Below are 144,179 nucleotides of genomic sequence, written 5' to 3'. Positions count from 1 at the left end.
GAGGGAAGAAGCACCCTCTGCAAGGTTTCAAACTGCATGCAAGCAAATAAAGCCCATATGAGAGAGAGAGAGAGAGAGAGAGAGAGAGAGAGAGAGAGAGAGAGAGAGAGAGAGAGAATACCTATGTGAGAGAGCTCCATGTGCACAATTTGCCAAAAAATAAACTCTACGCAAGCACGTGCACACAAAATACTAAGCCCATGCTTTAGAGAGAGAGGGAGAGAGAGAGAGAGAGAGAGAGAGAGAGAGAGAGAGAACTACTTGAGAGAGATCCATGCTCTATTGTGTGTTCTTTAGAGGGAGGCGGTTGTAGAAGTCGATGTGCTTGTCGTTTTGGCAGAAGTTACCACCGAACGCCTAGTTGTCATAGTTGTCCTCAACCGAGCAGAGTGAAGGGACCCCGACTTAAGAGGTAGACGATATAGCAGCGTGCAAACTGCTGCTGCTGTATGGGGACGATCACCACTGTGCCTTGAAATGACAGGTCTGGGAGGGCTCCACCACCATGGCATTCAGGTCAGGAAAGAGGGGTAACATAACCCACTCCACCAGTGCATGAATGGCCTTTCCTTCTAGGCTCTTGATCCAATCACACTGGAGCCCATCCAGACCTTGTAGCACATCCGTCATATTGCCTTCTCCACCTCCTCCGCACTTAGCTGTGTGTGGGGCTTTGCTCCTGCAGTAACAACCTCGCATACCCGTGCACCTCCACCTACACCTGCTCACTATAACTAAAATGTACCAACAAATTAGTCTCTCTCCATGTGTCTCTCAATTTATTTGCAAGCTCTATGCAAGCACCTGCACTCAAAATACTAAGCCCATGAGAGAGAGAGAGAGAGAGAGAGTGTGTGTGTTGTGTAGTACTTTCTAATTCAAGCTTTAAAAAATAAATAAAAATAAGAAGAAGGCTGCGCGGCGCGCCCTCAAGCTAGGGCCCAGGGGTGATGAGGTGATCCGACATGAGGGGTTTAAGCCGGCCGTTGAACATGTCAACCTAAACCTGGCTGCTGGCGTAATATGTCATCATCCACGGGTCCTGCCTGGCTCTCTTTAATGCTCGCCGCCCCCATGCCTTCCCCTTCCTGAATCCTCATTCATGTACATGACCTCTCGGCTCTAGAGTCTAGCCCCTACATTCATAGCTTCTCTCCGATGAACGGACTCAACTTTAAACAACCTATCACTACTCCAACTACAAAAGAGTGCAGGTAGTGCACACAACCTGGCTCCATAACAGGTGCGCTTCTCAACCTCAAAAACTCAGGATCACAGCAGGATCGAATCAGTTGCCATCACCTCCCGTCAGATCTGCAATCAATTGGCTCTGTTTCATGTTTATTAGACTATGAAATTAAGTTGCAGTAATTCTAATCATGAGCGTCAACAGCACAGCTGCAGCGACCTCGGGCCTTTTAGCAGACAACATGAACAAGGCCGGTTTAGGCTATGGCATCGCTATTGCAGTGGCAATATTGGTGTTGGTGTTAACAATCATGCTGGCATCCTACGTTTGCGTGAGGCTACATGGCAGAGGCGTGCAGGGAAATGGGGGCCGAAACACAAACGCCACGGTGGTACAGAGGGTGTTCGATGAAGCTAGCAATGGGGAGTGGTCAGTCGGGGGTCTGGACGAAGTCACGTTGGAGAGCTACCCCAAGATTGTGTACAGCGAGAAGCAGCCCCTGCCACCTCCGCAGGACACGTCATGCTCGATTTGTCTTGCCGATTACAAAGACCGCGAGATCCTTCGCCTTCTTCCCGACTGCCGCCATGTCTTCCATTCTGCCTGCATCGACGCCTGGCTCCGCCTGCACGCCTCTTGTCCGATGTGTCGCTCCTCGCCCTTGCCCACCCCCATCTCCACTCCCCTCTCCGAGCTTATCCCCCTGGCCAGACACCCCCTCAACATCCGCTACACCATTCACCACAATCTGTAAATTTTTGTCACATTTTCGGCCTGCTCTAACTAAGGAAGGCCCACACGTGATACCAGCCTCTTACACGGTGCAAGCCTCTTTGTCAATGTGCTCCACAGGTGTAGATTAGCCTCTTATTCACCACATTAACAATCCTCCAGTGTAAATATATCTGCCTGTGGTAAACTTCTTTTTGCTCAAGTGTGGCTAGCCTCTGCAGTGTGAACCACAGTGCAAGCCTCTTTGTCAGCAGCTGCTTCACACGTGCGTCAGTGTGGTTAGCCTTCGGTTCACAAGAGTAAGTGGAGTCTGCAAAGTCAATAATATCGCTCCACATGTGAAGCAGGTGTGATTAGCTAACATCTAATCGTCAGACGTACCGCAGGGGTTCTAATCCACATATCCTCCACAGCCTTTTTTTCTTAGCTCTAAGAGCTATTATACCCACGTGCCTCTGGACGGCAAAAATTTCCTGCACGGAGCTGAGACCAAGCACAATGAGAACCGTTGTGCGGATCCCATTTAGCAGGTAAGCTGGGCAGTTGACACTTTGCAATATTTTGTCATGTGTATTTTTCGCAGCTCTCAAATAAGGTTCCAACATCCAAATGAAGAAAAGCTCTAGTTAAATAGGGCTTCTCTACAACCTGTCATAGTTAAATAGTGCGCTTCTCTATAACCTGTCATTTTTATAATGATTCATGTGGGCGTCTCTTCTTTGATTGTATTAGTAGGCTGACCCATTTATAATTCCCATTTTGATATTTTTCAAATTCCTAGTATAATAGGAGCTTACCCTTAACCTCCAGCCTCCAGATTGCTTCCCGAACCTCCAATTTCTTGCAACATGGGAGGTTTTGTGAAACTTTTCCTTTACAATATATACAGATATATAGATAGAGAAAGAGATAGAGATGGAGATGTAATCCTAATCGTGCAATTCCACTAGCGAAGTTGGCTTGATGGTTGCATCTTGTACTTATTATATGTGTCTCTTTAAATCTTCAAAAAGAGTTCTCAAGACAATCTAAAGATTAGTGTATTGATTGATTGTGCATGCATTCCGTTGGGAACATCACTTCAGTGCATCATTAAATTTGTTTGTTTTTCAAGGACCAAGGAAGCAACTTGCATTTTTCAAAGTTGTGTTTTTATTTTGCCTTTCTTTTTTGGGAATATATATATATATATATATTAGTATGCTATCATCCACATGTACAATAGTCAACCTTTTACACATACCAAAGGAACAGTTCAGTTCTCAATAAAAAAAGTAGAACCTAGCATCCCCATACTCTTCTCATGTTGCATCCATATTCCTTCCCCAACCCACAGCACTAGTAGAGCTCTTCAATATCTAGCAGCCCATAAATTTGGTCCCTCCTCTCATCCTCCCACACAAAAGATGACTTATCCCATCTAATATGGTATCCCAGTTGCAAGTTGGTTCCAGCATAGGCTCAGTGATAAATCCCTTGGGGGTTTGCTCCTCCATAGCCTCCTCCTTGCTCCATATCTAAACATTAGGCCTTTGTCCAACTAGGGTCTCTATCAATGCCAAGAAGGTGTGTACCGGTTGTTTCTCCTTCAAGTAGCACACACCCAATTGTCTATCTTGCTCCACAAACCCCTGATGGTGGTAGGACATCCCCAAAAAGCTTTTTTACCATCCTCTATTGCTGATCCACACCTAGGACAAACCCCTGAGGTAAAGTTCCTATGCATCAACTTGCAACAACAAGAGAGATAGGCCGCATACATACTTCCCACAAAAAGGTTTAAGCTTTCAAAGGTATTCTCAGACCACCCCATAGCACCTCCAAGTACCCATGCTCCACCTTACCCTCTAAATTTTGTTGGCCACATTCAACTCACTCTTTATCATCTCCTCATGCAAACATTTGGTAGTCACCCTCTCCAAATTGGCCCCATTTATCCATGCCCAATCCTTCAACCAACATGCCTCGGTAGAATTCTAGACCCTCCCCACCTCCTCCAAAACTTGTCTTCCCATGCCCAGGTCTCTCTGATGTATCCCAAACTCATTCCTTACCTGCACCAAATCCCTCCACCCCATTTAAGATCCATCCCAACAATCTCCAATCCATCTCATTCCCTTGTTGTTTAGCTTATTGGCTATTCTTGCATTCAATTGGGCTAAAGGAGGAGTGAACTTGTGTGACCACCATATCCCTAAGCTAAACAAAGAATTCCTTATGACCCTTGTACATACTTCCCACTTCATTAATCCCATCAGCTCGTTCCAGTTGTAACATGGGAACCTGCAAAAGGGGGAGCTTTGAATTCTCAGTGGAGCATGTGAGAATAGCTTTCCTCTCCGATCTAATCTTGTCCACTTCCCCTTACACTATACACTAGACTTCTTGTCACCTTCCTTACCATTTTAGTCCACATCTCCTCCCTCTATAAACATTTTGGTAGGCTAGTTGCCACTCTAGCCTTAGCATGAATGGGCAGATGTAGTATTCCCAGCTCTCCCAAGTCTTTGGGCATACTTACTTCCTCCGAAGCAAGCTAGGCTAAATATCACATGTTCCAAAGAAATTTACAAAACAACCAAATAGAAAAAACCAACTCAAATGAATATCTTTGGATCTTGTGGATGGCTTCATTGCGACTTGTACATCAGTTGTAGCAAACTTAACCTTGCAAGTTGCAATGAGCTCGAAGATGGATAGTGGCCATTCTAGACTAGACAAAGATGGGAGTGGAATATACTGCAAGGTACCATAATTGGTTCTTCTCATATGCAAAACATATAACGAATCATAAAAGAATATTTGTTGGGTAGGCAAGCTACTTGCATTCTTATTGTTATATAACAATGCACCAATCTCGCTATGGAAAACATTGATTTTTCCACTTAGACACTCCATAGATTGCCATTCTTCCAAATTTGAGGGATACAGAGGTGGAAAATAAAGTATGTTTCAGAGTCAAAATCTTAAAAAAACCAATTCCTAATTCAAAAAAGATACCATAAACTTACTATTTGGCTTGCACCTTCGAATTTGGTTGTCAGATTGCAATCGGATTTCTTTTTGCATATACATGTTGAATAAGAACTTCCATTATCGTAGTTGCATCAGTAGTTTGTTGCCTAAACTCTAATAGTTTACCTTTTCAATGTTTGCACAAATTATTTGTCTCTTTTAGCTTTACTCTAAAAGACCCTCACATGCTTGGCTACATCAACACCCATCAGAACTTGATGTATTGTTATGGAATCCACTGCCCCTCGTTGTCTCTCTTATTTAGAACCTCTACGGTGTGGATACTACTCTTACTCTTTTCTTCTTTGCGACATCTACAACATTTACAATAACAAAACATATACAAAAAGAAAATAAATATTAAACAATTGATACCTCAACACAAGCTACATGAGTAACCAACATTGAATGAACATAATAAAAAAATCAAGATTAATAATTTTGTAAGCATAAACCAAATTAACAAGTGAATGAACTTGCTCATCACCATTTTCTTTCCCCTCGTTGTCTCTCTTATTTAGAACCTCCATGGTGTGGATACTACTCTTACTCTTTCTTCTTTGTGACATCTACAACATCTATAGTAACAAAAAACATACAAAAATAAAATAAATATTATACAAATGATACCTCAACATAAGCTACATGACGTTCATCCATGAACAATAAGGGATGGGGCCAAATGGATCTAGTTTCACCCCTTATTGACCTTGTCCAAAACAAAGGCATGTAAGTGTCCTTTACACCATTGTTATGCCAATTGTGGTAGTGTATGGTCAACCATGGTTCAGTATGTCTCTAAGCTTGTAGAAGCTTAGGGGCCATAGCAAGGTCCATACAAGACTAGATATTTGTCAAGCTAAAGGTTATTATCTCCTCTTATGAGCTTTGGGATACTACCATCTGCATTGATGTGTATTGTCCACCGACAAGGGATAACTAAGGGAATCTAGTCTTGACTTGAAAATAAGGTACCATTGTCATAAGAGTGTAAGATAGTTTACTGACCATGGTTTAATAGGAGTTTATAATATGTCTCCACACTTATAAAAGCTTGTGAGTTGTTCTGTACAGTTACTATGAGATTACAAATCCATTGAGGGTTTAGAATATGTTGATAATTAGCTTCAAATGGAGAAGCTAACTGAAGGCAAAGTGATGGAGGCATTTCTCACAACAAAGATCAAAGTTTTTTGAGACTATATAGATCTCAATTCATCACAAAAAAGAGGAATGTGGCCTATTCTAAGTATACAAGTATAAAAACTTAGACTTAAAATTCCTAAAAAACAAAGTGGATAAAATATTGTGCAAGTTAGCATCTCACTCCATTCATGACCATTCATGACAAATGAAAATTACTAGGGAGAATATTTTGTTAGAAATGGTCTCCGTATTATTGGAATCCCTCCACATTGATAAATCTTTTCAAAAGCAAGTTGCATTAAAAAAGAGATCGGCATGGGTTTGCTAATGTGCCATTAGCCACTCACCAACAAATGGGTCTCCTATTTCATAAAACTAGTACACAACCCGCGCGTTGCTGCGGTATGTAAAAGACATTAAGAAGTGAAATGTAGGAATGGAAGACAGAATACGAAGGGTCGATCGGAATACAAAGGGTTAATTTAATACAAAGGGTCAATCAGAATACAAAAGGTCAATCGAAAGGGATTTTTTCCTCTTATTTTTTAGAAATCCAGGATTTCGTTTCTCTCTCCTCTCCTTGTGCCTTGGTTGTCCATGGTTAATATGTAATAGATAGATAAGTAATAAACTTATCAAAGGCCATATTAGCTCAATCATCTCCCATGCTTACTATTAACCCATAGTGATGCTTGGCTATTTCTTGAGAGAGCCCCAAGGTGTGCTTCATGATTCCTTTATCCATATCCTTGGTGTGCAAAACTTGATTATCTACTATTATTCTCAACTAGCTTCTTTTGAGATTTTATGTATCAATTAGAATTAGGATTAAGGGTACCCATGAATAAAGAGCTCTGTCTCTCAAAGTATGACATGTTGGAGCATGTTAAAAGACATTGAGGATCAACATACTCAATTGGATTAGGCTTGAGGGTGGGCATGAATAAAGAAGTAGAGATTTGTCTCTCAAAGTACGACATGTTGGAGCATGTTGAAGGACATTGAGGGTTGTCATCATAAATTAAAAAAAGAGCTCTGTCTCTCAAAGTACATCATGTTGGAGCATGTTAAAAGAGATTGAGGTTCTCATGTTAAAAGAGATTGAGGTTCATCATGTTAAAAGAGATTGAGGTTCATCATGTTAAAAGAGCATCTCTCTCTCTCTCTCTCTCTCTCTCTCTCTCTCTCTCTCACACACACACACACACACACACACACACACACACACACACATGCACTTCTTATATCATTTTCTTTTGAAAATTTTGACAACCAATCAGATCCTTTCGACAACCAATCGGATGGAGGCACGATGATTCAAACAGAAACCTAAAGTACTTGAGCAATGTGTTATGTGACACGTAAATCAATCGATTGCTTTCGATAACCAATCAGATGGAAAATATGGGTAGAATTGATTTTTGTAAATCCCATGAATTCTTTTATTCAAAAGAGAATTATTGAATATAATTCTGATGATTCATGTAAAAAACTAAAGTACTTGAGCAATGTGTTGTGTGCCATGTAACTTGCTGTAGCTATCTCAATCCTACACTTGGTAAGGAGAGAACACTAAATGACTTTTTATCAATTAAGATATTGCATTGCAAAATCTTGGGAGTCAAGACGAAAAATTTTAATAGGAAAAATTATATATGGGATTCAAATACCCACATGTTATAAATGAATAGGCAAGATGCTTACAAGAATTTTAAGCTTGGTCCAATAGTCTATGCCCTTGAAGCTAGGCTCGACGGACAAGAGAGTTGGAGTTGTGACTTAGCTTCAAGTGGTTGGTGTGCTTCGATGAGTTGAGTTGTTGATTGTACCAAACCCCAAACTATTTGTTCAGCCAATGGGGTGCTGGTAATAACACATGAGAAGTAGGCCTCTAGTGCAGCTTAGTATTTTTTAACTTATAATTAAACTCTTCAAGTTCCCTCACTGACTTGACCACGTAGGGAATCTTTGTAGATAACCCTCGTCTCATCAGTTTCTAGTGTTAATTAGTATGATGACCAATTATTGATGAAGCTCCATCTAACCTAAAATAAGCTAGATTTTAAACATCAAGTCCAATACTTGATAAAAATTTCGTGTATGCATCATATAAACACGATGTTGTTTCCACACTCTAGTTCTAACAATATTAAAAACATGAAGCTTAGAATTTTCAACAATTAATGCATAAATAATTAAATTTTGGTTAGTTCCTACGTTTGTATACTCATTCATCATTAAACTAAAAAAGATAAATTCTTAATCTACTAAGCTATGATTTTAACAAAAACTAACTAATATAATATATTGCAGAAAAATCGAGCCAGCCTTATCGTTATGATACATATATCAATAGGAAGAGAGGAGCAACCAATAGATGTATTTGTGAGTGACAATGTACATGACAATGTTCTTTGGATAGACCCAAAGAGGTACCTCATATACAAGATAACCTTCTTTGAACTCACAAATACAAGATGTATTTGTGAGTGACAATGTACATGACAATGTTCTTTGGATAGACCCAAAGAGGTACCTCATATACAAGATAACCTTCTTTGAACATGCACTTTTTCATATCGTTTTCCTTTCATAGCGATAGCTTCCTCATCATTCCTTCATTTTTACGGATATATATTCCACAATGCTCTATCTTCATGGCTCCCTCTCACAAGATTAAGTAAGGTGCTTGGTCATCTTGGTACAGTCACAAATGATTTATGTAATGTGCACTGGAGTTTAAACCACCAGTTTACTCTTTTGCAGACACTTCTATGCATAATTGTTCTTGATAGCTTTCAACAATGGGATCCAACCTTACACTTTCTTTCCATTCCATTCCCCAACATCCTTTAGTTTTGTGACACTATTTTTGCCATTAAAAAAATGTGTGTTATTCATTGTTTGCAACGACTCGATACCTAGCATTTACACCATTCTTATTAAAATTGTAATGAAGCAACAACTTTATAGATTAGGTCTAGGAACATGGTCATGGTCTCAAGCATATAAGGGGATCATGGGCCATCATTTGTACCTTTTATGATCTTTTAAACATTTTATCATTTGATACCTCTTGAACATTGATATGTTCTTGAAGCCTTTGGCTACCATAGCCCTATGGAAGGTTTATTCCATCCTCTTGGTGTGAGGTTAAACCACTTAGGCATCATGGTTATAGAAAGCTTCCATGGTGATTTATCCCATCTCTCAACTTAAGTCTCATTCCATTACATTTGGTATCAGAGCTCTTGTCTTAGATCTTGATTTTTTGAGTTAGGGAGTGATTAGTGCTCTATTTTTGAATTAGTACTTTTATAGAGTTTGTAGATTTTCCTTTGATTTTGTTTTAGTGGATTAACAATGGGATTAATAGTAATCATTTTTAGTATATGCTAATCTCATAGATTTAAAAAACCCTAATTCTTGAATAGATTTGGGAGAATCTTGATTTTCTCGATTTTTGAATTAAGGTTTTCAACTATTTTCAAAGTAATTTTCTTTGAACTTTCTTGCTAAATCCTTTTGATTAGTGCTTCTTTTCATCAAATCTATTCATAAACCTTAGTTTTCTTCTATATTTACTTAGTTTCTAGGAAATCTTGGTAGTTTAGAGATATTGAAGGTTACTGTGCAGTAGATCTTGGTGCAATTTTCATTAAAAAGGTGTGTAAACTGAAGATTTTTTTGTAGACTTCAGTGTATTTAGCAGTTTTGTAGTAGATTTGAGTAGTTCAGTGTGTAGACTATAGTTCTATGGGAGTTCTATATTGAATATTTTATGTAAATTACTATACAGTTGACTGTTTAATTATAAATTTATATAAAGTTTACTATGCAGAGTAAAGTTTCAAAAATCTTGGTACATAATTTTCAACGTTTACAAAGAATATTATGCAGAATCAAAACTTGGTTTACATTTTAAAATCAGCATCACTTTGGCCTCATGTTATTGGCCATGGTGTTATCATAACTACAAGAGTATAGTGGATTATAGTTATGTAAGAGGGAAAAAAGGTGGATATCTTGAATATCTATGCACCTAATGTATGGGAAGGAGGGTGGACCTCTAGGGCACCACTGCTACCCCCGGTTGATCATTGGATTGTTGGAGGAAACTCTAACATGGTTGAGTAGTCATTGGTGGACAAAAAGGGTGGCCGTGAGGGTAGAAGACACCCCTTGGAGAGAGCCTCCTAGGAGAGATTTACACTCTCATTCTATGCTGGGGATTATTGGACATTGGATTTCCAAAGGAGGCCTAACTTTTTATCTTACTCTCATAGTATAACCGTAGAAGTGGGGATGGATGCATCTTTGCATGGTTGGACAGATTTTATGTGGATGACTAAGGCCTAGATAGAGGAGGCTCTATTGCCATCTTTCCCAGGTACTACCAAATCAGAACACTGCCTAATTAACTTGTGCATCAAAGAGGCAAAAGCCTATACCTCGTGTTTGCATCCCATACTCTCTCTATCAAAATGATGTAGACCTCCCTGGAGGTTAGAGAAATTTGGAGCCTTTGTGATCATCCTGACCCCCCGGAGAGGCTTGCCTTGGCCCTGGAGAGGATTAGCCAGCTCTATCATTCTGTTTCCTTGGCCAAGAAAGAAGAGGCTCTAGACAAGGAGTGAGCTATTGATGCAGGTTGGCTGCACTTTAGAGGGACTATGAGAAGCATCATGTGTCCTCTTGGATCCTAGATCTCTTGTCCATTGTTAGAGCTAAGTTACATGTGGCTATGGATAGGCAAGCTAAGTTTGCATTTCATGCTAATCAGGTATTTTGGACACAGACAGGTGGTAGATACAATAAAGCATTTTTCTTAGCACATGGACCTATGCATAGTAGTGTAATAAAGTAGCAACTTTAATAGTTGGGCTTAGGATTATGGCCATCGGGCTCAAGTAAAAAAGGGCACATGGACTCTCATTTATATCTTTTGATTATTTGACATTTGAATGAACCTTGGGGCCTTGAGCTACCACACTTTGTCTTATGGAAGGCTATTTCCATTCTCATGGTGGGACATTAAACCACTTAGGCATTATGTGTGATATGTCTGTGATTCTTGCTAATTGCATGCTAATCTATATATGATTTATCCCATATCTTAGGTTCTTAATCTTATCTTAATCTTGCATTAGTGATTCTCCATTTCAATTGGTTCCAGAGCTTTGATCTTGATCATGGAAATTTTGTTGCTAATATGGCAAGAGATTTGCAAGAAAATGAACATTTACATGTGAATTTGGTATGATCTTTACTTTTTGCATTCTCTAGATTTCTTGGATGTTGATGGGGGAGATGACGAGATGGTGAAATTTTGCTTCATTTCATCCATTTACTAAGGTTTTAAGCAACACTTAAGCATAGGCACCAAATTTGGCCCAGTTTGGACCAAATTTGGGTTTACAGGACCAAAATGACTTTTTTCTCCGAATCTCTATGTTTCTTCTTCCTTCTTCTAAGCTTCCATGGAAAGCTTATTTACTCACCTCACCATCTACACTCCATAAGACTCATATTTTATACTCCAAACTCTACTTAGTGGATTTCCCATCACTTTTGAGCTTTAAGACAAGCACCATATTGGGAGGCATGGACTCACGAAAACGGCTTGTAGCCAAGAAATTGTTGCCTCCTTATGATGGATTTATGGAGTTACTCATCAACAACCTTGGGCCATGGTATATAAGTTCTCATATGATCAAAGTGCTTGCAAAATTGACACTTCATTTGCTTTCATTTGAGCTTGTTTCAAGAAATTAGGGTTTCACATAAAATTAGGGTTTTTGATGGATTTCTCACAAAATTGATACCATAATTTTGTTCCCATGCTCTTCCCTATCCATCCATGCCTTTGATTGATTCTCAAACCATGGGATTAGAGTTTCTTAACCTTTTTCTTCAATTTTGGAGGTTTTCTTGAACATTAGGGTTTCTTCACACATTTTCATTAAATTGCATTGCTTCACTCTTCCCTACACTCTCCTCTACCCATAGATGCCACCCTTGTTGCATTCTTGATAAGGAATTAGGGTTTCTTGGCTACTTTGGGATTTGGGGTTTCTTGTTGAAATTAGGGTTTCTAATTAAAATTCAGGTTGTTAGTTCTCTTCCACTATCTCTCCTCTACCCTCTCATGTCATTGATTTGCAATAATGATCAAAGTTTTAGGGTTTCTTGGGAAAAACAGGGTTTTGGGAGTTTCCTTCAAGATTAGGTTTTCTGGTGGGATTTCTTGTGTTTTCAATCCACAATCCCTCTTCCCTTGATCTCCTCTACACAATCATGCACTGCTTGATCAATTTGGCCAAGGGCATTAGGGTTTTGGGAGAAAATAAGGTTTAGGAAAAATTTCTTGCATATCATGGGATTCCCATCATTCCTTGGCATATTGCTTACATTGCCTTGAACCTCTACTTGCTCTTTATCATTCCCACACATTTTCCCAATCACTTTAACCCTACACAGGCAAAGAAGCCAACAATTGGATTGAAAGAGGTGAAGAGCATGCAATCATTGATGTTTCTTGCATTTGTTATGCCTTGGTGAGGGCATTGTTTGCTTCTCTTTGGTTGGATGACTATTGCAAGCTTTGGAGAAAAGGATTTTAATAAAGAAAGGGTACAAGGAGCATAATTCAAGCATGAGTACATGCTAAAGTTGTAATGTAATTGTAAGTCCTCAAACACTCTACTCTCTTTACATTGTTGGATTCTCAATTAAATTGTATAAGTTCATTCCAAAGAAGCACTAGAATCTAACATGTTGAGAGGGTACCTTTAGCATTGGTGGAGAGGCCAAGGGGGAGTATGGCTTGAACTCTCCTTGTGAGTGTTTTTGAAAAAGTGGCAGGGAGGGGGATCAGGTAATAGTGATCAAGACATGGCCTCAACCTTTGCCAGTGGATTCCAAACTTGGCTGGGAGATCTGCAAAGCGCAAAAGATTTTCATTGACTTGCTACATCGAATCAAATGGGCAATGGTATGCATACAAGTGACAATCATTTGAAATGCAATTGAAAATCAATGTGATTTTGCATGGATGCATAGTTGGCATTATTGAGCACATTGGTATTGATATAGTGATTGAGATTAGCTCATAACAACACCAAGTTTATGCCAAAAATTTACCAAAATCTAGTCAAAATGCCTTGGATGGATGCTATTTCGATGAATTATGATGCTTTGAATATGCTAGGATGTATACATGCAATTTTTTGCAAGTTGGTTGCTTACAGTGACAATTTGACATAACTTGCAGTTTTCAAAAAAGTGTGATTTAGTTCAAGAGGTTTTGGACACAACCTAAATTGAATATTGGGGGTTATTACACACCATTAGGTCTTCCCATAGAGCCCTCAACCACTCCGTTTGGTTTCTGTGTTAAGGAGTTACGCCTGTTTCTCTATATTGCATACCATGTTTGGATTGAGTTTGAACCAAGCCTTGGATCATAAATTTGGCTCCACCATTGTGTTATCCACTTGTCAAATACCTTAACCACCAATTTTTGACTTGTTTGGAGCATTGGGGTGCAAGCGGTGGACCAAACTATAACTACTTGACTTGTGGGAAAAAGTCAAAATAGAGGCATATAGAGGGTTCACTGAATCAAAATTGACATTATAAACTTACTCCTTATCCTAACACCTTTTCATAGAGCCCTAAAACACTCAAATCTGACACTCCTACATCATCCTATTAAATTGGAGGATATGGAAGGGGAAGAATTGATGGAACAAGGCACTATGGACACAATGGAAGAGCTTAAAGAGCTAATTCTTGGGAAAAGCACTCATAAAAATGCCTCTCAATCCATGGGTCAAACTTCAAAGAAGGGAGTTGAAGAGGACGCTAATATGGAAAGTTCCCATAAGCACACCTCTCAAAGTTGGCAAGCCATTTCAAATGAAACTCTCTTGCAATTGCTTGTGAATAAGCTTGATTTTAAGTCACTAATAGATAGATTGGATATTGTTAACCAAACCATGAATTCAAAGTTTGAACCTATGTGACTACTAAGATGGGAGTCATTGTTGAAGGTCAATTGGGTCAATCCATGAATCAACACCGTGAAGAAGCTATCAAGGATAGAATTGGCAGGACTCATGAGGGCAAGGGAGGTAAACAAGCTATACAAGAGGCCTTCATTGGGATTTATGATGGATGCTAGGAGACTTCTCATAAAAGATTTGAGGCCTTCTTCATTTAAGCCTGGTACTTCTCAAGTGAATAGCAAACCACCACAAGATTCATTCAAGCCTATGGATCCATGCTATGGGGATGCCAAGAGGGTACCATCTTATCCAAAAAGAAAATTAACCCATCATGGTAGATGAGAAGATGCATTGGGATAAGGATAAGGCCAATCATGATTGGGAGCACATGTCTTTTGCACAAACACAAATGGAAGCTCATGATAGTTGGATGGAGTTACCTTCTTTCATCAAGAAGAAGTACGAAGATTTTTCTCAATTTTGCCAACTCCTACATGCAATTGCCAAAAGAACAAGCCACATCATGAGATTTCATCCTCAAACACTTCCAAGGATATCAAGGACAGGGTGTCCCTCTCCAAATTCAAGGGTGGGGGTCCGCTTTTTACATGAGTTGGAGGAGTGGATTACCAAGGTAGATACTTATTTTAAGCTTTGCCTCAAAAGTGAGCAAGACAAAGTGAAATTCGCTTTATTATATGGAGGATTATGCTCACCAATGGTGGGGACATATGGTTAAACATGGGAATTTACCACACTCATGGGAGAATTTTAAAAGAGAGATGAACTTGACTTTCATCTCACCTTTGGTGCTTGATAGATACCATGAGAGCAATGGTATTAGCTTTCTCAAAAGGACATCATGGTAAGAGACTACATAAAAAGTTTTATGAAGCTATCCATGTATATGGAAGGGCTAAATGAAAAGAAGAAGATGAAGTTTGTACATGGGTTGGATTCTTTCATCAAGGCAAATGTATCAGCTCAAAGGCCACACACTCTCAAAGAGGCTATGAGGTTTATGAGCCAAAATATAGGAAATCTCAGCCTATCTCACTCATGAAGGATTGACACAAGCCACCTATTACTTCTTCCAACATGAAAACAAACCCTCTTTCTACACCATCTTCCATTCCTAATTTCCAACCATATATGGGGGTGGATAGCGTAAGAGTGGAGCTCACTTGGATGCAAAGAAAGGGGATAACTTCCGCAGAAGCCTCCTCAAACCTTCAACAAGACTCAAAGGATGGATGACTCAAAGATTGATGAGTTGAGAAGTAAAGGCTTATGTTTCAAGTTCAAAGAGAGATGGTCACTCGGGCATGTGTGCAAAGATAAGAAGGTAGTGGCCATTATGATCCTCATGGATAAAGGATAGGATGCCAAGAAGTCTCATGATTTTGAAGGTTTCCACGAAGTAACACTAGATGAGGAGTAAAAAGAGTACCATCCATTTATAAAAATAGATGATGAATTTCCATTTGATCCTGGTGGTAGCGATGATGGGGACACATTATGATCTAACATGATATCGTGAAAGTTTGAAATTTTTCTTATCCCAACCAAAACTCTCTTCCAAGAAAAAGAGGTGGCTGGTCACTCTTCAAAGTTATGATTTTGAGATATCATAGACACTGGGCAAAGGGAAATGTAGTAGCAGCTGCATTGTCTCAAGAATGTGGGCTTGCACTATGGCATCAATTATGGAGGTTTATATTGATTGTTTTAAGGGGATTCAAGAGGAATACCTCCTAAATGAGGCTATTGTCCACATTTATCAAAAATTATAGCAAGGTAATCATGAAGATATTTCCCATTACAAGATTTACCACCAACAACCTCTTATGGTACAAGGATCAAAATTTTCTTTTTTCCACCTTGTCCTACATACCAAAGGTTCTTCATGAGATGCATTCTTCTCCACTTGCAGGTCATCTTGGTTTGTTGGAGACATATGATAAAGTGAGTAAAAGTTTCTTTTGGAAAGGCACGTGGAGGGATGTCACACGAAGTTTGTGATGGAATGCCCTTCATATCAAAGAAACAAGAATAGCCATCAACTACCTGGTGGTTTACTTCATCCTCTACCCAATCCGGATGAGAAGTGGACTCACACATCAATGGATTTCATTAATGGGTCTTCCCAAGACTAAGCATGGTTGGGATCAAATATTTATGGTGGTTGATCGGCTTACGAAATCAACTCACTTCATTTCTTCTAAGGTCACATATGGAGTATCTCAAATTTCCAAACAATTCATGAAGCATGTATTCAAGTTGCATGGTTTTCCACTCAAAATAGTGTGTGATAGAGACACCAAGTTCATGGGGATTTTTTGGAGATCTTTGTATGAAAACATGGAAACTTTTTGTATATCTTTGTATGGAAACATGGGCACACAAATTACTCCATCTACAGCCTATCCTCCTCAAAATGGATGGGCAAACGGAGTGTTCTAAACAAGTGGCTTGAGGTGTATTTAAGATATTATTGTTCTGATATACAAGCTTCATGGGATAAATGGTTGCATCTTGTTGAATTTTTTCATAATTTAAGCAAGCATTTGAGCATTGGGATGTCTCTCTTTGAGGCTCTTTATGGGTATCAAGTGCATGTGCCTTTAATTGCCTTTAATTACCTTTAATTACCTTTTAATTGCCTTCTTTAGTCAACCCATTGGTTGGCTAAAGAAGAGTTGGAGAGAATGAGGCAACTTCTTAAACTTTGTAAGAGCAATATGAAGAAAGCCCAAGAGGTTACGAAAGCTAATGTGGATGAGCATAGGCACAATGTGAAGTTTCAAGAACGAGATTGTGTACTTTTGAAGCTACCCAAGAGCCATCACAACACTCTCAAGGGGTCTACCAATCTTAAGTTTGATCATAGGTACTATGGTCCATTCCTAGTACTCAAAAGGCTTGGTGATTTGGCCTACAAGCTTGACCTTCCCTCTTCTACAAGAATCCATAATGTGTTTCATGTATTTGATCTCAAGAAGTATGTGGGTTTTATACCTCATGAAGTGGAAGAGCTTCCACCTATGGATGAAGAGGGAGAGTCATTTATGAACCGGAGAGGATTGTAGGAAGAGGAACAAGAGAGTTGAGGAATAGAAGCATAGAGGAGTTCCTCATCAAATGGAAGCATTTACCTATGGACAAGGCTACATGGCAACCCCTTACTTATGTGCAACAACAAGGTCTATCTTTGGAGGATGTTTCTTAACCATGTGGCATGATTTCCATGGACTTTTTGCTTCTTATATGGGGAGATATACATTATGTAAATTGGACAGATTTTGCAGAGGCAATTTTGGAAGTCTTTTCGCTATCTTAATGGACTCAAATGGCTATTGTGATAAATACTTATGATGAGGGGATGTTTTGACATTGTACATAAGCCCATTTCAAGGTGTTTTCATGAAGGAATTACAAGGTCTTTCAACTATGACATGGATGTCAAGATAGTCTCCTACATATGAGTTAATGGTTATTCTTTATCGGCGGGGATAGTTAAAGCTTATGGGCTAAAGTTTTCTAAGAATGGTTGAAGGCTTATTCAACCATTCTAAGAATGGTTGAAGGCTTATTCAATCATTTCCTTGGAGAGTTTATTCATGGATCCATGAAAAAGACCAAGGACATTTCTTTTCTTATATTTGGAGGATCTAGTTTTGACGACTATGCTATCGACATGGCTACATTTGGGATGTTCCATTTACACTTATGGTCTTATGGGCATGATGGAACCTTCACTTTTGATTTATGTATAATTGTACATATCCTTGAGAAGGGATGGTTTGTAAGCAGACATGAGTGGAGGAACAATGGAACACCTAGAAACAAGAGCCACCCACCATGGTCCTCCAAACTTCACATTTGCCAGGGTGACTCTTCTCCCCTCAATATTGGAGTGGAAGAGGCTCATGAGTCTCATGAGTCTCATGGTGGATGATGAGAGAATGCTTCGTGCCTAGGCACTAGTCAAAGGATTATGCAGATGAATGTAGCCATGCCTAACCACTGGATCACGACATGGAACTTTGTGGAAGGATCTTATCATTGGTTTGGGGTATTTTTCAGGGATATGGGTACCTATTCAAGTCATAATCCATTCAAGATACATGACTCTTAGAGAGAAGTCTTAGGTAGGATATCATTGAGGTCGTGGGCAGGGCAGTGAAGCGCTTCTATATTGATCCCCCTCAAGGGATGATTTACGGACTCTTGGAGCCTTTGGTTATATGATGGGTGTTGTGAAGCAACAACTTTATAGATTAGGTCTAGGACCATGGTTCTGGACTCAAGTATATACATGGTCCTAGACTCAAGTATATAAGGAGCTCATGGGCCATCATTATTGCAATGAAGCAACAACTTTTAGATTGGGTCTAGGACCATGGCCATGGGCTCACGTATATAAGGGGCTCATGGATTGTCATTTATACCCTTTTATGTTCTTGAGACATTATCTATTTTGGACATTTGTATCTTCTTGGAGCCTTTGGTTACCATAGGCTTATGGAAGGCTATTTTCGTCCTCTTGGTTGAGAGGTTAACTCACTCAGGCATCATGGCTCTTTGTATGAGATTATTTACTTAATCTTGCATTAATCCATGGTGATTTTCCCATATCTAAGCTTTATGATCACTCCATTACATTATATTAGAGCTCTTGGCTTAGACCTTGATGTTTTGAATAGGGAGTGATTAGTGTTAAATTCATTTTTGGATTACTGCATTTACACAGTTTTTAGATTTTCTTTTGACTTTATTTTGAGTATATTAGTAATTAGATTAATGGTAATCATTTTTGGATATATACTAATAAATCATAGATTTTAAAAAACCCTAATTCTTGCATAGATTTGAGAGAACCTTGATTTTCTTAATTTTCTTGAATTTTGAATTAAGGTTTTTAGCCATTTTCAGAGTAAATTTTTTATCTTTGTTAAATCTTCTTGATTAGTGCTTCTTTTCATCAAATCTATTCATAAACATTAGTTTCCTTCTATATATTGCCTAGTGCTAGGGAATCTTGGTAGTTTTGGAGGACATTGAAGATTGTTGTGCAGATTTTAGTGCAATTCTTATCAAGAATTGATGCAGATTGAAGATCCTATGCAGATTTTAGTGGAGATGTGCAAGTAATGCAAGATTATTACAACACTTGGTGGTTTAAAGTGATCATGGCAGTTTCTTGACCAAGAAAGAGTTTACAGCAACAATGATCTAGGCTAATCAATGTGATGAGTGATCAATTTGGATAAAGTTTAATCTCTTCTCAAGAAACACAAAACAGAGACACACATTTGCAGAAAGCATGATACAAACAATTTACAAGCACAACAAATTCTACTATGAGTCCTACTGTAAATTGAACCCAATCCACTAGTGTAAGCCAGTGTGCACCTTACACCATAAGACCCGACAGTTGTTGGGGAATGACAGATGAATGTCTAGAACATTTAAGAGCAGATGGAAACAAGGGTGAAGGTGTTAAGCAGACTTAAGCAGATGCAAGTAAGGGTGAAGGTTTCATATCATAGCAATCATCTGGAGAGCAGCTTGCACAACTTAATCATAGTAAGCAGCCTACATAACTTAATCATAGTAAGCAGCCTACATAACTTAATCATAGTAAGCAGCCTACATAACTTAATCATAGTAAGCAAGATTTTGATCGACAAAGAAGCTCCATCACCTACTCCTTCATCCCAATCGAACTCGTAGAGCTTTGCTTCTATGAGATCCAAAGACGACCTACAAACGATTCATGCAAAGCTCAATTCTCTCTCTTTGGGAGGCAAAAGAGGAGCTCAAGGCTCACAAAAGGCCAATCTGTATTGCCATTTGGGAGGAAACACTCTAAAAGCACAATGGATTGTATATCTAAGAAGGCGGTTTCTTGGGAGTGCATAAGAGATGTACACAATGATGAAGAAGGCAAGAGTGATGATGATGACGAGATGAAGGGGTGGCACCATATGAGGCGGTACCCTTGGGTGATGATTTTGCTTCTCTAAACCTTGGTAGGATATCCATAGCGAGGATTGGATTCCTTAGGTGAGTTAATCTTGGTAAAATGAACAGAGGTGGACTAGAGATTTAGGAAGTGCACTCACAAGGCTAAGCTACTAGTGAAATAGAATAAGATATCAATGATGTAAAGTAGATTCAAATGTATAAAAATACAATAACTAATGTACCTTCTCTAAAGACTTACATGACCAAAAAATTGTTACAAAAGTTCTATGGGTATGTCACTCAAAGAAAATTTGTATGATTACAATCTCTTGTTGTGGTGGTTGATTTGCACAAGAACTTGAATTTTTGCACACTTTCTTGATCGATAAGCTTTCCTACATTAAATTGTGTCATACAAGTCAATGGATGGATCATTGGTAGTACGGACCCTTCCATTTCACTATAAAAAATGCGTGGAAGTTGCTCCACCTAAGGCTCCCAAACACAAAGCCTTTGTCCTAGATCCATTATAATTAAGATTGTATAATTGGGACATCCATGAATTTTGTAGAAATGGGTCATTATTTAATCTAGGGTGGAAATTTTGGCACAAAAGGTGCAGGAAGGACCAAGCCACAATTTCAAGCTACCCAGAGAACTAGAAGCGGGACTTCCCAGCCAGCAACTGCATATAAACAAAGGGCTGATGTCTGTAGAGCCCAGAACTCCTCTCGCAAGCCCCCTTGTTTGTGGAAGAGTATGATAAGAAGGCCCAGAGCAAAATCAATGACATGTGCCCGAAATCATAAAAAGCATGGAATGCTAGTAAACACCCATGGACAAACCCAAATAATTGGAGAGCAAAGGGCAAGGTCGGTTTGTTTGCCACCTCTAAGGGCTTGGGTTGCATGGATCTTGTCACCGCCATGGCTGATGATTTAGCCTACGAAGTCTAGCATACATGAGAGAGAGTGAGGAATAACTGTCATGAAAAGGCACTATAAAATTTGTAGTCTTATGAGAAATTTGGCCACACAAAAACTCAAAGAGTTAACTTAGGGTATTCGGGGTTAATTTGAACAAGAAAAGAAAATAAAACTATCAAGGTGTGTGGGACCATTCAGAGTTACAGAGATTACTTCACAAGGCTCGGTGAGAATTGAGACCCTTAATGGTGTTGAATTGAAAGGATACATCAATAGGAGTAAGTTGAAAAGGTATTATGGACCCCTAACCCAAGATATACTAGTCCACATACATTTAAAACATAAAGATAGTAAAAAGGGAGACTTCAAAAATGAGCCGAGATGAAGGTAAATCTTATAATGCCAAGATTAAGTATGGCTTCAAAATAAAATGTTATATATGAACTTGGATATACTGACTATTATAGAACACGAGGACTTGGACATCAAACAATTAGGGTCAAGGTTCAAATCTCCAACTCTAGAAAACCAAGCTTCTAGCATTTCATAACTTGCTTTCATATGAGACATGGGAAACTTTGTGTAAAGTACAAGCATAAGGTCATGTTTGGTGCACGTTGAAGGGTATTTTAAAGATATTATTTCTATAAGAATTGATGTTAGTGTTCAATATCTCAACTTCGTCTCAGAGCGTCAGGAGTAGTGGCCGCGCCACTGCCTTGAAGGCTCGCCATTATCATTTCGTGCAAACAATAATGCACATCATTCAACCCTTCAGAACAAGCTTTATCACCTTTCTCTGAGGCTTAGCGTAGGTGTTGCATTATCTAGTACAGCATGTCACTCTATGTCTAGCTTGAATTCATTGAGACTAGCGTAGTGTTTCATTATCAACATTTCTTTGTCCCTTGTGCATATGACGAAAAAGTGTGTCCGAAAAGGATCTTACCAACTTCACCACATTGAAGCATATCTAATTTGTAATTTTGAAAAAGCAACACATCCATGTGTCCACCTGTAATGGCAGGTGGAGCTGATACTTAACAAGCCACTTCCTAAACTACTAAACATGGAAAGGCTCCCTAGACCCTGCACATTCCATGAGATAATCCTCATGGTGGTAAAGAGGAGGTTTTGATTCCAAACCTAAGCATCTGTTGGGCCAGAGTCTAGACCCGCCTCTCATAATGCTGTAGAAGGGGGTAATCCTTTTGGAACAAAGTCCAATGTCAGCATGTTCACTCTGTCCTAGACTCTACACAATCTCTACATATGTGTACAATGCATGGGTGCCATGCAGGATACACTGTGGCATATATCCTACTACACACACATCCTGTAAGGCCTCATAAGATAGCAACGTGTCTTGTGTATCCATATCAAGTGCATCATGTATATTGTCCATCCCAAGCAAGGAGGACTCAACATAGTCATTGTGCCATGATGCAACATCCTTCTACGAAGGATGACATTGTCTTCGGGAAGGGCCTCATCCTTTGCCCCATCGTTCCCACCCGAAGGGCGGCTGTGAGAGACAACCCACCACTCTTGGCAAAAGGCTGGCCAAGGCAGAGCATTAGGCTATCACTTGGGGAGTGTGTTTGTACCACCTCATATGACCCCTAGCCCTAGGGTAATTCTGTGCAAAGTGGCCCATCTAGTGACATGCCTAGAATTGGTCAAGTCTACCTGATATCTCCATACATTATTTCAAGGGACCATTAGGTCCCGGGTGCAGCGTAAAATCCTCAAAGGGCTCACTATCATGAGCCAACACCATAACCCTAAGAACAACATTAGGCAAGGTAGTGACCACTTGGACAAAACCAAAGTGGGAAAAGCTGGGATAGTGGGCACCTATAGGACCAGCCCAAAGGCTACCCCAATGGCCTCTAACAATGACCAATAAGCATGGGGAAGACTTGGGAAATTTAAGTGTAATAGGGTAATGGTTTCAGTCTTCTTTTTGATTGGGTCGAAGTAGCTAGTTTAGGGTAGGAAGAAAATATTCCTTGGGAGTAAAGGGAAGGGACTTCCCTTGAGCACTTCTGAGGCTACCTCCTCTATGTCAAAATCTACTTGGAAGAATCCTCTCCCAAGTAGCCTTACATCTTTGAAATGAAGTGTGGAGTCAAAAGGCAACACAGCTACACAGTTATGGGTGTGGATATAGGAGGGGTGAGAGCCAAATATTTTTCCAATGAGTGTCATCTTGGAGTCTCTCTCGATTTTGACAAAGAGGGTTGCAAGCTCATCTTGTGAAAATTGGATGGTTCGCTTGGCCGGAGGGGTTGATTAGCCATGATGCTAATCGAAGAGAAAGGCCAACAACTTGAAACCTATTTGAGAGTAAACTGTTCTTGAGTGAGGCAAAGGAAGTGCAACGAAGAGAAGGGAGGCAAAGGGGAGAGAAGGAAGGGAAGGAAAGGGAAGAGAAGAGGGCAAGGGTAGAAGAGGAGGCCAACCAGCACATGATGTGACATAAGAAAACAAAGCTTAGACTCATAGAGAGACTTGAGATGTGCAAAGTGCATGAGATAATTCATTGCTTGAAAAATGACCCCTTTTATAGGGTGGAGGTACAAATCTCATGGGACTTCCCTTGCATATGGGATAAATGTCTACTTGCCATATGGCATTTCTCACTCCATACCTCTTGTCTAGTGCACTTTGGCACAACAATTCTCAACACCCCCCCTTGGTGCCAAATCTTGGGCTACTTCAAGGTGGTTGGATGCGAGTCATACAAATAAGCTACTTCAAGGTGGTTGGATGCGAGTCATACAAATAAGCTACTTCAAGGATGCGAGTCATACAAATAAGCTACTTCAAGGTGGTTGGATGCGAGTTATACAAATAAGCTACTTCAAGGATGCGAGTCATACAAATAAGCTACTTCAAGGTGGTTGGATGCGAGTCATACAAATAAGCTACTTCAAGGTGGTTGGATGCGAGTCATACAAATAAGCTTTCACTCTTCCTAACTCCCTCTATGTGCTAGGGTTGCTTTGACCCAGGATACAAATATGGTACTTTGGCACTAACCCCCCCTTGATGCCAACATGGCAAATCACAGCAGGCAGGGGGGTGACAGGCTACTTTGGCCATTTCCCAGCATGAGTACATCATCGGTCCCAGAGGCTGGTTTACAAAATCTTAAGCACTTTTTGTAGAGAGAAGGGGTGAAGAATACATGTTTTCCTTTTTCTTTAAAAGAGTGTTCTTGAAGCATCTATGGCTTCAGTGAAGTTGGCTTGATTCTTTTTCCCATAGCAGTTTTCTTCTAGGTGGCCAATTTTACCACAATGATCACATACAAGTTTAGGCTTGTCCTCCCTGCTGTTACGACACTCATTGATAACATGACCAAGTTTTCCACAATGAAAACACCTTGGTAACTTTGTGCATGAGGTAGTTGCTTTGTTGTTCTTGAAACTTCCTCCCTTGGTGAAGAGTGTAGTCTCTCCTGAGTGTGAACTCCTGAGTGTGAAGTGGGTGGCTTGGGTTTTGCTTCATGCTCTAACAAAGAAGACTCTACTTCTGATAGAGTTTTATCCACATTTTGAAGTGTTGAAACAATGGTGTCATATGGATTTTTATCCACACTATTAAGCAATACAGCAATAGCTTCATCTTCATCAATTTTCTTCTTAATTGCATGGAGTTGTTATTTTACCGCCTTGAATTTGTTGATGTGTGAGGCCATGCTTTCATTGTTTGCTTTGTCGAGCTTGTAAAATTACATGAGCAAGTTGATTTTGGAGTGCTTTGATTCGATGCTAAAGATCTTGTTCAGCTCCTCCCATGCCGCCTTTGCTTCTTTGATGCCTACAATGTGATGAATCACTTCATCCGCCAAGATTTTGAGCGATTATACCCAAGGCCTTGTGATTGTTTTGAGGATTCGTTGATGTATCATTGTCAATAAGCTCCCAAAGACCCTTCCGCATAAGCATCAGGAGCTCATTGACAGTGATACATCAACCAAATCCTGATCTACACTTTCACTGTCGGGATTTCCAAAATCATCTCTTAGATGCTACTAGGGTGCACTTTACTAAAGTCCAAATTTCAGGCAGTTTGCAACAACTGCAGCCTCCTTGTTGGCATTTGGTTTTTTTTTGCTTGCTCAAACTCCCCCAATGGACCAAATGGCATGAGATTTGGGCTATGGGTAGCTCATAACGTTGCTAAACTTAACCTAAGAGGAATTAGCCCAATTGTGAGAGTAGAGAGAAAGAATGAATTAAAAAATGTGGATAGCAACCCACCGGTTTGCAACACGAAAATCGGGAGGTAGAGGATAAAATTGGCCAAACCCTTGGATGTGTAGCTTAGCAATAGGTTGATGAATGTGTGGCTAAGAGGGTTTAGGCAATGGTGCAAAGGATTGAGAGAATAGAGCACATCAAATTTGGGCCACAAGCAGGAGAAATGGATAAGATGTGATTAGTGATATGATTAGTGCTAATTGAGCTGTGGGAAGACTAATGAGAAGAGGGAAGATACGTAGGCGAGTTATGGGGAGGCTGTAATACCATGTTGAGATTTTGGGAGACCCAAGATGCTAATCCCACACTAATCACCTACTAATTACACATGATTAAATTGACCTAAGGTGGATGGTGTCTAATTATACACATGATGATGTGTATGTGCAATAGACTCAAATCAATTAGGTTCCAAGATAGATAAGCTTGGACTTATAGAGAGACTTGAGATGTGCAAAGTGCATGAGGTGATTCATTACTTGAAAAATGACCCCTTTTATAGGGTGGAGGTACAAATCTCATGGGACTTCCCTTGCATATGGGATAAATGTCTACTTGCCATATGGCATTTCTCACTCCATACCTCTTGTCTAGTGCACTTTGGCACCATAATTCTCAACAGAAACTAATCGGCAAGGAGGGCAGAGGGTAGTGGGAGAGGACAGGGGTGGGAAAAAAAGGCACAAAGGTGCAAAACACTCATGTATGGGAGCTTGCAGGTCATTGCAAAAACTGAGACAATGCTTGGCCGTTTGGTGGATGTACACCTTTGTCTTTCATCTGCATATTTACGTGGCCCTTTGGTAGATGTAAACCTTTGTCTTTCATCTGTATATTTACGTGGGTATTTAAATATTGTATTACCAAAATATACCCTTGGAGCCAATAGATTCTTTGTCTGAATTTGGGGCTTTACTTAAAAAAAAAACCTTAGTGCCTTTGCACTTTAACACTTAAATATATTATTCTCTACACATAAAAATGTGATAACCACACGATAGACATCATTGTTACAAATCCAAAGCCTAAACAAAGCCAAAATAAGGGGTTTAAAAAATTAAACATAAAATCAAGCACACAGCCACCATAACATGTCACCATGCTACATAGCTTTGCAATTAATAACCTCATGCTATCACCATTAGTGTGACACGTTGATCAGTGCCCTCATTCATGTGGCACCTCAATCGATACCCTCACACTATGTATCATAGAATGCTCAAGATATTAAACATGTTAGTTATACCAACATCACATCAATTGACCCCGATATGTTAACATAAACATAAAACATAGTGACATTGATATTCACACGGACATAGATATCACCATAATACATATCATCTAACATGGCATAAATAGTGTAATAATAACACTAGCATCATTAGTACTAGAATGGATTCACCCACGGTATTAACTATGTCGCATGGAACATAATTTAATTGTTGATATGAACCAACAATTCCTCCCTAGATACCTTAATGATACCCTCTAGATGGATATTTCATAACAAACCCTTGGGATTTTAATAGCCTTCTATTGTGTGTTTGTTAAAAATAGGTTAGCATAAGCTTGAAAGCATCCATCGGGCATAACCATAATTTAAGATAATTTCTTTTATGTTTCAACAAGTGTCTAGCTTATGGTTATTTTCCATAATTTCCTTCTTTATAAACTATCAATACTCATACAAGATCTTCTAACAAATATTAAATGTAAAGATACCCATATGAGTTTTTCTAACTAATGCTCATATGAGGTCTTTTAACCAACCTTTCAAAGTAGTATCATGAGTACTACTATCATCATTATGTAACCCAAATGGTTTAAATGCAAATAAACTTATTATAAGACGAGACTATGGTAAAATGCCTAAGTCTTCCATATGAGCATCATTATTGATGTGGATTTGGATGAGTTGAACCCCACTAATGATCTAACTATCCTGATTGTTCGACTATCCGATAGTCTGCCAACTATCCAACATCCAATTGTCTAACCATCAAGATATCAGCCAAACAATCCTCGAGCATCCGTCCAAGCAAAGTCCATGATAATTCGACATAGTCTCAACCGTTCACTTTTCTAATGCGGTAGTCCTTGATGTTGTTTAACCCCTACAACTGAAGGCGGATACTTTACATGCTTGTTATTTGGTGGAGGATCATGCACATCACTTTGATGCTTTATATATAACCCTTCTTGCTTGGGTGCAAGGTTATTCACAAGATTTTGTTTTTTTGGACCCAATGGCATGCTAATCATCTTTTCTACCATATGACGCATTCCATGGCACTTACCTCAACATCAAATTTTAAGGCATATGCTCCTCACAGTGTTCACACCTTCTTCACATAGATTCCCATGCAACATCAACTTGGCGACTTTTTCCACACCCAACACTTAGGAGTTTGACTCTCATCAAACTATGGTTTCACATGGTTATCTTGTATGATTTGAATTGGTATAGGAGCATTGTTTCACTACCATGTGGGTTTGGATGGATTGACATCCTATTTCCTCAAGCGTGCCAAGTGTTGTGACTTAATAATTGGCCGCCCATATCCTACAATCATATTTCCCTAAGGTTAGCACATAGACTACTTAGCATAACAAAGAATGAGATTATGTCATTAGCCATAGGAATTACAAGATATCACACCAAGAACTACATATCAAGAAGTGGTTAAGAGTTACACTTGTGTGGGAGTTTTATGAGAGTGGATTTGTGGAAAGGTCACATGGACATGGCTATTTAAAGACCTTTTGAGTGGGAGTTACATGAGAATGGAGATGTGGAGAAAGAAGCTATTATGGAAGTTGAAAAAGGTCACATGGACATGGCTATTCAAAGCCCTTTCGTATGGGATGTAACGTGATATAGAATAGAGAATAGAATGAATATGATGCTTTAGCTCTTGCCCCTACATGTGTGTCTTACAATGAGAGTCCTTATTATGTGTTCCATTTATCTCTTTAGCACCTTGTTTAAGGGCTTAGCTAGCAAGACATAAACAACCATCTTCAACCTCCCATACCATGTCCTTGGTGTTGGGTGGTACTAACCTACTCTAACAAGCTAGACAAGGGAGATCCCATTGAGCTCACAGTATCGGAGGATCTCTATCCTTTCCTGACCCCCTCTTTCATTGCCCATGATGGCCTTGACTGGCTAAGAGGGCCTAGCTAGCACTCCATTGAGATGACTCATGTGCCCACCTCATCCCCAAGGCAAGCATGGCATACTCCCCCATTATCAGCATCCTAATCTTCTACCACTGAGCATGGAAGTAGTTCCAACTAATACAGGATTGCCACCAATATATGGACCATGTGGCCTACCCTCAAGAAGAGACGGATGAGGAGTATAGGGAAGCACATGTCTTTTATCAATCCATGAATCCTGCCATCACTATGAAGCCAAAGGACAAGGGGGACAATGATGATGCTATGGATGAAGTCCTTAATAAAATCAGGGGTCTCGCTTCATCTCAAGATTCTAAAGCCCCTTTAGCCTCAACATTCAAAGCCAATCCACTGACCAACCTCGAAGAAGGTGAGAACCCACAAACCCCTACCAAAGAGTCCAATCAGATCTTTCCCCTGAATTTCCCCTTCAACTGGCGCATGACCCCTTGACCACATAGAATTTAGAAGACGGCCCTCTGGGGTTCTGCTTCATCTCAAGATTCTAAAGCCCCTTTAACCTCAACATCCAAAGCCAATCCACTGACCAACCTCAGAAGGTGAGATCCCGTAACCCTCTAGAGACCAAAGAGTCCCCCGAATTTCCCTTTCAACTAGCGCATGACCCCTTGACCACATGAAATTCAAAGATTGGTGCATGGTCCCTTTAGCCTCAACATCCAAAGCTAATCCGCTGACCAACCTCAAAGAAGGTGAGATCCGACAACCCCTTGCCAAAGATTCTGATCAAAGCTTTCCCCTGAATTTCACCTTCACTTGGTGCTTAACCCCTCAACCACATAGAATTCAAAAACCGAGGTTCCGGACTGACACCAAAGAGTCCAATCAAAATTTCCCCCTTGAATTTCCCCTTTAAGTGGCATGTGACCCCTCAACCACATAGAATTCAAGACGACCCTCTAGGTACTGGATCGTCGCTTCGGCACTCAAGAAGACCCTAATCCCATCACCGATAAAACTGACATCTCCCTCATCAAGGGTTATCTCAAAGAAAATCTAAAGCCATTGGAGAAAGCCCACCACACCTAAGAGCACAATGGATACCGACAACTTAATGCCAATGCCCATAAAATCACCCATGATATATGAGAGGAGAACAACCCCTCTAGAGGTGGCCTTACTTGTTGAAGCCCCCCATTGGAAGGAGTACTTCTATGCTCCTTGTCACTACCTATGATTTAGCCCCACTTACTTCCCCATCAAACTTAAGTGAGCATGACATCTCTTTGAAAAGGAGCTTGAGAAGAACCTAAGTTGCATAACTTTGCATGAGTCCCCTCCAAAGCCACTAAAGCTCCTATATGAAGCTTGTATGCACTATGTGTAAATTTATCTAGCAATATGGCTAGCTGCTGCATGACCTCGACATAGTTTTCACCATCTGGTTCTTCAATCTCGTCATTACTCTGTTGATTGAGTTCCCAACCGGCATCGTTATGACGAGGTCCCCAAGGCCTCGCTTTTGACATCAACAAAGGCTACACTCTCAGGTAGATATTTGACTACTACATGCTGGTGCAATGGCTCTAAGGATAGTGGCTCATCACCTTTGAAGGTGAAGGTACATTTGAGTCAGCCTTCTAGACCTCATAACACTCCTTCCACCACAATACCCACTATGTGAAGCCCCGGTTATGACTTCTAATGGCATTACAACACCTTCTTATCGCTCCTTCCACCACAATACCTAGTATATGTGAAGTCTTGTTATTCTACTTCTACTCCTCGCATTAACAACTTCTACCATTGACCTCCCCCATGCCTCCATGCCAATCTTGAGGATGAAACTGTGATTAGGGAGGGGGATATGTTAACTACAATTGTTAACATTACTCTAGATGCTGCACACCCCTTTTTGCCATATTATTTTTTTGTACCATGCAATGCACTTAAGTGACTTCTCACCACATAAGTATATTATCACATGCTATACGACTTTGTAACATTTCACTAGCCTCCACTTTCATTAATGAAATTGCTCAATTGAACACATGAATGACACGTTTCTTTATGGTCATAGTTTGAAGGGGAGATTTGTGCCACCACCTCACCATACCTTGTGTATGCTCTTTTTATTTTTTTTTATTTTTTTTATTTTTTCACTCACACACACATGCACAGAAGAAGCCCGTAGTAAAAAAGATCAACTTAATGCATAACTCATGTTAATGTGCAAGGATACTTATGTGAGAGATTTCTTCTATGTCCAATGATATGAGTATCTGCCTCATCCTTGACAATTACTATCAAAATATTAATAGGTGTAGTTCTTATAGCATCCTTATTTCTGTGTTGATGTGAGCAATCAGAATCAATAATTTTTACTGTAGTCTTATGTTGTTCCATGAAATCTTATATGTTTCTTCGTGTAACAACACTGAAATGAATCATCAACTTGCTTCTTCATTGACTGTGCTAGCCACATCATGTCTCAATAAACACGTTCTCTTGAATCTTTGCATCTCTCTTGTGTACATTTTTAATGTAGTGTTTAAATTTAAATGTGCAGCACTATCATATAATATAATCCTCTTTATATTAGAAGACAAAGGTGTGAAATGAGATTGGTATTTTATTAGAAGACGAAGGTGTGAAATGATGTCCGTCTGAAACTACGTAGCCTCCAATCTTATTCCTCACGAAAAGCCTTTACCTATTCTGTTCTTTCCCCTCTCTCAGCAGCAGAACCACGAAGAAGAGAGCGCCACCATGTCTCGCCGCTACGACAGCCGGACTACCATATTCTCTCCGGAGGGCCGCCTGTATCAGGTGGAGTACGCGATGGAGGCCATAGGGAACGCGGGGGCAGCGATCGGTGTACTGGCCAAAGATGGCGTGATTCTGGCGGGCGAGAAGCGTGTGACCTCCAAGCTCCTTGCTGCCTCCAAGTCCACCGAGAAGATGTACAAGATCGACGACCATGTGGCCTGCGCCGTGGCCGGGATCACCGCTGACGCCAACATCCTAATCAACACCGCCCGCCTTCAGGCCCAAAGGTACACTTTCTCCTACCAGGAGCCTATGCCGGTTGAGCAGCTTGTCCAGTCATTGTCTGATACCAAACAAGGCTACACACAATTCGGTGGCCTCCGCCCATTCGGTGTCTCCTTCCTTTTTGCTGGCTATGATAAGAACTTTGGCTTCCAGCTCTACATGAGCGACCCAAGTGGCAACTATGGCGGCTGGAAGGCGGCCGCTATTGGTGCCAACAACCAGGCTGCTCAATCCATGCTTAAACAGGACTACAAGGATGACATCAGTAGAGAGGAGGCGGTGCAGCTTGCTCTCAAAGTGCTTAGCAAGACCATGGACAGCACCAGCCTCTCGTCAGAGAAGCTCGAGGTTGCAGAGGTTAGCCTTGCACTGGGGGGTGAGGTAAAGTACCAGGTTTGCTCACCGGATGAGCTCAACAAGTTGCTGCTGAAGTTTGGCATCACACAAGCCAAAACCGAAGAGTCTTGATGTGGTTTAACTTTGCTAGGGGAATTTTTGTGTCCCATTCTGAACTCATGTCATTACGTTTAGTGTTGCTTTTATAATGGACAATGGGCTTATGAAATGTTGCTCGTGCCAAATGATATTGGGCTTATCGATCTAAATAACTGTTTTAAATGATGTTCTTGATGAAGTCATTTTTCAGGTGTTGCTTTCTTTCTTACATGACACTCTGATAAGGTTTAGGTAAATTAAGTGATTGTAAAGCTGGTCATGGATGGCCTGCAATGTCCTCCAAGTCATTTGGAAATCTTTTGTCTACAGAAGTTTTTGTGTACATTGCATCCCACTTCAGTTTCAAGTTTGTGTCTACTTTGAGATTGATGGGCCTTGTTTTAAGGTTGGGCGTGGAAAACAGGGCAAGTACATGTCATGTGGTGAGCTTTTGTGAGAACTTTTTTATTTGGCTGGACAGCCTAGGCCCTAGATCTGTTACAGCTTTGGGCTTAATCAGACCCCCAACCATAATAGTTTTGGGGACCACCTCTACACCCTTATAACTTATTAAGGTGCTTCGCACCCCTCAGAATGCCTCTTATGGTTTGAGACATGGCTCGAAAATGAACCTGTTCTTCAGTGTTAGTTTTGTATCTATCCAGATTCTTGCACAGACTTGACACCCATGTCCGAGCAGGTATTGTATTGATTGGGGTTCTAGAGAGAGGTATGTGACTCTAATGAAACTACTCTAGTGCTCCGCCCCACATGTGACTGTTTTTTTCAATGTGCAAAATGCTGGCTTGGTTAGCCGGCTGTACCCCCCCCCCCCCCCCCCCAACAAAGCGCCGCGAGGAAAAAAACTGACTACTCTTTTACTATGCTGTAATGCAGCCCACAACTACCTGGTCACTCATAATGCAGCCGTAATGTGGCCCATATATTTGGTGCTAATTCTGCTTTGGCATGGTGCTTCACTGCAGTCTGCGGACACGGTTCTAGCTTTTTGAAATGCACAACACTGGCTTAGATGTGTTACTTTCTCCCCCACTAGAAATGCATCCTTCATCTGGGCAGTTGGTTTGCTTCAGTGTGGGGCTTGTACTCACACTAATCCCTTTTTTTTTTTGTATCATGTTACAAATGAAGAGGATGTTTGGCATAGTTTTTGGGTGTGCCCATCATTATGGACCTTCTAGATCCAGATGTCTCAGTGAGGAAAATATGTTTTTGATGAGCATCTATCTTGGTCATGTTGGATTTTGGGGAAGAGAATGGGGCTTATAGAAGACGGCAATTGGTTGTTTTTCTTTATCAAATTTACTTGCTTATGGGACGTCTGGACTTAAAAGGAACTTTCTAGTGTTCCAAGGTGCTGTCCAAGGGATTAAACACAAGGAAGTTCTCTTTTTGGTAACCACATTGTAAATTTTGTGCAAGTGGACCTCTGAAACAGTCTTCATCTCTTGCGGGGATCCAGAACATATTGCCTTGGACATTCTAGACTAGAATGCTATGATTTGAAGATCCCATTGGGAAGGTATATGAATTAGGCTCCTCTTGGCATGATTATTGTCGGTTTTTGGGGCCAAGATTCAGTCGAAAACAACGCTGCCTTCAGTCATTATGTAAGGTCTCTACCATGGCCCCGATGGCTTTTTATATTTTTGTGTTGTGGAGACCAGGCCTAGGCTTTGTGCTGGTGAATGGTTGGGCCTTGGAAGCAATGCCCATTTTACTTTGGAGGATAACCCAAAGCAGTCCATAAATTGGGGTTCCAATGGTAACAGTTACACATGTGGAGGCTTCTTCTTGGTGCAAGGGGGCAGTCCTCCCATGAATGCTTTGGTGGTTCCATAGTTTTACTCCCTTGATGAGTGGCTCGAAAGTGAAGGATCTTTTGGAGGTATTTTGCCTTAAAAAAAAAAAAGGTTCTTTTCACAAGGAAGTGACTTTTGGCTTGATGGCGGTTCTAGATAGCCAAAGTCACGCCTTTGTGGTAATGAGGTGTTTTTGGCTTGCCAAGTTTGGTTTCGGGATGTTGAGGGCATTAGTTTCTTGCATAGGAAGGCAAAGAGAGTCTGTATAGATTGCTTGAGCATTGACTTATATGATGTTGTGTAATAACACTCTCCAAAAAAAAAAAAGAAGACCAAATGTAGAGGTATTTAAAGTCTATATACCAAAAAGGCTCACATCTTAAAGGATTGCTTGAGTAATTAAATCTAATGCATCCCAACTCTTTCACCTTTGACTCCACCAACCGTGCAAATTTGCGTTCACCTTTAAGTTATTGCTCCTCTTGGTGGTGATTCTAGAGTTTGCAAGGCATCTTGGTCTTCTTTGATTTTTGATGCACTACACAACTTTTATACCTTTGATGGACATATCCGTAACACCACATTACTTTGTGTCCACATTCATGATCATGTCCTATTATGTCTTAAGAGTTAAAAGAGACTTTGTCTCTATGATCATATATGGTTCATTAGCAATCATCATACGCTCCTCATTATCCGCTCCTCATTATCCAAAGTTATCTTATAAGCCTCTAAGTTTATATTTGGCCTTTTTGTTACCATTATGCAAGTGTGAGAAGCAAAGTATGTCATTTACTATCTACTGAGTTTGAAAGAATATGAGTTGATACTTTATTTCATAAACATACATAAATACATAAATATGTATGTTTATGAAATAAAGTATCAACTCATATTCTTTCAAACTCAGTAGATAAATTTAGAGGCTTATAAGATAACTTTGGATAATGAGGAGGGGGACAATTTCATTGATACAATCGAGTTTTCTTGTGCTCTAGTAGTTGTGAGCTCTTGTGGTTATGCTTGCATGCTTAGTTTCTCCCTAATGTGCATGTGAGTAGGGATTGTGACTGCCTCTCGAGAGCGGTTTGCTTCTCCTTTTCTCTCCTTCGTTTCTTATTCTTTATTCTCTTCCTCAAGGGAGAGGTAGGCCTAATAGCAAGCTTGAGTGGACCTTCCATAGCTCTAATCCCTTGTTGCACATATCTTTTAGGTTTGGTTTTTAGCGGTGAGGCGTCAAAGGGAGAAATTAAGCCACTAGTCCTCCTCCATTATGGATGTTTGCCACACATGTGGCTGTTGGTAAGTCCTCAAATGACACTTGCATTTTTCTTTTTCCTAGGTTTGGGGGATCCTCCTCCATCATGTTCATGATCTCATCTTCTATGTGGTGAGCCTCATCATGGTTTTGGCATTGGCAAATGGATGTAAAATTGGCCTTCTTGGTTAGGGACCTCAAGAAGGAGGTTTATGTGTGGAGAAAGCCTAGATGGAGGCAAGAAGAAGATTCCTACAATATGAATCACTCTCCCAAGAGGTGGATAGAGGAAAAAAGTTTATGAGAGGTAAATCCTACAACCATTCCTACCCACACATGCATCCATCTAGCTATGCAAGAATTCAACAAAACACAAGCAAGAAAGGAGAAGAGGGTATAGAAAGCTCACAAATGCTCTATGGCAATGACAATGATTATATTTACAATTTATGATTTTGCAGTTTTATCTTTGACTCCTTGTAACGATGACGAAGCCTATTGTGAGCCATCACCAATAAAGTCAATCAAAGATCGTAAGTTTTTCCATTGCTAATGGTGCAAATTTAAGTGAACTAGCACTAAATTAGAAGAATAAAGGAATCTTGCAACTAAAGAGGGAAGTAGAAGAGAAAGAAAGAGAGCTTGCATCTAAGAGGGAAATAGAAGAGAGAGAAAGACAGCTTGCAAAAAACTAGAAAAACCTACATGAAATAAAGAAGATAGAGAGAGCTTGCTATGAATATTAAAGCTTAGTGGGATAACTAAGATGAAGATTGGTGTGGCAGAAAGTCTAGTGTGAAAAGCTAATTGAGAGAGAGAGAGAAAGGTTTAACTTTAAGCTTATTACTTATGACATTTCATTATTTCTAAACATAAGTTTATTTTACCCTTTTTTTTAAGGACCTAAACTGGGCAAGAAATGGTCCTAAATATCAATTTTCCTAACTTTAAGCATAATTTTGCCATGTTATCCCTTTTTGCACAATTTTTGAACAAAAAAGGGATCCAAAGCCAACTTTTAGTGGATTTGGGATCCTTTTTTTTCCCAAGTCAATCTGCAATCCTACAAAAAAGTAAGGGTAGGGAGAGAAGGGTTGGGAGGATATGGCACTAACACATTGGCTTCCCTTAGCTGACCCTCTTTCCCTTTAATGTAAGAAAAAATGATTTAAAAATGTCTCAAATTTAAAAGAATTGTAATGAGCCAATGGGCACGGCCATGTGTGTAGGCCATGGAATATTGTAGAGTGAAATGGGGGCTAGGTATAAAGGACAATGGGCCAACCCCTAATCATAAATGAATGAATGATAATCATACTTTGAGAGATCCTTGCTCCAGCTTCCATGGTGGTACTCCCTTTGAGTGCATGTGGTACTCCATCATGAGTGCAAATCTCTCCTCTTTCTCGCTCCTCTCTTGCAGTACTATTAGAGCTCTTGGTCTAGATCTAGGGTTTGTGTGAGCAAGTTCTTAATCTTGGCTAGGGTTTGGATTTGTTGTGTTTTCTTCAGCATCATAGGCAATCTTGGCTAGGGTTTGGATTTGTTATGTTTTCTTTAGCATCATAGGTGACTTTCTTCATTCCAACATTTAGGTCACAGATCACAAACGATCTCAGCACCACATGCGATTCTAGCTTTCAGATCACTGACGAAGATGACGACCTTAGTACCACACACCATGATCTTAGCAGCACAACATCACAAGCACTTCCAAGTTTTTAAATGTTTAGATTGACTTCCATTCTAATGCTCAGACGCTCATTTTGATTGTACTTTCCCATTTCTCTCAAGCCGTTTCTCTCAAGTTGTAGAAGTGCAAAGTAGAAGCACGTACTGTACTACTCCAACGATCTGTCTAGGCATTCAAATCATAGAGCAAATGCTCTACATCCCCGTTTCTCTTAGATTATAGAAGTAGAACTTAGAAGCAAATGACCTAGACCCGTTTCTATCAGATCACAAAAGCAGATTGTGGAAGTAGATGATCCAGAGAAGCAGATGATCACAGATGATTCAGAGAGATTCTCTAGAGAAGCAGACGATTCTATTTTATTCTTTGATCGTAGGCAATCTAGCATCCAACTTGGTTCTTCGATTGTAGATGATCCAATATCACGATTGGACTCAACTCTTCGAATCGGAGACAATCTAGCATCAAACGATTCGAGTCGACTCTTTGAACATAGGTGATCCATCATTAGATGATTCGACTTGGCTCTTTGATCGTAGACAATCCAATATCACGATTCGACTTGACTCTTCATATCATAGATGATCCAACATCAGATGATTTGAATCGACCCACACTGTCACTGTAGAGTCGCTCACATCGTCGCATAAGGAAGATGATCCAATTTGACTCTTTGATCATGGATGATCTAGCATACAGACGATTAGACTCAACTCTTCGATCATAGACGATCCATCATCAAGCGATCTGATTCGACTCTCCGATCGTAGAACGCCGATTCGGTAGTGGATCTAATCCGGCTCTCTAATCTCGCAGACAATCCAGGATCAAACGATCTGTGCGATCAAATCACAAGCGATCTTAGATCTAACAATATTTCCCTTACAATCTGACGATCTAGCTAGCAACGATCTGACGATCCAACTTTTGAACAATCTAACTATCTTGTGTCTGCATGCAGAGACCTTGCGTTTCTAGTGATGTCCTTTTTGCTATCATGAAATGAATTTGACAAGTGATCTGTATGATGACAACAAAAATGTATTATAAATGCTTGCTCATGTAAGTGAACTCTCTCACATACTTCATTTGCAAGCTTCTCCTTTACATTCCCATTTTCAAAAGCTTGTAGAATCTATTATGATGGGATGAGTATCCTTGGTATTTGGAGGAGAGACCAAGGGGGAGAGTTTTCATGAATTATCCTTGGCATGAGTGCCTTGGTACAATTGTAAGGAGAAGGATTAGGTACATGGTATAAAGACATGGTCCAACTCTTGCCATCGGAATATAAACTTTGGTAAGAGGGTGGGAAGAATTGGTCGGAAGATCAGCAAGTTAGAGCTCTTCATCGATGACACTTTAGTATTGAAAACACAATTGGCAATGGATTCAAGGATTTGTATTGAGATAGTGGGTTGCCAGAATATTTTGAGTCACTTTTGGGATTGACATTTGGTTGCACACGCGTAAAGGTCATGCTGGATTTTTACCAAATGTCATGACAAAGTGATATCCATGATGCAATGCACGCCTATTGGGGTGGAGAATGTTCATATATATGGTCAAAATATGCATTCTTGAGGCTTGCCACAATCAACTTTGACTACATATATTTTGAGTCACTTATGGGGTTGACATTTGGTTGCACATGCATAAAGGTCATCTTAGATTTTTACCAAATGTCATGAAAAAGTGATATCCATGATGCAATGCATCCCTATTGGGGTGGAGAATGTTCACATATGGTCAAAATATGCATACTTGAGGCTTGCCAATCAACTTTGACTACACATAGGCTATGAACAAAAGTGGAATTCGATCATAAACCATCAAGGTTGTTTTGAAGTGGTTTATGGTGTTGGATAGCCTCTATCAAGAGATTTCTATTGAGTTGTCAAAGTGTTCAAATAGGAGTTCGTTGACCAAGTTAAATCGACATAGTTTGACTACACGGGAAATAGGTCAACCTTTTACAATTGACTTTCCAAAAAAGTCAAAATAGAGAGCACTTCTGCTTGATCGGGATAAAAGTGATCTTATGTGTGGATAGTACACTCCAATACCTTTCTAAGAAGCTAAAGATTATGTGATTTTGAGTTCAATAGCCTTGCCAACTTGCAAATCACTATCATGGGTAACTGCGGTCATCTAAGCAAGGCATAAATACAACAAAGGACAGTAGAGGATTTTAATATTGAGCAATTGGGTCTTGAATACCAAGTTACCATGCATGAGGAAGAAGCCATGTCAAATTATCATATGCATGGCAATAGTGTCAACACTAGTGCTCAAGGGAATGCAAGCATGCATGAAGCCAACACGGACACTCAACCTAATAATGAGATGCAAACAATGGTAATGATGATGCGGGCCATGATGGAAAGGAATACGAGCAATATCAACACTAGTGCTCAAGGGAATGCAAGCATGCATAAAGCCAACATGGACACTCAACCTAATAATGAGATGCAAACAATGGTAATGATGATATGGGCCATGATGGAAGGCTTAGTACAAGAGTTTAGAAATGATTGAAGAGAATCGAGACATGAGATCAAAGGTGAACTCCACTCAATTGGAGAAAAGCTAGTCTTATCATCAATGCATCATGTCCATGCTAATGTAAAATCAAATGCCTTTATGCCCAAGACGGGTGGACATGCTTCTATGCCAAAGGTTGATGCATACAAAGGCAAGAAACATATGCATAGTGGTGCAACACACAAGGGTAAGAAGTTGATGGGCGATGCAATGAGGTAAGCAATGGCAATCAATGATTCCGATGATGAGGAGGGAGATAAAGAGAACTCCCCATAATTTTCGTCTCATGGTGGTATGCATCGCCAACCATTTTCTTTATCAACAAAGAGTGACAATAGGGCCAAGAGAGTGGCATTTGACTTCCCACATACCAAGGATACATGGAACAAGGATGGTACCTCTCCAAGATCCCATCCTAGCCATGATGATTGAGATGAGTTTAAGGGAGTCAAGGATAGAGTAGTACTTACCAAGTTCAAAGGTGAAGGTAAGTCAAATGAAGAGTTTGAGGAATGGGTAGACAAAATGGACATGTACTTTTTTGAACTCAACCCAAGGAGTGTGTTCATCGTAGAGAACACTTGAGCCTTGCAAGATAGAGAGCAGGAGGGGAGAATGGAAAGGTCTTACTAGTTTGCACCTCATGTTAGTCTTGGTAGAGTAACTCTCTCTTGTGGAGAGCTAGGCTTCTCAATTTTGTCTCCTTTGTTATCATGAAGGAGCTTTGCAAATTGATGGGAAGAGAGAGAGAGAGAGAGAGAGAGAGAGAGAGAGAGAGCTATGGAAAGCTCAACCTTTACTTGATGCTACAATGAGTGAAGGCATGAGAGAGTAGACAAGAGAAGGAGAAAGGGAGAAGAGAGCATACATCAACACCATCACTTATATGAGAGAGTAGACAAGAGAAGGAGAAAGGGAGAAGAGAGCATACATCAACTCCATCACTTATCCACACAATCTCTAAGCGTGCAAGCATGAAAGAAGAAGAGAAGAGCATACAAGCAATTTCAATCACAAGAGCAAGAAGACTCAAACTCTTGTTAAAACATGCTACCTTGCACATAAGAGAGAAAGAGAAAGAGAAGAGAAGAGAGACATATGCAAGGGTCAAGCTCGGAGAGTTGCACTTAGTCAACCCTAAGAGGGTTAAATCCTTGATGTGAAGTCGCTAGGGGCTCACTCCACCTTTTCTTGTATCACCCAAGAAGAGATCCAATGGCTAGGTAGAGAGCAAGAAGGAGGGAGCTTTGGAGAGCTCAACCTTCACCTCATGCAACTAGCATGCAAAAGGGACTTGGTAGACAGCAAAGAGAGTAGAGAAGAAGAGAAATGAGAGCATTACCATCCCTACTTACATACAGTGATATAGTCAAACATGCAAGCAAGCAAGAACACAAGCTAACATGCATCCACAAGCTCAAATGTGTGTGTGTGTGTGTGTGTGTGAGAGAGAGAGAGAGAGAGAGAGAGAGAGAGAGAGAGAGAGAGAAGGCAAGCTCAAATGAGAAAAATGGGATTATTCCCTTTTCATATTTCATAAAATGACTTATATACAAGAGCTCATAGTTACAGTGGCCCAAAACTAGTCTTCCTAGTCTTTCTAGCTCTATGTACAACTATTCCTCATGATCGGCATTACACAAGTCGTAAGCTCGGTCGTCCCATGTATCTTATACAATCAGCGCATTATTGCGCAATTACAAAAGATAGACTACAAAGAGTGTAGCTACGCAAAAGGTAATGTTAACTAGAGTGGTTAACATACCCCCCTTCCTAAATGCAAGTCCGTCCTTAGGAAGGTTCGGATCTATCTGTAAGAGATCGAATAGGTTCGGATGAAGTCACAGAGGTTGGAGTAGGGGAGCTCGATGGAAGACCTTGTAGCTTGTGTCCAAAAGGTGGTCTCCATCATGTCTTCGAAGGTCTGCAGGTGCTAGGTGGGCATCCACATGATGCCCTCATAGTAGCCAAAAATCTGCTTGAGGGTTGGGCCTTTGTTGATGTCGAAGGCCAACCCCTACGCGCTTTCATGGTAGTGGTCCCAATCTACAAAGGACTCCAGCAACATGATGATCATGTGGAAGAAGCGGACCGTTGTGATCACGGCTAGATTTGGGACTTGGTCATAGCGACGGATGAAGTCGTTGAAGTGCCGGATCATCGTCTCTTTAGTAGATCGAGGGGGTCTCGCCAGTTAAGAGGGTTGAACAGAGGGTGGACCTCCACACGCTCCAGTGGTGGCGGTGGTAGAATCTCTCCCTCTTCAAGGTTTTGTGAGGAGGGCTATTGTGTTTGCGAGATAGGGGGTGGAGGCTCCTGTGCGAGGCTTGCATTGAAGAGGGGTGGGGGTTTTGTGGAGGTTGATGGAATGTCTCGCGAAAGGCGTGTGATAAAAAGGGGGGTCGCGTGGGTGAGGGAGGTGGTGTGGGAAAATGAATGGGGGGAGAAGAAGGTCGGGGATGGAAGAGTGGAAGGGTGGATGTGCTAGAGGGGGGTGGGGGATGGTGAGGCTTGGGTGTTGGAAGAGGGGGGAGAGGAACCATGTGGCGGAGGGGGAGCTGGGGGAGAAGAAGAGCATGGGGGTGGGGGTGGGAGTCTACTGTCGTTGCTTTCGTTTCATCTCGGTCATCAAGGGCAGGGCCTGCTTCAGCGGCATCCGTGGGGCCGTGGGCTCTGAAAAAAGCTTTTGCAACTTTGGATTCTTCGGAGGAGAATTTAAGGGGAAAGGTGATGTGTGAATCATCAAACTGGCAGATGCCAGTGGTGGCCATCATTTGCAGCTGCTCGTGGCACTTGTGGTATAGGATGAGGAGGCCCTCAGCGGAATAAGGGGGGAGAGCATCGGTACAAAGGGAAAGGTATGCACTGTTCACCTCGTGCCAGCCGATATCATGTAGATGATGTCGGGCCCCTATAGAAATCTAAGAGTAAGGATATGGGTAGAGACCATTTGAAATTGAGAGGTCTATAAGCTTTGTTGGGTCGGAGGGGAAGCCAAAACAGAGTAGTTGGCACCAGCCGGTCAAAATGGCTTGGAGAGGGTGTTGACGGAGTTCGTAGAAGTCGTGGGGGTGGTGGAAAGAGAGAAGGCCTTGAAAAAAAGAAGTGGGGGATGAGGGTGATACTAGAGATGGGGAGCTTGGTGAGGAGGTACATGTAATTGTGTCAGGGGAGGGGCTCGTTCAAGTAGAGGTTGTGCTCGAGGAGATTCAGCTGGACGCTCCAGAAGAGGAGGTCAATGAGCTATTATGGGCTTTATGGGGGGAGTGCTAGGATAGGGAGCTCCGTGGGCTGTGTCCATCAAAGCATCCACCTTGTGATCCAAAGCGCTGGAGGAGGGAGAAGAGGGAGTGGAAGAGGGTTGTGCTACTCGGGCTTCTATCTCGTCGAGGTGCTCTTCCATCTGATGGATGGTATCTTCAAAAATCTCCCTGTATCTTTGAAATTCTGTATAAGGGCCTCCTCTGTAGCCTTCACATGATCTTGGGCTTCATGTGCAAGATTCTCCACGGCAGATAGCTCATGGTGTGCTCGCTGAGCAGCTTCATGGGCCTGTGTGAGTTGCTATTGGAGGTCAGTGATTCTGGTGGCGAGGTCATGCCCAAACTGTTGTGTTTGTTTGTCAAACTTTCCCTGGAGCTGCATGTTAAGAAAGTTGGCTTGATAAAGGTCTTCAAAAACCTAGCGCTCATGTGCTTTAGTTAGCAGCATCTCCCATTGTGAAACTTCTGCCACTTCTTGTTGATGATAGATGCAATTCGTCATCTGCATGATCAACTCTTTGGACATGTGTGAAAAATCCAGAGCAAAGTTTGGCACATCACCATGGGCTGCATGAACACTTTTAGCATAAGCCTGGCTGGAGTGGAAGCTTCTTGATCGTGCCCAACGGAGCGCATTAACTGTATTCTGTTGTGTTGCATGGGGGGAACAGGGTCTAGCCTCTGTGGACGATGGGATATCTGGGAAGTGGTCCGGAGAAGTGGTATCTCATATAAATTTTGCTGAAAGAAATCTTGGTTTCTATTTTTCCTCCTCCTCCGTGGCTCTTTTGCTTGCCTCTGCTGCAGCTGCAGCTCCTGCTGTATAGGGCCCGGACTAGGTGGCGGAGGTACTTGTTCTGTGCCCACTGGCTCTTGGTGTTGTGTCTTTACTAGTGGGGAGTGGGGAGAAGTTTGTGGCAGGGGAAGAGATGTGATGATAGTATCGGGGCTGCTGAACTGAACGGCGTGGAGCAACTCCTCCCACCCGGTTGCATAATAGAGCACTCGTGTCAGTAGGGTGGCCGTTGTGCCAGCTTCCCCTATGGGTTCAAACAGACTCCATGCAACTCCTTGAAAAGGTACTTGGCTGAATTTACCATTTGGCCTTGGTGCACACGAGCTAAAGTGGTCATGCTGCACCTGTTGAACCTATCTGTCCCAACGAGTGGTCAATAAAAACTATAAAACTCGGGCTAGCATGATTAGATCCTGTTATGTGATGTTGGCCCACTCCACCTCATCTTTGTTTGGGCTGCCTCTGAGGTTGGGGAGATTTGGGGATCGAAATATGATGATTTCCCTCGTAGAAGTGTTGGGCTTGTAGGAGAGGTTTGGGGATCCATCGAGGGGTTGGTTTTGGGTACAGTTGAGGGTTTGATTGAGGATTGGAGTCTCATGGAGAGTGTTTAGGCATGCATTTATCTTGTACCTTGTAGGCTTGTGGTTGGTGAATTTGTTGCCGATGTGGGAGACAAGGAGCTTTGGGTTCCTGTGGACAAAAGAGAGTGTTGGATCGTCGAGGGATCCGCAATATAGATTTGCCCTCATAATCGCCTTGTGCTCTGACGAGTAGCTTCTTAGGTACCCAACGGGGAGATGGCAAACCTAGTAGTTTTGTTAGAAATGTTATTTGGGTTAGTGTGGGTTGGTAGGTTAGTAGGTTGTGAAACGACGATATGAGAGAGTGGGTTGCTGCCGAGCGTTGTTGTAGTAGGGAGGGTGTGAGAGGCATTGATGTGGTTGGAATGATGAGCGGCCTCTTTTTTAGGGGGATGGATTTGGGGGAGTATGGTGACGGAATGATGGTGGGCGGTGAAGAGGGAAGTTCTTGGCATGGGGGAGCAATGGTACTGGCTCTTCATCTGTCATAGGGACAGTAACTTGATCGGAGGTGAGCTGTAAGGTTGTCGTCCGTGCATCCTAGTTGATGTTGCACCTATTATGTCCCATCCAACTCCTTCCAAAGAGTATTTCTTCATGCATGGTTCCTGCTCTGCAGGCATCACATAGAACTTCCCTTTTTCAAGGGATTATTTCCAATGTGGTATAAAAGTGTGACTGTTGTGCCTAAAGAATGAACATTATGTGACGTTATAGTGGTAACGATGGTATGGGTAGCGAGGGTCCCCCAAGGGAACACCATGTTTCATGGGACGTCAAATTGTAACTAGCCCCGATATCGACAAGAGCCAATTTTTGGACAAAGCTCGTCGGGGTGGTCATTCCTACCCACAATCAAGCTGGCTTCACCTCCCATTCTTCTTCTTCAAGGTCGACCACTTGGGCCGTATTGACCATGATATGTCTCTGCCAAAGCTTGGCTTGCCTTGCTTTGGCCTCTTGTTGTGCAGCTTTTTTCATATCCTCATGGTCTTTCTTGTGTTGTTTTTTTATCGTGGATGGCTCTTAAGGTAGTCTCCATGAGAGGGCCATAGTAGCATTTAAGTTTGCTACCATTGAAATAACCAGCCATTTCTATACCATCAAGCGTTTCGATGCACACTGAGCCTTGTGGTGTTATCTCAATGACTAGGAAAGATCCTAACCTCTTGAGCTTGAGCTTCTTTTTATGTGCCTTGGTACTGAATAAGAGGACTATATTGCCCTCGTTCATTTGCTTATCCTTACACTGGTTTTTGAACCATTGTTCGCACCTTAGCTTCTCAACAATCATACTGTATATTGCTAAAAGGCGTGTTATCGGGCTTTTCAAGATCGAATAGGTGACAGCCTAAGACATTTCAAGTGAGCTTTTCTTGTATTGCGACATGTAAAATGGGGACTAAGAACTCCATGGGCATGACAACTTCAATACCATAGCTTTTCTTGTATTGCGACATGTAAAATGGGGACTAAGAACTCCATGGGCATGACAACTTCAATACCATAGGTTAAACTGAAAGGGGTGGCATTGGTTGCTCTCTTATAGGAAGTTCGATAAGCCCAAAGTGCAGCCAACAACTTTTGTTTTTCCCAATCATTGCGGCGACTGGCCTCCATGATTTTAGCACATAATTTTTTATTCGTGCTTTCCACTTAGCCATTCGCTTTGTGGGTAATAGGGGGAGGATATTCTGTGAGTGACAAGGAACTCTTGCAAGAGGAATTGGATTACTACATTAATGAAATATGTTCCACTGTCGTTGAGGAGCTCAAGGGGGCAAACGAAGCGTGTGATGACTGATTCATATGGGAATTCAGTAGTCAATCACGCATCAACTTTGTGGGTCGCCCGAGCTTCTACCCACTTAGTGCAATAGTCCGTAGTTGCAGCTATTATGTATCAAGCTTGAGTGTATTTGGCTGCTAGACTATCTGGTTCAATGAAATCTATACCCCATTTCTCAAATGGTTATAGGGAGACAATTGGGTTCAAGGGCATGTGGTCCTTGAAGCGGAGAATTGCTATACGTTGGAACTCATAACACCTCTTGACATACATTGCTGTGTCCATCATTAGAGTGGGCCACCATAACCTAGCCGCGTGAGGACCTTCCATGCAGTGATATCTGCTGCAAAGTGCCCCCCAGCATAGGTAGAGTGAGCCTGCTCAAGAAGGAGCACATACTCATCTTCTCGAACATAGCCGCGTAGAATTTTATCTTTTCCTTAATTATAAAGTTGGCCTCTGCAAAATGAGTTGGTAGGGGGCTGCTTGTTTGATTAGACAACGAGCTCGATCTCTTTTGAGGAGAGGATCCACCGATAAGCCGTTGGTGAAGAAATGTGCCACCTCCTCACCCCATTCAGGAATCAAGCATAGTTGGAATAGGGCGGCATCTAGTAAATCATCATCTACTCCCACTGGTGGTTCACCATTGGGGATCCTTGACGTGTGGTCTACTAGAACATGCTGAGAGCCTTTCCTCACTATGACAGTGAAGTCAAACTCAAGCAATATAAGCAGCCACTTGGTGATTCTACATGTTATATAGGGCTTTGTTTACCAGGTATACAGACGAGCTTGATGGTCTACGAAGAAAACAAATTTAGTTGCCAGAAGATAATGCAAAACTTCTTGACAGTGTAGACCATGGCTAGTCCCTCTCTCTCAGTCGTGGTGTAGTTTCTCTCCACTTCATTGAGTTGGTGATTGGCAAAGATGATGGGGAGATTTAGTTGATAATGGCAAAACTTCTTGATAATGTAGACCATGGCTAGTCCCTCTCTTTCAGTCGTGGTGTAGTTTCTCTCCACTTCATTGAGTTGGTGATTGGAAAAGATGATGGGGAAATCCATCTTCTCTTCTCCCGGTTGGGGCCAGCACACAACAAACAGCAAAACTGAGGCATCGATGTGGACATGGAAAATAATATCATAGTTGGGGGACCTAAGAATTAGGACACTTACCAGGGCTTTTTTGAGCGTTGTATAATCCCGTTGTCATTCTTTAGTCCACTCAAAGGCGTTTAAGAGTCTGTAAAGAGGTCGAGCAATATCAGCGTACATAAAAATGAATCGTCGATAGTAGCCAACGTGCCCCGTGCCCCAGCCCCCTCTACATTTTGAGCCCTTGCCCCTGCCCCTTCTTCCCACTGCCCTCGCTCCCCCACTTATCTCTTCACCAGCTGCCCCCGTTGTTTGATCGGTTTGGCTCCTTTAACCATTGGAATGGTGTGCTGGACTACTTCAGGAGGTCCACCTTTCATGTCTGTGTACTTCCAGGCGAAGCAATCCTGGAATTTTGTCAGTAGAGCGATAAGCTCAGTCTCTTCTTCTGTAGAGAGGTCTTCTCCAATATACACCGGCCTAGGTTCCTCGCTCGGGCTTGCCAAATTTATCTCCTTGACCTTGGTTAGACCATCATAAGAGGTCCTTGGTTGCCCACTGTCAGACCTTTGAGATCAATCATATTGGACAAATTGGTTGGCCATCTAAAAGGTCTTGAAATGTTTAGGCACCTGTCTGGTCTCTTCGACTTTAGCACTTTCTTCATCAACTAGCCTTTTGGCTTCTTTTTCAGCTAGTGCTAGCTTTTTGTTGCGTGCTCTGCGCGCTGAGCGGCAAAACTTCTCCGATTCTGGTTTAGACTCAAGGGGCCCTGCTGGATGTGGGATGGTCGTGTGGATCAAAAGGGAGCTATTAACAAATTCCTTTGCCACATTTCATTGAAGTGGTCATATGATTCTACCACCCCAACATACTTCAGCCCCAGTGGGTATCTGAATCGTCTAAGAAAACATATCATTTTGGCCCAAGGAATCCCTCAAGCCTGTGAGTTCTTTAGGAGTGTGTGCACTTTGATGGTCTCTCTCTAATATCTTGTTTAAGTTCTTAGGTGGCAACATTGGGTAGGTATGCAGAACTAAGCATGTATAGAGATGTAATCTCCTAGTCGTCTATCGTAGCCTTGTACCGATGTGCCTAGGCAAAATGTCCAAGGTAGCAAGGATATGCATCCAGTTCTTAGAGTCTTCCGACTGCCTTGGAAGAGGTGAAAACTCTTCACTATCCTTCTCATCTTCCAGTGTCTTCTTGTGACACGTCTAGCACAGATGGACTATAGTGGATCACGTTATTGTGACAGAGTCCTCTGCAAATGGTATGCCACTCATGGGGTGTGCCTTTCACGTGCATAGATTGATCTTGAATGTTTGATCCTTTCTCCGAATTTATATGTGGTCGGTATCCCAATCATGAATCATTTTTTATTCTCTCATGAATGGTTTGCGCCAAGGATGCAGTCGTAAAAAACTGGCTGACGTCCAAAGTTCATCTCACCACAAAGGTGTGGCGGTAAGTAGTTCTGAGGATCTTAATTTTAAGATTCCTCAGTAGACTGATGTATAGCTGTGGCTCCATTAGCAAGTTTGACCAACAATGTGGTGTCATCCAAGGCAGGTGCTCCCCATTTTTCCCAACATTGTTTTGTAACAATGCTCACTCCTACTCCTCCATCCAAGATTGCTATAACTTGGAGGCCATCGAAAGTTATTGGTAAATTCACATTAAGTTCATCTCCTTTGAAGTAATAGTCCAAGTTTTTTCACTCAAACCGTAGGGGTGCCAGTTACCTTATGGGGGGGTATAATAAATTCTTCTTCCTCGGATATATTAGAGTTGTTAAGCTCCATAGATTCGTGGATACATGCCCCAAGGAGTCCTTCCATCCAATCCTTCAGATCATTCCAAAAACTTGGGCTTTTTGGATCAAGGTGTAGATAGGGATTTGGATCTGAGAAGAGAGGAAGGAGGGAGAGACCTGCAATGTCTCTTAGGAGCGGGGGCTGTCCGCACAAGGAAGGTTGGTTTGGCTTTATCTTAAGCTCTTTTGAGTGTAAGGGATGGGAACAAATATTTATGGGCTCGTTCTTTCTAAGATATTCGGTCACCCTATCTCCTTGTTGGGAGGGTAGCTGCTGCAGTGGAAGCTTCTGCTTCTGCTAGCCTTTGTGAGGGTGGCTAGTCTAGGAGCTCTCCAGGATATACTTGAGCTTCTTCCACAAGTCTCAGATTTGAGATCGATGGGCATGGCTCAAGATAGTAGGCTGTAGGAGGCTCATCTTCCATTTGTGCTTGGCATTCCTTGACCATCTTGGGCTGCCAAGAGTCTCTCTTTTTCCTCTATAGGGTTAGGATATTCAATGAGCTTTTTTGATAGTTGGCGCATGTTGATAGGTTCTCTGGCTTGGGTGGCAGAGCACAGCAAATATTCTTTTTCAGATGAAGAAGTTGACACATGAGTTGTCGTGCCATCTTTTCTGAACCACTTTTGATAACCACCGGCTCTCACCCTTGCCAATCTTTGTGGCTTTCTTTCTTAAGCACCTAGTCACTCATGCTTGTTTAGGACACTTGCTTGTTTAGGACACTTGCTTGTCCCTGGTCTCGTGAGGTTGATGCCCCGCTACAACGTGAGCTGTGGGCCTTTGACTATTTTGCAGTCTAGTTATAGCGTTAAGTGGGACTGCTCTGATGAAGTCGTCTCTAACACTCAGTAAGTTCAAGCTGGTGCTCAGATTGGCTTCGTGAGCCCTTCCTGTTGTTCCAAGTCTTAGCAGACAATCCTTATACATGTGATCAATACCACACCCTACACATAATGGAGTCAAGGCAGAAGAGCCTACATAGGTACTCGCCCCATCCCTTTCTTGTTGGACACTCAGCCACTCGGTGAGGTCCCATGGCATTGTATGGGTGGTCGTTTAACCATCCTATTCATGTCTGTAGCCCGCGGGATTGGGGCTGCTAATAAGTACATTGGGTCATTTGATCTCCCTCCATAAAATAGTGAATTAAGATTTGAGAGGCTGGGCTTGTTGGCTCTAGGGTTTCATAAATGGGAACTTCTGGAATTTCCCCCTCATTCCCATATTCAAAGATTTCAATCAGGGTTAGCTGACGAATTGGTACAACTGTTGGCAACGAGGGTTGAGGTGAAAGAACCGGGGGTGGTAAGGGCATTTCAAGCACCCTGAGAATTCCTCTTTGGGCCACTTCTTGGCCTGGTTGAGGTGCGTTATGGAGTGCTGGTGTTGGCAAAGCCAGTGGTTGCCTGTGGTTAGCTGGCAAGGCCCAAGGTAGAGCTCGAGCTAAAGCAGCTCGTTGATGATAGCAATTGGAGACTTCATGATTTTCCCATTTTACACTAAGTGTAGTAGAGGTTGGGATGGGGTCTCAGATGTGGACACTCTGTGCCGGTATGGTTAGCTCAACAGACCAAGAAACATACAAGCTCCCTCTTTGGATAGAGATGGGGTTGACCTCCCCGATCTTGACCTTGGCCGGTTCTCCATTGTTGGGTCATTTTGCTACATTAAGGCAGTGGCCAACTGCTCAACTTGCTGTCCAAAAATGGACTCCTTGCCTTTCCCTTCAGACTTAGTACTGGTGGTCTTAAAAGGAGCTTCTGATGTGCCCTCATGAAGCTCTCGGGAACGTGTTCCCTTGAAGTTGTCCTCAAAATCCATAGCACTCCTGCAGCATTGCTCAAAGGAGGTATGGCCTAAGGCATAAATGAGTTGTGTAGGGGCACATCATCAAGACCCTCTAGAAATCTCCCTATTAATCTTTTGTCAGAGAACTTGTCTCTGGTACTGCAATGCAAGTGGAGATATCTAACTCTATTGATGTAGTCTTTAATAGTTTCTCCTTCCTTCTATCTGACGTTATGCAGCAGCTCCTCCATAGGGTTCCATCTGGTGCCTTGGTGAGAATATCCTACCTTGAAGGCCTCTTTCAAGACTTCAAAGATGGCCTTGTCCTCAGTTTTCAAGGACCTGAACCATTGGCCTACTTTGCCATCAAGGGTGAGGCCAAAGTCACTCACCTTAACTTGATCTTCTACATGGCCAAAGGCTTTGTAAATCTGATTAAAAATCTCTAGGTGTGGGATGGGATCTCCAGTCCCATCAAACTTAGTGATAAGCTTTGAGATGTTAGTAGGTTTGTTCCGCTCTAATCTTGGTGTAGGTGCAGGTTGTACTGGCGCTGGGGGTGTGATGGTGGCCGTACTCCCTATTTCCATGGTTAATCTCAACATTTCTAGTGTTATCCTTACCATGGCTAGAGCGGGTGTAGTTTGAGGAAAGGTTGGTGGAGGAGCGGGGCTAGGAGAATAATATACCATTGGAGGCCCTTGTCTGATAGGTGGGTTAGCATGTGCCCCTTGTGGTCCCATGTGGTACCCAAGGTAGACTCTTTGTGGTGAGTAGTACTGCTGATATACAAGCGAACTGGGTTGATGTTTGTTGATGAATGTGAGCTTGTGTCTTTATGGTCATGCCCAGCCAGAGTGTGGAGGGCTTCACCTCCCAGTCCTCTTCTTATAAGCCAATGACTTGGGATATGCTAACCAAAATGTGGCAGTTGCATAACTTTTCTTGCCTAGCCTTAGCTTCTCACTTTTTAGTGTAGCTTCCTTTATTTTCTCCTCTTTTTTTTATGAATGACCTTCAAGGCATTTGTAGTTTAAAGGGCCATAGTAACATCTGAGTTTGCTACCATTGAAGAATTCTTGCATTTCCATGATGCTATGTGTTTCAATACATGTAGATCCTAGAGTGAGCTCACACACACAAGGAATGGTCCCATCTCTTTATACTTTAGCTTGCGCTTTTGGTTTTTTGTGCTATACATGAGAACCATGTATTTGACTTTGATATCTTTGTCTTTGAGCTTTTCATCGAACCATTCCTTGTGCCTCAACTTTTCAACAATCATTCCATAGACAAGAGCACACAATCTGGCTTCTTCCAACAAGCGTTCAACTTCAAACAATCAGTCTATCAATACATTTCTTGTTAGCCTTTCCTTGATGGCAATTCTTAAGCTTGGTACTAAGAATTGGCATGACAACATTTGTTTTGTACATTAAGTTGAAAGGTGTCGTGTGTGTGGCTACGTTTTATAGGTCTTTCTCTAAGCCCAAAGAGCAACTGGTAACTGCTGTTTCCAGTCATTGTGCAGCATAAGGCTTTCACAATTTTGGTTAGGATAGCACATATAATCTTATTGGTGCTCTTAGCCTGGCCATTGGCTTGGGGATAGTAAGGTGAGGATTTACGATGCACTACCATGAATTTTCTCAATAGGAACTTGATTACATCATTGATAAAGTGGGTTCCTCTATTGCTTTACTGATTCGAGTGGATACCCAAATCTAGTTATTATATTTTTGTGGTGGTGTAGTGTAGTTTTGTTCAACATCATTTAACTGGTAATAGCAAAATCCATGTTATGCTCTCCTAGTTATGCCAAAATGCAACCAATTACGAAAGCCAAGGTATCTATGTGCACATGGAAAATAATATCCCAATTGAGAGATCTTAGGATTGGCATGCTTTACTAAGGCTTTCTTGAGAGTGTTATAGGGCTTTTGACACTTATCCATCCACTTAGAGATAACAAGCATCATGTAAAAGGGTTTTGCTATGTCAGTATTCATGATTATAAATCTTCTATGGTATCTGACATGTCCCATGAAGCACTGGGACCCCTTGAGGTTAGTGGGTGGTGGAAGCTCAAGAACTAGCTTCACCTTGTTGTCATCAGTAGTAGAGATGCCATGTTTAGAAATAATGTGGCCAAGTATAACTTTATACCTCACCCAAAATTGGCATTTGAGTGGGTAAAGGGATATTTTGTACAGTTTGCATATTTTTAGTACCTTCCTAAGGCACCAAAGATGTGCCTTTCATTTGGAATGGATGCAAAGGTCATCGATGAAAACCTCAAGAAACTCCCAAAGGTATTCCTTGTATGCTATGCACATAAGTCTTCGGAAAGTGCTTGGGGCATTGCATAGGGTGAATGGCATAACTATGTACACATAAGTGCTACACTCTATGGCAAATGCCATCTTATGTTGATCATTTGGATCTATTTCCACTTAGTTATAGCCCAACAACCCATTAAGGAAACTATAGGGTCATTCCAGCACATACTCAGTGAATGGTATTGGGTAATGATCCTTCACTATGGCTACATTAACCTTTTTGAGGTTAACACAAACCCAGATCTTCTCATTTTTCTTAAGCAATATGACTATTGGGGATAGCCATTCCTTGTGCTCAATCTCATAAATGAATTCGACTTCGATGAGTTTGTAAATTTCATCTTTGACTATTCTGGAGTATTTAGGATTCATTTGATAGCCCCTATGTCTTGATGGCCATGATCCTTCCACAATGGGAATAGTATGCCCTTAATGTCAGTATATTTCCAAGCAAAGCAATATTGGAATTCTATGAGTAGGTCAATGAGATCTTTTTCCTCTTCTGGTGATGGGTCCTTTACTACAGGGTTGGGAACCTCATCAAGTCGTGCTAGGTTGACCCCTTTAACCTCACTGGAGATGTTCCAGGATTCTCATCAAGGGTTCTCTTTACCTTCTCTCAAAGGGTACAAAGCAATCACCCATATTGTACATTTTAAAATGCTCAAGCACCTTTCAAGGTTATCCACATAGACGCTCTCTTGTAAGATGTGCTTAGCTTCTTTTTTCAGCCTCTACTCTATTGATATTTTCCCTTCTTGTGAAATGAGAGAACTTTATAGAGTCATTTAGTTTTATAGATTCATCTCTCTATGGACATTAACTTGATCGGAACTTCATAGAGATTGAGAGAACTTTATAGAGTCATTTGGTTTTATAGATTCATCTCTCTATGGACATTAACTTGATCGGAACTTCATAGAGATTGAGCTCCTTTTATTGATATTTTCCCTTCTTGTGAAATGAGAGAACTTTATAGACTCATTTGGTTTTATAGATTCATCTCTCTATGGACATTAACTTGATCGAAACTTCATAGAGATTGAGCTCCTTTTACCACCACTGATGGTAAAAGTTTACATGGGAGTCTATGGCTTCGATATATCAAAGCTAATGGTCTTATATTCCTCCTTGGAAAAGATATAGATTGTCCCTTTTTTAATCTTTTTGGTCCCAAGCTACCAATTCTTGGTCTCAAATTTTGGCACATGTTGAATTGTTACAACGCTAAACATATATATGGAAGCGATTTCCTTGTCATCTGTTGTGACATATCTTATGCCTATTCTCATTTTGGAAGGATTCCCATCGTTTGCAAGAATGTGCATCCAATTTTCAGAGTCTTCTAGTTATGAAAGTGAGACAAACTCTGAGCTTTCACATTCCTCATCCACCATTTTATGATAGATTTGGCACATGTTTAGCTCAGTGGTGTTTTTGGTGGTTATGGAGTCTTTGGTCCATCACTCATAGGATGCATTTTCCATGTTCGTAAGTTTATCTTGAGGGTTTCATTCCTTTTCAGGACATAGATGTGTTTTGTGTTCAGATTATGGACCATTCGGGTCTCTCTTAGGCCAAAATATTTAATTCTTAGATCTCATAATATCCCTATGGGTTTTGCAGTGGGCTCATCAACAAGATTGGCTATTTCCCAGCACTGCTTGGTAATGATGCTGACTCTAGCCCCTCCATCTAAGACATTAGTGACTTCGCTGTCCTTGTATTTCACAGGAAGGCCAGCATTCATGTCATCACTTTTGTAGTAGTGACCTAGCTTATTCATCAGTACCTTTGGAAAGGCTTGGTGAACTGCCTCTTTCTTAGTAGGTTCGTCATCGTCTGACTTGTCCGAGGAGTCTTGAATCGGTTGTTCTTCCATTCTCACTGTTAACTTACCATCCATCCAGTCCTTTAAGTCCTTCCATAGACTTGGACTTCCTTGGATAAAGGAGCTATTATAACTAAGAGGAAAGGAAGGTGGTGAGTCTCTAGGTTTTTGTCCATTATCACTTACTTAGCTTTCGGGGCTGATAATGGTGTATCGAATGTGTATAGGCCCTTTTGAGTGTGGTACTCTATAGTCACACACTAAGAGTTTGAAGCCCATGGCCTTTATCTTTATGAGTTTTTGTAAGATTCCTCCCAGCCTCTCAAGATGTCCAGCATCTTCCCCTGTAATCAAATCCCTCTTCAGAAATATAAAAGATCTTGTTTCTACCAGTTTTGGCCTACAGAGAGAAAATCTTCTAGAGAGTGGTAACTCAGCTTTTAAATATTTTTGGATAGAAAATATCTCATCTTATTAAAATAAGTTCCCCTGAAATAGAAGTTTAAAAATATTTTCAGAAGGTGCATTAGAAATTAAGTATAATCTGTTCAAGAGGCATTATCCTGGGGGTGAAGATTTTTTCAAAATTTCAAATTAAGGTTCCTATGGACCAATAAGATTCATCCAAATGTAGGGAGGAGATAAATGGAGAAATAAAAGAAAAATCTCCCAAAAATGAGTAAATACTCACATAAGATGAAGAGTTGACTAAGAACAAGGTTAATAGTTAAAAAAAGAGAGATATTTAGGTGAAATGATGTATTTTTGACACCTCTGCATGGGAAAATTCCCCTCATGAAGGAGGCACCTATTTCACATGCTTGAATGAGTTTTAAACTCCCAAATAATGGGATATTTTTATCTCTCCTCTCTCGTGTTTCAACTAGATCCAAAAAGTGAGCAAAAAATTGACCTAAAAATGGTCAAACATTGACCAACAAACTGATCTGGAAAACTCTAGAATCAGTTGGCTTGGTTAGAAGCTCGCTTTTTCCTATAAATATAAGCCCTCTCCTTTGTTTAAACTTAATAGTGTTTTGCACTGTTACCCTGTCTCTCCCAAGTGCCAAAAACAGTGAATTGTACTCATAATTCATTAGTTTTTGACCTTCCTTCTTCTAGAAGATTGGTGGCCACTCTTGTCTCAAACAAGAGTTGAACCCTCAAACCATCAAGCCAAAGGAAAGCTCTCAAAGTTATTAGTAGTAAGTTGGTGATTCTTCTCTTTTTTCACTTATTTTATGGTTTTCATGGTTTTTTATGGTTTTTTATGCTTTATGTCTTCTCTAAAATTGCAAATGATGTTATGCCTCATTACAAAAAGGCATTCCACTCTCTTCTCTAGTAAATCCAACCATTCTCTATCCTAGGTGAATGTTAAATGAATAAAATTAAGTTTTTCATAATGTTTCTCTTAAATAAGTAAAAAAATGTTACTTTAGAATGATTTAAATACTCTTGATGCATTTCTAATTAATTTTAGAGTCTTAAAATTGAAAAATGGTCAGCCATGCAAAGGAGGTTATGGCAAAATTTTTCAAAAATTTAGAAATAAGTATTATCTTTCATTAGTCTAAAAGAGTAATCCTTATGATTTCTATATTCTAAAGTGCCATTTTCATGCATAGAAGATGCATTTTGATTATTTGTATAAAAGATATTTTTTTAATTATAAAAGTGTTACTTTTATCATAATTGATTTTCATGCATAGAGGTATGCATAAAAGATAATTTTTTTATTATAAAAGTGTTACTTTTATCATATTTAATTTTTATGCATAGAAGTATGCATAAAAGATTATTTTTTTTAATTATAAAAGTATTTTTTTATCATAATTGATTTTCATGCATAGAGGTATGCATAAAAGATAATTTTCTTTATTATAAAAGTGTTACTTTTATCATATTTGATTTTTATGCATAGAAGTATGCATAAAAGATTATTATTTTTATTATAGAAGTGTTACTTTTATCATATTTGATTTTCATGCATAGAACTATGCATAAAAGATAATTTTTTTATTATAAAAGTGTTACTTTTATCATAATTGAATTTCATGCATAGAAGTATACATAAAAGATAAATTTTTTTATTATAAAAGTGTTACTTTTATCATATTTGATTTTCATGCATAGAAGTATGCATAAAAGATTTTTTTTAATTATAAAAGTGTTACTTTTATCATATTTGATTTTTATGCATAGAAGTATGCATAAAAGATTATTTTTTTAATTATAAAAGTGTTACTTTTATCATATTTGATTTTCATGCATAGAAGTATGCATAAAAGATAATTTTTTTATTATAAAAGTGTTACTTTTATCATAATTGAATTTCATGCATAGAAGTATGCATAAAAGATATTTTTTTAATTATAAAAGTGTTACTTTTATCATAATTGAATTTCATGCATAGAGGTATGTATAAAAGATAATTTTTTTTATTATAAAAGTGTTACTTTTATCATAATTGATTTTCATGCATAGAGGTATGCATAAAAGATAATTTTTTTATTATAAAAGTGTTACTTTTATCATATTTGATTTTCATGCATAGAAGTATGCATAAAAGATAAATTTTTTTATTATAAAAGTGTTACTTTTATCATAATTGAATTTCATGCATAGAAGTATGCATAAAAGATAAATTTTTTATTATAAAAGTGTTACTTTTATCATAATTGATTTTCATGCATAGAGGTATGCATAAAAGATATTTTTTTCAATTATAAAAGTGTTACTTTTATCATATTTGATTTTCATGCATAGAAGTATGCATAAAAGATAATTTTTTTATTATAAAAGTGTTACTTTTATCATATTTGATTTTCATGCATAGAAGTATGCATAAAAGATAATTTTTTAATTATAAAAGTGTTACTTTTATCATAAATAATTTTTATGCATAAACATATGCATAAAAGATATTTTTTAATATTAAAAGTGTGATTTTCATCATAAATGGTTTTTATGCATAAATGGATGCATAAAAGATATTTTTTTATTAAAAGATTGATTTTCACCATAAATGATTTTTTTATGATGATAAAAGTGTGACTTTCATCAGAATCGGATTTTATGTATAATTAGATGCATATTGAATCTTTATAATTAAATAAGGGTTCTCTTCAATCCTCTATTTAAATTTCGTATGAATTGGAAAAATGAATAGGTAGATAATATGTGAGAGGAAATTCTACCATTTCATATTCACTAAGATGGTAATGAGAAAATTCAATTAAACTATCGAAGTCAGGGATTGAGATAAATGATTATTTTATTCCTCTTAAGAAATCCATGTTTTAGAAATCTGTAAGCAAATATTCGTCGAAAGAAATTTAGAAAAAGAGAAATCAAAATAGTATCTTTCGAGAAAGATAATTTAGGAAGAACCTTTCCAGACCTAAACTCTAATTCAGACTATTGACCAAGACCAAATTCATTCGTCAATGACGATGTGATCAGTTCAGGAAAAATGCACTCAAAACACCCACCGAATCTGAAACTAGTTAATACTTTTGATTTTGATTTGAGGATCAAGTTAACAAAATTCGAGGGATTCTGTTTGGAATTCAGACCTGGATCTAGAAGTATTGGGATACGGATTTAAGATTTATTTATGGTATTCAAACAAAATCAAAACTATAAACTTGCATAGAAACCTTGTTTTCTTAAAAAACTGTCTTACGCCAGAATGCTGGAGGGAGCATTTGGCATTTATGTTTATCTAAGGGAAGTTCGGTTGCAACAGCTGGCGGGGAGTGTTCGAGGGACAGCTCACGCGGCAAAGCCTACCGAGGTCTTGACCAGCCTCAGTATGGTTAAAATGGTGCGCTTCCGGTACGATGGGCGAGGGCCGACGAAGCGGTCCCTGAGTGAAGTGCCAGGACACCTAAGGAGGATCCTGGAGGGTTCTGACCAGGCGATGCACAGGCTCGCGGTGCCGAGGACACCCATTCGTATGTCGAGGAAGATATTGTATGACAGACCAATGTTATTGTAATCTATCACTGGATCTCGTTGTTGACTCGCTGGTCTCAACGGAGAGTCCAGAGTGATACTGTTTTGTGAGAAACAAAGACTCAATGGAAATTTTGAAGTATGACATGTGTAACCAGTAAATTGTTTGTCAATGGATTTTTTTTTAGTTTTAAAGAGGAGTGTGTGCGTATCTGTTTTCTAAAGCTAAAGTTAAGAAAGGCATTTCAATTATGGGTGGGTGAGTACTTGTTTGGATCTACCGATTCCAGTTGGCAGGGTGGTGGCTAACCCATGGGCCGAATGGGATTAGGCATCAGTGGAGTTTTAATAATCAAACTGGAAAATCTTAGGATTACGCTAGGATTCGAGTAGATAGTTAATTTCCTAATAAAATTCTCGATTGAGTGGATCAACGGCTGTGCCTAATCTTGATTAGGAAAAAAGCGTTGAATTGCTCAGATGATCAAATTATATCAGTGATAGTTTCCTTCTATCTGGTTTATTCAGGTGGAGGATAGTTTAGATTTTGATCTCGTTAGAAAACTCGTTAAGAAAAATTCAAAAAGGTGGAATCGTCCCCGCTTTCCGGGCATGGGAATTTTTTTCAGTTTCGGTTTTCGGAGTGACCACCAGCCTAGTCTCGTGCCCGGACATTCATGGACGAGGTCCCGAATGAGAAACCCTGCCCCGCGCATGAGGGGGCTGCTTTCGCTATCAACTACTATCGAGAATCCGGTGCACGGAGGGGACAGAGGGATCCCACAGTTGGTATCAGAGCAGAAATTGCCTAAATTTTTTTTAATAGAAATCTGGGAAAGAAATGTTTTTCACTTGTTAATACTTTGTGAATGAACTTCAAAAATTGAAAACTTATAAATTGAATTGTAAATTTATAGATGGACACCCCAAACCTATTTGGAATTCCTGGACTCTCTCAGAGTCAAGATATGATAGCTTTTGCGTTTGATCACCTCATCAACTCTGCTCTACGACCCGAATGAGCAGAGTGAGACTCGCTCGCCATTTTGAGAGTCTTTACTTTCTTGATCCTCTTGAGCGACATCGGTATATGTGGTTCAATGGAGGAGGACGATGCATTAATGTCAGTACCAGTCAGCGTCGAAGGCTCAGGCAAAATATCTCCTTGGCCATGATTCTGATAAGACTAGGGCTTGTTCAGCATGTTCAACTCTTTGATCATTCACCCAGAAACTTCAGAACTTCATGCCGATTTTTTAGACTTCTTAGCTGCTTTATCCCTAGGAATAGAATTACAGCACCTCTTTGTGTAATGAATCGTGTGTACCATGGTATGACTTCTTCACAGTTTCGCTTCTTTATGCAATTACGACTGAGGCGGTGATTCTGGAGACGAGCTGCTCTATGTACATATTGCAACTTTTATATAAATATAAAAATGTTTTCTGGAGAAAAATTCCCTGTTGTATAAGTGATTGTTTACGGACGATCTGATAAAGAAAAATCTGTTATTGGACATATGTCATAGATCTCCAATAAGATCATTGTCTTGTTTAAGAAATTGTTTTCCGAACCTCTTAAATCTTAGGATCTCGTGGATAATATCAAAATAAAAATTTAATAATATATAAATTTTTGGTAGAATCATGAGACGAGGAAACCGTGGCCGTCAGCCAGACCCTCTCTCTGAAGGTGATGAGCTTGACCCTGATGTTCGCAAGGCTCTTCATAGGACTCACCCAGGACCCTTCAAAGGAGAAGGGGAGAACCTGGGCGAGGCTGTGGAGAAATGGGTGGAAGCCATGGAAGAGTATTTTGACATCACAGGCTACAATGAGCGGAGCAAAATGGCTCTTGCCCGGCTGTAAATAGTGGAAACAGCCAGGGTAGCATGGAGGAACCATTGTGACACCAACTGTCTGGACAGAAATACTTAGTCCTGGAACGACCTAAAACCTATCTACGAAAGAGATTTTGTCCCCCTGGATTTTTGGAAACCAAAATGAACGAATTCCTAGAGCTAAAGCAGGAGAGCAAGACCATCAAGGAATATCACCATGCCTTTGCTCTTCTACTCAAATATTCACCACCTCTAGATGAAGAGCAACTCATGGCGAGGTTCATTCGGGGAATAAACGAACCCTTGGACACACTGGTCAAAAATGCCAAGCCAGTGTCCATGGCTGAAGCAGTAAGAATGGCAAAGGATTATGCCAAAGCCTTTGTAGTAAAGGTCCCGCCAAAGCTTGCACCCTCTAACTTTAAAAGTTTCCAAGCCCAGGGAAGTACTTCAAACTTTCCACCCCCAAAGAGGCAGCAAGGCCCAAATCAGAATCAGGATGCAGGAAGATTCCGAAGTGAAGGAAGACCCTTCCCCCAGAGTACTTTCTCAGGAGCCCCACCTCTTTCAAGAAATCAGAGGGATGAGCTCAGAATTGAAAACCGATGTTTTGGATGCCAGGGTTTTGGTCACCAGTTAAAAGACTGTCCGACTCCTGCCATGTCAAGGGGACAGGGAAGTCAAGGACCCCGAGTTCAGAGACCAACCCCTTCATACTAGTCCAATCAAGGTCCGTCTCGCCCAAGCCAGGGAAACCCCAGAAGAACTCCAGCTCAGCCATCTGCCTCTGTCCAGAGTAATCTCAAAACTCCTTCCCAGAACTGGGGCAACCAAAGAGAAAGAGTTCCACCTCAGACTGCAGAGCAGCCAGAGCAGTCACAATTTCAGATGTAGTAGAAGAGGAAAAAGGGCAGATCTATGCTACAATTGAAAATCAAGGGCCTAACCAGCAATTCTCCATCATCCATACTCTAGTAGAGTATCAGGGTAAGCCTTTTAAGCTTTTGATTGATTCAGGCAGTTCTCATTCATTCATTTCCCCTGGATGCTTGCATAAGCTAGTCTTAGAACAGAAATCAGGAAAACCTATGCAAGTTGAATTGGCCAGTGGGAAGACTCTTTTCACTCACCATGAGACAGATCTTATCCAGTTCAATCTAGATGGTAATGTAACCGACTGTCAGTTCAAAGTCTTACCTCTGGGAGTTTTTTACGGGATCCTCGGAATGGATTGGCTCCACAAAAATCAAGCTGACATACACTGTCACAATGGAACCATTTCCTTCCATGACCTTCACGGGAACAAAGTTCAAGGAACTGGAGTTTCCGGATCCCCAAACCTTCAGTTAGTAAAAGCTTCCAGGTTACTGAAAGGACTTAGAAAGAAGCAGCAAATTTATGTTGTCAAAATGAACCCAGTAGACCCAAGGCTTAAGGCTAAGGAACCAGAATGGTTAAGTGAATTTGATGATCTATTCCCAGCAGAGCTAACTGAAATGCCTCCAATCTGGGAAGTAGATCATGTGATTGAATTGATCCTCGGAGCTCAGCCAGTAGCCCTACACACGTACAGAATGCCAGTTCTTGAAGCCATTGAACTCAAGAAACAGCTTAGACATCTGTTAGAACAAGGGTTTGTAAGACCCAGTGTTTCACCTTGGGGAGTGCCAGTTCTCTTTCAGAAAAAGAAAGATGGAACGCTTAGACTCTATGTGGACTACAGAGGTCTAAATCAGCTAACAGTTAAGAATAAGTATCCTATCCCAAGAATTGATGAGCTCTTGGATAGGCTAAATGGAGCCCAGATCTTCAAGAAAGATAGATCTCAAATCCGGGTATTACAAGATCAGGATCAATGATCAAGATATACCAAAAACAGCCCATCAATACTCGCTATGGGCATTATGAATTTACTGTCATGCCGTTCGGATTAACTAATGCCCCAGCTACATTCAATCGCCTAATGCAAGACATCCTCAGAGAATACTTGGATGATTTTGTTCTAGTTTTCTTTGATGACATTCTGATTTACTCAAAGAATGCAGCTAACCATGAGTCTCATGTTCGAAAAGTTCTTGAGATTCTAAGGAAGCACCAACTCTTTACAAAATAGAGCAAATGCACTTTCTCTGCTGACCACTTTGAATACTTGGACTTTCTGGTATCCAAAGATGGAATTTCTCTAGATTTCACTAAAGTACAAGCAGTCATAGATTGGCATGAACCAAAGACAGTGAAAGAAGTCAGAGGATTCTTGGGATTAACTGGTTGGTATAGGATTTTCATACCAAAGTATGCTCTCATAGCTTCCCCTCTGACTAACCTTCTCAAAAATAATACCCCATTTTAATGGTCTGCCAGGTGCCAGAGTGCTTTTGATAAGCTGAAGACTGCCTTGGTAACCAGTCCCGTTCTGAAGCTGCCAGATTTCTCTCTACCCTTTGAGGTAGTAACTGATGCAAGTGGTTTTGCCGTGGGAGGTGCACTTATGCAGGAAGGTCATGCAATGGCCTATGAATCCCGAAAGCTCAAAACGCATGAGAGGAATTATGCTGTCCACGACCTGGAATTACTTTCAGTAGTCTATGCCTTAAAGTTGTGGAGACATTACCTACTGGGAAAAAGATTCACTTTGATGACAGATCATTAGAGCTTAAGGTGGATCTTTACTCAGAAGGACCTCAACATGCGCCAAAGAAGGTGGATGCAGACTCTGCAGGAATTTGATTTTGAAATCAAGTACCGCCCATGCAAAGAAAATGTGGTAGCAGATGCCCTCAGCAAAAAAGCCTCCTTGCTTGCAATTACTATAATATCAAATCCCTTGATTATTGAAGCAAGAGAGAAGATCATGCAGGATAGATTCTTTGGCCCTATTGCTACCCTACTTATGCAGGAAAGCAAAACTCCTCAGGAGTTGAATAGAGTTCAAGGATACAGCCTAGATGATGGCATTATGTATTATAATCGTAGGCTATGCATTCCCAATGATGAGGAAACCAAGGGGTAAATTCTGAATGAAGCCCATGATAGCCTTATAGTAGGACATCCAGGTTTCATCAAAACTTACATGTCTGTAAAGAAAAGCTTCTTTTGGCCTGGTCTGAAAAAGGATGTACTGAATCATGTACGTCAATGTCTGACATGCCAGAAAGTCAAAGCTGAAAGAGTAAAAATGCCTGGGAAGTTACATCCATTGGACATCCCCCAGATGAAGTGGGAATGTATCAGTATGGACTATTACTGGATTACCTTCAGTGCAATCAGGTTACAACTCCATTTTTTGTGGTAGTTGACAGACTAACCAACAAAGTTGCCCATCTGATCCCAGTAAAAGAAACCTACATGGCAGTGGATGTGGCCAGAGTGTTCCTCAAGGAAATCTTCAGATTGCATGGCCTACCCAAGAGAATAGTAAGTGATCGAGATCCCAAGTTTACTTCAAGGTTCTGGACTGCATTTTTCGAAGCAGTGGGAACTTTCTTGGATCTCAACACAGCTTATCACCCTGAGACCGATGGTCAAACTGAAAGGATAAACCAAGTAATCGAAGATATACTTCAGTCATGCTGTGGGGCAGGGAACCCAAGAAGTGGCTAAGCTATCTACACCTAGTCGAGTTCGCCTACAATGCTTCTTATCACAGAAGTATTGGGATGAGCCCTTTTAAAGCTCTGTATGGACAAGATTGCTTAACTCCATTAACTTGGTCCGACCCATTGATTAGGGTCGAGATGTCTAGACAGATGCTTGACGGCATGAAGCAGCAGATGCAGTCAATTCGTAAAGATATAAAAGCTGCCCAGGATAGATAGAAGCAATATGCAGATAAGAAGAGGACAGACAAAATTCAAAGAAGCCGATATGGTCTTCATTCGAGTACGACCCAAAAGAAGTTCTCTATCTCTTGGGAAGTACAAGAAGTTATCCCCCAGATATTGTGGGCCATATCTGATTACAAAGAAAGTAGGTGACTTAGCCTACGAGCTTCTTCTGCCTCCTCATCTCAAGGTTCATAATGTATTTCATGTAAGCCTTCTCAAGAAATATGTGCCAAGCCCAAATCATGTGCTTGATGATGAAATCCTAACCTCTTCAACCCAAGGGCAGATGGAACTTCAACCTGAAGAAATTCTCGATGTTCGAGAAAAGATACTCAGGAACAGAATTCTCAGAGAATTATTGGTAAAATGGAAGTTCTATCCTTTTGAAGATGCCACCTGGGAGAATGAAGCCGATCTGTTGTGCGGGATTACCCCCAGTTTGCGAGATGAGGACATCTCGCGTTTCTCAAGTAGGAGAGAATGTAAGATTCCTCCCCAGCCTCTCAAGATGTCCAGCATCTTCCCCTGTAATCAAATCCCTCTTCAGAAATATAAAAGATCTTGTTTCTACCAGTTTTGGCCTACAGAGAGAAAATCTTCTAGAGAGTGGTAACTCAGTTTTTAAATATTTTTGGATTAAAAAATATCTCATCTTATTAAAATAACTTCCCCTGAAACAGAAGTTCAAAAAGATTTTCAGCAGGTGCATTAGAAATTAAGTATAATCTGTTCAAGAGGCATTATCCTGGGGGTGAAGATTTTTTTAAAATTTTAAATTAAGGTTCCTATGGACCAATAAGATTCATCCAAATGTAGGGAGGAGATAAATGGAGAAATAAAAGAAAAATCTCCCAAAAATGAGTAAATACTCACATAAGATGAAGAGTTGACTAAGGACAAGGTTAATAGTTAAAAAAGAGAGATATTTAGGTGAAATGATGCATTTTTGACACCTCTACATGGGGGAATTTCCCTCATGAAGGAGGCGCCTATTTCACATGCTTGAATGAGTTTTAAACTCCCAAATAATGGGATATTTTTATCTCTCCTCTCTCTTGTTTCAACTAGATCCAAAAAGTGAGTAAAACTGACCTAAAAATGATCAAAAATTGACCAAACTGATCTGGAAAATTCTAGAATTAGTTGGCTTGGTTAGAAGCTCACTTTTTCCTATAAATATAAGCCCTCCCCTTTGTTTAAACTTAATAGTATTTTGCACTGTTACCCTGTCTCTCCCAAGTGCCAAAAACAGTGAATTGTACTCATAATTCATTAGTTTTTGACCTTCCTTCTTCTAGAAGATTGGTGGCCACTCTTGTCTCAAACAAGAGTTGAACCCTCAAACCATCAAGCCAAAGGAAAGCTCTCAAAGTTATTAGTAAGTTGGTGATTCTTCTCTTTTTCCACTTATTTTATGGTTTTCATGGTTTTTTATGGTTTTTTATGCTTTATGTCTTCTCTAAAATTGCAAATGATGTTATGCCTTATTACAAAAAGGCATTCCCCTCTCTTCTCTAGTAAATCCAACCATTCTCTATTCTAGGTGAATGTTAAATGAATAAAATCAAGTTTTTCATAATGTTTCTCTTAAATAAGTAGAAAAATGTTACTTTAGAATGATTTAAATACTCTTGATGCATTTCTAATTAATTTTAGAGTCTTAAAATTGAAAAATGATCAGCCATACAAAGGAGGTTATGGTAAAATTTTTCAAAAATTTAGAAATAAGTATTATCTTTCATTAGTCTAAAAGAGTAATCCTTATGATTTCTATATTCTAAAGTGCCATTTTCATGCATAGAAGATGCATTTTGATTATTTGTATAAAAGATATTTTTTTATTATAAAAGTGTTACTTTTATCATAATTGATTTTCATGCATAGAGGTACGCATAAAAGATAATTTTTTTTAAAAGTGTTACTTTTATCATATTTGATTTTTATGCATAGAAGTATGCATAAAAGATTATTTTTTAAATTATAAAAGTGTTACTTTTATCATAATTGATTTTCATGCATAGAGGTATGCATAAAAGATAATTCTTTTTATTATAAAAGTGTTACTTTTATCATATTTGATTTTCATGCATAGAAGTATGCATAAAAGATTTTTTTTATTATGAAAGTGTTACTTTTATCATATTTGATTTTCATGCATAGAAGTATGCATAAAAGATAACTTTTTTATTATAAAAGTGTTACTTTTATCATAATTGAATATTATGCATAGAAGTATGCATAAAAGATAAAATTTTTTTTTATAAAAGTGTTACTTTTATCATATTTGATTTTCATGCATAGAAGTATGCATAAAAGATATTTTTTTAAATTATAAAAGTGTTACTTTTACCATATTTGATTTTTATGCATAGAAGTATGCATAAAAGATTATTTTTTTAATTATAAAAGTGTTACTTTTATCATTTTTGATTTTCATGCATAGAAGTATGCATAAAAGATAACTTTTTTATTATAAAAGTGTTACTTTTATCGTAATTAAATTTCATGCATAGAAGTATGGATGAAAGATAATTTTTTTATTATAAAAGTGTTACTTTTATCATAATTGAATTTCATGCATAGAAGTATGCATAAAAGATATTTTTTTTAATTATAAAAGTGTTACTTTTATCATAATTGATTTTCATGCATAGAGGTATGCATAAAAGATAATTTTTTTAATTATAAAAGTGTTACTTTTATCATATTTGATTTTTATGCATAGAAGTATGCATAAAAGATTATTTTTTTAATTATAAAAGTGTTACTTTTATCATATTTGATTTTCATGCATAGAAGTATGCATAAAAGATAATTTTTTTATTATAAAAGTGTTACTTTTATCATAATTGAATTTCATGCATAGAAGTATGCATAAAAGATAAATTTTTTTATCATAAAAGTGTTACTTTTATCATAATTGATTTTCATGCATAGAGGTATGCATAAAAGATAATTTTTTTAATTATAAAAGTATTACTTTTATCATATTTGATTTTCATGCATAGAAGTATGCATAAAAGATAATTTTTTTAATTATAAAAGTATTACTTTTATCATATTTGATTTTCATGCATAGAAGTATGCATAAAAGATAAATTATTTTATTATAAAAGTGTTACTTTTATCATATTTGATTTTCATGCATAGAAGTATGCATAAAAGATAATTTTTATTATTATAAAAGTGTTACTTTTATCATAAATGATTTTTATGCATAAACATATGCATAAAAGATATTTTTTATATTAAAAGTGTGATTTTCATCATAAATGGTTTTTATGCATAAATGGATGCATAAAAGATATTTTTTTATTAAAAGAGTGATTTTCACCATAAATGATTTTTTTATGATGATAAAAGTGTGACTTTTATCAAAATCAGATTTTATGCATAATTAGATGCATATTGAATCTTTATAATTAAATAAAGGTTCTCTTCAATCCTCTATTTAAATTTCGTATGAATTGGAAAAATGAATAGGTAGATAATATGTGAGAGAAAATTCAACCATTTCATATTCACTAAGATGGTAATGAGAAAATTCAATTAAACTATCGAAGTCAGGGATCGAGATAAATGATTATTTTATTCCTCTTAAGAAATCCATGTTTTAGAAATCTGTAAGCAAATATTCGTCGAAAGAAATTTAGAAAAAGAGAAATTAAAATAGTACCTTTCGAGAAAGATAATTTGGGAAGAACCTTTCCAGACCTAAACTCTGATTCAGACTATTGACCAAGACCAAATTCATTCGTCAATGACGATGTGATCAGTTCAGGAAAAATGCACTCAAAACACCCACCGAATCTGAAACTAGTTAAGACTTTTGATTTTGATCTGAGGATCAAGTTAACAGAATTCGAGGGATTCTGTTTGGAATTCAGACCTGGATCTAGAAGTATTGGGATACGGATTTAAGATTTATTCATGGTATTCAAACAAAATCAAAACTATAAACTTGCATAGAAACCCTGTTTTCTTAAAAGACTGTCTTGCGCCAGACTGCTGGAGGGAGCATTTGGCATTTATGTTTATCTAAGGGAAGTTCGGTTGCAACAGCTGGTGAGGAGTGTTCGAGGGACAGCTCACGCGGCAATGGTGCGCTTCCGGTACGATGGGCGAGGGCCGACGAAGCGGTCCCTGAGTGAAGTGCCAGGACACCTAAGGAGGATCTTGGAGGGTTCTGACCAGGCGATGCACGGGCTCGTGTTGCCAAGGACACCCATTCGTATGTCGAGGAAGATATTGTATGACAGACCAATGTTATTGTAATCTCACTGGATCTCGTTGTTGACTCGCTGGTCTCAACGGAGAGTCCAGAGTGATACTGTTTTGTGAGAAACAAAGACTCAATGGAAATTTTGAAGTATGACATGTGTAACCAGTAAATTGTTTGTTAATGGATTTTTTTTTTAGTTTTAAAGAGGAGTGTGTGCGTATCTGTTTTCTAAAGCTAAAGTTAAGAAAGGCATTTCAATTATGGGTGGGTGAGCACTTGTTTGGATCTACCGATTCCAGTGGTAGGGTGGTGGCTAACCCATGGGCCGGATGGGGTTAGGCTGGAATCAGTGGAGTTTTAATAATCAAACTGAAAAATCTTAGGATTACGCTAGGATTCGAGTAGATAGTTAATTCCCTGATAAAATTCTCGATTGAGTGGATCAACGGCTGTGCCTAATCTTGATTAGGAAAAAAGCATTGAATTGCTCAGATGATCAAATTATATCAGTGATAGTTTCCTTCTATCTGGTTTATTCAGGTGGAGGATAGTTTAGATTTTGATCTCGTTAGAAAACTCGTCAAGAAAAATTCAAAAAGGTGGAATCGTCCCCGCTTTCCGGGCATGGGAATTTTTTTCGGTTTCGGTTTTCGGAGTGACCACCAGCCTAGTCTCGTGCCCGGACATTCGTGGTGGGCGAGGCCCCGAATGAGAAACCCTGCCCCGCACATGAGGGGCTGCTTCCGCTATCAGCTACCGAGAATCCGGTGCGCGGAGGGGGCAGAGGGATCCCACAGTTTTCTTGGGTTGTGGAATGGATCCTTGGTCTTCTCTTGAGCAAGGTGAAACTAGTCTCTGCATTGGCATCCAATAGTGGGGACTACTGGAGGTTCAACCTCCATTTATGTTTGGCATGCTCTTACCAAGTCTTTAGCTACTTCTAGCTTGCTTTTTTCCTCAATACAGAATTTGTCATTGGCCAAGCATCACATGTGTGAAGGTATCTCACTCTATTCATATAGTCTTTCATTGATTCTTTCTCTTACTCCTTGACATGGTAAAGTTGATCGTCTCTAGGTTCCATCAGGTTCCTTGGCGAGAGGACCCAATTGTGAAAGTAGTCTTCAGGGAGTCAAAGTCAGCCTTATCTTTTGGTTTGTTCCATATGCTTCAGGTGGTTCTGATCGTTAGCCGAGCATTTGACCAATAGGAATGGGCTTACAATCAGAACCACTGACTTGCCTTTCCTTCCATGGTAAGGCACCCAAAGGCACTCACCCAAATAAGGTCATCAAGTCAACCACACATGGTGCACATTTGATCAAACACTTCTAGGTGCATAATGGAGTCTCTTGTCCCATTGAACTTGGGCATTAATTCTGTGATTTACATGGATTTAATAGTGTTTTGGTGTCTGGGGTTTTGTCCTTCCTTCAGCCAGTGTTGGTGGTGTTGCTTTGCTAGCTCCATTGCTATCCCCCTCCCTATTTTGGATGCTATCCTCAAGATATCCTTAGTGGTTAGAGTAAAGGATAGTGGTGTAGATGGAGGTAAAGGTAACAGGTGAGGCTGTGGGTGCTAGGTGTTTGCCTTATCCTTGAGGCCATGGGTTTGAAAAGTTACCATTGGAATGGCTAGCACATTTGCAGATTCTACAACTACCATCGTTAAACACTAGCTATGCAAGGCCGGTTTGTACTATTGTGGCTCCTCCAAGAGTCCAGTCTAGTCTGGAGCTCCCTACTCAAGCTCCCATAGTTGTGTATCTGGCAACTTGGGTCGACTCTTCAGCCCTAGTGGCATGAGTGGTTGTTGGGCCTCTATGGTCATGTTGAATGTAACTCCCCTTGCACTACTCGTACTCAGGTCTTATGCAACAAAGATAGATGGAACAGTGGGTCTCCAAGCTATTTCAAACACTAGGTTTGTGTTATGTGAGCTAGCTGATTCAATAGTTGCAGATGTAACCGCTCTCTTAGCCAACCATTCCAATTATGGTTCTAGGAAGGATTAGTCCTTCCTCTATAGTGTTGATGCTTCTCACCCCTAAGCCGTACTAGTTAGGATCCATATTGGGAGTGGATGCCTTCATGCGTGGTCTTTCTAGGAGACAGTCTCTCCCTTGTGTTGTACTAAGTAATGAATCTTTAACTCCCGTTTAGTTGGGCCACCTCTGTGATAATGTTTCTAATGACATTTACAAAACTCCTTTGTCATTGTAGGGGAGTTAGGCACTCTAACTTCTTGGTCCATATGTGTCTCTAAAGAAAATAGGTTCCCAAGAATAGACCTCACTCAAGCTAGCATGATTGCTATCGCTCGAATGCACAATTTTCTAGAGTTGTTGTTGTGAGGTCTCAGGGATTCTGACGTATGCAGAGATTCCTCTTGAGAAGGTGCTCTTGATCAGATGTCATTTGAGACACTCTCCTCAAGCATGGGATTGATTCCAAAAATCTTACCTAACCTTGTGTTCATATAAGGGTAATCAACTTAGAGCACTTTCCCTATTGACACAAGTCCAGTAGATGGTCTTGGATATTCTGGATTAAGTTAAAATTTTAGGTTTTTATCTCTATTAGACTTATGAACACATGTACATTCACAAGAAGTAGAGAACATGTGTTTTGAGTAGATACATACATAGCAAGAGAGTTGGTAAGTGCATGGCCAGCATAGTTAGGAACATGCATAGGAAACTAGAAGCATCATGTGTGGCCAGCACAGTTAGGAACATGCATAGGAAACTAGAAGCATCATGCATGGCTATAGTAGGTACGATTTGTAAACGCACATTCCGAGATGTGAATGTGCATGGCTAAGTAAGTGGATGTGGACTTGTGAACGTGCATTCATAAGTGAGAACATGCATTCTCACTTTGGCACGTATGTATACGAAATTCTGATAGGTCTACCACTTGTAATGGCGGAAATCAGGACCATGCGATGGTCAATTTTCAACCGTTTTTATCATTATGTGGTGGATAATATTTTCTAAGCCTTCCTTAATGAGAATATTATGCAGATCTTCCTTGTCAGACTTGTGAACATGCATTCCATCTTGGGAACGTGCATACCTAGGCCCAATCAAGAATTGTATGCAAGAAAACCAGAGAGTAGTTTTAAGTGTTTTGGTCTAAAAATCTAGATTTTTCCCTCTGATTTCTCCTTAATGGTGCATGTTTTTGGATTTTGTATTTTATAGCATGCTTTAGCTTTCCCTACCCTATCTAATGATGTGCACAATGTAACCTAATAGTTTTTATACAAAGATTAATGGTGAGATTAAGTCTTAAAATGAATAAAAACTTAGAAAATTACAAATGTAAGAAGGAATTAACCAAAATCAAATGAGATTGGATTGGAAACTTACTTATTGCCATGCAACTCGACCTCGGAGAGTTGCTCCTTGCTCCAGCGCATTAAGGTAAGCAAAATAAACCATAAAAAATCAACAACAAAAAAGTTAAAACTAGTGAATTTTCACTCCAACTAGGCTAAGCCAATGCTCCAAATGCAAAGTATAGTAAGGGAGTCATAATAAAAACATTTCCCCAGCAAAGGGTGCCAAAGATGTTCACGAGAGGGAACACTCAAGCCTTGCAAGATAGAAAGAAGGAGAGAAGTATGCAAGGGTCCTACCAATTTACACCTCAAGCCACTCTTAGTAGGTAACTCTCCCTTGTGGAGAGCTAGGGTCCTACCAATTTACACCTCAAGCCACTCTTAGTAGGTAACTCTCCCTTGTGGAGAGCTAGGGTCCTCAACCTTGCCTCCTTTGTTGTCTCACCAACAAAGGAGTTTGGCAAAGAGAAAAGCATACAAGTAACTTTAATCACAAGAGAAAGAAGAGTCAAACTCTATTGTGAGAATGGGATTATGTGTCTTATAATTAATCAAAATGTCTTATATAAAAGACTCATTTATAGTATAATGCCTAGCTATCGGGGGTCTAATAAGTAAGCTAGTCTAAGCTAATTTTCTAGCCTAAATGTATATCACCAACATTGCACAAGTCGTAAGCTTGGTGTTTGACTATCTTTTGACATTGCACAAGTCGTAAGCTTAAAGATTTCCCATAATCATTTTACATGAAGCACATTGCACGGTACAAAAATATGGCTTGAAGAAGTTGTCACGCATGGGGTAATGTTAGCCAATAAACACAAGGACTCCTTCATAGAAGGATAAACCGTGTGTTGCCCACAATCACTAGGTCAAGAAAGAGGAAGCTACATAGAAAGCCTAAGAAATATCTTCTCCCCCCCAGGAGATGGATCTCTTCACTAGCTTTGCCATCTTGAGGCTATAAATTCACATGAAACTCGATAGTGGGAAGAAAACTTAAACAAGGTCACTTTTATAGACCAAGATGGTGGTCTATAAAGTGGCGAGGAGCCCATGAGCTCTAAGCAAACCAAGCTCTGTCAAACTTCCAGACTCAAGCTCAATAAGGTTAAGGTCGAGGGGCAGAGAAGGAAATGAAACTCAAAGAGTTTGCTGAGCTTCAAGCTAATGTTGATTGCTAAGGACCTCACCCCTAAGCAAGAAGAAGAATTGATAACCTTGCTCAAGGAATTTCAAGATGTGTTTATCACACCTAGAAATATACAATAACATGAAGGAAATTCCTTTGAAAGTGGCAAAACACACCATCCCTCTACATTAAGGCACAAAACCATCCAAACAAGGAGCCTACAACATGAATCCCAAGTATGATCAAATGTACAAAGAAGAACTAGACAAGCTCATCGATATGGGATTTGTGTATGAAATTAAGCACATTGATGTTATCGATATTGATTGTTCCCAAAAAGAATGGAAAGCTTAGAGCATGTGTTAACCTCAAAAAGGTTAATGCCACCACAGTTTCGAGATCGTACCTGCTAGAAACAGTCACTCAACACAGAAGCTTATAGCTTTTTGGATGGCTTCTTTGGCTATAACCAAGTGATGATCAACCCAGCCAACACTTAAGGGAACCTATGCATTGGTCATGCCATTTGGCTTGACTAATGCCCATGCGACCTTCCAATGCTTAATGCTCATGCCACCTTCCAATGCTTAATGTGTACAGCCTTTAAGAATCGCCTTTGGAAGATCATAGAGATATTCACTAATGACTATGCATGTACTCAAAGTGGAAGGAGTACCTTGCTTATCTTTATCTAGTCTTATGTGATGAAAGGTGCAGACTCTACCGCATCTCATTAAACCCACTCAGATAGAAGATCTACTAATGGCTTCATGTTTTCTTTGGGGAGTGCTGCTGTGACTTGGAGCAGCAAGAAGCAGCCTACGGTTGCTCTATCCAGTACAAAGGCCGAGTACAGAGGTGCTGCTATGGCAGCATGTGAGGTAGCTTGGTTGAGAAAGCTACTTGCAGATTTGGGTCTAGCAGTGGATAGACAAGTTATCATTTTCTATGACAACATTAGCAGTATACAGTTGGCCAGGAACCCAGTTTTTCATGCTCGCACACGAAGCATATAGAGGTCCACTACCATTTTGTCAGAGAGAAGGTTCTGGCAGGAGACGTTGACCTTGTTTATGTCAGCACACAGGATCAAGTCGCTGACATCTTCACCAAAGCATTGGGTACTGAGAAGCTCCGCAGATTCAGGGCTTTGCTTGGTGTACATGAGATGGAGTTGAGCTCGAGGGGGAGTGTTGAGATATCGAGCTCATCTAGTGGTGAGGCACTAGACACTGATAACCCGCCTGGGGGATAGACCCCACACTTACACCACTGGCATGGTTGGTGAGATCATGGGTGATGTGCGGCCACCAGTGGAATGACAGGCTGTGTGACAGCCATTCTAGAGACTGGCATAGTTATAGCGCCAGCTCATTTAGTTGGGTTCACACTATAGAGAACCCTAGTATGTATTTGGTTGAGTACCTTTTCATATTGTGTGTACTCTTATCTTTGTATATGGTGTGTTGAGTGTTGTGTGAAGAAGAAGAAGATTTTCATCCTCTCACCTTGTGTGTTCTCTTTTAGGGTTTTATGAGTGTGTGTGTGCTTGCAAGAGCTCAAGCTCTCTTCTCCCCTGCATCTTTTCATGTATGTGGGAAAGCACCTTAGAGATGCACGATATTGTGGCAAGATAAGAATGCCATATGAAATATTGCATGGTGTGTGTGTGTTGACCAAAAGAGTGAAAAAGGAGTTGCCACTTGGATGATATATAAAGTGGAATAAGGCTAGAGGGCCTATATCATTGTATGGTTCATTGGTGATATGCAACAGGATTGAGTCTTGAGTGTGCAATCTCTCTCTCTCTCTCTCTCTCTCTCTCTCTCTCTCTCTCTCTCTCTCTCTCTCTCTCTCTCTCTCTCGTGGAGTTTTTAGTGTAGTTTAATCCACCTTAATTATGTTGCTTAATCTATGTCTATCACCATGATGAATCCCATTTTCAGATTCTTTACACTTGTGAATAGACAAACAGAGAAGGTAGCAATAAAGCCTTAAATCATGGTGTATGGACACGACCACTTCTCTATCAATAGTATGTTAATGAGTCAATAGTATGTTAATGAGTCTTTGCAAAAGTAGTGTTTAAGGTTACTATGATATAATTTCATGTGTAACATACAAGGCTAACCATCCATCCGCCGATGAAATCATTCCCTTGGCAGATTGTGTGGTGCCGCCATTGCACACAAAGAATACAATATTAAAGGCGATATTCCGTTCAACCTTACACTTTTCTACGTAAGACCGCTTGTTCGTTTTAACATTTCTTATTGTAATGAAGAAATAACTTTAGATTAGGTCCCCAAGACCTTGGTCATGGACTCAAGTATAAAAGAGGACTCATGGACTACTACTATACCTTTTGACCATATGATTTTTGAAATTTACATTGAAGCCTAAAGGTATCATACTTTAATCTATGGAAGGCTATATCACTTAAGCATTGTGTATGGTTTCTTGCTAATTGCATGTTAATCAACATAATGATTTATTCCCTTGGCAGATTGTGTGGTGCCGCAGTTGCACACAAAGAATACAATATTAAAGGCGATATTCCGTTCAACCTTACACTTTTCTATGTAAGACCGCTTGTTCGTTTTAACATTTCTTATTGTAATGAAGAAATAACTTTAGATCAGGTCCAAGACCTTGGTCATGGACTCAAGTATAAGAGGACTCATGGACTACTACTGTACCTTTTGACCATATGATTTTTGAAATTTACATTGGAGCCTAAAGGTATCATACTTTAATCTATGGAAGGCTATATCACTTAAGCATTGTGTGTATGATTTCTTGCTAATTGCATGTTAATCAATATAATGATTTATTCCAAATCTCAACTTAGGTCACTCCATTTCAATTGGTATCAAAGCTCTTAGCTTAGATCTTGATGCTTTGATTAGGAGATTAATCATTTTCAGATTGTTCTTAATCTAATTTTTAGAATGCATTTTCTTGATGATAATTAGTGATAAATATTTTTAAATTACTATAAATCTAATTTTTCAGAATGCATTTTCTTAATCACAATTAATAATAATCATTTTTGAATTACTGTTAATCTAATTTTTTAAATGCATTTTTTATCATGATTAGTATTAATTATTTTTTAAATTCCTTTTTATAGTTTTTAAATTTGCTATTTTTTATTTAAGAAAATTAACAATGAAATTTATATTAATCACTTTTAAATTTATATTAATCATTGTTTTTAGAATCCTAATCCATTTTACTGTTTGATTTCTTGAAGTTCTTGATCTTGATTTCTTAAGTGATTTCTTATCTTGCTTACAGGGCATACTTTTTCAAAGATTAATCTGTAGAGCTCCTATTTCTTGAAGATTGAAACCATAGATTACCAAATCTTTGACTTCTAAGGAATATTACAAAACGAAGGTTGTTGTCCAGAAATTTGATGCAGTTTTAAGGTTGCTATACATAATCTTGGTGTAGTTTCAAGAAGTATGCAGAATATTGAGTAGATTCAAGTACATTTAAGTGCAAAGTTGAAGAACAGTGAAGATCTATTTCAAGATCAATGCATAATTAAAGATTATAGTGTAGAGTATTATGCTGTTGGCAGATCTGCAATGTGGATCAGAGTAGTTTATAAATTATGCAAAGTTTATTGTGTTAAAATCAAATCTTGAAGCAAAATCTACGCACCACTATTATGCAGAGAGCATGTTGATGAGTAATTAATGCAAAAAAGTGCAAGTTTAACCATTTCAAGTGCAGAAATTCAGAAAGTTAGTTTGCTAATACTCTGTTTGCAAGTATGGTCCTAGTGGAAATTGGACCCAGTCCACTAGTGTAAGGCAATGTGCTCTATACACCACAAGGCCATAGCAAACAAGCATAATAGAAATGGACAACAAGGTAGTGTAAGAATATGCATCATTGTGAGAACTGCAAACACATTGTTGAACATATACAAGGAAAGACATATTCAAGTTTGATTAAGGGTTGAAAGATTTGAAGAAGACCTTTAAACAAAGAATAATACTGTTTCCAAAGAACAAAGAAGCCTATTCTCTTAAAGCCATCAAGCTTAGGGGATCTAAGTCTCTACAAAGAGTGTAACAAGGCTTGTCTTTCATAGAGTGCAAAATCTCTACTGGAATGGTGATCATTGAGTTTTAAAAAAAATTCTAGGTATTTGATTGTGATCAAGCTTGCAACGGATTGTTAGTCTTTTGTTGCTCAAGTAGAGTGGCATGGTTTTTCCTTTCTCACTAGAAGCCAAGAAATCTAGTCAACATCGAAACATTAAAGTATGGCTCATCATAAGTGTAGGTGCAACCCTCGTTCACAAGTGGGCCCAATGTGTGCAAGCGTAACTGCAAAGAGCACCATCGTGTTGTAGCACACCACATAGCAACCAGCTCTTATTCAAAGGCTACACTCTCTTCCTTTCTTATTTGCGTGCGTGTGCAACCAAGGCTGGGTTTCACACACCTAAAGTGTCTTGCACATGAGGATATAGTTCATGGGTCAGATCACACTCATGCACATATAGATACAGTGGATTATGCCTTTGACTTTTCGAGTGGAGCTATGTGGGATGATGGCATGGGTTCCCATTTGATTCTACATGAGACCGACCTCGAGAATGGTGGGTGTGTACATGATCCTATGTTCTTTGAATTCAGGATATTCATCTTTGAGTGCATTCTATGTGAAACCGATCCCGTCAAGTGGGAATAGAGTCCGTTGGACACCCACACGGGTAATAGCACAACTTAAATATCACAATATAAATGGACAACTGAAATGAAATGAAATGATGATCAATGGACACCAGCACTGGGGCCGGAACGGACCGACCCCCCCTCAATATATGATATATTATTGGGAGTATTTAAGTGATACAATGCTCCATGGGTTCAATGAACCAGATGATGTCCATGTACAACTGAGATGAATACAGTTACCAAACAAGAGACTTGAAGTACACGTTCGAAGGAGAGCAATCCACTTGAAGAAGTCTAATCTTTACGGTCCTGTGCCTTCACTGGAATCCGCAGAGAGCGCCCCACTGGTGTTCCAAGACCACGCACAAACAAGCGCTCCCGTACTAATGCCTGGCTCTCCCGATCTCGGCACCCATGGACCGTGGTTCTCTAGAAGCTTGGACTACCCCGACACCGAACGGGTGTTAGCAGCAGAGAGTAAGATTTACACCAAAGACCTTTGCTTAAATCTCAATCCACTTACCTTGTAAAATAATGGATATGGCCTTCAGAAGTACTAGGCACCCACGTATGAAAGGAGAAGTCTATTACTGCTGTTGTTGCTAGCCCGCAAGTGAGAGAGTCGCCTGTAGCTCGCTAGTGGAAGAACAAGTATCAGAGGCGCTGAGAGCAGCTGCATAGGGGCTAGAGAAGGACACCTGGGCACAGCCGCCTGTGCGGGCAAAAGAAGGAGGGCCTGTGCGCAGCCATCTGCAAGCAAGAGAGGGTGGCGCCTGGGCGCAGCCGTCTGCTGGCAAGAGAGGTGAGACCTGTGCGCAGCCGCCTGCAAGGTAAAGAAGAAGGTCGGCGCGCCTGGGCACAGCCGCCTGCTGCGGGCTAAAGAAGGAGGACCTATGCGTAGCCATCTGCAAGGTCAGAGAGGGTGGTGCCTGGGAGCAAGAGCAGGAACAGTCGCCTGTGGGTAAGCATAGAGAGAGTCGCCTGGGCAAAGGTGGCCGAGCCACGAACAGCTGGCCGACTCTCCCTTTGCATGGGGGGCGGCCAGTTCAAAGGCTTCTAAGGGAGGGTTGTTAGGTGACCATGCACCCATCATCACACACGGTTAAGGGAGAGCTTCTCTCCCCACCATGGCCCAAGTGTGGGTGCCCATAAAGGGTGCCCACCCTAGAAAAAGGACACCATGAAGTATTGGGGAGGCCGCCCACTCATTAACGGGGGTGTGAACTTGCAATCTTATAAAAACAAAGGTTAGAAATAATGCCATAAAACAAACAAATGGAATACACTTATCACCTGTTCACACGCAACAAAACTCGTCAGAAGACAGAGCAAACTTCACGACTCACTGGCAGGTGCCCCCGCTCAGTATAAGTGGGACGTCAAATAGGCAAACACAAGAATACAAGTCACGCGAAGACAGTTCCAGGCATGCAAACATGAATGCATGTGCAAACAGTATCATGGACATATCTCCCATTCATGGAACAAGTACTAAACATTTCAGTCGGGCACAATGATGGCACGACAGAAAACATAAATCCCGATCTTCCTTATGGAGTGACAGTCCCATAGGTAAGACACAGATCCAGGCACGAGCCTCCCTATGGAGTGACAGTCCCATAGGCAAGACACGGCACAAATATCGGCTCTTCCATGGCGTAACAATCCTATGGATAGAACACAATCCAGGTCATACACGGGTGGCACCAGTCTGGCTCCCATCAATACGACACCATCTTGCTAACACACGGGTGGCACAAGTCTGGCTCCCGTCCATGTTATGCAAAATACTGGCCCCTTCACATGAGACACCGGCCTGGCCTTAAGTGAACGAAACACAAATCTGGAGATGGACCAAATGGTCGGTCAATTGGTGACACTATGCCACTTGAGACGTATGGTAAATGATTATGTGGCAAGACACTCAGATGCACCTGTGACATGCTTTTGTCTTGGCTCTACACAATGATTCTTTAGCACCAAGACCATTCCACATTCTGACCAGTGATGGTCACACTCGACGGACACTTGTTAGATTTGCGTTATGGTCATGAGGATGAACTTATACAAGTTTTTCCTTCCACCCAAGAGCTACTACCTCGACATCAAAGGTTCGTGATGTGTGCCATATCTATCCGTTTCACATAGAAGGATTCATACCTAACTTCATCATCGACATTGGCTACTTGCACTTTACTTTTAACCTTGGGGGATATTTAGCTACTTTCAATCGACAATAGTGTCTCACACTTTCCCCTTGATCCAAGTGGGACATTGCTTAGCTTCATCATCGATGAAAGGCCCTCATCCTTTCCATTTGACCCTAGGGATCATACTCCTCATGTTATGGTAGTTGGGCCTTCCATGACAATGCCTTGGTCATGATTTTTGGCTTTCATAGATAGCCTTTGGTATATGTTTGATTTTTGCATGACCACCCCTTGATTTTGAAGATGAAATCATTTATAAGAGAATGGTTTGTAATGAAACAACAACTTTAGATTAGGTCTAGGACCTTGGTTATGGGCTCAAGTATAAAAAGGGGATTTATGAACTACTATTGTACCCTTTGATCATATGACTTTTGGAATTTGCATTGGAGCCTAGAGCTACCATAATTTGGACTATGGAAGGTTATTTCCATCCTTTGGTGAAGCTAAATCACTTGAGCATTGAGTATGATTTCTTGCTAATTACATGTTAGTCCAAATCTCAGCTTATGGTCACTCCATTTCACTTATCAAGTAAGATTGATTTCTAGCCGTCATTTGATCCTCCAAGATCTCAAACTATGGAGAAGAAGGCATAGACGATCTACCATCACATTACATAGCATTACTTAAAGTATAGTATAACAATGTATTATCAACAACAAGATGGTACAATAACAGAGGTTTCAAACTCTTCATTGATGCAACAAGATGCATTTATTAGTTTAACTATAAACTTGGTGCAGTAAGCAATAAGGGAACACAAAAGATGTTCACATGGTGAACTTGAATCGACAACAAAGATCTTGCTAGTTTGGGAAACATGACTTTAATCGCAAAACTATGTTCTCATCAATGGCTTGCATAGGTGTTTTCAAGAGAAACATACATACATATATATACATATATATATATATATAATGGCCATGGTGACCATGTGAATAGCAGACCAAGAGGACAGTAATTAAAGCCTTGAATCATGGTGTATGGACATGATCACTTCTCTATCAATAGTATGTTAACGGGTCTTTGCAAGTAAGTTTTAGGATTACTCTGATATAATTCCATGTGTAAGGTACAAGGCTGACCATCCATCCAACCAAATCATTTCCTTGGCACACTGTGTGGCGCCGCCATCGTGCATAGAGAATACAATATCAAAGGTGATATCCCATTCAACCTTAGACTTTTCTAAGTAAGATCGCCTGTTTGTTTCAGCAGTTATTACCTACAAGTACGACTGTTTTCTCAATCAAAGAGCTAGGCAAGTAGAATCGTGCTTCAAGCTCACAAACACTGCAGACGAGACTCACAAATTGACCGCAAACAAGGACATTAAAAAAATATCGCAAAAGCACAATGCCTTAGCTCTTGCGTATCACACAAAACTTAGCCGTCAATTGATCCTCCATGATCTCAGACTATGGAGAGTAAGGCACAGAGAATCTGCCATCACATAATAGAGCATTACTTCAAGTGCAGTATAACAATGTATTATCAACAACAAGCTGGTACAGTACTAGAGGTTTCAACTCTTGGTAAATGCAACTAGATGCATTCATCAGTTTAACTGTAAACTTAGTGGAGTATACAATGAGGGAACACAAAAGATGTTTAGCTTGTAAACTTGAATAGACAACACAAATCTTATTAGTTTGAAAAAAATAATTTTAATTGCATGGCTGTTCTCATCAATAGCCTATATAGATGTTTTCAAAGGTGTTTCTATATATATATATGTATATATATATATGTGTGTGTGTGTGTGTGTGTGTGTGTATATATATATGTGTATCTATATAGAGTTTTGTTGGGTATGCACAGGATGGCAAGGCATATAAATGTTACAATCTACATACTAGACAAGTGGTTATCTCACAAGATGTGGTGTTTGATGAACTTGCTAGTTGGTACAAGGCAAAGGTTGAGGGTGTCATTGATTCCGTTGATACTAATGTGCATGTGGACTTGCCACAAACAAGTTCTATTTTTATGTTTGAGCCAGCAGAGTCTAAAAGTAGCACTATACGTCCATGGTCAAGATGCTTGAGACATGAGAGTGTGAACACTCAGAATAATGCTGTGGATAAAAGAAAAAAGAAAGTTGAAGAAATTAGCATTACAAGATTAGAGAGAGAGAGAGAGAAAGAGAGAGAACACTCCCAAATCTTAACCTTAAGCACACCACAGATGCTATATATATATATATATATATACATATATATACATATACATAATCATACACACACACACACACACACATATATATATATATAGATATATATACATAATCATACACATATATATATATATAAATATATATATACGTATATATATAGATACATGTACCATATATATATATATATATATAATGGCCAAGAGGATAGCAATTAAAGTCTTAAATCATGGTGTATGGACATAACCACGTCTCTATCAATATGGGTCATTGCAAGTAGTGTTTAGGGTTACCATGATAAAATTTCATGTGTAAGATACAAGGTTGACCATCCATCCGCCCGACGAAATCATTCCCTTTGCACACCGTGTGGCGCCGCCATCATGCACAGAGAATACAATATCAAAGGTGATATCCCGTTCAACCTTGCGCTTTTCTAAGTAAGACTACTTGTTCGTTTCAGCAGTTCTTATCTACAAGTAAGACCGTTTTCTGAATCAAAGAGGCCATATCGCTCTTGAAGAGCTAGGCAAGTAGAATCATGTTTCAAGCTCACAAACGTTGCGAACTAGACTCGCACGTTGAACGCAAACAAGGGCATCAAGAAAGCACAATGCGTCATTTCATCCTCCAAGATCTCAAGCTATAGAGAAAAAGAGGATCTTCCATCGCTTGTGAGAAGAAGTCGGGCAGCAGCATGGGAAGAAGAAGGCACAGAGGATTCGCCATCACTTGTGAGACGCAACCGGGCAACAACGTGGGAAGAAGAAGATGGCATCGAGGATCCGCCATCACTTATGAGAAGCAACATCATGGGAAGAAGAAGAAGGAACACAAAGGATCCACCATCGCTTGTGAGAAGCAACCAAGTATTAGAAGAAGAAGTACACAGGAGCCACCAGCAGCTCGAGGAAAAGGGAAACGCAGAATTTTTTGAGAGGGAAAAAAAATAGAGGCCTATTACCATCAAATTTAGGGTTTCTTTCACAACCTTATCCACTTTTTGCGCTTTTGTCATACCTAACCCTTTTAACCTCTTCACACATCTCAAACAAACCAAGCATTTTAGGGGCTTTGTGAGGACTGTTCACACGTTTGTGTTTTGTGGAGGTTATTCATAAGTGTTGTGATTTTTTTGTGCATTGCTAGCCTTGTCCACACACCTTGTGCATAATGGGCGCACTTTGGGGGCCTTGTTCACACATTTTATGATTGGTGTGGTGTTTTCACACACTTCGAGTGTCTTGGGTGGTGTTCATATACAACCATAGGTTATTCTTATTACCTCTATCCTTCTTATGACCAACACACTACACATCATCATCCTCATCCTCATCCTCATCAACATCACTATGTTACCATCTCAGATCTTGATCTTAGGAGGATCTCTCATGCATTGACTTCATGAGCGTATTTCATGGCTCTACGCTCAATATTTTGAGTTTCCATTTTGTGTCATGGTTCACATATCTTTTTGTCGCAATCACATACTTTTTGTACTTCCAGGCTTAGACCTCTAGACCCTCATTCACCAACTTCATGCTATGACGAGGTGGCATACTCATGCCATTGTTGGATGTTTGAGCTTGAAGGTATGTTACCTAGTCACAAAGCACTCTTTCAATGAGGTGGATATATGTGCCAGTTGGTCTAGTTGGTCCGCACATGGAGACTTCATCAACTCATTGCTTGGTTACCTCGACACAGATGATTCCGCCTTGTTCGCAAGGGACGAGTCTTCTTTTGGTAACTTGTACATGTTTCCTACACTCTTGAGCTGCCATGATTATGTTTATGATGGTGTGAATTACATCGATATGGATCTTGATGATGATGTATTATATACTCATACACATGATGATATATCACACACACACACACACACACATGATGATATTGATATATCACACACATGCGCAGCTCATGCATAAGCCTCTATGCGTAGAAAATCATGAAGCTCTATGCATAAACATGTGTACATGAGCTTCTATGCATATGAAGTGCCTCCTTCTAAGCCAATGGAGGTAATGTGGAGAGATGGATATTGGGATGAGAGATGGAGACATACTACCCTTAGGCATGAAAAGGTACTTTATCCTCTATCGACTACCATATTAGATTAAGTTAGAAATATATCATCTTTTGGATTCAATACACATCTTTACTAATGTGGCATCAATGATTTGGAGCCATGTAATTAGTAAAAATGACACCAAGGCATGGAAGCTCATGAGGCATTTGCATGAGCTTCTATGCATAGAAACTCATGAGGATCTATGCATAAAACTCATGCATATAGAGGATCTTTGCATACAAGCTCATGTATAAGCCTAGAGCTATGTATATAAAATCATGAGGCTCTATGCATAAGCCTCTTTGCATGAGCTTATATGTACTAAGCTTCTATGCATAGAAACTCATGAGGCTCTATGCATAGAACTCATGCGTATAGAGGATCTATGCATAGAATTTCATGTATACGCCTCTATGCATAGAAACACATGAGTCTCTATGTATAAGCCTCTATGCGTGAGCTTATATATACTGAGCTTCTATGCATAGAACTCATGCATGTAGAAAATCTATGCATAGAAACTCATGAGGTTCTATGCATAAGCCTCTATGCATGAGCTTATATATACTGAGTCATCTATGCATAGAGGCATTTGTATGAGCTTCTACGTATAGAAATTCATCAGGCTCTCACATCCCATACACCTTTTATCACATCCTATCACTTCCTATATCTATATATAGAAAACAAGAGAATTCTTATATTTGATATAAGATTTCTCTACACATTTTTTTAATGCATAAATTCCATTTAAGGAGACTAACACTTTCGAAATAAAAATCAATCTTTTATGCATCTTCCTATGCATAAATTCATTTTAAATGAAAATGACACTTTTGAATTAAAATTCAATCTTTTATGCATCTTCTTATGCATAAACTTAATTTAGATGAGAATTGACACTTTTGAATTAAAAAATTCATCTTTTATGCATCTTCCTATGCATAAATTCAATTTAGATGAAAATTGACACTTTTGAATTAAAAATCCATCTTTTATGCATCTTCCTATGCATAAATTCAATTTGGATGAGAATTGACACTTCCATTCTTTTATGCATCTTCCTATGCATAAATTCAATTTAGATGAGAATGACACTTTGAATTAAAAATCAATCTTTTATGCATCTTCTTATGCATAAATTCAATTTGGTAAGAATTACACTTTTAGAATAAAAGAATTTCTCTTATGCATCTAAGTTATGCATAAAATCCATTTATGATGAAAATCACACTTTTAGTATAAAAAGAATATCTTTTATGCATACCTCTATGCATGAAATCCAATATGATAAAAGTAACACTTTTATATTAAAATAATAATCTTTTATGCATACCTCTATACATGAAATCCAAATATGATAAAAGTAACACTTTTATATGATGATATTGACACATATGCAAACAATGACATGGACACATATACACATGATGATGTATGTGAGAGTGATGTGTGTGAGCTAGATCATGTGGGCATGATCTCGACAAGGGCAAGGATGGCATCGAGCATTTTGAGTGTTGATACACCTAGGCCCACCTACCTTCTTGGGGATCATAGGGATGCATTGGCTGATGATCATGTAGACTAGCATTTAATTACTAATGCATCAATTACATCCATTAGTACTCACAAGGTTAGTGATACTTTACATGAAGAATCACGAGATACCTATGAGCATAGGCCTTAGTCTCTAGTGTTAAATGTGTCTCGCTATTCTGTTAGGACTTTCACATGTGGGTACATTCATGATATCACCACTACTAGCTCTCATAGCTTACCTGGCATCATTTGTGTTGATACAATACATATATTTGAGCAGTCAGACATTATGCATGTTAGTGATGACTTTACTGTGGTGAGACCTCATAGGGAAGGCAAGATTATATATATGGATCTAGAGAATTTTGCATTTAATTTAAACATTTTCTTAGATCCAGTGTTGAGAGAGATAGACCATACTAATGAGGATGACTTCACTAACCTTGGAGATTTCATGGTTAGTGATTTTGTGGGTGATTCCTTATAGGTTTGGTGCATGGTTTGGATCATGTCCATACACACATTGATACAATGGATGATAGTATTGGTTCACATTTGTTCTTGCATAATGTCGACGATGAGATATATTGCTTTGGCTTCCATGATTTTTGATACAATCCTATTTTCTTTGAAGCCGAGACATTCATTTTTGGGTTTATCATATGCCACTTGAGATGCATGGTAGATAATTATGTGGTATGACATTCAAATGCACTTACAACACACCCTAGTCTTGGCCTACACAATGGTTCTTTTGTGCCAAGAATATTTGACATTAAGACCACCACAAGTTTCAAGCTCATTTGGTAGATATCTTCAGTGTTAGATTCACACTACGATTGTGAGGATGAGCTAGTGAGCTTTCCCTCAGATTAGAGCTTTCCTTTCAACACGGGAGCCATCGGCTTTGGGAGTCCATGATGTATACAATGCCTATCCACTTGATCCTAGAGGATACATGGCTAGCATTATCATTGCCAGTGGTTTCTTATCCTTTCCTTTTGATCCAAATCATTACAAAGCCATTGTATTGGAGTTCATATGCTACGAATTTCCTTTTGATCCAAGCGAGAGTATAGTTAGATTCATCATCATATTGGTCTCCTACATTTTTCATTTGACCTAGACAGTTGGAGAGCCATTAGTTCTGATTCTGGTTGGCTTGGATTTCCTTTCAATCCAGGTGGTCATATCCTTAGTCTCGTCTTCGACGCAACTTCTTTTCATGTGATTCCAAGGATCATGCAACTTCGATGTCAACATTACACGAGTCATGTTTCTTGCATCCATTTACTTCAACGTCAACATCCAATTACGGTTGATTTTGGTTTTTGTATGTAACCTTTTGTGTGTCTACTTTGTATATGACCACCCTTCAATTTTAAGGACGAAATCATTATAGAAGAGGATGCTTTATATAATAAAGCAACAACTTACAATGCACATGCACATGGGCATGGTTCTAAGCACATGGGCTTGAGACATCTTTATACGTGTGGGATAAAAGGCACATGGCCTATATACTTAGTACCTTTTGATTATCCTTTTTGACACCTTTTGATATCTTTGATCTTTTGGGCTTAGAACTTATGAAAGGCTATTTCCATCCTCTTGGTGAGAGACTAAAGCACACGTGGTAAAAAAGGCACATGGCCTATATACTTGGTACATTTTTAATTACCATGATATCTTTTTGACACCTTTTGATCTCTTTGACCTTTTGGTCCTTTGGACTTGTGGAAGGCTATTTCCATCCTCTTGGTGAGAGGCTAAATCACTTAGACACTATGGATTCGTATGTGATTAGCATCCTAAATACATGCAAGCTGTCATGGTGATTTTTCCATCTCTTAAATAAGTGTATATTATATACAATGTCTTTTGTCTTTCTTTTACAATGAGACAAAGAAAGAAAGAGAGACCTCCACGTTGAAGTTTTCATCATGAAGCTCACCTTTTAAGAGGCCCCTATTTTTTCTACAAGAAAACCATTAGATGCGAAGGGATAGCTCTCCTTTCAAAAATTGAAATGACATGAGACGAGAAAATTCAAATTTGAGAAAAGGACAACATGAATCTCTCCCCTTTCTCCCTTGGTTTACTCCCTCCTCTCATGTGGCCACGTGAAAGGGGAGATGGCTAGAGAGAGTGACACATGGTAGAGGGACAAACTTGTGCTTAATAGAATAGATAGATACATACAATCGCCTGACTGCTAAAAAATATCACAGTGGGTATCAAACTAGGGAGGGTCTCGTCATGTTCCATCTTCATCAATAACTTGTTGAAGAGCTTGCCAGTACACAAAATGCAATAAGGTGTTGCTTAACCGTACTAGTGTTGAAAAGAAGCAAAACTTGGGATCCCAACTGTCTTGTGCCTTCTGGACCTCAAATTCTGCCGTCCATACCATCCAGCACACCATTCCATATACCTTTTAAGGGAGGTAGCTGGGCCACAAACGCACCCCAGGGTGGAAGGCCCTTGCCACTCCCTCGGACTCGCCCATCTAAACGAAGGGATAGATATCTATACATACAAAAACACATTTAAAGTTGTTGATTACAGAGCATTTCATCAAGATAGAAAATGAGCTTCTTCAGAAATAAACTTACACTGGAGAATCATCTGGCACATTTGCAAGCTGCTTTTGCTCCCTCAGCCACCTGCCAACCAGGACAATTTTTACAACATGAAAGCACTGACGATTTACAAACATCAACAGGTGAAGAAAACTTACCTGGCCCATTCACCTGTGTAGATAGGTGATCCCCTCCATAGCTTCTCTACACGAACCTCTGTCGCCAGATTGGAAGACCCTCCAGCCTCACTTTCCTTGAGATTTAAAGCACCATCTGCAGAGAATCGCAAATTCGGGACTTGACCATCTGTGGCGAAAGAAACTACTAGAACCCCTCTTTCCACCAGACCTGAAAAGTAAGGCTCACTACGTCTGCAAGCTTCCTCAAGGTGGGAGGCTGGACCTGCCACAATGACAAGACGGGCAACACCTCTCATCTGTCCTATTGATATCACTTTTTTGTTTCTCAACTCTATTTTCAGTCCAGCTAAAGTTTCCTCTCTTGATAGTTTGGCTATCTGCAAGTCTCTTGCTTTCAAATCTACCCTATACAAGATTGCAAAAACCAAAACTGCAACCAAATCTATTGCCAACCCAGTGAAAACCTCCGTGGCAGGAGGTGCATTTGGAGCATGTGCTAGAGCAGCAATTAACCGTGGAAGGGAGATCAGAGCCCCAATACTGCCACTTGCTATGAATGCCAAGTAGAAGAACATTCGTACTGATCTGAAAGGAGAAATGACCTCACTTCTGATCCTTGCTGCAGAGCTGGTGACATGAATTCAATTCAATTAAACTCTTTCTCTCTCTCTCTCTCTCTCTCTCTCTCTCGTGTGTGTGTGAGAGAGAAATTCAGCCCATGTGGTAGTGGTGTCGCAAAAGCTTCTCCACGAACTGCCAATGCGCAACAGTACCTTTCATGTACAGTCCTACATGTCTGAGCTTTAATCTTTTAAGTCTCTCTCTCATGAAAAGAAATCTCAAACTGGGAGACCTCGATGGAGTCAAACTCACCATGATAGTTTTCAAACTTTACAGATATGTCTTCTGCCATAAATTCTCTAGTCTTCTTCTTGTGGTGGGCATCCACTTCCTCTATTTCCGGCCTCCTTTTGCCTTTATCTACACGAGAATTGTAATGCTCCGGTTCCATCCTAGTGGATACCAAGACATGAGTCGGTTCCCTATGATGGATGGTATAAAGTGAAGAGGCATATCTATGGGATGGAGTACAATAGGGAGCAGAAGCACGGTGAGAGGTTACTGTCACCTCTTCTCCCTCACGGTGAATTGCATATTTCAGCTTTGTAGGAGCCGTTCCACGAGGGCTCAAACAAGGTGGCTTCTTAAACATAAGCACACCCTCCATTACATCTCCATTGTTTAAAAGAAAAGAGAAAGCCATCTCTCTTGGTTTTTGACACCCAATTCCAATGCAACACTCTCCATGGCATCATTGGCCAAAGAAGAATGCCTTTGTGCATCCAATACCTACTTTACACATAGATCCTCTTGTAAACTCTTCAACTGGACATCCTTATCACGAAGCTGCCTCCTAAGATTTTCCATCTCAACATGCATAGCATCTTGCTCATCAGTGTAGTGTCTGCATCTTCTCTTTACCACGGGACGGCTCTCTCTTATATACATAATCAACATGGTCTTACCCTTTACCACAGGACAGCTGTCCCTCGTGTGCACAATCACCACGGAATACATGACACATTTTTAGCATGGCTTCTTTCATCTACATGCCTTTTGCATAGTACATCATAAGCTTGCTCACCATGAGTTTGTTGCCTACTTGAGTGAGCATTCTCATCACTACCTATATGACTAGCCATAATGCTTAAAGCACTAACAATTAGTGTATGCAAGATAGGATGTCTTCCACAAAGAAATGGAGAAAGATCGAGAAAGATCCTAGGCTTTGATACCAATGAAATATCCTTGGTCGGGTTTGAGCACAATCTTGACACACAATTAAGCTATCAACACTAATAAGCAATATGAAATAGCACAACACAAAACAAGATAGCAATGCTGAAAATTAAATGACACTCGGATAGGGCTAGAAAGGGCCAAACCCCCTTGCAATATATGTATTATCAAGGATTTTTTGAATACAAGCTTCATGGGCAATAAATGGTGGATTTTCAATGACACTTTATGCAATGAAAACAGATACCAAACATGGATGCCAATGTCAAGTTTCAAAGCTCAGGCGAGAAGTCCCTCACTCCCCCAATCCCCGGTAGCTTGTCACCTAGATGCATCCACACTCCACTAGCATCCGTACGTAGGCATGTATGTGCAGGCCGACACATAGAAGATAAACATGATCGAGTATGCGAATGTAGAGCGGAAGAATCCACATAAATCTTCACACCACCAGCTATTGATATCCATGCGTGACCTCTTCATGGGGCCCAATGACCAGCCAAGAACAAAGGCTCGAGTCAAGAACCAATGTGTTTCCACACGACTCTCCCCCCATCAACACAGCACCTGGTGATAATCCACTCATGCGAGACTAAAATATGCAGATCCATTACGCTTATCGAGGATGTCATCTATGCGTGGGATTGGAAACCAGTTCTTGATGGTAAGCTTGTTTAAAGCCCGGTAATCTACACACATGCAGAAGAAACCATCCTTCATGGAATGGATGAATGAAGATATGTAAAATGGTGAATGTAATCCAGTACAAGAGGGCCTCTGTGTGAGGTATTGATGAAGTGACTATGAGGAAGCAGACCGGCGAAGCAAGGACGAAGTCGGAGTTGAAGCACGGTCGGTGACGAAGGCTCACGTCAAGGACAGCGGTAGCACTCCGAGTGATGTAGAGGGCTGCAAACGCAGGGCTGCACAAGAGCAGTGTGCCGAGCAAGACCTGCAAAACGCAAGTATGCTGTCGATGGAGATACATGGAGCTACGCACAAGGCAGGCAGGGAGTAGGGTAGCGAGACAGAGTCTTGGATGCTCGATGATGATGTGTAGATGATTGCGTTGATAGGAGGGGCAGCGTGGAGCTTATATAGTTCTGGCCCCTCAAAAAGCCAGGTTCGCTGGCCCTATTGGCCAGCTTGGCTGACCTGGAGAAAAGGTCTTTTTAGGCCTTTGTAAGGTGAATATAGAGGGCCTTGTTGGGCCCTTTTTGCCGCCCCTTTTGGGCCTATTTTGTCACACCCCCCCACTCAAGCCAAAAGGGGACCATGAGAGAAGACGATGAAGATGGAAATGGGTGAAGAGGAGCATGATGAAGCATTTGGCTTTGGGTAGGTTTGGTTGTTGCGCGTGTAGATCATTCATTCTTCTCTTCATCTTTTGTAGAGTCTTTTGAGTTTGGATTGTACTAGATCAATGCCACATCATACATGCAAAGGGTTTTCACATGCATGAACGCCCATATGGGTTTTCGTTCACACATGCGCCCCAAACACAAAAAACAGAATGCGATGCAAAGGGTATGCAAGATGGTAAATGCTATGCATAGGGTTTTCACATGAGCAGAGCCCTCACCGGGTTTTCACTTACTCATGCACCCTTTACAACAATGATAGATAACTGGTGAGGATGGTCCCCCTCTCAAGATGTTGAGGGTGATGGTGGAGGACCGATGCCGATCCGCTCGCAAAGAAGCTCAAGAATAGGCCGATTGACGGACTCCTAAAGGATGTCGGCATGGTTGTCCCCTGTAGGAATGTACTGGAGCCTGATGGTACTAAGCTCAACCTGTTCGTGGTAACGTGAAAATGAACACCAACATGTTTGGTACGGTTAGAAAAAATAGGATTGCCGGCGTTGACTATCAACGTAGATGGTAGTAGCAGTGTCCATGGGAACACGCATCTCCTCGAGAAGCTGACGGAGATACATAGACTAAGTGATGGCATCAAAGAGGGCCTAGTACTCGGCCTCGGCTGAAGAACCTACAACGGTGTCCTGCTTCTTGCTAGACCAAGAGAAAGGGCCAGATCCAAGTGAGTACAAATAACCACCATGTGAGCACCAGGAATCGATATCACCAACCCAATTGGAGTCCATGTAACCATGCAGGGTGAACCCACGACTATAGTGAAGTCCAAACATATAGGTACCCACTAGATAGCGAACAACCCTCATCGCTAAGAACTCCAATGTGGCTCCTTCGGAGCATTGAAATACTGACTTAATATGGATGTGCAATAGGAAGTGTTAGGTCTAGAGTTAGTGAACCATATGATTTTCCCAACCACTTGGCGGTAGGCTCGCTCTTCGTGTTGCGGTGAATCCGCTTCCTTTGTAAGTTTGATGGTTGGATCCAGTGGGGTGGCCACAAGGACAGCACCATCAGGATAATATGAAGTAATGAGTTAAAGACAATACTTTTGTTGTGACACAAAAATACCATGAAGATGCTGAACCACCTTCATGCCAAGGAAATACGAGAGAAGACCGAGCTCAGTCATCTCGAAAGATTGTCTCAACTGTGTCATGATATCAGCCACTTTGGCTTGATTTGAACTAGATATAATAGGTAGCACACCATCCCCAGGTTTGTATGGATATAGATATTGGGATCACAGTGGGATGGTTGAAAACCTCGGCTACATAGAAATTTTTCGATGCGATGATACCACGCTCAGGAGCTCGCTTAAGCCCGTAAAGAGCTTTATGCATGCGAAAGACTTTGTCCTCATCAGGAAGCCCGGAGGCTGGTCAACATAGACTTCCTCGAGAATGCCATTTAGAAAGGCACTCTTGACATCCATCTAGTAGACTGGCCACTTGTGGTGTGCTACCAGATTGAGTAAGAGACGGATGGTCATCATTCGACCGTAGGTGCGAAGTTCTCGTCGAAGTCAATGCCTTCTTTTTGGCAAAACCTACAAGCCGGGCTTTGTACTTGTCCAAGGTACCATTGGCTTTAAATTTGGTGCGAAAAATCCATTTGGTTCCACTCACCTTCTTATGATGAGAGCGATCCACGAGGGACCACGTGCCATTACGGTCAATGCTTTCAAGTTCTTGTTCCATGGTCTGTTCAGGCTGTTTGATTGCCTCTTTCCACGATGTTGGCTCATCATTTGCCACATAGTCTCCCGAAAACACGGAGGCAAATGAGGCACCTAAATTGAGCCTGGTAGACCAACGAGGACCGTCCAATGGGGTATTGTTGGGGAGCATGCCTAAAACCCGCATGGTCTATTGGTACCAACGGGGTAAAGGGCCCTGGGTGGCTGTCGGGAGGAGGAAGGCTCCTCAAGTGGTGGAGTAAGAGTCGATTGATTGGGTTCATGTGGCACAGTCCTCTGAGATTCTTGATCCGGTGGTATGGGCAACAGAAGGCGAAGTAAGTCCGGCTCATCAAAGACAATGTCTCGACGAACAAAGATCTTGTTCGATCTTGGATCAAAGACTTTGTAGGCCTTTGATTCGAAAGAGTAGCCCACAAAAATGAGCAACTCACTCCTTGGCTCAAGCTTGTCTCTCGTATCCTCCGGAGGTGTGTAAGCACGACACCCAAAGACTCGGAGATGGGAAACAATTGGTTTCTCGTCATAAAATTCCTCAAACGGAGTCCTGTGAGGGACAACAACTGCAAGGCAACGGTTCAAAAGGTGCACTGCAATGTTGACCACTTCTGACCAAAGGCGTTCAGGCAACTCTGCAACAACAAAGAGCATGGAGCATGCCATGACCATAATGGTACGGTTCTCGCGCTCGACCACTCCATTTTGTGAGGGGGAGTTGGTGGAAGTGAGCTGGCGTTGAATGCCCTTCTCTTGCAAGAACTTGAATTGATGGGTGATAAAACTCACCACCATTGTCACTGCGAGCAATCCCAATCGAGATGCCCATTTGGTTAGTGACTAACAAACCCTTGTGGTAAAGTATTGGAAAGCATCTGATTTATGCTTCAAGAAATACACCCACATGTACCTCGAATAGCCATCTACAATCAGCATGTAAGGGGTTGGGTATTTCCCACTCAAGTGGAAGTGAATCAACTTGAGAATACCCTAAGCACAATGAGTAGCATGCTGTGGGAATGGTGTACAATGTTGCTTACCCATTTGACATGGCTAGTAGACATCCTTGGTCAGCTTGAGGCAAGGTATGCCTTCAACCAACTAGTCCCTAGACAACTCATAGAGCATGTCATAGGGTAGGATAGCGATAGAGCCATAGTCGTTCAGTGTTTGAGGGAGCTCTCGTCACATAGACACGAGCCTGATGAAACTCAGAACCCTCGGAAGATGGCTCAAATAGAAAGGTAGACATCCAATATAAGCCATCCTTCTGTGCTTGACCTCGAGCAATAACGAAAATGGTAGTCTCATCAATCACCCCGACAACTCGCTTGTTGAAGTAAACTCCACGATCAAGTTGGGTCAGCTGGGATACAGATGTCAGAAAGTAAGTTGAGGTCCAAGTAAGGAACTAGGTAGACATTGTCCAAGGTTGCTTGGTTGGGGCTTGTGGCAGTGTCAAATAATACGGTGCCAATAGCTTTGATGGACATCAATGAATAGTTGCCACATCAAACTTCACCAATAGCAGAACGCTTAGAGATGAAAATGTCGACGTTGCATCATGCATGCTATCTGGTGTGTAGCTCCACTGTCGACTATCCAAGCGATCGGATGGCCATAGGGAAGAGTTGGATGGGCTTCGATGATTGGCACAGATGGATCATCTGGTAACTGATAGGGTAGAAGCATCCACACGCTGTCTGCCTCGTCTAGCTCGATGTTTTGTCTTGCTTTCGGAATCATGGCTAGCGTCAACCTGACATTGGCCGAGGGGCCGAGCTGAGGTGTAAGAGATGACCAATCAAACATCCCTTGCGGGGTGGCGAATATGTTGTCGAGGAATGTTTTTGGGATCAGTGTTGTTGCCTTGTGTTTTGCCTTTATTTTCTGGGTGGTTGTTCCCCTTCCCTTGCTGCCCTTTGTGGGTAGAGGTGGTATTGGAAATAAGGGCGCCCTCTTGGGTAGAGGAGGAAGAAGATGACTTCTTGGGATGTGTCACAAGTAGGAGACCCGAAACAATAATAGACCAACACTTCAAATACTAGACACAAAGCATGAAAATACAACGGAACCATAAACAATATAATAACACCGCACTGAGCTGGAATGGCCAACCCCCCCTAGGAACTTCTTTATTCGGAGAGAAGCTTTTACAATAAATCAAGGTACGGGTGCTACAATAAACCAAGGTGCGGGTACATATAGCACCGGATTTTCCACAAAGTATCATCAAATCTCTTGCCCAAATATCAAGTGCCAAGATAAAACACAGCACCAAAAGCCATCCGAAAAATTGTCTCAAAACAGTCCCATGAATCAACTCATAAACAGTCCATAAAACAGCCCGGTATGGAGCCAAAAACAGCACAGAGCCTCAAATCAACACCAAAAAAGCTCTCAAAACTGTCCCAAACTTCCTCCAAAAAAGCCCTAGAAACAGGCCCAAATCTTCCCATAACAAGGCCAGAACTGTTGGCAGCTGTCACACGTGTGGGTACAGTTGTTGTACGGCTACAGTGCTGCTCAGAGAGAAAGAACTGATGCTGCTGTTACACAGGAGATGGAGAGATGTTATATATATATACCTAGATGAATCCAGAAACATGCCCAAATTCACCTTTTAGGAACGTGCATGCTATATACTCATGGTAGTCAACCCACAAGACTATATAACTATCAACTCCATTATGCATAGTATGGACTAGATACTACGACATCCCCACTAACATCATCAGTGCCCAATAGTGGGTGTAGAACTCTGTATCAAGATATGCTCTCACACACGCACTCCACACACACACACACACACATAAGAGCGTATATTCACACAAAGCCCTTCGTACTCAGTTTCTGTCAAACCTCTAGAGATGCAGGGCAGACTCAGCCATAATGAAGTGAGCACAAGAAAAAGGAGAGAGAGAGAGAGAGAGAGAGAGAGAGAGAGAGGAAAAGCTGCAATCGGCCAGTAGGATGAGCACAAGAAACGAGAGAGAGAGAGAGGGGGGGGGGGGGGGGGGGGGGGGGGGGAGCTGCAATCGGCCTATAGGATGAGCACAAGAAACGAGAGAGAGAGAGAGAGAGAGAGAGAGAGAGAGAGAGAGCTGCAGCGAGCACAAGAAAGGAGAGAGAGAGAGAGAGAGAGAGAGAGAGCTGCAGCGAGCACAAGAAAGGAGAGAGAGAGAGAGAGAGAGAGAGGGAAAGCTACAGTCGGCCAGTAGGATGAGCACTTGATGATTAAGCCCCAAGCTTTGCTTTAATAGAGTCGACTAGCTAAATAATAGCTGTGCTTTTCCTTTTTGCCTAAAATAGCTAAACTTGCCCAAAAATATCACAAGTTTCAACCCAAAATATCAAGCTTGTAACCCAAGTTTTCTCTAGGCGCCTGCTTCTGTCCACATATACATGCCCAAAATAATATTAAGTCCAGTCCGTCATTAATGATGTGGAAGCACACCGACTCATAAACATTATAAGTCACTTCATTGATAAAAATCCCATGGTGCTCATGCTACATAGCCATCTTTCAGGCCAAACTTTGCCAACAAATGCTCCAGCTTTCTTCTATGGAAAATCCCCATTCACACCTTGGTTTCCCTCAAAGTGTGAAACACTGGTTAAGATTGGTGAGGGACCAAATGGTGACAGGGTGAAACTGGTCATGCAACTAGGCAAAGCGCAGATATTGGCACTCACACTCATACAGGTTAGGCAGAGGTTCTAAATTGATGGTCTGTGTGACAAAAGTAAAGAAACTAGGTGGCAACTTGTTCAATAATGTGTTAACCTGGTCTTCTTGAGACTTGGAGGAGCCAGTGGTGGCGTGCTTCTCGTTAAGACACTAGTACTCAACGACCTTGACTTTCAAATCATCTCCCTCTTTTCTATTGAATTTTTGGATTTGATGTTCGAGATCAATGCGACGCCTACGATCACGTGCTGCATCTCTCTATGCAAGCTCTGCCCATCTATCAAACACATAGAGGAACTGCTGGAACTGCAAATGAAACTCCGACAGTAGGCCTTGCATGAGCTCCACTATAGCAGTGGCATTCCTAGCTTCCCAATAGGTGATAACTTCAGGAGGTGCTAGTGCGGGGTGGGGTTTCGGTTCAAGTCTCTTCACCAAGTTCCAAGAACCTTGGGAAGTGAAGACCTGTCTCATAAGGTTAGCCCAGGTGGGGTAATTAGACCCATTGAAACGAGTCTTGTCTATAAAAGCATTTATGGACAGAGAAGCATGGAGGGAAGGAGATGGTGGGGCCCAGGATGGCCGGTACACATATCCGGAGGGTAGAGGGTTAGGTGTCGCTCCAGAATAGCCACTAATACTCAACAAAAGTGAAGGACCTAGCGAGGGTACTCCATAAGATGGGATATAAGGTTGGGCACTCGTCACACATGGAATGCTTGGCTGAGGCACAAATCCTTGGATAGGCACATGAGCTGATATGCGTATATTGCCTGTGATGGGTTGGTAAAATACCCAATACCCCGGAATGTTGAGTGGCAAAACAGTGCCTGTGGGGGTAGTGCCGAGAGATCCTTAAGTTGGATAAAACCCATGTGATGGCACAGATGCATAGGCACATGCATTGATTGTCCTATCATGCAAGAGGCACATCTTCCTGCACATACAGTCGTGTCCTTTGGCCAAACAGGCATGGGATGTACTTGCTTTGTTGTATCAAGTGCACAATGAGACGTAAGTAGCTTATCTCAGAAAACAGATAGAGATGGAGCACATGGTAGAGGGTGATTCAGTTGATGCTTACATCATGAGGATTAAAGACCACAAGGAGCAACTGGCAAACATAGATGAGATCATTCCCAACAGTTCTCTTGTATCCACAATTCTTTGTGGATCACCAATTCCTTACAGAACTTTGCTACTACCCTCTGTTTGGTTGCCAAGGGCAATGCCAACTTGTACTCCTTTGATGAGTTGATGTCCTTATTGCTATAGGAGGAACATTCCCAAGTAAACCGGTCACGCATGATTTCTAGAGATCAGGCCTCTTTTTGTCTCATATAAAGGTAAGGGCAAGTCAGGAAAGCCAACAGCCACCAAGCCTAAGGGCAAGGCTGCTTCGACCACTAACTCAACCTCAACCAAGGATGAAGACAAGAAGAAGAAGAAGCACTATAACTATTGTCGGAAGCCCGGATACCTCTTTACATAATGCCAAAAACGCACTAAAAGCAAAAAGAAAAAGAAGCAAAACAACATGTCAGTCACAAATTGAAAGAATGGCTGTAAATCAGAAAAACAGCAAATAGATCTTGCAAAGAAACACACGTGCAAAAGAACTGAAGTAGAAAACTTGTTATCTGCTGAAGTAGAGCACGAGGGCTGCCCATAGGTGCATACAACCAACAGCAATAGCTGAATAATGATGTTCTAATGATGCTAACCCAAGCCACCTATTTATAGGTTGGACAAGAGCTGGTCAGCCAGTATAAAAACAGTGGGCTGGCCGACTATGCAAAAAATACTAGAATAATGTCTAAAAATAGACAAAAATAGCAGGAAAAATATCTAAAATAAGATGAATGCATGGCCTCATAAATCTGGCCAGATACAGCATGAAATATGCACATATATGCCCAATCTAGAGATGATAATGCCAACACCTCCTCTTCAACGCCAGATGGGTGGAACAACTCCAACACGCTGAAGAAAGACCTCCAAAGAGTCTCAAGGAACAACCTCCTCATAAAAGGCACAAAGCTTGCGAAGATATGGTACATCTGAATACCGAGAAGGTCTTCGGAAGAAGCCACAAGAAGATCGAGAAGACGAAACAATAGGATCAATCTAAAGAGAGAAGCCCTCAGAAGATGGAACCATAGATGGTACCTATTCTGCATCTGCAACAAGTATCGAGACCGAAGGAGACTTCTCCTCTGAAGAAGAAGAAAATGAAACAACCATCGGAACAAACTGATCATCAGTGATAGTAAAAGTTGTCAGGTTCAAAGTAGGGACAGGCCCCAACATAGTGGAAGATGCCTCCTCCTGAAACATAAGAAGGAGAAGCAACTACCAAAGTAGGAAGCTCGAGAATATGTGAGGATATCTCGGTAAAATCATCTACCTGCCCAGTAGAAGAACCACTATCCTCCTCTGAAAGAGACAAGAGAAAATCTGCAATAATAGCATGAAACAACATAAGGGAAGGGAGATACTCATCAAGGAATTAGAGGAATTGATAAGGTCTCTATCAGAAACTCCTGTAAATAATCCTCTGTTGCGGATAGGGCACTGACTTCTGAATCAGAAGTTTCCTCTGTGACCACCAGGATGGACTCATCCTACTCCTGTGAAGATGAAAGAACAGGGGGATCATAGACAGCAAGAAAAGCCATCTTAGCATGAGACTTCGTACCCTCCTCTGTCGTTGGCGAAGTATCTGAACCATCTGTCGTGGGTGAAGTGTCTGAGCCATTGGAGGAGGACTCCTGTTTTGCTTTAGCTTTGGCTTTAGCTTTGCGGGAAGCAGCCTGTCTGGCAAAACATTTGGCCTCAGAATGACCAAGTCGGCCACAAAACTCACAAGATTCCTTCATCCTGAAACCCTTGTTGCTGTCACAATCGTCGTCGTCAGAAGATGACTTTGTGGTGACTTTCTGCTTGTTGTTGTTGGGGTTCCCTTTCCCACCTTTGCCCTTGTCCTTGCCCTTATTAGAGACAACAAGAGCAGACTCTGACTTGCCTTCTCCGCGAAGCATGCACTTGTCGTGGAGATAACTCACAACTTCCTCAAAAGGGGAGAGAGGATCACGGAAATAGATGTGATCTTTAAAAGAGTCAAAGGATGATGGCAGCTTACCAAGCAGTTTATGGATCGGGTTGTTGATTGAGCTCCCATACTCCTTAAACTGCCTCTTGATCCTTGTGAATTCCCCAATCTTATCAATGATATTATCTGAGTCACTTATGATAATCTGCTCAAGATCTGCCTCCAACTTAGCAATCTTCACGGAAGATAATACTCTTCCGAACCTCCTCTGAATCTCATTCCACATCTGACTGGCATTACTCCAGGAAGATATAAATTGTGCCTGCATAGATGGTGTAATACAATGGATGATGATGAGATGGGCCCGTGCATCCAGAACTCCACGAAACACAGGATCCACCAAGTGAGGAGTGGTGACAGAGGGCCACACACCTGCTCCTTCAAGAAGCAATTGCATATAAAACGACCAAGTATGGTAGTTGGTAGCAGTCAGCTTCATGGAATCAGTCACTTGAGGGGGTGAATGGATAGCACATGGGAAGGGGTTGGGATGAGGGTTTGTGGGAGGGGAGAAACAAGAGAAGTGGTGGTGGTGGGGAATATGGAAGGAAAAGAAGTAGGAATCTGGGAATAAGGTAGAGAAACAGGAAGCTGGGAAGAAGAAACCTCTGAAGTTGGGGCTTGGGATTGGGGAGAAGAAAAGAGAATCCCCGAGAGAGAAGAATGACTATGACCAGAAGCCGTATCGTCCGATAACGCAGCAGAATCCTCCTCTTCAACAAAGCTGATCAGAAAATCAGCAAACTCCTCGAAAGCTGAGTGCAACCAACAGAAAGGAAGGAGAAGAAGGGATGGGAGGGTTGGAAACCAAAAGGAGAGGTAAGAAATGACTCCCCTGGGTTAAAACCCTATTGTAGAACCAAAATACGGGGCTGAGATTTGAAAACGCAAATCTTAGGCTGAAAACACGGCACCTCTGTGGAAAACACAGGTCCTCAACAGAAAACACAGCTCCTCAGTGGAAAACGCAGCTCCTCAATGGAAAACGCAGGTCCACAACAGAAAACGCAGCTCCTTTGTAGATGTAGATGCGGTGGATCTTTGCCTACAGCAGTAGATGTAGAAAATGCACGTCCCTTTGTAACACCGGGCTCAGATACCATGAAAGAATGTCTATAAATCAGAAAAACAGCAAATAGATCTTGCAAAGAAACACACGTGCAAAAGAACTAAAGTAGAAAACTTGTTCTCTGTTGAAGTAGAGCACGAGGGCTACCCGTAGGTGCATACAACCAACAGCAATAGCTGAATAATGATGTGCTAATGATGCTAACCCAAGCCACCCAATCTGGAGATGATAATGCCAACACAAATAGCACATCAGGTGCTACAAAGGATGAATCAACGAACATAGATCAATCTGATTTGGCATTTGTGGTCGACCACATGTGCTTACAATCCTTCAAAGCACACAGAATACATGTCATTGGCACAATCTAACCATGCTTGGTACTTTGACAGTGGTGCTTCTAAGCACATTACCTCATGCAAAGGGTTATTTGTCTCTTACGGGATGCACCTAACAGAGGCATTGTTGTGTGTGCCAACAATGCTTCATATGCCATCAAAGGCATTGGTCAAATTCTGCTTGTTGCAGTGAATGGAAATGCCGTTACTCTCAAAGATGTTTTGTATGTACCCGACATTAAGAAAAACCCATAGTCACAGGGGACGCAGAGGGGACGGGAGGATGGGACATGGGGACGCCGTTTCGGAACACGTCAGGAACGGAGACGGACGAACGTCCCCCTGGAGGCATCCCTCACAAGGGACGGGGGGGACGAGGACGACGTTGGGCAAGGATGGTGTGGTGGACGGCGCCTGGGGGGATGGCGAGGATCCATTGCGCACTCTAACGCTCATTGTTCTCACAGTTTTATGGCCGTTGGGGATGCAGATGCCGTCTTGGGGGCCTTTTGGGCCATTTTGACTCATAGTCACAAGGGCCATAGTGGCCCTCTTGCCTTGCCTCTTCCTCTTGCCCATAGTTACCAGGAGTTTCAGAAACGCGTGATTTGAAACGGGTTTTAGAAACGTTTCAAAAGTTTCATATTTTTTTGAAACGGCAAAAAAAAGTCTCAAATAGAAATGTGTGTGTGTGTGTGTGTATATATATATATATATATATATATATATATATATATATATAGAGAGAGAGAGAGAGAGAGAGAGAGAGAGAGAGAATATGCAACAGTACAAGAAATAAGTGTTTAGGCCTTAGTCTGTTTCAGCAAGCAGAATACTTGAAAAACATGACTCGTGAGAAAACACATTGGATTCATTATTATTCAATGTAAACAGTGATTCAATGCTACAAAACAACAACAGCTTCACGAAGCTTATGAGGGTGGACAGGTGCCACAAATGAAAAGTCGGCGCAAAAGCAATAGAAGTTTTTTTTTGGAAAAACATATCGGATAAGAAACGCGTTTCATTCAATGAAACTTTTACGAAACGTTTCAGTCCGTTTCATACCAGCTGAAACGTGTTTCGCTGCTACTATGCTCTTGCATCTCCCTCTTGCCTATCTATATAAGAACAAGCACACACACACACCTTCAAGGCTCGAGCCTTCAAGCCTCATTGCTCATTGCTCATTGCTCAAGGTTCAAGGCTCAAGGCTCAAGGCTCAAGGATCAAGCCTTCAAGCACTCTAGTCTCTCTCCCTCAAGAGTCAAGCCTCTTGAGTCTTCCAACTTCCAAGCCTTCAAGCACTCTAGACTCTAGTCTCTCTCCCTCAAGCCTCTTCCAACTTCCAAGCCTCTCACACAAGCACTCTAGTCTCTAGTCTCTCTCCCTCTCTCAAGCTATCAACTTTCAAGTGACAAGCCATCTTCAACCATGGCATCCTCCTCACGTGCCAGGGTTTCCTGTAGAAGAACGAGGACATGGATCGCATGATAGAGAAGTTGAAAGACTTCGTGCCTGACGAAGACAAATACGAGGAGATCCATGCCTTGTGTCTAGGAAGGTGGAATTCCTACTATTCTCCGTTGCATGCAGCAGCTTATGTGGTGGACCCAAATTCCAAGACAAGCAGGAGAGAGACCGGGAGGTAAGCACTAGGTGGAGGATCATCTTGGACCGTCTTGTGCCTGATGCGTCAATTAGGCGCAAGATTAGGGACCAGCTTTCCATGTACACCTAGGTCATTTCATGGCTCCTATTCTTGTCATGATGCACAGATCGACCGCTCCAAAGTTGGTGCCGCTCTATGGAAGGAGGACTTTGGTTCGGATGGACCGGAGCTACAGCAATTGGCCATTTGCATACTTAGCTAGGCCGTCAGCTCCTCTTGCTTGGAGCAACTTTGAAGCACCTACAGCCACATTGCCTCTAGGAAGAGGAACCGACTCGAGATAAAGCGTGCCAATGACCTTGTCTTCGTCGGCATAAACTTGTGAATGCTTTGCAATAGCGTGACCAAGAAGGCAAATCCCTTCACCGAGTGGGAGACGAATCAACAAGAAGAGCAACAAGAGAATGAGCTGCACAGCAGCAACATGCCAGTGAGGATGAGAGCGAAGATGAGCTTGATGTTCCTTTGGCACAAGCTACCCATGACCATGAGGCGAGCAATTCACGTGGATGATCATTCATGGATCATGATTCATGGGCCTTACTACTTAGCTCTAGGCTTTAGCACTTTTGAGTCTTTCCATGCTTTAGCCTTTTTAAGTTTTTTGTCCTTCCATGTATTGTGCCTCCTTAAGGCTTAGTCCTGACTCTTGAGTCATGACTCATTTTGTATCTACTTAATTATTAATGCAATCAACCATCCACACCTTCACTCTTTGATCGGCGTATTTTGTTAATACGACTCAAAAGCTTATCATTTTAGTGTAAATTTGTGCTCATTTTGATGTACTTCCAAGGTAGAATAAGTGTAGAGTAGAAAAAAAAAAATTTAAGTATTTTTTAAGTGTAGTCGTTCCCTCCCCTGTCCCCGTTCCCTACTTATGGCCATCCCCCGTCCCGTTCCCGTTCCCGTTACCATCACCCGTTACCGTCCCCTGTCCCTTGTGACTATGGAAAAACCTCATTTTAGTTTCGCCAATAGCAGAGACAAGCTTCATTGTTCAGTTTATGGATGACAAATACACAGTGCATGATCGTCGCGAAGGGGATATCATTGTCATTATTGGTACATTATGCCATGGCTTATATAAGCTAGACATCTATGAGAGGAGTGCATCAAAAGATGCTTTGGAACTTAACATTGTAGTTATGACCGACACAAAATTGTGGTATGCTCGGTTTGGTCATCTGAACTTTAACAGTTTACTTTGTCTCAAAAGGCATGACATGATGCGTGACTTGTCGTCACTTAAAGTGCATGTAAAACATGTATGTGAAGAATGCATACTTGACAAAATGCAACGCGCCTCATTTCCCAAGAATGGATCGCAAATTGTAGCTTGTCCACAGTGATGTATGTGGTCCTATGGGGATCCCATCTATTGGGGGCTATCTATACTTTGTTATCTTCATTGATGATGTTACACACCACACTTGGTTGTATCCATTGAAGAACAAATCAGAGGTTTTTGCATGCTTTAAAGTTTTCTTGGCCATGGCTGAAAATTTCAATGGTCATGAGCTTCTCACACTTCGCACAGATCGAGGGGGGGAGTACATGTCACATGAGTTCAATGCATTCTTGAGAGAGAGGAGTATTATACACCAATGTACTATGCCATACACACCTCAAGCAAAATGGTGTGCCGAACGCAAGAACATGTCTCTTATGGAGAGAGCATGTTGCATGGTTAAAGGCAAGAGCATATCTCATAAATTTTGGATGGAAGCAATCATGTGTGCAGTTATTGTTTCGAACACATTCCCCACTAAAGCTTTGAACACCGCGACGCCGTATGAGGCTTGGAAAGAAAGGAGGCCAATGGTGACTCGTATGTGTGTAGTTAGTTATTTAGTGTATGCTCTTGTTTAGGGTATGGAGTCTGGACAATCCCCGTTCATGAGACTATACTAAAATAGACGTGCTCCAAGCAAGTACATGAGGTACCAGACCCAATGAAACACCAATTCTCCAAGCATTTCCAAGCATGTACACACAAGCACAAGTCCCAACGGAAAGCCAAGTCCACAGTATCACATGAATGGCATCAAACCTCGGCATATACAACTGCCATGGCTGCCATTCCAATGTACATACTTAATGAGAAAGCAAACGTGGACCAATTGGGTAGCCAAATGGTGACATCCCACCTAGTCTCTAAACAGTTGTCCGCAATTGAAAAGCATCCAAATGGGCAATCTCTAAAGAACTCTTCTTCTATCCATTTAGCATCAATGGGAAGATAGTTCTTGAACTTCACAAGGTTAACGCCTGACAACTAAGCTTGCCTGCAGCAAGCTTGCATTCCTTGTGATACACAATCTTCTCTGGCTGCAAAATCTCCTCAAGCTCATCCACTTTTGGTGGATCCTCAATGACCAATTCGCTGGGCTCCGGCCCTACATACTTGCGAAGGAGACTCGCATGACAAGCATTGTGTATATACCAATGACTAGACAATGCCAACCTGAAAGCCACTTCATTGATCTTCTCAATCACTCGTGAAGACCCATAGTACTTGGTTGCAAGCTTAGGGTATGCACCCTCTTTGCCAAGCCTCTTTGCAAGTCTTGCTTTCTCAAATTTCAACAATACCTAATCATTCTCTTTGACATCAAATTGCCTTCTATACTTGTCAGCAACATTTTTTTGCTGGTCTTGTGACCTTGCAATGGTTGTCCGCACCTGAGCAAAAGTAATATCCAAGTCTCTTACATACTCATTAACTGCAAATATCTCATCCTTTGTGCAAAGAATGGGTGGCAAAACCACTTTACCATAAACAATCTCAAACGGGACCTTTCTCGTAGATGCATGCACTGTGCTGTTGTATGCAAATTCCACAAGCGATAAGTACTTCTCCCAAGAAGACTTTTAATCCACCACATAACTCTTCAAGAGATCCAACATGGTTGAATTTGCAGCCTCACTTTGCCCATCTGTTTGAGGGTGATAAGTCGATAAGAAGTCCAATTTAGTACCCATATTATCAAAAATAAGGCCCGCCAAAAAAGATATACTATCATAAGACCAGATGAATCTGAACTTACGAATAATTTTAAAAGAAAGAAGAGAATCACCAAAAACAAAAAAAACAAAAAACAAAATAAACAAAACAAAATTTAAATTTAAAAATTTTTAAAAAGCTTAAAAGAGACATTCGAGAAAAAATAATAATAATAATAGTAATAATAACTTGCAAAAATAGACAAATACATAACTAAATCACATACGCCTACATACACACAAATAAATTCTTTATTGAACCATATCAAAAGAATTTCTAACAAACAAGCTAAATAAATTTTTTATAACTAATTAGCAAAAACAAACTTTAAATGACTAATTCACTAAAACAAAACAAGTAAAGACAAGAATACAAAAAGTGCGAACTATACCTCAAAGATTGTCTAATCATGAAGTATAAGATCATCAACTTTATCATGCATAGCATGGACTAGGTGCTACGACATTCCTACTCACGTCATCAGTGCCCCAGAGTAGGTACAGGTTTATATATATAAAGATTTGTCCCAACCAAGAGGACACAATTTTTATACAGAGACCAACGAGCTGAGTTTCTATCACTTCTCTAGAGATGAAGGGCAGACTCAGCCATGATGAAGGCTAGCACTTACAACTAGACTAGCAAAAACAAATCACTTCTCTATTAAAGCAATGATAAATAACAACTAAGAGCTAAAATGATCTACACAGAAAACTCCCCATTTTTGTGAAACTTGGCACTTGTAATCTTAAACATTCCAAAAGCAAAAATCTCGAAGATATATCTACTTCGATTCAAAAAGCAACGAACTTTGCTTAAAACCTTTTTAAAGTAATAATCCTTTTGTACAAGCAAATTGATGAGTTGGCAAACTTGAGTAATAAAAGCAAACTTGTTTGAACAAATATGAAAGAATCTATATAACTGAGAAGAGATAGCACCATATTTAGTTATTTTAGAAATATTAGAAGTGAAGTGAGGCATTCTTATGATATTTAAGTTGGAATACTCGGGTTGTAAACATTTATCATATATATCTACGTCTAAACCAACACAAGATTGAGAAATCTTAAGGTCCAAAAAAGAACAATGGTCATTATTTGCAGAGGAATACCAATGGTTTGTTTAAATCGCCTAAGGTTATATAGAGGTTAACCAAGACATAATATCAACTTGGTCTACAATCTTAGTGTATCTTTTTTTATTCTTGGGCCTTGGCTATATCTTGGTTTTTGTTTTCAACCAACAAAAAACAAAATGAAGAGCTAATTTTTCTATCAACAAAGCTTTGTATCTATTGTGCTCTAGTTTGTAATGAAAGAGATTTAATTCTACTACACAAGTCATTTAAGTCCAATTTAGTATAAAGAGTAGTGGAATCAAAAGTTTGAAGGCACAAAGGAGAAGACTTCTCAGTGAGACTACGAGAAGAGTTTAAGAATTGAACAACGGAAATCACTCCTACTAATCTTTTAAGATCCAACTACAATCTATAGATACATCCTTCTTTCTAAGCAAATTTCTCCAAAGCTCATGGACACTCGGCAAAATGGCTTTAAAGCAATTACTCAACCATTTTGAGACCGAAGTTAAAGACGTATTACTAGAGGCAGCTATAAATCTAGACTTCTTGGGATGTTTATGAAACTTCCAAATAGCATAAAGAAAAGATAACTCATTGCTCACCTTGAAACCAAAAGATTTACAAAAATCTTGGTCTTTTGCAATAATCTCTTGGGGCAAGAGAGAGCTACTTTCATACGTTTGAGTAGAAGTGTTAACTTCTTTCAAAAGACTGTCTAAATAGAACTTTTTGCATGTAAACACAAAATTATTAGAAAATTTGTCTGCGTAGAAAATTATGAAATCTCGATGAAACTTACGAAGAGAAATTAAGTCACTTGAAGATAAAGAGTTGCCATTAGAGTAAACAGTACTTGAATGGGATTCTATAAGTTTTAAAGAGGCCTTTTTTAGAACTGTAGCTTTCCAATGAGAAAGAATGCCTTGAACTCCAAGGGACTCTTCTAACTTATTGACAAAATTAGAGATACCCTTATCAATAGCTTTCAAAAGGCAAGAGTCAACTGAAGAGGAAACTATAAATTTAGTGCCTTTCATAAACAGCACTTTAAGCGACATAGAAGGAAGAATAGAACAATCAGCTGTAACTATATGCCCTAAAGACTCATCCACAAAAGACAAGAAAGTGATTTAGTAGGCTCCTTCGATTTAGTAGACTCCTTCAAATTCCTACCAATATCTGAATAATTAAAGGCTCTTTGTCCTAAGGTTTTTACGTACTTGAAGACTACTACAGGATGAATCCACACCTTCTTGACACAAGGAGAAAGAGAGTCCATAACTTCAGGTAAACGCAAAATAGAGCTCAAACCTATCTTATCTAGATCGGGAGAAGTGAACACAGTAATTAGCAAATCCTTTTTCACAGAAAAAGAACACGAGGCAGAGAACTTGGACTTAAGATACTTACCTTAAAAAAGCCTTAATTGAATGCTATGAGATCTACTAATCCCCAAATCCTCAAAAGAAAAGTTTTCTAAAGTATAAAGAATTTCAAAGAGATTTCTGACATTATACATTTATAAGAGAAAAAGCCTGAAGTCATGATCCTATCTAAGTGTAAAAATCTTCGATTGTAGTCTCTAGAAGCAACAAAAACTCTTCTCTTTGAAGCACTCACAAACTCTCCCTCATGGTTTACTATACCTTCAACTTCTATGTCATGATGATACTCTTGTTCTAAGGTTGGATAATGCTCTCTATTTACATCAATAGGAGAATGAGAAAGAAGAAGAGCAGGACCAGGAAGAGAAGAACTATAAGAGGCTTTAGGCATCCAAATCCCTCTACTAGAGTGAGAAGACATAAGAAAAAATTTCAGTTTGAGATGATTTCTCCACATCAAGAGAGTTTTATGAATTTTTTGACTTTTATGAGATGAGGATTTGCCTTCCAGATTATATACTCTAGGGAAGAAAGTATGCAAAGTTCTGAACCAAAAAAGTTCTCTAGGCCATGCAGCCTTGAAAAATTCTTTGACATTTCTTAAGTCACCTTCTACATGCTCAATAGAACAACATCGAAAAGATTCAAAACCTGACTTTGCTATGGCAAAAAAGGTTTTACACTTTCAATAGAAGTGTCACATGCACTCTACTCTGTAGTGCATGGTGACAAGATGGCTCATCATCAAAGCAACATTATACAATATTAGCACCTTTTAGGATGATATTGGTCATACGCCGTGACCCCATTGTAATCCTCAGTCCAGGATATGTTAGGCACGAGCTACGTAGGTCATTCCTCAATCATAGTAAGTCAGTCAATCAGTCGAAGTCCCTTAACCCACTTGGAGAGAATCATTCATGTATCTAAATGTCTTAGAAGCCTTAGTGTTTGCATCAGGACATGTTTGCATTGTGCATAGCATTCATTCCATGTGCATGTACATCATCTAGAACATTGTAGAAGCCTTAGGATATCATATAGTATTTTATCCTGATTATTTGGCATTTTTTTCATATTTTTCCAGCATTTAATACCATCTTTAGCCATTATTATTCATAGACTCAGTCGTGTAGCTTTAGGGAGCCAACCGATCAGCCCATGGTTCATATAAATAGCATTCACTTGCATCATACCAACTTCCAAGTATCTCATAAGTCAGCCATCAACGCCTTCAAGCGTTTTGGGCCTTCAGCACAAGGAGCATAAACGATTGACTATCCAGCCCATAGATCTCAGCATTCAGTAGTAAAACACTTCAGCGTTTTCAGTATTCAGCATATAGATCACTTCAGTCTTCAACGTTTTGGAGCAAGTGTTTCATCCTACAGCCATAGGAGCATCAACGCATGAGCATCTAGCCCTCCATCAGCAAAACACAGCAGTTTTCAGAATTCAGCCATCAGTAAACCTCACATTTTCTGCATACAACCAGTTTTCAGCAGTCATCTCTTCATTGTTTTGCTACAGCAATCTGGTGAAGGTAAAACGCATGCATACATTCATTTTCAGCATATACTCACAGCCTAGAACAATCCCAATCAGCCCCTTCTCTCAACCTCATATTTGCGGCCTTCCTACATTCCATTGGAAGAGTGCATAGGCCTGAGATCGGTCATCATTGGTGCTTCTATAGCCATGTACAGTTCAGCCCCCCGACTCTAGGTCCTCTCAGATCTTGCATTTGGCTTATCGTCAGTCCAAAGCTTCTCTAACGTGCTCTTGAAAACGAATAAAAGAAGTTCTAAAAGTTTGACCAACATACATTAAGGAACTATTATAAATATTATAAATGACATCAACACTTGAGAGGTATGAATAGGGCTTAAAGGATGATTAATGCCAAGATGTTTACTTCTTAAATGCCGTAGTCGTTTAAGAGCTTTTATGTTATTGTTAGTGTAGTGTGTACTAACTAATGTAGATTTAAACTTAGACCAACGAATAGGACCTTCACCAAAATCATGTAAAGAATTCAAATTAGACCTTACTAAAAAGTTAAATCTTTCACTAAAAGAATTATAAAAGTTTCTAGCAACAAAATTTAAAGAAAAGTTAGCAATGCGTACCTCCAAATCGTTGGAATTAGAAGACACACCAATGTGATTTTCATTTTTAGTAGTAAGGTCAATATTTAAGATCAACGCTCACCTCAAGGCTAAAGATCCGAGATTGGAAAAGTGCTAACCACACTCCTCATTTGTGTAGCAGGGCTACTGCTACGCAGTGAGGTCCTTAAAAAAGACTGCTTGTTACATTTGAAAGATCATCGACAATAGCGTGCAATCAAATGCCAGTGGCTCCTTGCTTGAATCACTACTCTATTTCCTTTCTCATCATAGAAAATATTTCAAGAAACTCCACAAGAAACCCTTGATCCTGAAGGACCCAAGAAGGTAAATCCCCACATACACGGGCAAACTAACCACACATACTGATAAACCGGCCTCTGATAAACCAAAGGGCGGTGGAACAAACATTTGCACATAAAACACTTCAACACCATTGAGGACCTAGAAAAGGAAAACAAACAGGGGGAGCTAGAGTGCTCCTGCAAATAGTACACGGACACCGATTGGCCCCAAATCACAGTGGCGCCCCTTGCGGTATTTCTTTAATTGAATATAAGAGCTTTGATTACAATATAAGGCTGGTAATTCAGCCGTCCCAGTAGAACTCCTGAAGCCTGCAAAGAACCTGCATCTGGCTTCTTGTCCACACGGCATCCACAAACAAGTCCAGCCATTGTTCATATCAAAAGATCCTTCTCACATTGAGTCTGCATTCAGAAGCTTTCTCCCATGATCAAGGCTGCCACAACCACCCATAGCCTCTCACACTATGAACAGCATCACACCTGACACATCCAGTGCTTCTGCATCACAACATAGACTCCCAAACTGTCTCTCAAAAGAGTATCACAGCACAGCACACCATACAGTCGACACACCTGTACAAACCCTCTCTACCTTCCAAGGGTACTATCCATCTCTGTCATGGATTCCCTGACCCCCGTCTTGTCAGTAGCAAGGCTGTACCAAACATGTGTCCACTCCTGTACCTTCTGCCTGCATGTGACCTATCTCCTGGAGAAACCCAAAAACATGTTTCCTCGCCAACAACGGCATACATCTAGTTACTTGTTCCCTCATGAAACATCTGGCAACATAGAGATGCCCATAGCTGTAGTTCCCACTGTTCCTTTCTAGCAAGAGAAAACAATCTGCTCCATGAGCACGTAGCCATGCGAGCTTGCTTCACTTCCATGTCAAGAAACATAACCACATGTCCTGTACTTGTAGCCAGAAACCCAAGTACATTGCTGAATTTGCAACCAAACAAAAACAGCCCATAAACTGTCCCAAAACAGTCCTGAATCCAAAGCATAGAGAAGCTGAAAGTTCCATCAGTTGAACGCCATCCACATGATGTCTATGTTCATGGAAAACCAGCCCCTGTCCACCTCTGTGTCCAAAGAAACCTGCCCTTGTCTACTTTTCAGTAGAGGGAGAGAGAGAGAGAGAGAGAAAGGAGGCTTGTGTCTCTGTTCTGAAGCACAGCACAGCAGCCAGCCCTTTAGTCTCCAAAAAGCATGCGCCTGAAGCTTCTGTAGCATAGCCCGCCTGCAGCCCTTCTGCTGTCCATACAGGCTTGCATCAATCACCTGAACCAGCCGCCAATCAATCTGCAGCAGCCGTACAGTTCTGCCACGTGGACTGTACCTGCACACATGCGCCGCCTTCAATCTGCAGCAACCTGACCTGCGCCGCCTGTACCTGCATCGCCTGAATCTGCACCTGCAGCAGTCTGATCTGCCACGTGGACAGCACCTGCACAGCAGCCGTACAGTCCTGCAGCAGTCGTACAGTTCTGCTCAGGTCCTTCTGTGCGCAGCCAGCATGCAATCCACCTCTTCCCAGAAAAGCACACGCTTCCTCTTCAGATAGGCGCCTGAATTTTCAGATGAGCAGCCCCCCTCCACAAGAGTTAGGCGCCTCCTCTTCCTGGCAGCCCCCTCCTTTGCCCCAAAAAGCACACGTGGCCCCAAAATAGCTTATGGGCCACGTTTCTTTAATGATGGGCTTAATAAATGATTTTAAAGGTTTTTAAACCTTCAAAGCTAAAATTCCTTTGCCCCCTTTCACACATGGGGTTATCCACACATGGGCTTCCATCTTCACTCCCACCTGATGCCATTCACACTGTCCACCATGTCCCCGTGCACATCTGCATCTTGTCCAGAGAAAAACACAGGGTCGTAACATACCCCCCTCTTGAAAAATGGCAAGCGTCCTCGATTGCACTCAATGGCACAGTAAAGCATCTCATGAGCAAAGACACCCCATATGACAAAAACAATGGCCTTCCAATGCATCTGGATGATAGAACAATCATCCTGCACAATAAGCCACACTGTCCTCTTGCTTGTTCCTTCAGAACCTACAGCAAAAGTCTAAAACCAAATGGAAACACGTTACCTGTGTTAGCCAAATACAAAACCATACATCATTCTACATATGGCACACATATGCATGACACACACATGCATTCGCAAACAATATGCTCCTCAAAATGCTCTACCTACTCCAAAGTAACAGTCTAAGGGCTGCTCGCAAGCCTTACGCCCATGGGCATCCCGCAGGACCCACGACTGATGGTACAACATGAGCATATGCAAGCACTCAATGCATCCAAACACTACATCTACCAAGTACTTTCCCACATATGTTCTCATGGCCATCCCGCAGGAGTTACACCCAGTGGTGCATCCATGAACATAATAAAGCACTTGATGTATCATACCAATATACATGCAGCACACGACACAATGCAGAGTATTTCCCAATGTATTCTCAATGGTACCAGGATCCAATGGCACCAGAATACAAAAATACCTCTACCTCAAAAAGTGAATGCATACATGCACAAATAGAGTTCGATCCATATTTCCATGAACCAAACCAACTCTAGGACTGCTCGCAAGACTTATGTCCTCCATAGAGTTATCCATAGTTGCAGTTAGAGTTCAAGGTGCGCGCGACTGTGAACCATACCCAGCTTTACCATCTCATGTGTCTAGAACACAAGATCATAGAAGTCCCATAAGCAGATATACTGTCAGCCTCAGTACCTTTGGGTGAATACAAAGATGTCACCAAGCGACTCCTAGATAACAACTGAGCCTGTCTGTAACAAGGGAGCGGAGGTGCGACCCCCCTCTTGAGCATCAGGTAATGCTCCAGACCCATGCTCTGCTGAACCTGAATGAGCCACAATAAGAGTCGACTCCAACTCAAAGGCATCAAGATAAAGCTGCAAATCCTGAGGTGAATCTGCTAAGTCACCCTCCTCCATCCACTTCGCATCCATCAGTGAACCTCCTCCATCCACTTCGTATCCATCAGTGAACAGCGCTTGAACTTCACAGGATAGCGACGGAAACTTTACCCTGTACCTAATGTGCCAGTATATGCTCAAGAATAAGAACCTCGTCAAGTTCCTCCACTTCCATCTGAGCCTCATCTGATACATCCTCAGGCACCAAAAACCTGCTTGCACTCCACCCAAGTGATAAGCACAAGTCCTCGATGAAGCATAGTAGATCACCACTGCTAAACATAGAAAGAAACTGTCTTCCGAACCCATGAAGCCTCTATGAAGATACCACCGGTGACAAACTGTCGAAAGCCATAGCCTTCAACGCATCTCCTGCACCATAACACTTCAACTGCTTCTTGTTCTTGGCTGACTACTTCTTGTCCTTGGTGTCTTTTCTCCTGAGCTTCATCTTCAGCTCTTGCTCTTCACCTCATATAGGCAAAGACACAAAATCCTGTACTGTGTCCTGCACTTCCTTTTCACTTTCCTCATGTTGAAGCTTTTGATGTGACTCTCATGAGACAACCACGAGCTCGCCCCCTTAGGAAAGTTGGCGATTGTCCCGACCAAAGCAACCACGGACTCGCCTCCTTGAGAAAGTCGACGATGTGTCCCGGCAAACGGAACCTTGATAAACCGGCCTCTGATAAACCAAAGGGCGGTGGAACAAACATTTGCACATAAAACACTTCAACACCATTGAGGACCTAGAAAAGGAAAACAAACAGGGGGAGCTAGAGTGCTCCTGCAAATAGTACACGGACACCGATTGGCCCCAAATCACAGTGGCGCCCCTTGCGGTATTTCTTTAATTGAATATAAGAGCTTTGATTACAATATAAGGCTGGTAATTCAGCCGTCCCAGTAGAACTCCTGAAGCCTGCAAAGAACCTGCATCTGGCTTCTTGTCCACACGGCATCCACAAACAAGTCCAGCCATTGTTCATATCAAAAGATCCTTCTCACATTGAGTCTGCATTCAGAAGCTTTCTCCCATGATCAAGGCTGCCACAACCACCCATAGCCTCTCACACTATGAACAGCATCACACCTGACACATCCAGTGCTTCTGCATCACAACATAGACTCCCAAACTGTCTCTCAAAAGAGTATCACAGCACAGCATACCATACAGTCGACACACCTGTACAAACCCTCTCTACCTTCCAAGGGTACTATCCATCTCTGTCATGGATTCCCTGACCCCTGTCTTGTCAGTAGCAAGGCTATACCAAACATGTGTCCACTCCTGTACCTTCTGCCTGCATGTGACCTATCTCCTGGAGAAACCCAAAAACATGTTTCCTCGCCAACAACGGCATACATCTAGTTACCTGTTCCCTCATGAAACATCTGGCAACATAGAGATGCCCATAGCTGTAGTTCCCACTGTTCCTTTCTAGCAAGAGAAAACAATCTGCTCCATGAGCACGTAGCCATGCGAGCTTGCTTCACTTCCATGTCAAGAAACATAACCACATGTCCTGTACTTGTAGCCAGAAACCCAAGTACATTGCTGAATTTGCAACCAAACAAAAACAGCCCATAAACTATCCCAAAACAGTCCTGAATCCAAAGCATAGAGAAGCTGAAAGTTCCATCAGTTGAACGCCATCCACATGATGTCTATGTTCATGGAAAACCAGCCCCTGTCCACCTCTGAGTCCAAAGAAACCAGCCCTTGTCTACTTTTCAGTAGAGGGAGAGAGAGAGAGAGAGAGAAAGGAGGCCTGTGTCTCTGTTCTGAAGCACAGCACAGCAGCCAGCCCTTTAGTCTCCAAAAAGCATGCGCCTGAAGCTTCTGTAGCATAGCCCGCCTGCAGCCCTTCTGCTGTCCATACAGGCTTGCATCAATCACCTGAACCAGCCGCCAATCAATCTGCAGCAGCCGTACAGTTCTGCCACGTGGACTGTACCTGCACACATGCGCCGCCTTCAATCTGCAGCAACCTGACCTGCGCCGCCTGTACCTGCATCGCCTGAATCTGCACCTGCAGCAGTCTGATCTGCCACGTGGACAGCACCTGCACAGCAGCCGTACAGTCCTGCAGCAGTCGTACAGTTCTGCTCAGGTCCTTCTGTGCGCAGCCAGCATGCAATCCACCTCTTACCAGAAAAGCACACGCTTCCTCTTCAGATAGGCGCCTGAATTTTCAGATGAGCAGCCCCCCTCCACAAGAGTTAGGCGCCTCCTTTTCCTGGCAGCCCCCTCCTTTGCCCCAAAAAGCACACCTGGCCCCAAAATAGCTTATGGGCCACGTTTCTTTAATGATGGGCTAAATAAATGATTTTAAAGGTTTTTAAACCTTCAAAGCTAAAATTCCTTTGCCCCCTTTCACACATGGGGTTATCCACACATGGGCTTCCATCTTCACTCCCACCTGATGCCATTCACACTGTCCACCATGTCCCCGTGCACATCTGCATCTTGTCCAGAGAAAAACACAGGGTCGTAACATACCCCCCTCTTGAAAAATGGCAAGCGTCCTCGATTGCACTCAATGGCACAGTAAAGCATCTCATGAGCAAAGACACCCCATATGACAAAAACAATAGCCTTCCAATGCATCTGGATGATAGAACAATCATCCTGCACAATAAGCCACACTGTCCTCTTGCTTGTTCCTTCAGAACCTACAGCAAAAGTCTAAAACCAAATGGAAACACGTTACCTGTGTTAGCCAAATACAAAACCATACATCATTCTACATATGGCACACATATGCATGACACACATATGCATTCGCAAACAATATGCTCCTCAAAATGCTCTACCTACTCCAAAGTAACAGTCTAAGGGCTGCTCGCAAGCCTTACGCCCATGGGCATCCCGCAGGACCCACGACTGATGGTACAACATGAGCATATGCAAGCACTCAATGCATCCAAACACTACATCTACCAAGTACTTTCCCACATATGTTCTCATGGCCATCCCGCAGGAGTTACACCCAGTGGTGCATCCATGAACATAATAAAGCACTTGATGTATCATACCAATATACATGCAGCACACGACACAATGCAGAGTATTTCCCAATGTATTCTCAATGGTACAAGGATCCAATGGCACCAGAATACAAAAATACCTCTACCTCAAAAAGTGAATGCATACATGCACAAATAGAGTTCGATCCATATTTCCATGAACCAAACCAACTCTAGGACTGCTCGCAAGACTTATGTCCTCCATAGAGTTATCCATAGTTGCAGTTAGAGTTCAAGGTGCGCGCGACTGTGAACCATACCCAACATTACCATCTCATGTGTCTAGAACACAAGATCATAGAAGTCCCATAAGCAGATATACTGTCAGCCTCAGTACCTTCGGGTGAATACAAAGATGTCACCAAGCGACTCCTAGATAACAACTGAGCCTGTCTGTAACAAGGGAGCGGAGGTGCGACCCCCCTCTTGAGCATCAGGTAATGCTCCAGACCCATGCTCTGCTGAACCTGAATGAGCCACAATAAGAGTCGACTCCAACTCAAAGGCATCAAGATAAAGCTGCAAATCCTGAGGTGAATCTGCTAAGTCACCCTCCTCCATCCACTTCGCATCCATCAATGAACCTCCTCCATCCACTTCGTATCCATCAGTGAACAGCGCTTGAACTTCACAGGATAGCGACAGAAACTTTACCCTGTACCTAATGTGCCAGTATATGCTCAGGAATAAGAACCTCGTCAAGTTCCTCCACTTCCATCTGAGCCTCATCTGATACATCCTCAGGCACCAAAAACCTGCTTGCACTCCACCCAAGTGATAAGCACAAGTCCTCGATGAAGCATAGTAGATCACCACTGCTAAACATAGAAAGAAACTGTCTTCCGAACCCATGAAGCCTCTATGAAGATACCACCGGTGACAAACTGTCGAAAGCCATAGCCTTCAACGCATCTCCTGCACCATAACACTTCAACTGCTTCTTGTTCCTGGCTGACTACTTCTTGTCCTTGGTGTCTTTTCTCCTGAGCTTCATCTTCAGCTCTTGCTCTTCACCTCATATAGGCAAAGACACAAAATCCTGTACTGTGTCCTGCACTTCCTTTTCACTTTCCTCATGTTGAAGCTTTTGATGTGACTCTCATGAGACAACCACGAGCTCGCCCCCTTAGGAAAGTTGGCGATTGTCCCGACCAAAGCAACCACGGACTCGCCTCCTTGAGAAAGTCGACGATGTGTCCCGGCAAACGGAACCTTGATAAACCGGCCTCTGATAAACCAAAGGGCGGTGGAACAAACATTTGCACATAAAACACTTCAACACCATTGAGGACCTAGAAAAGGAAAACAAACAGGGGGAGCTAGAGTGCTCCTGCAAATAGTACACGGACACCGATTGGCCCCAAATCACAGTGGCGCCCCTTGCGGTATTTCTTTAATTGAATATAAGAGCTTTGATTACAATATAAGGCTGGTAATTCAGCCGTCCCAGTAGAACTCCTGAAGCCTGCAAAGAACCTGCATCTGGCTTCTTGTCCACACGGCATCCACAAACAAGTCCAGCCATTGTTCATATCAAAAGATCCTTCTCACATTGAGTCTGCATTCAGAAGCTTTCTCCCATGATCAAGGCTGCCACAACCACCCATAGCCTCTCACACTATGAACAGCATCACACCTGACACATCCAGTGCTTCTGCATCACAACATAGACTCCCAAACTGTCTCTCAAAAGAGTATCACAGCACAGCATACCATACAGTCGACACACCTGTACAAACCCTCTCTACCTTCCAAGGGTACTATCCATCTCTGTCATGGATTCCCTGACCCCTGTCTTGTCAGTAGCAAGGCTATACCAAACATGTGTCCACTCCTGTACCTTCTGCCTGCATGTGACCTATCTCCTGGAGAAACCCAAAAACATGTTTCCTCGCCAACAACGGCATACATCTAGTTACCTGTTCCCTCATGAAACATCTGGCAACATAGAGATGCCCATAGCTGTAGTTCCCACTGTTCCTTTCTAGCAAGAGAAAACAATCTGCTCCATGAGCACGTAGCCATGCGAGCTTGCTTCACTTCCATGTCAAGAAACATAACCACATGTCCTGTACTTGTAGCCAGAAACCCAAGTACATTGCTGAATTTGCAACCAAACAAAAACAGCCCATAAACTGTCCCAAAACAGTCCTGAATCCAAAGCATAGAGAAGCTGAAAGTTCCATCAGTTGAACGCCATCCACATGATGTCTATGTTCATGGAAAACCAGCCCCTGTCCACCTCTGTGTCCAAAGAAACCAGCCCTTGTCTACTTTTCAGTAGAGGGAGAGAGAGAGAGAGAGAGAGAGAAAGGAGGCCTGTGTCTCTGTTCTGAAGCACAGCACAGCAGCCAGCCCTTTAGTCTCCAAAAAGCATGTGCCTGAAGCTTCTGTAGCATAGCCCGCCTGCAGCCCTTCTGCTGTCCATACAGGCTTGCATCAATCACCTGAACCAGCCGCCAATCAATCTGCAGCAGCCGTACAGTTCTGCCACGTGGACTGTACCTGCACACATGCGCCGCCTTCAATCTGCAGCAACCTGACCTGCGCCGCCTGTACCTGCATCGCCTGAATCTGCACCTACAGCAGTCTGATCTGCCACGTGGACAGCACCTGCACAGCAGCCATACAGTCCTGCAGCAGTCGTACAATTCTGCTCAGGTCCTTCTGTGCGCAGCCAGCATGCAATCCACCTCTTCCCAGAAAAGCACACGCTTCCTCTTCAGATAGGCGCCTAAATTTTCAGATGAGCAGCCCCCCTCCACAAGAGTTAGGCGCCTCCTTTTCCTGGCAGCCCCCTCCTTTGCCCCAAAAAGCACACGTGGCCCCAAAATAGCTTATGGGCCACGTTTCTTTAATGATGGGCTTAATAAATGATTTTAAAGGTTTTTAAACCTTCAAAGCTAAAATTCCTTTGCCCCCTTTCACACATGGGGTTATCCACACATGGGCTTCCATCTTCACTCCCACCTGATGCCATTCACACTGTCCACCATGTCCCCGTGCACATCTGCATCTTGTCCAGAGAAAAACACAGGGTCGTAACACATACACACACACACACACACACACACACACATAAAATAAAACAAGACAAAACAAAAACAAAAAGCAAAAAACACACACACCTCCAAAGTAATAATAATACTACTAATTACCCAAAGTAATAATACTAATAATAATAATAATAATAATAAAGTTTAGAGATGCGTGGCTGTGGGGATATTCACACCCTCAAAGAATGTAACTATGAAGTGCAACAGTTGGTCACCACTTGGACGAAAATCGTAAGATTTGCATGTCCGCTAAAGTGACAAAAAGATGTACCATCATAAGACTAGATGAATCTGAACTTACAAATAATTTTAAAAGAAAGAAGAGAATCTCCAAAAACAAACAAAATTTTTATTTTAAAAAATAATAATAATAATAAAATAAAAAATAAACTTAAAAGAGACACCCAAGAAAAAATAATAGTAATAATAACTTGCAAAAATAGACAAATATATAACTAAATCATACACGCCCACATACACACAAAAAAATTCTTTATTGAAGCACAACAAAAGAATTTCTAACAAACAAGCTAAATAAATTTTTATAGCTAATTAGTAAAAACAAACTTTAAATGACTAATTTACTAAAACAAAACAAGTAAAGACAAGAATACAAAAAGTGCGAACTTTACCTCAAAGATTGTCCAATCATGAAGTATAAGATCATCAACTTCATCATGCATAGCATGGACTAGGTGCTACAACATCCCTACTCACGTCATTAGTGACCAAGAGTAGGTGCAGGTTTACATATAAAAAAGTTTATCCCAACTAAGAGGACACAATTTTTATACAAAGACCAACGAGCTAAGTTTCTATTACTTCTCCGAAGGTGAAGGGCAAACTCAGCCATGATGAAGACTAGCACTTACAACTAGACTAGCAAAAACAAATCACTTCTCTATTAAAGCAATAATTAAGTAAGACTAAAGCAATGACAAATAACAACTAAGAGCTAAAATGATCTAAACAGAGACTTGTAGTCCTGGAATCTACATTCCCCACAATGGACTTTGGCATTCTATGATACTTGAACACTTGTGCAAGATATATTTTAACCATATGCTTAGCTTTGATGGTCTTTTTGACCGGCAAGAAGTGAGCTTCCTTGCTAAACCTATCCAACACTTGTCCAAATAGCATCGTTACCTTGTTGGATCCGTGGCAAGTCCATAATGAAATCCATTGTAATACTTTCCCATGGTTGCGTGGGAATAGGCAATGGCTGAAGCAAACCTGGAGCCTTTTGCCCATCAAATTTTAACTTTTGACAGGTGATTCGTGCACGTGCATATGCCTCTATGTCCTTCCGCATACCTGGCCAAAAGAAATACTACTTAATCATGTGCGTAGTAGGCATTATGCCTCTATGACCAACATATGGAGGAGCATGACACTCATCCAAAACCTTTTACCTCATGTCAAACACCGCACATAAGACATTATCTTTCATGAGATAACCCACTTAGATCACATATGAGGCATGTGCATGACCAGCCATCAAATCAGCCCAAATAGTGGCAAAATCAGCATCCGTATGATATAAATCACACATGGCAGACAAGTCTCCAAGAGAGGCAACAGAGATAGCTGCTACATACGGAATTCGTGATATGCATCTACCACTACATTCTTCTTTCCCGGGGTGTGCAAGATCTGAAAATATAACATAGAGAGGATATTGGCTATCCTCATATGCTTCTCCGACAATTTAGTTTGGGTAAGAAAATACCTCAAGCTCTGGTGATCTATCTTCACAGTGAAATCAGCCCCAAGAAGGTAATGTTTCCAAATGGTAAGTGCATAAATTACAGCCAGGAGCTCTTTCTCATAAATGCCAAGAGAGAGCTCTATAACATGCAATCTACGGCTCTCATAAGCCACGGCATGTCTCTCCTCATTTAAGATGACTCCTATGCAATTTCCAGATGCATCACATTCCACACTGAATGGCTTTTGCAAATTCGGAATGATCAACACTGGACCATATGTAGTTGCATCTTTCAATTTGAGGAATGCATCCCTCTCTACATCAATCCATTTGAATGTAGCCTTCTTCTTTGTCAAGTTATGCAAAGGAGAAGCAATCCATGCAAAGTGCCGAATGAACCTGCAGTAGTAAGAGTATAATCTAAGAAAACTATGGATCTCATGCAATGATCTCAATTCGGGCCAATTCCGAATTGCATCAATCTTTGCACGATCCATCTACACTCCATCTTTGGACACAATATACACAAGATAATGTATCTCTAACAAGAAGAACTCACTCTTCTCTGCATTTATGAAGAGTTTATGCTTACAGAGTTCTTCAAAAACAATAGCCAAATGAGCTCTATGCTCTTCTTCGGTCTTCGAGAAGACTAGAATGTCATCAAGGAAGACAACTGTAAATTTCCTGGACCCACAGAATATACGATCCATCATTCTATTGAATGTAGCCGAGATATTTGTAAGACCAAAAGACATAACAAGATACTCATAAAGCCCAAATGTTGTCTTGAAAGCAGTTTTATATACATCCTCAAGCACCACACGCACTTGATGATACCCACTCTTGAGATCAATTCGGCTAAGGCATGTCGTTCCATCCAACTTGTCAAGGATGTCATCTATGTGTGGAATCGGAAACTGATTCTTGATGGTAAGCTTTTCAAAGCTCTATAATCCACGCACATACGAAAAGATCCATCCTTCTTTTGAACCAAGAGAACATGTGAACAATATGGGGAAGAGCTTGGCTCAACCACACCCTTCTCAAGAACCTCATTTACCTGCTTCATGATCTTCTCTTTTTGGGATACACTTACACGATAGGCTGGCCTATTAGGTGGTGAGCTACCCAACACAAGATCAATGAGATGATCTTCCGATCGTACGAGTGGCAACTCATTTGGTAACTCATCAACAAAACAATCATTATACTCTTGCAAGAATTTCAACCTATCATTACTAAGAGTGTTTCCATGCACATTATTTTCTTCAACATGATCCCATACAAAAATCAAGTCCGCAAAAATACTCTTTTTCATTACTTTCTTAATTTGTACATGAGATACAAAGAGAATGGTATCACCCTCTTCACCAGCATCAATCACATGCTCTCAACATTTATGCATGAAGGTGATCCTTTTGATCTTGCAAGCCTTGCACGGATCCATTCATGTATGCTAAGGCTTTCCAGCTGTTTTGCTGAATTTCAGTTACTGGGAGTATGTGTGGTTGTCCACTCTAGGTATCAGGTAGAGAGGACAAGTGCCTTGTGGTGCAAGCTAGAACAGACACATGGCTGATTGCTCTCTTTGTACAAATCTGGGCGGTGGGCATTGGGTTTTGTCCACCTCGGGATATCAGTGTGTGCGAACATAGGGCCGGTCATAACTTATAAGTGAGTTTCGGTTGCCCAAAACTTAATGAAGTGTGTACACACTCACTAATAAATTAGTGCTAATTCCTAAGGCTAGGTTTTTGACCAATACTTACCACCTGTCACATGCCACATAACTATGTCAACACACAATTTCACACACACAGTTCACAGGCGGACGTCCCCTTACCCGAAACTACACTTTGGTCAAGCAAGCATGAAAACAGCATACAAATTCAATTGCAAGCAAGCACCAATGCAATGCAGCATTGGTATGGACAATCCCCATTCATGAGACTATACCAAAATAGACGTGCTCCAAGCAAGTACACGAGGTACCAGACCCAATGGAACACCAATCCTACAAGCATTTCCGGGCATGTAAACACAGGCACAAGTGCCAACGGAAACCAAGTCCACAGTCACATGAGTGGCATCAATCCTCGGCATATACAACTGCCATGGACGCCAGTCCAATGTACATACATAATGAGAAAGCACGAGTGGACCAATTGGGTGGCCAAATGGTGACATGTTACATCTTGTAATAGAGGAGGAGGAGTTATGCAGACAGTAAGGTATGCTTTTTTCTGCACACACAAAAAAGCAAGACATGAGGAAAGTAGATTCTATTTGGGATTTTATTTATTTATTAAAGCATGATTTATGTGTTTTTTAGCACCCAAAGAAAAGCAAGGTTTTAAGCCAAATTTGGAAGCATGCTTTTTAAGGATTAAAGTGGCTATTTTTGGACTCCCATCTATGCGTTAATCAGTAGTCTTGCCACTCCTAGCAGGTTCTATGCTGCATTATACACTTCTTGCATTGTTCCGTTAGCTTCACACCCTCCTCAAGGGAACACATGGTAAGGTAGGAGCCTCCCGCCAGGCTGGGATGGCAGTAGCCCTAGCAAATGGGTCTGTCAAATCCCGAGATCTCTCCAAGAAGGAAACCTGCAAAACAACCATGAAAAGCAAGACAAAGCAACAAACCCTAACCCTAGAAGGCAAAGCAGAAGAAACATATCTAGGTGCAGGCAACTCGCCACCCAACCATGGCAGCCATGAGCGAGGCTCACAATCTTGGCCGTAGTTATCCTGAAACCAAAAGTATCTTCCATTTGACTACCATGCTTTCATCTTGATGTCCTCTATAAATCTAGTCTGGAAAAAACCACAAAACTGGGAAAACCCAGAACCTACTAATGAAGCTTGAACCAAGTGGAACCCAACAGTAGTCTCTTCCCAAACAAGAGAAGAACTGATCTTCTAGAAAAGATCATCAATCTGTACTTCGTCACCTCGGAAGTCTAACTTAACAAACAAACCTCGGAAAGTCTATGAGTACCTTGGACATGAAAGGAACAACTCTTCCAACAGACCTGGTTATGATGCAAGCTAGCATCTATCATGACTATCTATATCAAAAGTAAAGTATCTATCCCTCAACAATATTGAGATAGCCTTGTGTTTGTAGGCGCAGAGTTTGAATGAAGCCTTGACAATCTAGCGTAGCCCCGTAACATGCGATGGATCATGATTCATGGCATCCCATACCACCATGATACACCCCATACACGTGCTACGATTACTACAAAACACGAGTTTGTGGATCTGTCGCAATCTATCAAAAACAATAAATGCCAATGGCTGACCATGGGCCACAAACTAAAACAAGTTCTCGAAAGGAAGAACTCCAAACGAGACTAATGATCATAACGTGATCAAGGGATTAGACAACATCTGTGTACGCAAAGAAGAACAACCTTGACCACTCAAAGCCTCTCTCTAAACCTAGAAAATCTTGGCAACCAAAACTTGCTTCCAAAAACTTATGCGCATAGCGCAAATTCTTGAATAACCAATGATTCAATAGTCTTGGTATAAGAATAGGCGGGTATACTTGGAATAGTGTGAATAGATCTGTACACACTTCACTATGGACATAGAACTAGAGGACCATCAAAATCTTAAGGACCGTAAGATTCAAAAGGTACATATTGGGTATTGTCACATAACCGTCTTGTCATGAAATCTGACAATGAATCCCAACATGTAAACTTAATCTAGATGCCCTCTATCAAATATCAGTGTAGCCACAATGTCAATGTGTGGTCAACTATTCCTCAATCCTACATATGTAGGTAAGTCTTGCCTATCAAAGCTCAACAATGAGAACAATAGTCATTCCAATATCTGTGGGATATTAGGTTTATGTCTTGCATGGTACAAGCCCATGACTAACTCGTGTGTGTGTGACCATGAAGTTCTTGGTGTAAAAACTCCCATGTGTACTCCAGAACAAACATGTGTACTTGCATAATACGGTACAACACTGTGCTTTTATTGTTAAACCCTATCTTGCATAATACGGTACAACACTGTGCTTTTATTGTTAAACCCTATCTTGCATGTGAAAAACAAACACATACCTCATAACACGCTGGTCCAAAACTGAGATAGAACGAAGCACGTGCATCCGAACCTCGCAAGTACACCACAAAGTCCCGTACACAACCTAGACATCTTGGAGAGAAAAGAATCTGAAGAGAGATCGTAGAAAAACATGTCGCCATCACTTGCTGCTGAAGAGCAGCCCACTGACGATCGTACGCCTCTGTCCGGACAACCTACATGTGGCTGTCCACAACCAATGGCTGCGTGTGGTATACCTCAGGTAACATGGATGGCTGTGGCATGTGCAGCTCTGCTAGACTGCCCTGCATCTGCATGAGTGCATGCACACATCATGCGTGGCTGCATGGGAAACAGCCCCAAAAACTTGGGCTTCCTCACCCCAAAGGGGTGCTCATCAGCAAGGTACAGTCCCCATGTGGGCTGCCACAAGCCCCATGGAGTTTTTTTTTCTTGGTGGCGCTTATCCTAGCGGCCAGCTTTTTTCTGGCTGCCGCTTTTCTTGTCCCCCACGTGCCGCCACCGCCTACCTCACTTTTCTATGGCAGCCTGGTGGCCTGCACATGGGCCTCTGCCTGCTCGTACAGCAGCAAGTATGCGATAGCATGCTTGTCTTCTCTCTACGCTGCGCTTCCTCGCCATGCTGGCCTTGCTTTGCTACAGGTGACCCCTACTCAACACCCCTATGGCTACTGTTTGCACACAATAACCCCTACGACTGCCCTGTGGGTTTTCACCGCAGCCTCTCCACCAGACTTAGGGCTAGCCTATGGCGCCTGTACACAGCAGCCCTACTTGGCAGGCCTGCACATGGCAGCCAAGCAACCTTGGGCTAAGCCTATGGGAAATCTTTCCCATATTCAAAAGCACACATTCAACCACGCCTGCATGCCTCAGCCCTGCAGTCGTCATCAACACCTCTCTCACACACGTTATAAAAAGACGGTTTTCCCTCCTTGACGTCAGAGATTATATTTAACTTCACAAAGCTTAACAATGGAAAGAACACGCTAGGAACAAAAGAAACGATGAGAGTTTACCCCGTTTTCCATGACACAAACGATGCCAACAGCATACCTCTCTTTCTTGTGTGCTAGGGTTGGCTCTGATACCACCGTCAAGCCTCCAGGATCTCCCCGTAAGGCAAACCTACAAAACAAACCATAAACCATGAAGGGGGTGCAAGCATACTCGCCACCCAACCATGACAGCCGTGAGCGAGGCTCACAATCTTGGCCATCCCCACCGAGCCACAAGCTAGGGTGTCATGCTCTCGTGAGTGCCCTGCCATTGTCCTCATCCGGTGTCCTCTACCACCCGGGGTTGTCCCCCAAGGACGTCGGCCTCCTGCGCGATGGTGCTCCTGCTCCACGCGCTCTGCACTCCTGTACTCCATCCGTCGGTGTGTGCCCAACTGTTAGCCCCCCCCCCAATAAATAGGGAAGGAACATCCAAAAAGCACACACTATCAATAGCGGACCAAAAAGCACATGTCCGCCCACAACATATCACACTCTAGCTCGTCAATCTGCCTGCCCCTAGCATACACATGATAGGGCCCCCCCGAACACTTGCTTGTAAGGGAGGCAGGGCGCGCTCTACTTCGATTTGAAAGGGATAACCAAAGGAGCGCGAAGTGCTTCCCCACTGTAGGCGGGGGAAGTGCTTCCCCAGGGCCCTCTCTCTCCAGCGGAGTGACGTCTGCCTTGGAAGGCCACCCTTACGTAGTAAGGTCACCAGGTGTGGGTTATTAAGAAAAGCAACTGGAACCCATTTAATTGGATGCACAAGGGCATCTTGTGGTTTGGATGTTGCCAACAAGGTGTATAACATACTCGATCCCATGAACATGGTGTCGAGAAAAGGGGAATCCTAATGTTTTTGCAAAGGTCCAAGAACGGCTTTTTCGAACTCTCTTTGAGACACAATTTAAGTGCTCACATTTTCTTTTTGTATATATCCCAAGTTCAGTGAGTTTTGAGATTTTGCCAATTTATGTATGAATCCACGTTTTGCTTTTGCAAAATTTATTATTGAATGCTAAGCCTATTGTCTTCGAAATTATGAGTTTATAAACCCATGGTTGTATTAGAAGTAATATTTTCTCATGATATAGCTTTTGACTGACTTGTTGAAACATGAGTAATAGCATATCTGAGAGTACTCTTTTCCTAAGAGAGTGAAGAGATGAGTAATAGCATATCTAAGAGCCTAAGGGAGTGAGGAGATGATACCAAGACCACAGTACATTTGACTTGTCGAAACACAAGATATGAGTAATAGCATATCTAAGAGTATTCTTTTCCTAAAGGAGTGAAGATACGAGTAATAGCATATCTAAGAGTACGCTTTCCCCAAGGGAGTGAAGAGATGATAAACTTGTACCCCATGTACAAAGCGGCAACCCAGTTAAACATGAGACAGAATAGAAGTTTGAGAACTTCTAGGTCTATGACTGAGGGTCTAAGACCACTTGGTTGTGCCCTTAGATTTTGTGATGTATAAGTATGAGGTACCCGAATATGTCAAAAGTTCTCTAGGTATGGACTTGAGTCTTGGTCCCACGGAAGCACTAGATGCTCCAAGGTGTGAACTCGGTACAACCGAAGCATCTAACCCCTTGATTAGCCAATGTCTGATGCCACAAGACAGGGGTTCAGAGCCAAATAAACCCATTCTGTCTTTCTGTTACTGTTCCGACAGCTGAAGTCTTCTAGTTGATAAGTTTGGGAAAGGTTCGAGTCCCGGATGGTCATTTCGATTGGGCACTGTGGATAGGAAAGGAATTCAAACTTCCCAGATGGGGGGAAGTGTGCTTTCCTACCGTGGAAGCAATGTGTATTTCCATTCCCTAGGAAGTGGTGAATACTTAGTCTATTGAATACGTAGTCTATACACATGATAATCTAGTCGTGAAGCTCATCACTTTATGCCAGGAACAGATTGGTAGCTGAACTGGTTAATCAATTTGCTAACTTTATGAAGGTGTTTAAACCAGACCCACCTCACGAGGTTCTTGATGGATAAGAAGAGTGAAATCGGTTCTGACTCAATAACAAACTTTGGTTGGAGAATTCCAATCAATTAGTTGCATCTTTGGGGAAGCAGCAGTGTGAACTAATTGATATGATTTCTCTAACAAAAGAGTTTGGAGTCTTGGAAACCATTTTGACCTGGGGAATCTCCATGCATTGTTAATTTCTGTGACGTAGTGACGTAAAGGAGCTTATTAGAGAAGCTTACCTGTAGGATTAGCTCAATTTGGTGAGTGAAACCTATTTGACCGTGACAATTGTATTCAACGGGAGATTTTATTAATAAGAGCGCAATCCTTAATTCCATGAAATATACTCTGGCAAGACTCAGACCAATCAGCTTCATCCCGCATAGGATGTCATTAGAATTTGGGAATAAGTGGGTGTAGGTTCTTGTGTGCAGGTGTATCTACTTTTATGTTCACATCTCTGTAAGGCATAGAAAATGGATGCCAATATCATGTCATAGAGTTAGTTGCATTCCATAGATAGGCTTGCATGTAGAAGTAGGATTTTGTGCAAGATTACAACACAAGAAAAAGTTATTTGAAGGTGCACCACAATGGCAATGACATAGCTGCACTTGGGACGGACGATGTCAACTACCTATCACTAGTGCACCTTTCAACTTGGCTGTAGGGCAACATACAAGAACAATGTGCTACTCCATGCTCAAATCTCTGTGATCACTCCCAGGCATTCCAACTTGATTCACATTGGCTAAACAAATATCGAAAAAAAATCCAGAATGATTATGTTGACTTCGTGTGGGGATGGTACCTGATCTTTGGTGTTGATGGTGAATCATTGGAACCGCCAGAGCAGACGACGACCACACTGCCATTCTTGGGTTTGGGTGTGTTGACAAATCTCAGGAGCCAAGTCTGGCATAGAGCCGAATCACCGTCCCGCAGCAGAAGCAGACGTTCAGGGGCAAAACATACAAAGTGTACAGCGCGCGAAACCACACGTGGCCTGCGTTTCAGAGAGCAACAATGCAGAGAAGAGACAGGGGGAGACCCAATGTGAGACAGAACGCGGTCCATGGATATTATGGATATATGTGTGCGCATGCGGCGTGTGTGGGAATAATCTTCTAGAACAAAAGCTTCTAATTAGAGGGTGCCATGAAGCAGGCAGGGTGAATAAAAACCCGACAGCGAATACGTACTTTGGGCACTGAGAGGATTGCTTGAGAGATAATATATATGACCTGTGGACACTGAGAGGCGGCCAAAAGGAGAACTTCAATAGCCCAGCAGACTCAAAACCCCCCAGTACAACAAGCTGCCGCTAATTACCAAGCTCACAAACCCAGAAAAGAGAAAGCGCGCTATAGATAGAATAGAGATAGAGATAGTGATCATCATCAATCATGACCACGAGGAGGAGGAGAAAGAGGAGTTATTTCTTCTTCTCCTTCTTCTTCTTCTTGTTTATCAAAAAAAATAAAAAAAATAAAAAATACTTGAGTGAAGCAGCCCCGCCCCCTCCCTCCTTGTCAGCATACATTTCATCTCGACGTTGATGAGGTGGCCAGCGCAACACCTCTTATTGATAATAAGGCAGCGGACGTCATCAAAGTAAAAAAACTGGTTTGTATATTTTTCTCTGCGGAATTTAAAAATCTAGGGGGGAAAAGAGTTTGATAACAACCTTATGGGGTTACTTTATCTATCTTCCATATGAACAGCATGTCAAAATAAAACCTAAACTCATTTAAAAACAACAAATACGTGAATAGAATCACGAGTTTATTTTTAAAAAATCCTTCTAATTTAAAGAGGGCATTTCAAATTCAAAAACTTAAAATATCCTTTAACAATCTACACCCAAAACATAATTTTTTTACACCATGTGAAATTTCATTGCTTTCTAAAATTATACAAAGGACTATTTACTAGAAAACAAAACATAGAGAAGAACAAACAAATGCTATAAAGCCCCCTTGGAACATAATTTTTTATTAATTAATTAGATGGTGGTTGAGGCCCCCCAAGGGAAAAAAATTTGTAAGGTTTATAAGGCTAAAAAAAAACTACAAGGTTTATAAGGCTAACGGTTGGGTGTTAGGTAGGATTTAGCATGATTGTGAAATTTTTGGGACACGCATGCATGGGGGCTGGGCAACAATTAAGGGGGTGCATGGAGCGGCTCGTCGGTCGTGAGCATCTCCTTGGTCATCGTCTGCACCTCCTCTACCTACTGAGGTGAGATGCGAGTCACTCCTTTCTTCTTGCGTGTTGTTGTCTGTGTTTAGGGCAGGGAGTCGCATGGTTAGTGGTGTGGGGCCTTCGTATGCGGCTCGCTCCTACGTGTTGTTATATGTGTTTAGGGTAGGGGGTCGTGTGGTTCGTGGTGTGGGGTTGCTCATTCGGCAGCATCTCCTCTGTGTTGTTGTCTATGTTTAGGGCAAGGGGTCGCGTGGTTTGTGGTGTGGGGCTGCTCCTTCGTCGGCATCTTTTTTGCCTGTGCGTCATGCTGAGGTGAGATGCGGCTCGCTCCTTTCTTCCTGCGTGTTGCTCAGAGCGTCCGCATGTTTGTGGTGGTCTGTGTTGTGATGGTATGTGGTTGGTTGCTAGAGGTCGATGCTTCATCATCTTTGATGAGTTGTTGTGGTGATCTTTGATTAGTTGCTAGTTCTTGTGATGGTCTGTGATTAGTTGCTAATTAATGATTAGTTGCTGGTTCGATTTTATTGTTTAGTTACTAATTAATGCTTGTTTGTTGGTCCGATTTGATGAGAACCCTGCTAATCTTAATTTTATTGTTTAGTTACTAATTAATGCGTGGTCCGATTTGATGAGAACCCTACTAATCTTGATTTTATTAATAATTAATGCTTGTTCTTTCTACTTTTGTAGATTAATGGTGTAGTCAGATTTTGTAATTAAATGTCGATTAAATGTAGATTAAAACTAACTAATATCTTTCTATACGTCAGCCTCGTGAGGGCGCGTACGGCAAATGCGCGTTGGATTGGGAGCCTTTGGTACGGTCATGGGTGGGATGCGATTTTGTACGATTAGCTGAGACAATAAAAGGGGACCTGTGTGGAGGGCTCTGGGAGCTTGGGTTGGCTTCGCTTTGTCTACTCTGTGTTGTGGGGTTGGGTCGGCACAGGCACCTAGGTGGATAGGAACTCACTATTGGCATTGCGTTGGGTCGTAGGCTCTGTGTTGGGGGCTTGGGGACTCACTATTGGGGTTGCGTTGGGTCGTAGGCTCTGTGTTGTGGGCTTGGGGACTCACTATTGGGGTTACGTTGGGTTTGTCTAACTGTCGTAGGTTCTGTGTTGTGGGGTTGGGTTGGGTCTGTGTGTTGGGGCGGGTCTTTGCCATGGCACCTCACCATCCTCAAGGGCTTACAGACATCACAAATGTAGGTAAAGATACAGCATGCCCTTTTGCGCATCCACAAGATGAAGGGAAAGTCTTGGAGACTACTACATCCACGCATGCCCGTGGACAAAGGCAAGGGCGTGGTAGATTCATTAAATCCTCGTATTCTCACACTCCCTGAAGGAAATAAAGTGGTTAGAAATCTACATATGGTGAAGAGTAGGGCAAGGTCTGTAGGTTCTGACCCTAGCATTAACAATACCACCAATTGCAAAAAAGGGTCACTCGTTAGGTTAACCAGGTTGTTTGAGGTTTCTATGACTATAGGTGCTGGGAGTGGTGACATAGATATTACATTCTGGGAACCACTGGAAGATTTTGTCCAGTCTGAATGTATTAGTGTTTTGTTTGCTCTTGAGAAGGGTGGAACATTGAATCATGTCCACTTCCAAATGGTCATTAAAGTAATGGCAGTTTCTTTGATCTCTAAAGGCAACCTTATCAAAAAATATCTTACATGGGATGTATCAAAACCAACTGGGGGCATTGTCATGTGAAAGGGTTTGAAACAAGTTCGCTTACACACATTCGAAGGTATGTTGGGTTATTGCATGAAAGATATGTTTAAACCTCATTTTAAGTTTTTTTATCACAATGTAATGGCAAAAAAGAAATTACTAGGGGGCAAGAGCAATATGCATTGTATGGGGCTGGAGATTTAAAGAGCAAAGTGTCTTTGTCACCAGTGAATGTATTTGACCGAGCATATGTGTACATAGATAACTACATTCCTAATAGGCTTGGGTCAACAATGGAGTTAACACTTTTGCGCATGCTGCACACAAGGAAGTACTACCTATTTGCCCAGTGGCTAATCCCTAAAACTAGAAATGGGATGGACAAAAAAAAGAGCGGTCGTAGCATGAAAAGTGATGAAGATACCGCATCTCACTCAGCTGATTGATGTTGATCAAATTTTCTTTTTGGAGTCTCCTCGTCTACAGGTATTATTTGGATGTGGATGCTGACAAAATGAAGCGAATGAAGAAGATGATGGGAAGCCCTGTTCGAGAAGCAACCCCATCAATCTTGAAAGTGACGAATGTGCTCTTTTGTGGAGAGGGTGGTTCCTTGTCTTTGAAGAAGGGAATCATGGATCTTTTCTAGATGGCTCCAATTATGGGCCTTTGTTCTGTGCTTGCAAGACAACCAAACATGTTGTTTTCATGTGACTTTGAAGAAAGAAACTGTTTGTTTTGATGTGAATAATAGTTTTTAGAATGCAATGTAAATAGTACTCCACCCTTGTACATACATGAAGCAATATATACAATAACTTTTTGAAAAATGTCTATCTTATACATTCTGAAATTTTGTGCAAAATTTGTTCGAAATTCACATATATATATATATATATATATATATATATATATATATATATATATATATATATATATATAATATTATATATTATAGTTAAAAATTTATCTATCTTATGTAATTTGTCAATTTTTGGCATTTTTAAAAAACAATAGATTTTTTTGCAAACCATTGAATTTAGTGGTGCAATTTGTAAATTTATGGCTTTTTTTATTAAAAAAAGAGAGAAATATTTTTTGCAGACCATTGAATATATAATCCTTTATAGAAACTAAGGTCTAAACCTAACAAAAAAAATACTAAGGTAAGAACCTTAGTAAAACAATGCAAAATTTTTTATCCAAGAAATAGTATTCCACTCTTTTAGAGTAATACGTGCATGTTTGTTGCCCTATCCTCCACCATTGTCCCATCAAATCCACCTTAAAAGTAGGGATAGTCTTCACACACCCTTGTTTTAGGTTTTCTACACCTTAAAAGCAAGGGTAGTCTTCACACACCCTTGTTTTAGGTTTTCTACACCTTAAAAGCAAGGGTAGTCTTCACACACCCTTGTTTTAGGTTTTCTACACCTTAAAAGCAAGGGTAGTCTTCATGCACCCTTATTTAAGGTTTGTTACACCTTTGCAAGGTAGCCCCATATTAGTGGAATCTCCACTACTTTGTTACACATTGCCATCCAAAATCTCCATCCGTCATTTATTATATTTTAGTGTGTGACGTCTCTAAGAAGAGAGGTTGTTATTTAACTAAACCAAATGTGATGTTTCAACATGTAAACTAGGAGAAGCTTTACACAACACCAAGTCAGCTTAATTGTTGCAAGCATGATCAACCACTCTTCCATTATTTAAATGTATCTACAAAATTAAAGAAGATACTAGCAATGCTTACAACCACCTAATAGTCGTTTAGGTGTACACAGTCACTAAAAGAGCATGGAAATTAGTTGGCATTTAAGAAAGATGGCATGTGAGAGTGGCCATTTTTGGATGTCAACGATTTGAAGTTGCAATGCCATGATGGAGAGCTAGAGCCCCTGCATAGCAACATTGTCTTTTGTTGGGGGATCTAGAAATACATGCACTAAAATGACGACCACCCCATGGATGCCCAAAATAGAGTGGATACATAGTAGACTTACCAACTCTTATACATACACTGCCGTTTGGCGTGCCTCTATTCTCATGTTGATAGCCATTATTCTTCATAAAAACATGTAGTAAAGGTCACTTATGGAAGGGGATTTGAGCACAATGCACAACCTCTTTCCTTGGCCATGAGGATCATCGTATGGAACACATCCATGGCTAGGGAGCACCCATAGCCTCAAGCACAATGATAGTGCACGAGGAGTTCCAACGAGCTCTAGTAGTCGGAGGGTCAGATCAACATTCTATTCCTCTATAAGCATCATTTGTCAAGCCAATAACTTGAACCTTAGATTGATTTAGTGATGTAATTAAAGACAAGGCACTTTTTTGTTGGGAATAAATTTTGATAAGAACATACCATCAAAGTTTGAAATACTAGTTTACCTAACCTCTCCTTAACAATAAACTACGTGAATGGATGGATTTGTTATGACTTTGACATTAAATATCTTCTTGGAAAGGAGAATAAAGTGGCAAGATATTTCCAAGATAGCTAGCCCTCTCACCGATGTCACTAAGAAGAACACTAACAAATGTCAAAAGGCATTTGAAACCATCAAAGAGAAAACATTCCAAAATTGCATTCTAAAGATTCCTAATCCAAGCGGAGGGAGCAGAAAGGATGTGTGTTAATCCAAAATGGGAGAGTAGTGACCTATGTATCTTGGGATGTCAAGGTCCACAAAATGAGGTACCTGATTCATGACCTAGAACTAGCATACGTAGTTCACACTCTCAAACATTGGAGGCACTTTTTATTGAGGGAAAAAATTGAAGTAAGAACATACCATCAAAGTGTGAAATACTTGTTTACCTAACCTATCCTCAACAATAAACATCGTAAATGGATGGAGGTGTGAATATGACTTCAACATCAAATATCTTGCTAGAAAAGAGAATAAAGTGGCAAGTTTTTATTGCTAGCCCTCTGAGCAATCTGACTAAGAAGAACATTGGGCTCAACTGGTGATAGATAAATATCAAAAGGGATTTGAAACCATCAAAGAGAAAACAATTAAAATTTGCATCCAGAAACTAATTATAGTTATTTTTAATGCAAGTGTGGGGGGAATAGATAGGATGTGTTAGGGATTTATGGCCTATGACTCTTGGAAATTTAAGGCCCACAAAAAGAGGATACCCAACTCATGACCTAGAACCAGCGATTGTAGTTCATGCTCTCAAAAACTCGAGACACTTTTTGTTGAACTAAGAACATACCATCAAAGTTTAAGTACTTGTTCACCCAACCTCTCTTGAATAATATACATCGTAAAGGTATGGAGGAGTTGTGTGAAATATGACTTCAACATCAAATATCTTGCTAGAAAGAATAACATGGCAAGATTTTTCCTAGGTAGATAAATTGGGTTCAACTAGATAAATAAATGTCAAAAGACATTTAAAACCATCAAAGAGAAAACAATTAAAAGTTGCATTATGAAGATTCCTGAGATAGGGAAACCATTTGTTACTTGTGACACAAGTGAGGGGAAGCAAATTAGGACGTGTGTTAACCCAAGATGGGAGAGTAGTGGCCTATGAATCTTGGAAATTCAAGGGTCAGAAAAAGGTACCCAACTCATGACCTAGAACTAGATCGGCTATAGTTTACGCTCTCAAACAACACTAGAGACACTTTTTGTTAGGAATAAAATTTAAACTAAGAATGCATCATCAAAGTCTAAAATACTTGTTCGCCCAACCTTTCCTTAACATTAGACATCCTAAATGGATGGAGTTGTGTGAATATGACTTTGACCTCAAATATCTTGTTGGAAAGGAGAATAGAGTGGTAAGATTTTCCAAGATAGCGACAATTTCCACTAAGAAGAACAATGGGTTTAATTGGACAAATAAAAGAAATTTGAATATGACTTTGACATCAAATATCTTGTTGGAAAGGAGAATAGAGTGGTAAGATCAAATATCTTGTTGGAAAGGAGAATAGAGTGGTAATATGTTTCCAAGATAGCTATCCCTCTTAGCAATCTCACTAAGAAGAACATTGGGTGTCAAAAGGTATTTGAAACCATCAAAGAGAAAACATTCAAAATTTGCATTCTAAATAACCATAAGATAGGGAAACCATTTGTAGTTGTGAGCTGATAGGATGTGTGTTAACGTAATATTAAAGAGTAAAGGCCTATGAATCTTGGGAATTCAAGGACCGCAAAAATAGGTGCCCAACTCATGACCAAGAACTAGCGGCTATAGTTCATGCTCTCAAACATTAGAGACACTTTTTGTTGGGAACAAAATTTGAACAAAGAACATACCATCAAAGTCTAAAAGACTTGTTTAGCCAAGCTCTCCTTGACAAAGACAATGTGAATGGATGGAGTTGTTGTTTAGCCAAGCTCTCCTTGACAAAGACAATGTGAATGGATGGAGTTGTTGTGTGAACATGACTTCGACATCAAATATCCTTGTTGGAAATGAGAAAAAGTTCACTTACTTTGACTCTATCCAGAGGCATCTAGCAACTGGGAACGGAAGTATGTGATTCTCAATGGAAATCTCTACTTCAAATCTAGACTTTACATACCCAATGTGACATCAAGAAGAGAATCCTTAGAGACTAGCATGATGTACCTTATTATGGGATATGGGATGTGAGGAAATCCTATTTTGGCCAGGACCACAACCTTTAGATATTCCAAATAAGAAATCTCTTACCAAACTTCCTACGGCTCGAGGAGGTTATGATACACTCCATAAATGGGACCTTGTTTCTTACCAAACTTCCTAAGGCTCAAGGAGGTTATGATACACTCTTCTTTCCTATGAAGAAGACATATGGATCTCTAGGAGTTGCCAAGCTCTTTGTCAAAGAGATTTTTTGTCTCCATAGACTACCCAATAATATAATGTCATGTAAGGATTCTAGATTCACATCCAACTTTTAGCAAACTACATTTGAGTGGAGATAAAATATGAGCACCACCTTCCATCCTCAAATAGACTCATGAAGGAGTCAATCGGGTTCTTAAGGGCATGCGAAGAATGTATGTCAATGAAAAGCAAACCAGCTCTCATGACATACCTCTATCAAAATGTTCCCATTCGAGGCTCTGTACGGACAAGATTGTTGTGCCCCATCAAATTTCTATGATCCTACCAATAGATTCGAGCTATCTAGATAAATGTTACTAAGAGAAAATGGAGCAAGAAATGAGACTTATCAAAAGATATATAAAGAAAACATAGGAGGGTAGGCACAAGGCTTACGATGAGAAGAATTCTCCTAGAGAATTTGCCCAAGGACATATGGTTTCCCTTAAAGCAAAGCCCAAAGTTAGTAGCTTAAAACTTGGTCCATTCAAGGTGTTGTGAGGAGATGTGGTAGACTCGCTTCTGGCTAGAATTCCCCAATAATATTAAAGTATACGATGTGTTCCATGTAAGCTTATTGAAAACGTATGTCACTAACCTAGATCATATGCTACATGATGTGCATAGATTACAAGAGGACGGGATTGAAAAAGTATGTCACTAACCTAGATCATATGCTACATGATTTGCATAGATTACAAGAGGACGTGACCATATAAATAAGGCACGAGGCCATCTTAGCTAGGACTATGCCCAACATAAGATATAATTTAGCAAGGCTTAGCTTTAGAGCATCCAGATTTTTGCTCTATGGATAAAGCCCTTTAAAGGAGGGGTGGATGCAAGGTCTCAATTTACTCATGTAAATAAAGACAAACAAAGACCCAAAGTGTAGGTGTAAATAAATAATAAAAGCCTAACAAAGAATTATTCAATAAATAATAAAATCTTAACAAACAATTATTAAATAAAAACTTCATGTGCTTGGAAGTCATAAGTGTGCTCAAAAATTGTTGAAGCTTGATGAGCTAAACAAAAATGGAAACAGAGTTTGGACTATGAGAAAAACAAGGTGAGCATGTGAACCCTCACTTATATGTTAATAAAGATTTGGCTAATTAAATCAATAGAGGTTAATTAATTGTGGTATGCATGGACCTTAGCAAGGCTGTACCGCCAGTCCGTACCGCCCTTCTGCACTTGCATACTGTACTTGATGCACTACCTCTCAACCGTCCCTTGCAGCCTTCCTCTCAACACCCCCTAATTAGCAAACTCTCAGATAAGCCCATTCTCAATCACCCCACCCTTGTCCTTGTGAGAGGAGAAGGTGTCCTTAACTCTTCTCCCCCTCCCCGTCCCCATGTGAAGAGACTTACAGCAACCCTCACCCCTTCAGTAATTTAGGACATCTCACAAATCCCCCCCCCCCACCATTTGTATAGACTTTAGCAAGAGGTTTTCTAGTTTAGAGAAGGTTCACGCTACAGTTTTTTGCTCATAGAGTGAGCAAACGATCTCAGAATCGAGACCCGACTGAAGCATTGCGATGGCATCGTCGAGCACTACAAGGCAGTGATCAAGATGGACCCATCTGAGAAACACCAACATATCACCTCGAGAGAAGCACACAACAATGAGATTAGAGAAGATGCTCCTAATGCGGCTCCAACCCTCCCGTTTGCAAGCTCCACAAGGGAACAGTGGCCAGGTTAGCTTGGTTATCTTTGAAAAGCAGTCTTAAATTATTCTTTGTTATTTATATCAATAAATCAAGAAAGAATATTCGTATATTTTTCAATTTTATAAGTTAGAAATTCTATGAAGCTATTATTTGAAATGATGTTGTATTTTGTAATCAATGGTTTGTATTGAAATTACTATCTTTAAGAGAAAGAGTACATGTATTTTTTTCTCCTAGCTTCGACACTAACTCTGTTTTCGTGCTTGTGTAGCTAAGCGGCGTCGTATAGCAAAGCCCAGGATCGACTCATGGTATCGCTCATACCATTGGGAGAATGAGGTTCGTCGATTGAGGCAAGTGATTGTGATACTGTCTAGTTCTGAGGGCCCAGGCTAGTGTGGTAAATAATCCCATTCTAGCACGTAGACATCCCTCTGGGGAGCGGGAGGATCGAATGACAGAGCCTGAGGGGGTGACAGGCCGGTTTGAGTTCTCGCCACCAGCAGTCGACGACGATGAGGTGTATGGTCCCGTAGGGTTTTGCCTAGCATGTAGAGGCTGGAAGGCCGAATTCTAGATCATCGACAATAAAAAGAAAAAAGAATAAGAGAGCCGGTTTGGTTTGTATGGAATTGATTCTTATATAAACTTTTTTTTTCTATAAATCTTTTCTTTTGTATTATTATATTGTGGAAAGAGGCTGTTTTAACGAACCTTGTGAAAGGGTCTTAATTAAGGAACATGTTTATTTATGTCAAGCACTATGGTAGGATTAATCAGAAAACAAATTGACGTGTGAGTAGGTGGAAAGTGGGAGAGGATGGAATGCCCTGAACGGCACCATCCTATAGACAGTGGACCTGATTAGTCGGGTAGCTTTCCAACATATTAAGTGACAGCCCTATGCTAAATAAATAGGTTCTCGGGTAACTCTATTCTAGAAGACTAGGCCAGCAGAGCAGCTGTGCCTTGCATGGATGAGGAAAAAAGCATTGTCTCTAGGAATCAAGATTAGTAGTTGCCCAAATTATGATCAATTACCTTATGGGTGATTTGATTTTTAGAAGACCACGCTCCCTCTGTAGGATAGGACTAGGTCTTACTTACAAATCGTATCCTTGAATCTCTGCATGGTCAAGGTGTCAATGAGTAGGAAATTTTCTCTAAGTTAAGACTTAGTACACTATCTTAAGTGTTTCCCCTATTTTGGAAGGGGGGAACCTTACAATTGGTATCAGAGCCGATCTTAGCTCCTAGGACTTTCCATTTAAGGACTGTTTTGCAATGTATGTTTTACCTAACATAATGCTAATTAATAAAAATGCCTTACTAAAGAACAATTTGAATTGATTTTTGAATGATTGTAGGAAGAGGAAGATGCCTACTCGAAGTTTCTAGTTTTCCAGTGCATCTTCGAGACCGTTTGTCACTCCTCAAATTTTGAGTTCCGTGACACTATGGTGCAGATACTAGAGAAGATGTCCCTCCTCCATTTCTCTCATATCGAAAGAGGATGGGGTAGAGATTTCTGGAGTCGTGGGCCGAGATATTTCTTCATCTGAGCGGATCAAGTTGGGAACCTTTCCACCGACCTAAAGAACGCATTCATTGGATTGAAAAGTTGAAGATGGTCTGTTTATTTTGGTTCGTGGGTACTCCCAGGCCCGACACCTCTGTGACTATAGACGGGATTTGCATACCACAAGATTATTGGGTGTATGACCAAGTCATGCAAATCTTACCTACCGATAGAGTAGCTGTGTTGGGACCTAGCCCACCAATCCAGAGTCTACCACCCTTACCTTTAGTTTTTCGAGTCTTAGAAACTACAACAGAACCCCCATACTTCACCTATGTGGACTGCTCTACCCTTATGTCATAGTCGAGCTTGGGAATTTCCCTTCATGATGAATAAGACTAATTATATTAGTCTTTGTAATAAAACTTATCTTTGTAAATATTTGGGAAATCAAGTGATTTCAATGTTTTACTTTCAAAAACGCTTAAGCGTTATGCAAAGTATGAAACTTGTAATCTTAAAAAATTTAATCTTACAATGATGGACAGGGACAATCATCCTCCACTTCCCAATGCATTGTACATTGATATCTAGAAGAAGGAGCTCCTTCTCAAGCAAATGCAACCTCTCTCCTTTAAAGGAGAAGGTTCAAAGATTGAGAAGGATGTTCAAGTCTGGATTGAAGCAATGGATGATTATTTCTCTGCCGGTATTGGGGCAACGAATCAATCTATGCTTGCACGGTTCTGCCTCATCGGGGATGCTAAAATCTGGTGGAAACAATGGTGCCGTGGACAAGGGAGTCGCCGAGCAGTCTCAAACATGGGAAGACATCAAGCAAGCCGTGAAGGAAAGATATCTTCCCCCATCCCATGAATCCATAAAGATGAATGAGTTTTTTAGTCTCAGGTAGTGCAGCTTAACTCTTGAGGACTATTATTCCAAATTTATCACTCTTCAGAAGTATGCCCCAGCTATGACTATTTCCCAGCAAGTGGCTCGTTTCTGCCAAGGTTTAAATGAACCCTTAGATTCTCGCCTCGAAGCAATGAGGCCAAGCATGTTACAGGATGCTCTCATAAGAGCAAAGCCTCAAAAGAGATCTTACCCTGAGGTAAACCCAAAAGAGCAGCCCTACAAGAAACTCCAATAAAATTTTTCCTATTACAACACCGAGGGCGGCAAAGCAACTCTTTTGCTCCGTGCTCATATGTTGCTTCTTCCAAAGGAGTCCCTCTATGTATTAAATGCAATGAGCCGGGACACTATAGGGCCAACTGTCCCAAGCTGGCAACATTGTTTCCCCAAGGTGGTAGAGGAAATCAAGGTCGTGGAACCCCTATCCACCAAGGTGCAAGAAGCGGTGGACGTGGCAGAGGCCGCAAGGGATCAGTTGCTAGAACTGCCTGTACTATAAGTGAAGAACTGACCTTGGAAATGGCTGAAGAAGAGCATGCCACCGTCCATGTGGCAGTAGAACATCAAGGTCCGAATCAACAATTTGGTGTAATCCAAACCCCAGCCACTCATCGGGCGGTAAGCCATTCCAGCTTTTGTTTGATTGTGGCAGTACCCATTCATTTCTTTGTCCTAAGTGTTTACAAAAATAAACTTGGGTCAAAAAACAGCTAGAAGAATGATTGTAGAGTTAGCTAGTGGAAAAGAAGTAGTATCTCGCCACTCTATAGGAAACCTTGATTTTGAGCTGGGTAATGAGCAAACTCATGGCCACTTTTGAGTCCTGCCATTAGGAATCTATGATGGAATCCTTGGGATGGACTGGTTGCAAACAAAGCTAGCATTCACTATAACCAGGGGAGTCCTGCCATTAGGAATCTATGATGGAATCCTTGGGATGGACTGGTTGCAAACAAAGCTAGCATTCACTAAAACCAGGGGAGTATCACTTTGAAAAATGAGCATGGCCAAGTAGTATCCGTTCAAGGGAAAATAAATAAACCTAAATCTAGTGTAGTCAAGGCAAAACATGTTCTCAAGGGAGCATGTAAGGGACAATAAGTTTTCCTAGTCAAGGTCAACAAAACCGTTGAACCTAGTAATAAGGAGACAGAACCCTCTTGGCTCCAAGAATTCTCTGACATCTTTCTTGACAAGCTTACAAGGCTACCGCCTCCTCGAGAAGTCGATCATGAAATCGAGGTGATCCCTAGAGCTCAACCCATCTCAAAAACTCCCTATAAACTGTCCCTCCCTGAAGCTATTGAACTTAAGGAGCAACTTTCTCAACTCATTAAGCAAGGATTTGTATGCCCTAGTAGCTCTCCTTGGGGAGCACCTGTTCTTTTCCAAAAGAAGAAGGATGGTACTCTTCACCTCTCCTAGTAGCTCTCCTTGGGGAGCACCTGTTCTTTTCCAAAAGAAGAAGGATGGTACTCTTCACCTCTGCATAGATTATCGAGGGCTAAATCAAGTCACTATCATAACCTCCTTTGTATGGCTGACCATTTCTCATTTTTAACATTCTATTTTCAATTTAAACAGTTAATAGTGTTTTATGCACTGTTACTCCACTCCTCCCAAGAGCCAAGAACTGTGAATTTCGTAATAATTCACTAGTTTTTGACCATTCCCTCTTCTAAAGAATTGGTGGCCACTCTTGCAGTATCCTATCCCTCGCATTGACGAGCTTCTTGACAGACTTCATGGGGCCAAAGTTTTCTCAAAAATAGATTTGAGGTTTGGTTACTATCAGATTAGAGTCAAGGAAGCAGATATACCCAAGATAGCTTTCAATACCCGTTATGGCCACACTATGAGTTTACTGTAATGTCAGATTAGAGTCAAGGAAGCAGATATACCCAAGATAGCTTTCAATACCCGTTATGGCCACACTATGAGTTTACTGTAATGTCATTCGGGTTAATCAATGCTCCTACAACCTTCAACCGCCTAATGCAAGATATATTCCATCCATACTTGGATGAATTTGTGCTTGTATTTTTTGATGACATTTTAGTCTACTCTAAGAAGTCAATGGAAGAACATGAGGAGCATGTGCATAGGGTTTTGCAATTACTGCGCAGACACAAACTTTATGCTAAGAAGAGCAAATGTACCTTCTTTACTCATCAATTTGAGTATCTTGGGTTCATCGTCTCCGAAGATGGTATCTTAGTAGATCTCACCAAGGTCAAAGATATATTGGAGTGGCCACCCCCTAAATCAATTCATGAAGTTCTAGGGTTTTTGGGAATCACAGGATGGTACATGATTTTTATCAAAGATTATGCCCTGGTAGTTGCACCCTTGACGGATCTTCTTAAGAAGGATTGCAAAATAGTGTGGCTGCCAATCCATCAAAGATTATGCCCTAGTATAGCTGCACCCTTGACGGATCTTCTTAAGAAGGATTGCAAAATAGTGTAGCTGCCAATCCATCAAAACAATTTTGATCAACTCAAGGCCATTATTACTTCTGTCCCAATCTTGAAACTTCCTGATTTTACC

General features: G+C 41.0%; 3 protein-coding genes across 5 annotated transcripts; 2 read left to right on the top strand and 1 right to left on the bottom strand.

Moving 5' to 3' along the window:
- Positions 1-1,120: 1,120 nt before the first annotated feature.
- On the top strand, positions 1,121-2,535 carry LOC147618742 (putative RING-H2 finger protein ATL69). Of its 3 annotated transcripts, none has more exons than XM_086774475.1 (2): positions 1,121-1,243; positions 1,394-2,535. In XM_086774475.1, the coding sequence occupies exon 2, from the start codon at positions 1,431-1,433 to the stop codon at positions 1,941-1,943; it is 513 nt and encodes a 170-aa protein (XP_086630601.1). In that variant the 5' UTR covers positions 1,121-1,243; positions 1,394-1,430; the 3' UTR covers positions 1,944-2,535. The 3 variants fall into 3 exon arrangements, with proteins under 3 accessions (XP_086630601.1, XP_086630600.1, XP_086630603.1); XM_086774477.1 differs by having other exon boundaries at positions 1,124-1,243; positions 1,399-2,535; XM_086774474.1 differs by having other exon boundaries at positions 1,121-2,535.
- A 28,559-nt stretch (positions 2,536-31,094) lies between these two features.
- PAC1 (20S proteasome alpha subunit C1) lies at positions 31,095-32,024 on the top strand. Its single transcript, XM_086773789.1, has one exon. The coding sequence runs from the start codon at positions 31,175-31,177 to the stop codon at positions 31,925-31,927; it is 753 nt and encodes a 250-aa protein (XP_086629915.1). The 5' UTR covers positions 31,095-31,174; the 3' UTR covers positions 31,928-32,024.
- Positions 32,025-87,703: 55,679 nt separating this feature from the next.
- Positions 87,704-130,265, bottom strand: LOC147618740 (LOW PSII ACCUMULATION-like protein). Its single transcript, XM_086773788.1, has 4 exons — positions 129,579-130,265; positions 88,285-88,893; positions 88,160-88,210; positions 87,704-88,073 (listed from the first exon to the last, which is right to left on the bottom strand). Exons 1-4 carry the CDS (start codon positions 129,869-129,871, stop codon positions 87,935-87,937), a joined length of 1,092 nt encoding a protein of 363 aa, XP_086629914.1. The 5' UTR covers positions 129,872-130,265; the 3' UTR covers positions 87,704-87,934.
- Positions 130,266-144,179: the final 13,914 nt, after the last annotated feature.

This window comes from Cibotium barometz, chromosome 34, assembly GCF_041138505.1.
Source record: "Cibotium barometz isolate CiBa-2024 chromosome 34, ASM4113850v1, whole genome shotgun sequence".
Classification (NCBI taxonomy): domain Eukaryota; kingdom Viridiplantae; phylum Streptophyta; class Polypodiopsida; order Cyatheales; family Cibotiaceae; genus Cibotium; species Cibotium barometz.
Note: the sequence above shows the minus strand (reverse complement) of the source record. Positions and strands in the feature narration are given on the sequence as shown.

What these genes read in the sequence shown, in the direction of transcription:
- LOC147618742 (XM_086774474.1), top strand. Translation starts at nt 1,380, where the DNA reads ATGAGCGTCAACAGCACAGCTGCAGCGACCTCGGGCCTTTTAGCAGAC.
- LOC147618740 (XM_086773788.1), bottom strand. Translation starts at nt 129,871, where the DNA reads ATGCGCACACATATATCCATAATATCCATGGACCGCGTTCTGTCTCAC. An exon ending in CCATCAACACCAAAGATCAG is followed by an intron (nt 88,894 to 129,578) that starts GTACCATCCCCA and finishes TCATGTCACCAG; the next exon opens with CTCTGCAGCAAGGATCAGAA. An exon ending in TACACAGGTGAATGGGCCAG is followed by an intron (nt 88,211 to 88,284) that starts GTAAGTTTTCTT and finishes CCTGGTTGGCAG; the next exon opens with GTGGCTGAGGGAGCAAAAGC.
- PAC1 (XM_086773789.1), top strand. Translation starts at nt 31,175, where the DNA reads ATGTCTCGCCGCTACGACAGCCGGACTACCATATTCTCTCCGGAGGGC.